This window comes from Onychomys torridus, chromosome 1, assembly GCF_903995425.1.
Source record: "Onychomys torridus chromosome 1, mOncTor1.1, whole genome shotgun sequence".
Classification (NCBI taxonomy): domain Eukaryota; kingdom Metazoa; phylum Chordata; class Mammalia; order Rodentia; family Cricetidae; genus Onychomys; species Onychomys torridus.
Window position 1 is genome coordinate 85,491,013 of NC_050443.1, and position 144,179 is coordinate 85,635,191.

A 144,179-nucleotide genomic window follows, 5' to 3' on the forward strand; every position below is an offset into this window, starting at 1 on the left:
CTCTGCTTCCTTTAAAGTGAAGGAAATGGTAGTTACAAAATTGTAGCTATAAAACATAATACCAAGAAGAACCTCACACAATCCAGGCAGGAGGAATAAGTATCTTGAACAGAGTAGAACAATCAGCTCCTTGGAATAATAGCCCATAAGAACATTCAGATGAACAAAGTGGTTGCTACAAAGTTCCCAACTGCTTCCATTTCATCTCAAGAAAAATTCACCCAAAGAGGAAAGGATGAAGCTAACAGCTTTCAAAGGAGACTAATGACCAAGATGAGAAAGCTGGTGTCACAGAACATGAGCTCCAAGACATTGCAATCTCTTCAGCAAGTGTGATAATGAATGAGGAGGAAGTTTGTGAGTACTTCAGGCTAATCATTAGACGATAGCTCTGGATCTCATTTGTATAAAGCAAAGAATTGAATCAGCAGAAATTATAATTGATGGAACTTCTGTCATTAGGCACCCACAACTACTCCTCCAGAATGGAATTTGGGTTTTGAGAGCTATCACGGCATCACCTCTGGTTTTACACAGGGTCTGCATTACAGGTAGCAGGATGTGATCAATGAGCAGCATGAAAGATGCATGGGACATGAAGTGTTTTATCTGCTGCATCCAAGGTACTGCCATCCATGAAGCAAAGTAGAAACTTGAGCCCCAAAGCACAGCATCACATGTTGGGTGACACCAGAAATGCTGCCTGACACTGGCTTGCTGGGTTCAGCTTAGGCACCGCATTTCAGAAAGGATTTCCAGCAAATGAAGTCATGTAGTAGACAAGGGACAAGTTGATAAGAGACTTGGGAAATCTCAGCAGAAGAGTAAAGATACTGGATACTTTCACCCTGGAGGTAAAAGTACCTCTGGGTACAAAGCTTTGTATGCAACAGTGTGGCATACAAAACAGGTTCTATCTGGGTGTGGTGGCTCACTCTTGTAATGCCAGCATTCAAGGAAGTAAGGGAAGACAAATCAGAAGGTCAAAGACAGCCTCAGCCACACAAGACTCTTTCACATAAAAACAAAAATAAACAACAACACCTCAAAAAGAAAACATAGGCTCTGGGGCCAGGCATTCTTCAATGTGAATCTTGGCTGTCAAGACTAAGCTACTTGGAGAAGCTACTAAATCTTTCTGTGCTTCTTTTCTCACATACAAAATGGAGGGCTAATGTAGGTGAAATGCAGTAATGTGTAAAGTACATAATATGTAACAAATGCTTAAGAACTATCAGCCATAATGACATCACCAAGAGGGTGCCATAGCTGCCATCAACTCCTTTTTTCCAAAAGTGCTTTTTCTGAGCATGCAAACTAAAAGTTCTTAAGCTTCATCTTCAGAAGCATTTGCAGCAGCAACACCACTGGTCTAATCTGTGTGATGTTGCTCTGACAGTAGAACTGAGACAGAAAGTCTTATTTTTTTCTACTTTTAAAACTTTTTAAATTGGGCAGTGGTGGTGCATGCCCCAGCTCTGGGGTAAGAAGGACGGGATAAGATCACGTTTGAGGCCAGGACCCGGGGCCACACGTTTAGGGTAGCTGGGCCTGAACCCTTTTCCTGCATGTTGTAAGGTGAGTACGTGCTGAGGCCTTCTCCCATCGACTCTTTTTTTTTTTTTTTTTGGTTTTTGGAGACAGGGTTTCTCTGTGTAGCTTTGCGCCTTTCCTGGAACTCGCTTTGTAGACCAGGCTGGCCTCGAACTCACAGAGATCCGCCTGCCTCTGCCTCCCGAGTGCTGGGATTAAAGTGTGCACCACCACCGCCCGGCCAATCGACTCTTAAGAGCTTCCATTAGCCGGCTATAGCACATCATCTGAATACGAGCGCGTTTTGCCGGAGTTATGTCCTTGCTATCGTGCAGGAACACAAACAAAATACTCCAGTACATAGTCACATTCGCAGAAAAGTGCAACTTTCCAGTAACTAACAAATGTGCCCCTCTCCTGGGCACCAGAGTCAGGATTGCTAAACTGTTGAACTCAGATTCAATAGAGAAGTTTCCTCTGCCACTATGATTTTAACAATTTGTCAGCTCTGTTTTGTCAGTAGATACTCAGACATGGAAAGGTACCTCTCTTGTGGCGCATCCTGTTGACTTCAGTCAACTGGTTTTTGATGGCTTTACACTCACCACACGCTCTTCTGAACAATTGTATATGATGTTGGTTTTTACTTTTGCACTTCTATACCTGTTTTGTAAAAGGACATTTAGCGTGCAATTAGAATTTGATGGTGTTGAGAGTGCTGTGTCCATCCAGTCTTTTGGAACTCTCTTCAACTCCTGTATATAGAACTAAAATTGACTTTCAGGAGTCAAAATTTTGAAGCTTTCTGCTACATGCAAAAATAGTAGGAGATAAGCCGCGGTCTTTATGAAAATTCTTGTTTAATACCGTGCTCTGAAATGTATCTTTTAGCGGGGCGGGGAAGAAGTTTGGATAGTCACAGAATAAGTGGGACATCACTAATGCACTTAGTCTCATTGTGTTTTCTTACTGTTCTGATTGCATGCAAACTGTTAGATAACTTTATTATGTTCCCAGAGAACATGTCCTGAAGTATGTTTGAATGTCCCACTGTAGGTATCTGGCCTCTGTCAATATTTTCTGAACTGATCCCTGTAATTATGGCAAGGGGGCCTATTTACACAGAACTTTGCTTGCTGAATGACTGTAAACACAAACTTGCTTCAAGTTGCTAATTGTTCTTTCCTGCTGTGGACTTTGGCTATGACCCAGCAACTTGGCTCTAGTTCAACCATATAAGCTCTCCTGTTGCAGGCCCTTGTGCCAGAGGCGGTGGGAGTATACAGCAGATGGCAATTGATAGTTCAGGTGTCCACCCACCAGAAGAATAATTCTCTGATGGAGGAACCCTGTTCAAGCAAAACTTCCAGGGCCACAGACTTTGAACACAGTTGTTTCTGTCTGTAATTTCACATGTGGAAAAACAGCTGTGGTATCTCCCCAATACCTGCACTATCATGTGTAATTTCACATGATGTGTATATGTAATCTCATGATTACATACCAGTCTTTTGGGCACATGCGGCTATGGATGGTCAGGAAAATTATTTCTCCTTAAGCTGTATACATCTGATGAATAGAAATAATACTAGGATTTTTTTTCCTAATTGACAGGAAAACACAGTATTCTCAGCTACAAAAGACAGCCTTTTACACATTTAGCTGATTTTAGACTTTAGAGCAAATCCAAAATAGATTAAGTTACCCCTGGAGGTGATTTGCTCAAGGCCAAGTTCCCAAGTTTCTGTTAAACCTAAGTCAGGCTGACAACATTAAGACATATCTTTCCTGCAGTAGTTGGCTTTCTGCATGTAATCCCAATGATACAAAGCTCAAGGTTCAGCCAACTAATTGCTTAATTGCTTAGGTCCTGAATTTCAATGTCATTATCTATCTGGGAATTCTAACCACTCAGGCTATGTGCACAGCCAAGTGTTACTCACTGGCTGGTCAAAGTGACCTACCTAGCCTGAGAAAAACTGTGTGACTTATGTGTTATGAAAATGGGTCTGACTCTGAAAATGTAACATATAATTGTCCAGAGCTTGGCTGCTGAAGTGTGTGTGTGTGTGTGTGTGTGTGTGTGTGTGTGTGTGTGTGTGTATAGCACATGTGCGCACATATTGAGAAAGAGATGTAGCTATATAAGACAGAGAGAAAGGGAGAGAGGGGTGGGTGAGTAGAGAGATGTGTATGAAGGAATAGATGGGGCTGTATGGTGAGAGAGCTGTGTAGATGATATGTATAGCTATGTAGAAGAAATATATTGCTGTATGGAGAATGTAACTGTGTGGAGAGAGATGTAGCAGTGTAAAGAAGAAGTGTGAAGGTATGTAGTAGTTGTGTGGAGAATGTAATTCTGTGAAAAGATATGCAACTATATTGAGACAGATTTTGAGAAAGAGATTTTTTTAAGATGAAGTAAAAGTGAAAGTTACCATCAGAAAGAGTGTTTTCTTATTTTCCTTTCAGATAGAAAATGGCTAGCCCTTGCTGCATTTATGGATTTTTTTTTTTTTGCATACACTGGGCTACTGAAAGCTGGCCCTCCAGTCAGTGGTACCCTTGAATATTACCTCAAGTAAAAAATTGTTCTGAGGTCCACTGGTTCTTAATTGCAGTAAAGATTCTCTTTTAATATTTTAATAAACATTTGCACTATAAAGTGCAACTTTTTAATATCTTAGAAAGCAAAACCAATCTTGTGGCTAGAGAAGATGAGGAAGCCATTTGTGAGCATTTCTGATGCATTTTCCATCTTTCTCTCCAAGCCACACTGGTTGGAAGATGTGTGTTTGGTGGAGCTGATTCCATATTTCTGGATCAGAGGGAAAATTAAGACCACAATTAAGGACTTCCACTAAACATCCTATGGCCAGGTAGAAGAGAAGCACATGGGTACACAGATGGCAGGCTGTGTACCAGAGGCTTTGGGGTGCCCATTGGTAAGGGATGCTTAATCACAGTTCCTCAGTGGAACACACCTCCCAGGATGCTGTGCACTGTCTTGGACTCAGGGATCCTTCCCAGGCCATCTGGGCGCTCCACCCTGTAGCAGCCTGTGACAGTGCTGAGCAGAAGCTTCCAAGAGCAGACTCTTCACAGGTGCTTTTCTCTACTTTCTGGCTGCAGTTTCCTAAGATGGAGCACTTCTGGGAACTTTGTGATCCCTATCGGTGAGAATTTCAATGGCTCAGCATCCTGTTTTAAAACATGTTGTCTGTATATTAATTTAACCTCTGTATGTTTATTTATAAATTTAATAATAATCAACAGAGAACTATAGGCAACTGAGGAAAGCTGGGAGCAGACGTAGTCTTCCCCAGGGAAGAGCACACCGCGTGATTGTTGAATGCCAAATGCCAGCCCTGAAAACATACAAGTAATGTTATATGGAGCAAACAGGTTATATTTAGGGATATATATGCATGCAAAAATGATGAGTTAAAAAAGAGGTCATGAATTTCAAGAAGAGTGGAGAGAGGAAAGAAAAGGGAGAATTAATACTCTCAAAATTAAATTTTTAAAAAGTAAATAATAAATATGTAAATTTAAAGGTTAAGGGGTACCATGGTTTCATGACAAGAGAGAGAGGGAAGTGCTCTTTATAGTTAATTTTTCAGTGTTGGCCCAAGGACCTTCTGATATGTATTTTAAGTCACAACAGTAGAAAATAAGTAGGTATTTATCAAGGGGCTGGGAAACGCTGGGAGGCCTGAGACCTCAGCAGTTAGGTGAGGAGGTGGTATTGCCTTAGGTAGTTCTCTGGCAGGGGGCTTAAGAGGAACTTTGTATATAGCTATTACTGGTATTTAATAAACCTAAAGTCATATATTTTTTGTCAGAGATCTGTCTATCAGCTCTCCACTGCTAGGTGGCTCTTATATATTTCTATGATAATGTCTCATCTTTTCCAACTTTTTCAGTACCTCTTATTTGTTTTCCATCAATTATTGTGTACTACAAATATCTTCAAGCATAAGACCCATTTGTAGGCTTAGGACACAAATGCACCTTCTGGATCACTAACTAGTCTTTACCTCACCAGATTAGAAAAGAACCCCTGGCCAGTCATGCATTGTGCTCTCCTGAGTCTGCAATTGGGCATATGGGAGAGAATAGTATATTACATAAATCAAGTATTTCCTTGGCTTTGTTATGTTTTGACTAAGTCTATAGCCTTCCTAAAACTCCCTCATTTATGCTCTCACTGATGTTTCTTCTGGGTAATCTGGTCCTCCCTCCCCTGAGTGCCCATCAATGTCTGAGGCAGATGGAAGAACTTTCCCTGCCCATCTCCCACCAGCTGCAACACTCAGGAGAGCAGGCCCTGCACTTCACCTAGGAAGCACAATAGAGCCAACCCTATTGGCAGAGGTGTGGGAAGCCAGCCTCAAAGTTGTGAGCATGGGAGAGAGAGCTGTGCCCTTTCCTCATCTGCCTTGTGGTGGCATGCATGGAGGAGAAATGCTCCCATCAGTGCTTGGGGCAGGTGGGAGAACTGTCCCTGAGGTCCAGCACTCTGGAGAGTGGCCCTTACACCATGCCTGGGCAACACAGTAGAGCTGGCCCTGAAGGTGTAGGTGTGGGAGAACCTATGCCGAGTATGTGAAAGCCAGGGAACTGACCATGCCCTTTGCTCATTGCTGCAAATGGTGAACTATCCATAGCAATCCTGGAGAGCCCACCCTAATGATGAAGACAGGAGAGATCTGACCACCCCTGCAAGTACCCAGGCCCAGACCCAGGGTCATGTTTTGGCCCACTCCATATCCACCCCATCTGTGATCTGCTGGAGGGTTGGGACAGGGGTGGGGGTTCAGTGCTGTGGACCCAGGGCTGCAGGATCTCCATGACATAGGGCAGCAATGAGATGTCCATGAAGAGTCCCAGTGAGGGTTCAGCATCTATGGTACAGCAGAGACCAGGGGCCTAGAGTGATTCTTTTCCATCAGTGCCTGCCTGTATAAATACATGAATAAAGGGGTTTACTTTGTGACTCACTGTGTCGTACTGCAACTTCTGTGATGGGATTTTTGCCTTCCATTTTTCTTTTCTTGCTTGTTTTTTTTTCTTTTTCCTCGTTTTCTCTTAAATTTTATTTTGTTTTATTTTGGGGTGAGGAGGGAGATAGGTAGGATCAGTTGGCATGATGTAAAAGACACAAAGAATAAAAAAATTCTGGACTACATAGTTCCATGCCAGCCTGAGCTGCATATCTAGACCCTGTCTCAAAAACTCAAAAGCAAAAACAAAAGAGAAATTGTAGATTCTATAAGTATTTTCTTCCAACTAAGTAAGTGGTAAGATATTATAAGTAGATTTTCCTCACAATCAAATCATTTCTGGAGGGAGCAAGTACAAAGAGAAATGGAAGCCCAATAGCCAAACATCTGTGGTGACTGAGCCTTCCTCTTACGCAGACAGTGAAGGCTTGGGTACAGCAGGCTTTGGAAGTGAGGAATTATAAACACAGGTGCTGCAGCCCAGCCATGAGTGCTTGCACCTGCAGCCCCTGTGTAGCCTCATTTGGCTGAGGCAGAGGTGGCAATGTTAGTGTGAAGAAGAGCTGGTCACACCCATGAAACAATGCTTTGCAATTTTGTGTTGAGTGTGACAGGTACAAGTGCTCATTCTGAGACAGCAATCTTGGGATGCTATATGGGTGATTAGTGATCAGGGGATATTTTAGGATGAATCAGGATGTTCAGCATGACAACATCTGAGCTAAAAAAAAAAAAAAAAAAAAAGAGAATAATTCCAAACATGTTTTGGGTCTGTAAATCCCATTTTCACATGATTACTTCATAAGGTAGTCTCAAGGAAAGAAAAGCCAATGTGAATATGTGCTCTGCCTCTCCAACCAGTCACCAGTCCCTTAGAGACAACTCAGACGTCCCTGTCACTTTCCACTAGAGACATTATTTTAATTCAGGTTATTGACTAGCTATTTAGCATATAGTCAGCACCCTGAGCTAAAAACAAGAGAAAGTAAACTTTGATACAGCCTTATTCTAGGTCTGTTGATGCAGACCCATAGTGTGATCTCATGGGGCTTACTCAAGGCTAGTGAAAAAGGATCACACAGTTAAGGCCTACGTAGACTACAGAATGAGTTGAAGGTCAGTAAGACAAACTTTTGAGAGCTTATCTCAAAGGAAAAAGAAAACGAGGATCTTAAAATTCAGTTAGAGGAGCATTTATGTAGCAGGCAGGAGGCCCTAAATTCACTCCATAGCACCACATAAAATGCAGTTAAACAAATAACCAGTTATGTCTGTAATGATTGCTTCTTCCTCCTTATGAGGACCAATTCAGATGAGATAGCATTTAAAGGGACATTAGAGAAACTTCTAGCTCAAGCTTAGAGGTGAAGACTAGAGTCCATTAGCAAAGTCTATTCTGCTAATAGCAGTATCTAACCTTCCTTGATTTATCTCTAATTTATGGTCGCTCATCTTTAACTTTTTTTTGTCAACAGTGTTTCTTTCAGAAGTGAAGCCTCTTGGGCCTAGAGAGATGGGTTAACAGTTAAGAGCATTTGCTGCTCTTTCAGAGGACTGGAATTTGGGTCCAACAGCCATATTGCATAGATGACAACACCCTGTAATGCTAGCTCAGAGGGTGTGACACCCTCTTCTTCTGGCATTTTTGGACACCTTTAGACACATGTACACACTCACACACATTGAAATATATAATAAATTTTTAGAAAGAAACCTCTCATTTGTTGATAACCCATGTGGAACAGCAGCCAGCATGGTCTCTGTCCTTATACAGGCACCTGTCACAGTCAGCATAATCCCTTGATAAGATATATACCCCAGTCCTGCAATTGTTTATGATAGTAAAACCTATATTCTCACAATGAGATAATTTTATCTGAACCAGTAAGAATTTGTGTCTTTACAAAGCTGTAAGACAGTAGTAGAAAATTTCATGTATATAGAGAAAGCTATCTTTGGTTTGGTTTCATTCCTGAGGATGGGTCTCACTTTCCAGCCTATGCTGACTTTAACTCAGTGGTAAATGTTCCATCTCTGCCTCCCAAATGCTAGAAATACAGGCATCAGCCACCACCACACCTAGCTTGAGAAAGAGGCACTTTCTAACACAACACATAGCCAATTATTTCAGTTTGGAGATATAATCTAAAAGTGAATAATTTTCTTCTTAAAGAAGCTTATTTGTGCAAATCTTCATATTCTCCCAGCCAGATAGGCTCTAATGCATATTAGACCATTTAGAAAGTGCATGAAAACCTTTAAAGCTCTTGGGTCACATGTTTGTAAGTTCATTTCCTGATACCAAGCCTCACTTTTTAGCCTAAAGCTGTAGGGAGCAGCTTTGCTCACATTACTCATATGATGAACATTTTGATTTTAGGCTAAAAAGGAAAAGAAAGTACCCACAGACATAAGCACTTCTCAAAATATAACAGCACACTGACATTCTAGGCACAAGTTTCTGCAAGACAGATAGCTAATGAGGTTATAATTCTACTCTGTCTTACTTTTCATTTAAGGCAAATCTCAATCCGAAGACAACTCAACCTGTCGAACCTGGAATTTAATATCCAACAGCCTCAGAGGCAGGAGCAGTTGATGGGATTGGTAGCATTAAACCAGATTATATGAACAGAGGTCACTGGACAGAAATGACAAGAGTAACAGCAAAGCCTGTGGGAAACTGAACTTCATTTTAAACTATGACTGCACTTGAAACAGTTCATCCTGAAGATACAGAGATGTGAATTTGCCAGCCAAGGACTTCTCTGGGAATTCAGAGCATTATATTAAGATCAACTTGCTTCCTAACAGGACAACAAAAGTGATAAGTTTTGAATCCCTGTTCATTGGTTTTTCTGCTGCTGCTGATGTAGTAAGCAATCAAGCTAAATTAATAAATCCAGGTTTAATAAACAGAGCAAGAAATATTGGTGAAATTATTAAGGTCACTCCACGTAGTTAAAAGGGAGGTTTATTTTGTGGGCTAACTTACAAATGAAGGGGTAGGTTGCAGGGTCTGGCAAAGGTATAGCGCAGTCCGGCGGTGTTCTCTGGAGAACTCTGCTCGGTCTACCTCCAGCGTCCAGAGTCCGGGAACCAAGAGAGCGACCTCTTCCCTATCCTTGGTCTTCTGCTTCCTCCTCCGCCCTGCTTTGTGGGCATGACCATTACCGAAGCCTCAATGGGGGTTGGAACTTCCAGGCCAATGCTGGGATGGCTATCCACTACAAAGAAACTCCTAGGTGACCCTTGGGATGGCAGGAGAGGAATCACATGGCAAATAAGGCTACCAGGTGTTGAGTAGTACCCAGAGGGGGGAAGCTAACCCTTGACAGGCTTTCTGGAGGGATGGGCTGTTGCTTGGTGGGTTTTTGAAAGGAGCAGGGTCTGGGGAGAGAGAGGTGGGGGTTCCACCTAATCATCCCAGACTCTTTGGGTATATGGATGCCAGGGGCTGAGGTAGAGCTTCCACCAGAACAAAAACACCAGACTAAAGTTCACAGGAAGACCCTGAACCCTGTATTTGATAAGGTGTTTTTTCTTATTTTTTTCACTACAAATTTTAATCAGAAACTCATCTTTTTGGGTTGTTATTTTTTTTTTTTTTTTTTTTTTTTTTTTTAAAGTTTCAATATGAACTGGCTTGTCAATCAACTACAACACTGTCTAGCAGACCCAAGGTATAAACAGCTGGGCTCAGAATCTCCCATCTCTCTTGAGGTATCTGGACTGCCTCCTGTCATGCTCTCATCCTCTACCTCCCCTGCTGCCACCATGCCTAATGTTTCTGGATGGAGAATGCCTTTCCCGGGATCAGGACCTGGATTTATGCTTCTAGCACTGGCGCTGAGACAGCTTCTGTTTGAGCTCTCTTGAGATTGGCTTCAAATGCATGAAGTTGCAGAAGGCCCCTCTTGGGCACTTGTCCATCTCATCCTGGCGGCAGCAGGCTTCCCTGAAGTCAGTCACTGGGGACAGCTCTGAATGGATTGGCTGCCCATTAAACCAGCGGTTATTCAAGTCCCTCACAGCTTTCTCTGCATCCTCCTCATGACGGAACTTGACATATATGTTCCCCACCAGGTGGTCTCCTAGGTTGTCACAGGTGTTCATCTCTTCAACCTGTCCATACTTTTCTTCCATCTCAGTGAAGACTTCCTCAAAGAACTCATCATAGTGCTCCTGCATCTCCACATCACTCATAGCACAGCATAAACCATCAGCAGACTGGGCAGAGTTTTGAGGGTTATGGTAAATGTTCAAGAGGGCAATGGTCTGGCTAAAGGTTGGTTTATGGTGCAATCTAGAACATCTGTCTCCATGACAACATGCTCCAGTTTTGAAATAAAATGAACAGTTGACTGGAAGGAAATAAGAGTAATAAGAACTGATTATTTCTGGGAAGATATGGCAGAAACATCATTAACATGATCCTATTTCCCAGCTACTTGTCTTCCAATCACAGAAGTTTAGCAGTTCTTGGTGACTATGTCTCCTCTTGCAGGCAGTATGTTAGAGGCTGTTAATACCAGCTCCCTACATAAGTGTTCTAATTCTAACCTGCTTCCTGCTACTCTAAATCCCTTCTCCTTTAATAAATTCTTTGCCTCTTTTTAAGATTGCCACACTTCTGGGTCCTGGATGTCACCTATAAAATAAGGACAATGCCAACAAGGCACTGTTCCAAGAACTGAAATGTATATTCTTATTCTCAGGCCTAAGTGCTGTCAGTATCTAAAGAAAACAGAAAGCAAAGTCTAGGTTCTCTCCAAACTCACATTCAGAGGGGACATTTCCAAACTGGTTTGAAGCAAGTAGGTCTCTTGGGATCTTCACTGCAGACATGCTAATTGGAGACCCAGCTTGCCTTAGAAACCATACAGCAGCACATGTCTGTCACAGAGCCTCTTTAGCAGTGCTGAGATACTCCATGGAATCACAACCATCCAAATCCTTCAGGTGCTGGGTGGTCTGTAAGATCTGTGATATGAACTGCTACCTGATGCAGCTTCCCTATTCAGTTGCCAGCTGCAGAGGGAGGAATGCTGTCCCACACATACTTTTAGCAAGAGCCACATGCTTAGGTCCTCACCCTGAGGTACAGACTGAAGGCCTCAATCTCAATGAAATCCAGTGGACCATGAAGACCAGTTATCCTCTAGTTATTATGAGATAGGAACAAATACAGTAAAGTCTGAGTTTATCAGGAAAGGAAAATGATTGCCAATAACCTCCTTACTTCATGCAATCTAAATGGATTAGACAATATCTCTTTAGAAAATCAACTGAAAATAAAGAGCTTGTTGGACAAAACTCTGTCTAAAAACATACAAGGGTTCCACATGAAACTTCTCAATCCTGCACTCCCTGCAAAACACTTTTGCTTCAGTCAATAAATTATGTGAATTACTGAAATAAAACTACAAGGAAGCTGGATGGTGTTCGTATTTAATCCCAGCACTTAGGAGGCAGTGGCAGGTAGATCTCTGAGTTAGAGGTCTGCCTGTCCTACAAATTGGGTTCCAGGACAGCCAGGAGTACAGGGAGAAACCCTGTCTTGGGTTGTAGGTAGTATACGAGAAAGGGGTGATTTCTACCAGACAAGCTGAATATAGAAAACTGTCATGACTTATAATATCACAGCTAAATATTTAATTGGAAAAGACCCACATTTTATTTCCTAAAAGACCCAAAAGTTAATAGACACACCATGTTCCTGTTACAAATGACTGTCTCTGCTGAAATAAAGTAAGTACCTAGATTTCAAAACAAAACAAAACAAAAAATCTGAATTCTTTGCTGAGACACCCCTTCACTACACAGATATGAACATAGGGCCAGAACTACTATGTTCCTGGTTCTTTAAGTCCCAGCCTATAGCATTTATGAATGGAAGCCTCTCATGTCAGAACTGGCATGCACATTTGACTACATTCCAGGCCATCTTCTCTGTGACCTCAGAATTTAGGAAATGCGCTCTTCCACAGCACCAAACAAATTTGCATATACTTATTTATTGTGATAGAGTCTCTATATAGCTCTGGCTGTCCTATAACCAGCTATCTAGACCAGACTGGCCTCCAACTCACAGAGATCCATGTGTCTCTACCTCCAGAGTGCTGAGACCCATGGCATGTACCAGCACAACTGGCTTTGTATGTTTATTTTATAGTACTTCAAAACTTTTATTTTAAATTATGTACTTGTGGCTGGGCAGTGGTGGCACAAGTCTTTAATCGTAGCACTCAGGAAATATTCAAGGCCAGTCTCTCAGTTCAAGGCTAGTCTGATTTTCAGAGAGAGAGTTCCAGAACAGCCAGGGGTGTGAAGAGAAACCCTGTTTCAAAAAACAAAAAGTATATGTGGGGGTGGATGTGCATACCTAAGTGCAGGTGCCTGTGGTGGCCAGAGACAAAGGATCTCCACAGATCTGGAGTTATAGGTTGTTCTGAGACATGAGATTGTATCAGATGGATTTGGGGAACCAAACTACTGTCCTCTGCAAGAGCAGTTCACACTCTGAACCACTGAACTAAATCCAGTCCCTTTACTGTACTTTAGTCATCCTGAACATAATCCATACAGTCGTCCTCCATGACTATTGAGAACCCAAATTTTATCCCATCTGATTCTCTAAAATGTCTCTACAGTGACTACTGATTTGGGCATGAGACTTTTAGAAATATTCCCTCTTCCAAACAGAGCAGACTTATCTGCATAAAGGTGACTGATCAGACAGCCTTCATCCTGAACAGTGGAACATTTTCACCCGTGGGAATGTGGCACCAAAAATGTTATCTATTGCAAACACAGAGTTTTTCCATCACAGATATCTGTATAACCTTATAAGAGATTCAGGAACACCAAGATGGTGACAACTTACTTAGAGCAGATTAAGCCAGACATTTATTCTTTTGGTTTTCAAAGGAGGAATTATTCTTCAAAGCCTCTTGAGACTAAACTTCAGACAGCACACTGGAAATTAATATATGCCACAGTGGCAAGCCAATACAAGTGAATTAATGTTATTTTTTTTCTCTTACCTTATGTAAACCTTATTTTAAAAAGAGGAGCAGGCCTGCCAAGGCTTAGGCTGGCAGGAGGTTTATTTCGTCCATACCACTCCCTGTGACCAGCTCCAGCGACTGTGTTTTAGGGAGGATGGTAATGGCACTTGACAGGTCACTCAAAGCCCTAAGTTGCAAGAAATGCCACAGAAGCCTGGGTATCAATGGCAGCGCTGTTTGGAGCAGAGTCCTGAGGAGAACTTGGTGTGGAGCCCTGTGGAGCCCGAGGCCCTCCCCCAGCCCCCCCTCAGGTCCTACTGCCCAGCCCAGGAGGCAGCTAAGCCCAGATGACCAGGGCCTCCAGGGCATCCCCGCCAGCCACACCTGGACGCCATCCCTTGCCTTCGTCCGCACCGGTTGCCAATTGCCACCCGGGCCCAAGCCCCGGTATGCCGCTCCTACTCACTTGTCTTTCTCAGCGCCAAAGGTGGAAGCCAAGTATTCTGCCATTTTCCAGGGGAGGAATCCAGTAAAGCAGGCAGCGACACAGGCTTTGTCCAGGTACTCAGAAGACCTCGCCAGGTAAGACTCTGTACATGCCTATGGTAGCGACTTGTCCAATTAGGAGAGGCGCTACCTGTGTGTGGGCGGGACGAAGAACTCGCAGAGGCTCCTCCCTCTGGCCCTGATGCTTGCACACTCCTAGTGGCCCCGAGGTTCCCCGCAGCTGCCTGGTGCCTGGGCTGTGAACTGCTCCTCCAGGCATCTGAGCTCAGTGCTCTGGTTTGCCCGCTCCTGCTCTGGGACCTCGCTTTCCACCCTTTGCTGGTCCTCTGGCTCTAGGCCTCCCACTGTAGACAAGGACCCCGACTCTGCCTCCTGGAGGGATTTAAACCTATAGCATCCCCACAGTTACCAGCTCACCTTCAAGTTAACAGCTTTCCAGGTAGAGCCTATCTCCTTGTCTCGGGCTGAGACCCAGGCTGAGGGATCATCTTGGTTTGATGACCTTACTTATTTTCTCCGGCTATAGAGCCTCTTCCACTTGAGGGTGAACCTTGCAAGAGAAAAGGCTGCTGGATTGTGGGAAGCTGAGGTCGCCATACAGGCTCTCACGAATTAACAGGGTTACTGGAACCAGATGAGGAGATGAGGTGTTTTTACTTCCTGTTACCTTCAATGACCTTGAAGCTCAGAAGCTTCACTTCTCTGTGTACGGACTTTGATAGGTTCTCTCGCCATAAGTTGATTGGTCAAGTGGTGGTAGAAGACTTCGACTTAGTTGATTTCCCCAGGGACTGCATCATTTGGAAGGATACTGAGTAAGTCAGCAATGTGAGCCTAACATTTCTTCATTTGGTGTGAAGGGGTTGCTGCTTAGTTTTCACTGAAACAGACTGCTTACACATTATGTTATTTGAGAGCAAACTATAAAAGTCACAATAATACTTTTCTGTTTTTAAAAGAATCTCTTTACATCTCTGGAGGGATAGATTTTTAACATTGATTTTGATATATACAAGAATAATTTGCTAAAACTATTAAGGAATCCCTTTTCCTCTTTCTTAGCTCTTCTCTATCAGTCCTCACAACATTTTCTTCAGAGATATCTCAGGTTGTACTAACTTGGTCCTGGCTTCCTGTTCACTGTATTCTATAGCAGAAAGTCCATGGCCTGAATTGACACAGTATCAAGTCCATGACTGGGTTCTTCTATTGGCTCAACAGTGCTTCCAGGATCATTTCCTCATTTTTAACCTTGAGCCTGGGAGTAGTTGAGAAGGATTCTATGGTGATATTTTAATTGTGATGAAATGTGATTTTATTCATATATTAACAAATAAAATTTGCCTGGAGATCAGAGGTCATTATCGAACCAGGAATAGAGGTTGTCAGGTGGTGGTAGCCCACACCCTTCATCCAATCACATGGCAGGCAGAGTCTCTGTGTGGTCAAGGACACAGCCAAGTGTGGTGACCCTTGAGTCTGTAATCCCAGTACCAACCATAGAGACCTGGAGATCTGTATAGACAGGCAGTGAGGAGGAAGTCATGTGGTTGGGTTTAAAGCCAATGAGAAGGCAGAACAGAGAGGCAATAGAAAGACAAGTCACACAGGAAGAAGGTCTCTCTCTCAGGGGAAGAAAGACAGTGAGTGGTAAGCTAAAGGTAGTTGTGGCTCTTGCTCTGATCTCTTAGGCTTTAACTCTGTATTTGGCTCTGTGTTTCTTATTTAATTTAGAATTTCATCTGGGGTGGTATTATGTTCCCCAAAATATTGTGCACCCTAATAAACTTATCTGGGGTCAAAGAACAGAACAGCCACTAGATACAGAGGCTGAAAACTGGTGGCACTCACACCTTTAATCCTAGCATTCCAGAGGCAGAAATCTATCTGGATCTCTGTGAGTTCAAGGCCATATTGGAAACAGCCAGGCAGGTGACACATGCCTTTAATCCCAGGGAGTAATGGTAGAAAGCAGAAAGGTATATAAGGCATCAAGACCAGAAACTAGAAGCATTTGGCTGGTTAAGCATTTAGGCTTTTGAGCAACAGTTAAGCTGAGATACATTCAGATGAGGACTCAGAAGCTTCCAGTCTGAGGAAATAGGATCAGCTGAGGAACTGGCGAGGTCAGTTAGCTGTGGCTTGTTCTGCTTCTCTGATCTTCCAGCACTATCCCCAATAACTTGCCTCAGGTTTGATTTTATTAAAAAGAACTTTTAAGATTCATGTTCCATTCATCTACAGACTTCACATTGTAATTTCAAACATAAAACTCATCAATTAAAATTATAATGAAGTCAGTAAGAAAAAAGGATAGACTGATCCACAGAAGGTCAAATCTCAAGTCAGACTTAGGGGAGGAGGCAGAGAGTCTATGTAGCCATGTTTACATTTCCAGGATGGGATCCCATGGGATGCTTTTCCTCCATTTACATCCTTGTCAGTTCCTGCTGAGCCCATTTGAAACTCCTGGCTGAGCAAAACTGGACTTTCTTAGGGAACTGATGCTTTCAAGATGCCTGATGAGATTCCCTGAGGCTGCTCTTAGTGCCTTTTTGAGCCAGTGTTGCCCTCTTCACCATGCCATCCAGAGGGACCAAGAATCTGCTTCTGGATTCCCCTTCCCAGCCATTGTTCTGCTGCACTGCACCTTCACATGGCATGGTTTGCCAAATACTCTTAGTCCATAATTCGCCTTAACATTGGAAAAAAAGCAAAAATTTCTATTGGTTCAGTTTTTGCTGATACTTGATTTTTACATAATTTTTAGAGCTGCATTGTCAAACAAAAATTCTTTCTTTTAGGATCTTAAACTATATTAAATATATTAAAAGAACTAGATTGCAGGAAAATACAGATTTTTAAAAGTTAGAATTTTCTCCCTTTCATTTTCAATTTGTCTTAACAATACACTGATGCAATTTGTAGTCTTTCCCAGGACTGTTATTTATTTATTTTTTTCTAGAGCTGAGGACCGAACCCAGGGCTTTGTGCTTGCTAGGCAAGTATTCTACCACTGAGCTAAAATCCCCAACCCCTCCCCGGGACTCTGAATACTCAAATTCAACTGAAAATATTTTAAAAATGCATTTGTATAGCACTGACATGGCATTACATGTTATGTCCTAGAGGATTGGGAGAGCATTTGCCTAGTATGAGCAAAGGTTCTCGACTGATTTTGGAGTGTGTGAAGTCTATGGGGCAGTTTAAGCAAAGTTTACATGTTTGCATTCACAGTGTTCTTTCCATTTATGTAGTCTTTAGTTGAAGCCTTACCTTCAGGACTTGTGGTTTTTATCTACACAAAGTTCTTGCCAGACTCTTGTTGGATTTGTTGATAGCTACCCATTTTTGTCACCTTAAGTGATAACCTCTAAAGTAGCATTTTCTGACCTATTACAGGTATATATGTGAAATTTTGTATTTTTCTTTTGTGAAATTCTTAATTCTTATAGGCGCTTTTGAATTTTCTCTGTAAATAATCAGTCATGTGTAGCAGGGATCTTAAATGGTCTTATTAATAAGATCAAACCCAGTGCCAGGTATTGGTGTGAATGCTGGAAGATCAGAGAGACAGAACAGGTCACAGCCACCTCATCTTTCTAATTCCTGTTTCGCCTCCTGCCATTACTTCCTGGGATTAAAGGCGTGAGTCACTATACTTGGCTATTTCCAGTGTGGCCCTGAACTCATAGAGATCCAGGCAGATCTCTGCCTCTGGAATGCTAGTATTAAAGGCGTGTGCTACCACTGCCTAACCTCTATGTTTAATATCATGGCTGTTATGTTCTCTGACCCCAGGTAAGTTTATTAGCCTGCACAATATTTTGAGGAATACAATACCACCACAGTCATGTATGAATTATGATGGCTTTGCTGCTTACTGGTTTGTACCTTTTATTTCTTAGTCTTTTTGGTTTTGTTGTTGTTTCTTAATGTATAAACTAGGCTATCCAGTAGGATTCAAACTAGTAAATATGGGAGCAGGTATCTTTGACTTGTTGCATATTTTAGATAGAATGTCTTTACATTCCTGTAGAGTATGATTTTTTCCTAGAGGTATTGTGTGGGCACCTTTAACATATTCAGGAGGCATTCCTCTGCCAAGTATGGTATCTCTCACTGTCAATTCCAGCACTCAAGAAACTGAAGCAAGAGAATTATGAATTTGAGGCCAACTTGAGCTGCGTAGTTAAACCTTGTCTCAAATAAAAAAAGTCTGTTTGTTCCTAGTAGACTGAGTTACATTGTGAAAGGTTGTCCCTTTCTCAAATGCTATAACTATATAATCTACTATAATAACTATATTAATCTACTATGATGGTCAATTATATTGATCAGTTTTCTAATTTTTACTTAATCTTATATTCCTAGACTAATCCAAACCTGCTTTGATGTGTTGCCTTTTCTGTACAATGCTGAGTTAAGTTTGCTGATGTGTTCTGCATTGAAACATGTGACTGGTACATGGAGTTCTCATGTGCTGTTCTTGTTTGCTCTGAAAGCAAGTTAGTTTTTATTTCATGACCTTAGTTGGAGGACTATTTTGGACCTTCCTGCTTGGTGCCCCTGGAGGCCGCAGGTTTTTATTTTTCTCTCTCTATGCTGTAAAAACTTCCTTAGTGTTTGGCTTCTCTTGAGGTTCAGACAACAAAGAAGTGAGGAGAATGAAACTGGGATGTCTATTTCTTGGAAAGTCTGTAGACTGGCCATAACCTCCATTCAAACCCAACACTCCCAAATGTGTCTTTGTTTTGAGATTGTTCTTTGAAGGCTATTTTTCTGGGAATAAAATTTAGGTGAATAAAACTCTCTGTTATTTTGATTTGGGTGATGGGATACAACCATTCCATTGTTTCCTAACTTCCTTTTTTTTTTTTTTTTTTTGGTTTTTCAAGACAGGGTTTCTCTGTGTAGCTTTGTGCCTTTCCTGGATCTCATTCTGTAGACCAGGCTGGCCTCGAACTCACAAAGATCTGCCTGCCTCTGCCTCCCGAGTGCTGGGCTTAAAGGTGTGCACCACCACTGCCCAGCTTCCTAACTTCCTTTTTAAGTCAATATTTAGTGTGCCATTTACTACTGTGTATGTTAATTTTCCTTTTTATTGATCACTAGATCTTCTTTTCCTTCTTAGTGTTCTATATTTTAATTACAACATTGCTATTAGGCATTTCTTTTTGTTTATCTTGGTCAGGATATAGTCCTGAATCTGAGCATCTTTTTTTTCCATTATTTAAATATTTTTGCATTTGTCTAATTTATTTGATCATCCCTTTCCCCCCTCAATATACTTTCCATTTCTTTTATACATTCACATGCATACACACATATATAGGTAAGTATTGCTGTAGGATGTTCTGTATGCTGTGAATGTGTTGCTCTGATTGGTTGATAAATAAAAAGCTGATTGGCCAATGGCAAGGCAGGAAGCATAGGCTGGATAAGCAGATAAGGAGAATTCTGGGAAGGGGAAGGCTGAGTCTGGAGATGCCAACCTGCTGTACATTGAGCAGCATGTAATAGCACATAGGTATGTAGCCACGGAACACGTGGAAACATATAGATTAACAGAAATGGGCTGAGTTTAAGTGCAAGAGCTAGTCAGTAGTTAGTCTGAGCTAATAGCCAAGCAGTTTTAATTAATATTAATCCTCTTTGTGTTCATTTGGGTACGAGTGGATGTGGCAATGTGGGACTGTGAGAGCCAGTAGGACCAGGAAAACTTTAGTTACAATGTACACATTTATAAGTGTGTGTATGTATTATGTATTTAATATGTAGTTGCTTTTGTAATTTGTTCCTTATGGCTCCAATTGAGATCTGGGCACCTCTGGTTCTTTTTCTTGGCATTTCTATTGGCTAATGACTCATCAGATCTTACTGCCTATTTTATTTGTGACTATAAATTTATCTGAATTGAACCTTTATAAAAATCTCAATGTGTGTATTTAAAATTTATTAATCCAACCATGATTTAAGACTGAGTCTATAAGATGTCAAAATGAACAGTTTAAATTAAATCCTGAGCTTTATAGAGTTTTGGGTGGTTGGCAGTTTGTATTATTTGTTAGAAACTGGTGACAGAGATTGTTTTTCTCCTTTTTCCAAGACAGGATATATCCCCACTATCTACCTGTTTCACTCATTTTTTAACAATATGACCCCTGGGCTTTGGGAATCTAGCTTTAAGCAGGAACGGTCCTTTGAATACCAGGATCTAAACACTAGAGCACATTCCCTTCCTTCCAACCCCAGATCCAGGGCTCATTTACCCCTGCGGATTCATGGTTGTAGCAGGAATCTTAAAAAGTTCTTATTAATAAAATCAAACCTGGGGTTGGGGATTTAGCTTAGTGGTAGAGTGCTTGCCTAGCAAGCACAAGGCCCTGGGTTCAGTCCTCAGCTCTGAAAAATGAAATAAGATAAAATAAAATAAAATAAAATAAAACAAAACCTAAGCCAGGTATTGGGGTGAATGCTGGAAGATCAGAGAAGCAGAACAAGCCTCAGCTATCTGACCTCGCCAATTCCTCAGCTGGTCTTATTTCCTCAGACTGAAAGCTCCTGTGTCCTCATCTAGATGGGTCTCAACTGAATTGTTGCTCCAAAGTCTAAAAGCTTAACCAGCCAAATGCTTCTAGTTTCTGGTCTTCACGCCTTATATATCTTTCTCTTTCTGCCATCACTCCCTGGGATTAAAGGCTCACTTTCTGGGATATAAGGCGTGAGACACCATGCTTGGCTGTATCCTTGAACAGATGAATTTCTGCTTCTGGAATGCTAGGATTAAAGGCGTGTGCTACCACTGCCTATCCTCTATGTTTAATATTGTGGCTGTTCTGTCTCTGACCCCAGATAAGTTTATTAGGGTACACAATATTTTGGGGAACACAATACCACCACACATAGTTATTGTTTCTGGTCACCGCAAAATTCTATTTCTGCCTCATTAGCTCTGCTGCACACTTAGTAGGATTTTGTAAGCTAGTGTTACTTCTTATCTGGAGGGGTTTCTTAATGCTGGAAACTGCTATGATGCTTGAAGCTTCTTAAAAAATTTTTTTACTTACAGTAACTGAACACCATCTATTTATTATGTTCATTTTGCCATCTAATAGAATTCTACAAATCCTACAATCTAAAATTTCATTTGGCAGATGAACCTTAGATGGATGCCCCATTAAGAGATTCAGGCAAGGATTCATAGCTAGATAGCAGCTGAGTGGAAATTAGGGTTGCTTTACAGCAATCACTCTGTTTAGTTCACATGATGGGCTATGTTGGCTTACCGCTCTGTCTCCTTTGCCTGCTACTCCTACCAAGCTCTTATGCCCCACCTATAAGATAAACTTTCTGTACCCCAGATTGGGATAAGTCTTTCTGATATTTGCTTTCCATGTCAGTTTGCACTTCTACCATTACATACACTGTTTTCGTCTGTGCATTTGTTCAGTTTTATTTCTTCCCTGGCTGACTATGTTGTTAAATGCAAAAGCCAAGTTCAATTTGTTCCTGAATAGTACCCCACCTCCAGGATAGCATCTAAAAATAAGATATATAAGTTTACTTTCATGAGATAGGATCTCACTATGTAGAGCAGGCTAGCATTACACTGGCAATCCCCTGCCTCAGCTTCCTGATTATTGTGATTACAGGTGTATACCACATGATAATTCAGGTCCATCTTTTATCTTTTAAGATAGTGAATAAAATGAAGTTTTTTGTGAAGGACTCATTTGGTGAGGCTCTAGGGATATTGGACTTGAAGATGTGATATAGTGTTAAACCCATGAACCAATTAATCTCTGTTAAGTTTTATTCCTCTGGAAAGAGTGTGAGCTTTATAAATATTCACATTGAAATAAAATTTAATCTTCATAATTTCCTTGGGAGGAATAGAATTGAAATTATTGAGTGCAAAAATGATGGGTTTTGCTCTCAGCCATGGAAACCAGAGCAGTAATAATGGACATTGGTGGATATTTTTCTTAGTCAAGAGAGAGGGGACAGTTCCTAGTGGGAGGTCAACATTTCAGAAAGCCTGAGTTTGGTGCTCATCAGGAACACTGACTATCAGGCCCATGCCCCTGACATTTATTACTGGCTCCAGGGCAAATAGGACTAAGACACATCAGAAATATCTTCCTTGGCAGTCTGCTTCTTGACTGGTAGCTCAGAGGCTTTCTGTGATTCTCTCAGACTCTTCCTGAGAGAGGGTGTCACAGTTTCTCTCCTGGTGACAGTAGAAATTAGGAGAACCCCTTTCTGCCAACATGGATAGATTGTGTTCTGAAAGGGGCATGGTACAACATAGGCCATTAAAAAAATTAGTACTTTAAAGCCTATGTTTCCATTAAATTTTACTTACTAAGGCATTTCCAGCAAATTGTAGTAGCCAATTTGGCAATTTCCCTATATTTTCCATGAGGATCAGATCATTTCCAGATTTGATAGAGGAAGGTATTTAATTCTTCCCAGACAGGAAAGGATGTAAGGGATGTCCAGTGTGTGTTCTGTGTAATTGAATACAGATTAAGTGGGTACACTCTGTAATCAGAGCTTACTAGGAAGAATGTATATCATCCCATGTTCTGCAAGTCACAAGCAATGGTCATATGACATCACAACTGTGTCTTATCTAAGGGTATGCTGGTCGATACTGTCACCAGGCTGGAGGATGGGGCCCAGGAGAGTATAGCTGACATGTAGCATTTGCTGGTTCTTGTGTTGTCATTACTCCAGACAAGCCTGATTTCAGTGTGCCAGTGTGACCTCATTGAAGGCAAAGCTGGGTGAAGATGCTGGCAATTGACTTTTCTAGCTGGTTCCAGCTGATAACATCAGCTCAGGCTATCACCACATGTGGGACTAAACATCTAAGGACTGCTTGGTTCACTGATGCGAAGGACTGGAAAGTCCTATAGACAGCCCTGCTTTGTACTCTCTGCTCAGGAAGCCAAGTTCCATCTAAGTGCTTCTTGGGAATCTGGCCTTTGTAGCTGTAAGTTTTCTCAGGTCCCATCCAGCAATAGTTGCTCAGCCACTTATAAAATAATCATTCATAGACAATATTAATTACCAATTCATAGCCTGTGGCAGGCTTCTTGCTAGCTAGCTCTTTTCTTAAATTAACACATTTCTATTAATCTATGTTTTGCCATGTGGCCATGGCAATACCAGTCTACTGGCATCTTGCTTCTCCTTGGGCAGTGGCTGGTGTCTCCCCTTACTCTCCTTTCTCCTTTCACTATCTCTCTTGGATTTTCCCACCTGGCTCCATCCTGCCCAGCTGTAAGCCAGTGCAGCTTTATTTATTAGCCAATGGGAATAACACATATTCACAGTATACAGAAAGACATCCCACAGCATTTTCCTTTTTCTGTCTAATCAAAAAGAAGGGTTTTAACTTTAACATAATAAAATTACATATAATAGAAGTTATCAATAAAAAATATGGATATGATAAGATAAAAAGGTAGATTATTGAATCTACTTTTAAAAGACAACTACTAATTTTAAATTTGATTGGATTTTTGTACATTGTATAAAAATTATGTGTATTGATACAAATTTGAGATTGATTTTGATAAAAAAACACTGTACACATGTTTCTAATTTTGTTCAAGGTATTGTACCTATACAGTTCATTTAACAATGTAATGTAATTTTCTAGTCCTTGAAAGTTATTACCAACTATTTAGGATAATAGAGACAGGTTATTAGTTAGTCATTACAATTGAACTTGTAGTCATATTATGTATGTTTTCAAGGTTAAGCAGAAATATATTTTAGATAGACAGGTCATCTTCAAACACTTCAGAGATCTATAGAATATTGCATTTGACATGTTTTAATTACAGATTTTTTTCTTTTTTTATGACTATGAGACATGTTTGCTCCTGCAGCACCAATCTACTTCAGAGAAGATGATGGGCATTGAAGAAACTCCATATGGAGTTTGGTTTCTTTGTGGCAAAAATTAGCCACTGGGCAAGAAAGTGCCCTTACATTGACTGCTGACAGTATGCTGTCCAAAATGGACAAGCAGGACACAAAAGATAGGACTGCCTATCCTTGCCAAGATAATGTAGGAAGGCCCTTCAAAAAATCCTGCCTCATAGATGAGTCTGTCAGATATATTAGGCCTGTAGGCCAAAGATGGATGCCCATGTTGGCCTCCAAATGGAATACAAGTCTTAAAAGGTCTTATAAATAGAAAACCCGGAGCCAGACATTGAGGTTCAAAGACATTGAAAGCAGAAACATCAGAGAAGCAGAGCAAGCCATCCACAAGTTCTTACTTCTACAAAATCCTCAGTCTCAAGAGAGAGAGCTCCTCTCTCCACTTCACCTTATCACTTCCTCTCTCTGCCCAGCTCTCTCACTTCCTGTCTGTCTATACAGACCTTCAGATCTCTATGGTTAACTAGTGATTAGCTCCTCCTTCTGATTTTCAGGCAAGCTTTATTTGTTAGAGCACAAAAAAATATCTCCACAGGCCTTTGCTGGAGTCTACTGAGCTGTGTCTCTGTGAGAATTCACTGAGTCTCACTCTGCATTATTTTCTACTCATTACCCATCAGACACATAATCACCCTGCTGTTTGAACTACTTAGAGTGCAATAGCAGAAAGAGCCGTGGGATGGAGCACTTGAAACAAAGGGTGGATGAAGCTCCAGGCCTCTTAGAGATAGACCTCGAGAGCTTTCAAAATAGCATAATTATTAGAACAAAGCAAAGCATCTCAACCTGTGGCCCACGACTCTTCAGACCTCTCACAGGAATCACATATCAGATATCCTGCATGCCAAATATTTACATTATGATTCATAACAGTGGCAAAATTACAGTTATAAAGTAAGCAATAAAAGTAATTTTTTGGTTGAGGTCACCATACCATGAGGACCTGTATTAGAGGGTCAGAGCATTAGGAAGATTGAGAACTACTTCTGTTTTAGATGGAGTCTGTAATGCAGATAACAGCATGTATAATGCATGCATATGCTTTTAAAATAATAACAAATAAACACTAGTTCAGAACTTAGCTAAATAAGAAGGATATTATCAGTCTTTTTGCAGCATTCCATATGTCCCTTGACTGTCCCCCAAATCTTTCCTGGAGTTAATCAATATATTGAAATTCAGATTTACAGTTCCTTTGGTTTTTAAAATAATTTACCATATAACAATAGGTTGCCAAGTTTTTCCTATTTTTGAAATTTATTTGAAAAAAAATAACATTCTCTATATTATGCTGTAAACTATGTTAACTATTATGTTATTAGAATAATTGATGTTTAGGTACATAACCATAGTCTTTTGAACTCAATTGAATTTATTTGTTGTTTGGGCTTTTTGTTTGTTTTTTGAGACAGTATCTTGGAATACACATTGTCTTTGGTCTGACTATGGAACTGAGATGACATTGAACACCTGATTCTCTTGTCTCCATGCCCACAGTGTTGAGATTGCAGGCATGAACCTCCCTGTCCAGCTTTTATTTTCTGTAGTGATGTTTTAGCATCTGTTGTGTGGCACATCATAATTTATGCAACTGAATTACTAAGTATGTTTTTACTTTAGAAACTATTGCTATTATACATTTTTGTGCATACTCCTAAAAATAGGAACAAGAAGCTGTCCAGTGAATATATCTGGGAATGGTCAAAGAACATCCTTAAATGGTCGGTCAGTTTACAATACTGCCCACAGGATCTGATCTATTTCATACTGTATTCTTGACAACACTTAGTATTGCTACATATTGTGTTTAATAATTTGATCACAGGTAGCTTGCATTTATGCACTGACAATTATAGTGACCAGTTTCTAATATTAAAAGAAATGCTTTGAAGTATTTCACCATCAGGTGACACATCAAATTAGACTATTTGAAAACCTGAGTGGCCATTGAATTTTATTATATGGTTTTTCTGAAATGTGGCATGCAGTGTTCTGGGCCAGGTATTTTCTTTGAAGGAAATCATTTAGCTACATTAATGGCTGGGAGATCAACACCATTTTCTAGTTCTTCCTAATGCACTGATTGTTTAGATATTTTGATTATTTCTTCTTTTGTAACTTTCAATTTTTCACTGTTAAAAAATCTACATTTAATAGGTAGGACTTAGCTTTGAAAAAATGGTCAATTTCTACCTTCTTACCTATTTTTAACTTTCAGGTGCCCTTGAAAATAGGCTTTTGTATAAACAAATCCAGATGCATTTAAGCCTTTGTATTTTCTCTGAAGTACTACTATAGCCACGTGTCCACAAATACCGATACTCTATGTTTTCATCTTTCTAATATCAAATATGATTATTGTGTGTTATTTTAAAATGTTCTTTTTTATTTTTAGTTTGTTAATTTATGTTGGGACCAGCCCCAATGTGTCAAAGGGTTCTTGAATGGAAGAGTGAGGAATTGAGTAGTGCTAGACAGAAAATACAGAATTAGATGAAGAGAAAGACAGAGATGCAGGATAGTTTTGGAGGGCTTTGGGTCAATATCACAGATGCCTGAAGTTTATTCATGACAGCCCTTTTATATATCAGCAAAGGGAGGGGCGAAAGGTACAGGTCTAAAGTACCAACAAGTGTAGACCATTCAAAACACCTGGCAACCACACCCTTGGCCAAATCATCCTATTATGCAACCCTGCTGGGCAAAGCAAGCTCAGACTTTCTGACCCTGAGTAAGGCATTACTCTTCCAGCCGCAAGAATATATCATAGAGATTCAGCTGAGTAGTAAAGCTGAACTTTGACCGGCCAAGGGTCTGTCAAAAGGCAAAACCATTTATTATGAAGATTTGGTGTTACCTAGCCTTTAATATTCCAGCTAGGGAGCTGGACAGAACTGCAGTTATGGAGACAGGATTTCATCCCAGAGAAATAAAGTAGATGGATATAGAGCTTGTTATGTCTAGAGTTATTCCTGCTTTGAATGCCTGGTAGACCTATAGCTGAATTGATGAAATTTGGCTTAGAGGGATAAAGTTAACAGACATAAGAACATAGTGTATGTAGATTTTTTCCCCTGGTATCCCACGCTGGACATAGCAAAGCCCCCTTGGACCCTGGGGAATCAATATGTTGGTTAAGGCGGTGTGGGTGGCTTGCCGCCGCCCTTGGCGGCCATGCTGATGGAGCAGAGTGCTGGACAGAAGAATCACGAGCGATGGTTAGCTTTCTAGAGTTTTATTGGAAGGGGAGGAGAGAGAGAGCGAGAGAGCAAGAGAGAGAGCGCGCGCGAGAGAGAGACAGAGAGACAGAGAGACAGAGAGACAGAGAGAGCGCACGTGGAGGGGGGTATGGAAGGAGAGAGAGTGTGGAAAAAGGGGATGCACAGAGGGGATGCCCGCTTTTTAGGCTGGGACGCCATCACAGGCTGGTGAGGTAATTAAGGACAGAATCCTTACACAATAGGCCCCCACAAATTTAACAGTGCAGTTATGATCAGATGAAATGGCTTATTTTACAGATGGTTTACTATCTCATGCTATTTGGTTTGTGTTCTCTTTTTTCCTTTTTTAAAGATTTATTGATTTATGTATTCATTCACTTATTTATTCACTTATTATTTATTTATTTGTTTGTTTATTTATTTATTTATTATGTATACAGTGTTCTGCCTGCATGTATGCCGGCAGGCCAGAAGAGGGCACCAGGTCTCCTTGTAGACAGTTGTGAGCCACCATGTGGTTGCTGAGAATTGAACTCAGTACCTCTGGAAGAGCAGCCAGTGCTCTTAAGCTCTGAGCAATATCTCCAGCCCAGTTTGTGTTCTCTTACATCTTAGATTTTATAAAGGGGCTGGTGCATTTGAGAAGGTGACCACCTTCCTTTCTCATAGTGACTGAAATTTCTCACATACCACTTATTGATAAAATATGGTTTGAAATTTCCTACTGTGGTGATAGATTTTCATTTTCTTCTTGGTAGTCCTGTTAACTTTTGCTTCCTATACATTTAAAGTTATAAAAATAGTACATCTTTATTTCTGGCCATTTGGTGTGTGTTTGTGTGTGCGTGTGTGTGTGTGCGTGTGTGTGTGTGTGTGTGTGTGTGTGTGTGTGTGTGTCCGCCCAGACATGCATCTATAGAGGCCAGAGGTCAATGTTGACTGTATTCCTGTTTCTCTTCACCTTACTTTTTACGTTATTTACTCTTATTGTGTTTGCAGCACAGGTGGGGTGGGGTGTAAATGTTATAGCTCACCTGCAGAGATAGAGGACAACTTTTGGAAGTTGGTTCCAAAGGTTGGACTCCGGTCATCAGGCTCAGGCTTGTATAGCAAGTATTTTACCCAGTGGGCCATCTCACTGACATCCACCTTGTTTTTGAGTCAAGTCTCCCACTGCTCTGGAGCTCACCAGTTGGCTAGCCTGGCTGGCCACTGAGCGCCCAGGATCCTATCTCTGTTTTCAGTGTTGGGATGCCAAGTAGGCACTGCCATGCCCAGCTTTTCACATGGATGCTGGAGAGCTGAATTTGATCCATGTGCTTGCGGCACAAGTGCTTTACCCTTGATCTAGTGGTTTAGTCACTGTTTGAAGCTTTTGTCAGTATTTTGTGTCTTTCACAAAGTATTTTTTGCCCTCAAGTGTACTTTGGTGTTTATAGAGCCAGACAACTTTTTGATTACTTTTGTCTTGTATTTTTTCTATCTTTTTACTTGCACATTTCCAGTACCCCTATGTTTGAAAGGGAAGAAATCTAAATTAGGCTGAATTAAAAAGAATGTTATTCTGAATCCACTGACACCCTTGTCTTTGCCTAGGATAGATACCTTTGAAAGCAAAGCCTCTGACTTAGCACAGTAAATTTGCATGTGGATGAATGAAGCTTAAAACAAAAATTGTAACAATATACTCGTATCTTAAGTTCAGCTTCTTGGAAGCAGAGGCTCAGAGGAATATTTGTGAGGCACAGCAGGGTCTTATGTATCCAATGGTGGTCTGAAACTTTCTGTGGGGCCCAGGAGTTTTTAGAATTTCTGATTTTTTTAGAATTAAATTTTTTTTCATTTATTTTACATACCAACTAGAGTTTCTCCTCCCTCTTCTCTTCCTGTTCCCTCTTGCCACCTCCCTTCTATTTCCCCCATCTACTTCACCTCACTTCAGAAAGGGCAGGCCTCCCAAGGGATTCAACAAAGCATGCCATATGTTGAATCAGGACCAAGCTCCTCCCCCTGCATCAAGGCTGGGTGAGGCATCCCTGCATGGGGAATAGGTTCCCAAAAGCCAACTCATGCTCCAGGGACAACGCTGATGCCTATGTTAGGAGCCCCACAAACAGAACAAGCTACACAACTGTCACCCACATGCAGAGAGCCTAGGCCAATCCCATGCAGGTTCCCTAGCTGTCTGTCCAGAGTCCATGAGCCCCCATTAGCTCAGGTGTGCTGTCTCTGTAAGTTTTCCTGTCATGATCTTGAATCCCCTTGCTCACACAATCCCTCCTTCCTCAAGTCAACTGGACTCCCAGAGCTTGGCCATGGATCTCTGCATCTGCTTCTATTAGTTACTGGATAAATACTCTCTGTTGGCAGTTAGGGTATTCACCAATCTGATTACAGGAGAAGGCAAGTTCAGGCACCCTCTCCACTATTGCTAGGAGTCTTAACAGGGGTCGTCCTTGTGAATTCCTGGGAGCTTTCATTGTACCACGTTTCTCACTAACCCCCAAATGGCTCCCTCTTTCAAAATAAATCTTTCATTACTCTCCCCTTCAATCTGGCCACCAACTCAACCAACTGGTTCCTTCATCTTCCCATACCCCCAAGCTCTCCCTCCCCTCTATCCCAGATATACCCCCAGTTTACCCAGGAGACCTCATCTATTACCCCTTCCAAGGGAAATCCATTAGTCTCTCTTAGGGTTCTCTCTGTTATATAGCTTCTTTGGGGCCTGGTTAGCCTTTGCTTTACATCTAATAACCACTTATGACTGAGTATATACCACATTTGTCTTTCTGGGTCTGGATTACCTCACTCAGGATGATTTTTGTCTAGTTCCATCCATTTGCCTGCAAGTTTCATTATGTATTTTTTTTTAACCACTGAGTTATACTCCATTGTGTAAATATACCACATTTTCTTATCATTCTTCAGTTGAGGGGTATCTAGGTTGTATCCAGGTTTTGGCTATTACAAATAATGCTGCTATGAACATAGGTAAGTAAATGTCCTTGTGGTATGATTGAGCATCCCTTGGGTATATGTGCTGTGGATGACTGATTGATAAATAAAACACTGATTGGCCAGTAGCCAGGCAGGAAGTATAGAACAGGTGGAACAAACAGAGAAGAAAATGCTGGGAAGTGGAGACGCCAGCCTGCCATCCAGGGAGCAACATGTAAAGGCAACAGGTAAAGCCATGGAACACATGGTGACATATAGATTAACAGAAATGGGGTAATTTAAGATATAAGAACTAGATAACAAGAAGCCTGCCACAGCCATACAGTTTATAAGTAATATAAGTCTCTCTGTGTTTAATTGGGTCTGAGTGGCTGTGGGAGCTGGGTAGAGACAGGAATATTTCATCTACAAATGGCATCAGAACATGAGGCAAGAGTTTCCACCTAAAACCTGAGAAAAAAGATTCTAAAATGGAGTTAAAAACAGCTTCCTAGTTGTCTCTCTCAAGTTATCCTGTGGGTTTGAGCTACTCTATGGTGGGTTTGTGGCTTGCGGGCTTGACCTACAACATAGCAGGACTGAGGTGTCTCCAAGCTGCACACTATGCTACATGGTGGATATAGTTCTTGCTAGCTAAAAAAAAAAAAGTTTCTGGGCTACACACTGCTTTGATAGAGGCATAATTCCACTGTAAGGATTCTGTATATGTGCAGCTCTGCACCTTATTACATCATCAGCAGGCGACTGCATCCCAGCCTAAAAGCCACACGTGCATGTCCACACGCTCTCTCTGTCTCTGTTTCTCTCTCTTACAGATCTTTGTGCCTTTCTGTGCCCCTCTCTTTCTGTTTTCTCTCTGCTAGGCCTGGCTTCTCCTGTTCTATGCCCTCTTCTCTCTAATAAAGCCCATTCTAACTCTGGGAACCATGGTTCATGATGCTTCCACCAGTGCTGCAGTGGCCAGCCACTAGTGCTGTATACCCTTTCACCCACTGCCTCCCAGGGTCCAACAGAGATCATGGTTCCTCTGAAGCTGGTAGTAAACGTACCATTGCCATGTTGGAAAGCTGAGGTGGGTGGAGCCACAGCTGCCATTCCAGTCTTAGTAATGCTGCAGTTTAAAGCAATAGATTCACAGTAAGGCAGATTCAGATGGGATAAACCTCTAAACAGTTTACAATGTGTATAAAAATGTATGTAGGCTTGTAAGACAAAAAAAATAATATATGCAGTTATATAAAAATAGTTTTTTAAATAAAGTCTTTAAAGAGACAGTAAAAGCAATATAAAAATAAGACATGTAAAAATTGGATATCACACAGAGAATCTGGATTGTGTTGTCTTTGATATTCTTAACTGCAGAAAGACATTTGATTGTAAAGGCAGATGAGTTTAACCAATATGTATATTTTAAAGGTACCTTGACTTCAAAATTTGGATCTAAGGATATGTTGTTTTGGAAAGGAGGTTCTGCTTTTGTTTCCACAGAAAGCAAGAGGCTATGGATTTGTTCCAGATTAAGATACATCAGATTTGACCAGCCAAGACCCCCTGAAAGGTCTCCAGTGACACCATGGTCCAGATGATCCAACATCCAGAAAGGTTTCAAAGCAACTGGCTCAGACAATACAGCCTCACAAACTATTCCATAATCCTAAAATTTTCTCCATGTCCCCATAAGATACAGCACCCTCATCCAACAGGAAGTAGTATGAGAAACTACGCCCAAATTCCCAAATGTACCAAGATGGCTTTGGAGATAGAACTGGCTCACTCCTTCTCTAAACCCAAGCATATTCCTAAAAGAAAAGGTTGAAAGATTCTTGTGTCCCATATATGAAGAGCCCTCTGGTGTGGGACAGAGAAAAACCAATATTTTTATTTAAAGCAGGTTGATTATAAATACAATCTCTTTCTAAAGAAGAAAAGGGGATATAGATATGATAGAATAAAAGGGTAGATTAATGAACCCACTTTTAAAGAATAGCAATTTGTTTAGAAATGTTTTACATTGCTATGGATTTTAGTTTATTGATACAAGTTTAAACTTAATTTTGTTATAATGTATATATATTTCTACTCTTGTTTGAGGTATTATGTTTATGTAACTCATTTAGATTGTAATGGATAATTAAAAATACAGATTAATAATTAGTCTTCTATTATAGTCAAATTTATAGTCATGTTAAGTTTTCTAGGTATACATAGTTATAATTCAATTAGATAGGTAATCTTCAAACACTTAAAAGACCTACAGAATATGGCATTTAAAATGTGTTAAAAATTTAGACTTTCTGGACAGTGAGACATGTCTGCTCCTGGCAGCACTGATTTACTTTAGAGAGGAGGATGGGCATCAAAGAAACTCTATATGGAGTTTATCTTCTTGGCAAAAATAGCCATTTGGGCAAGAAACTGTTCTTGCCTGGACGGCTTGATTGACTAGACATGCAGAACCCATAGGAAGGTGACCACTGAACTTTGCTTGGCAAAATGGTCCGTCAGGTTCCTGCTTTGCAGAGGAAACTACCAGACATTCTACAGGACACAGAGAGAAGTGATTGAGAGGCTCTAGGCCTGTGGGCTAAAAACAGATGCCCCAACTTTACAGAGGAACTTTGGGTAACTTTCCAGGCTGCCAGCTGTCTCTGTCTACTCTTGCAATACTCCTGAAAGTTGCTTGTGTCCTTCTCCTGTTTTTCAGGTAATATTATATCCTTCTGAGGTCTTTAATGTAGTTGAAGACTAGATAGTTATATTTTCTTTAGTTATGATAAAAGATAAGTTAGATATGAAACCTTAGACTCACAAATATAGGATAGATAGGATATTTTCTTTAGTTTTGCCAAATACAGATACACTAGATATTATAAATAGACTAGATATTATAATTGTAATTCTTATTTGATAATTGTTTTGTTATCTGTAATTTTACCATGTTAAAGTTAAAACCTTCCCTTTTGAAAAAAAAGGGGAAGTGCTGTGGATGATTGATTGATAAATAAAACACTGATTGGCCAGTAGCCAGGCAGGAAGTATAGGCAGGACAAGCAGAGAAGAGAATGCTGGGAAGTTGAAGGCTGAGTCAGGAGACACCAGCCTGCCATCCAGGGAGCAACATGTAAAGCCATGGAACACATGGTGACATATAGATTAACAGAAATGGGGCAATTTAAGAAATAAGAACGAGATAACAAGAAGCCTGCCACAGCCATACAGTTTATAAGTAATATTTATTATAATTGTGTGTTTAATTGGGTCTGAGTGGCTGTGGGAGCTGGTTGGACACAGGAATACATCATCTACATATATGCCCAAGAGTGGTATCCTTGAGTCTTGAGGTAGATTGATTCCCACTTTCCAAGAAACTGCCGTACTAATTTCTTGTGGGAGACCAGCTTTTTTTTTTTTTTAAATTTACCTCAGAGACTCTTGTGGAGTGAGACTTACATAGAAATATAGAAGGGAGAGAAACAGATAGAAACACAGGATAGCCGCGGGTGGGCCTGGATCCTTCTCCACTGGCCCAGAACTTTATTCAAAAGGGCTTTTTATAACCATGGCAAGGGGAGGGGCAAAAGACCTCCTCCTTACTAGATACAGCCAAGTGTAGACCTTTCCAAATACCTGGTACCCAGGCCCATGGCCCAATCATCCTCTTATGCAGTCCTGCTGGGTAAAGCCACTAGGAAACCCCAGTGGGCTCCAACAATTTCCAAAGTGGCTGTAGAAGTTTGTAGTTCCATCAGCAGTGGAAGAGTGTTCCTCTTACTCCATATCCTCTCCAATGTAGGTTCTCCTTAGCACTTTTTATGTTTAGCCATTCTGACAGGTATAAGTTGGTATGTCAGAGTTGTTTTGATTTGCATTTCCCTGATAGCTAAGGATGTTGATTAGATACACAATTCTTTAAGTGTATCTCAGCCATTTGAGATTCTTCTATTGAGAATTTTCTGTTTAAATCTGTACCCCAGGTTTTAGTTGTATTATTTGGTATTTTGATGTTTAGTTTCTTGAACTCTTTATATATTTTGGAGATCAGACCTCTGTAGGTTGCCATTTTGTCTCATTGACTGTGCCCTTTACCTTACAGAAGCTTTTCAGTTTCAGGAGGTCCCATTTATTAATTGTCAGTCTCAGTGTCTATGCTATTGTTGTTATGTTCAGAAAGTTGTCTCTTGTGCCAATGCATTCAAGGCTGCTTCCCACTCTCTCTTTTATCAGACTCAGTGTAACTGGATTTATATTGTGGTCTTTGATCCACCTGGACTTGAATTTTGTGCAGGGCAATAGATACGGTTCTATCATTTGTTGAACATGCTTTCTTTCTTTTTTTAAGAAAGGATTTATTTATTTATTTATTGTGTATACAGCATATATGCCTACAGGTCAGAAGAGGGCACCAGATCTCATTACAGATGGTTGTGAGCCACCATGTGGTTGCTAGGAATTGAACTCAGGGCCTCTAGAAGAGCATTCAGTGCTCTTAACCTCTGAGCCATCTCTCCAGCCCTGAACACGCTTTCTTTTTTCCATTGTATAATTTTGGCTTCTTTGTCAAAAATTAGGTGTTCATAGGTGTGTGGATTTATTTCTGGTCTTCAGTTTGATTTCATTCATCCACCTGCCTGTTTTTATGCCAATACAGAGTTGTTTTTCTTAATATAGATCTATAATTGAGTTTGAAGTCAGGGATGGTGATGCCTCTGGAAATTCCTTTATTGTGCAGGATTGTTTTGGATATCCTGGATTTTTGTTTTTTCATGTGAAGTTGAGTATTGTTCTTTCAAGGTCTGTGAAGAATTGTGTTGGAATTTTTAGGGAGATTGCATTGAATCTGTAGATAGCTTTTGGTAAGATCGCCATTTTTACTGTGTTAATCCTACCTATCCATGAACATGGGAGATCTGTCCATTTTCTGATATCTTCAATTTCTTTCTTAAAGCCTTAAAGTTTTTGTCATACAGATTTTTCACTTGTTTTGTTAGAGTTACCCCCAAGATGTTTTATATTATTTGTAGCTATTGTAAAGTGTGTTGTTTCTCTCATTTTTTTCTCAGCCTTTCTATTATTTTTATATAGGAGGGCTCCTGAGTTTTTTGAGTTAGTCTTGTATCCTTCTGCAAAGGTGTTTATAAGCCATAGGCAGAATTTTGGGGGATACTCATATCATCTGAAAATAGCAAAAGTTTAACTTCTCCCTTTCCAGTTTGTATCCCCTTGATCTCCTTTTGTTACCTTTTTGCTGTAGCTAGAACTTTGAGTACTGTATTGAATAGGTATGGAGGGAGTGGACAGCCTTATCTTGTTACTGATTTTAGTGGAATCGCTTTGAGTTACTCTCCATTTAGTTTGATGTTGGCTGTTGGCTTGCTGTATATTGTTTTTATTTTGTTTAGATATGTTCCTCGTATCCCTGATCTCTCCAGAACCTTTATCATGAAGGGGCGTTAGGTTTTGTCAAAGGCTTTTTCAGCATCTAATGAGAAGATCATGTGTTTTTTTCTTTCAGTTTGTTTATATGGTGGATTACATTGATAGATTTTTATATGTTGAACCATCCCTACATTTTTGGGATAAAGCCTACTTTGTTATGATGGATGAGTTTTTGATGTGTTCTTGGATTTAGTTTTCCAGTATTTTATTGAGTATTTTTGCATCAATGTTCATGGGGGAGATTGGTCTGAAATTCTCTTTCTTTGTTACAACTTTGTGTGGTTTGGGAGACTTTTTAATTTTTTTTTTTTATTAATTTTACATGTCAACCACAGATTCCCCTCTCATCTCTCCTCCTGCTCCCTGCCAGCCTTCCCCTCCTGCCCCACCCTTCATCCACTCCTCCAAAATGGTAAAGCCTCCCATGAAAAGTCAGCAAAGCCCTTCTCTTCTGCATCAAGAGTGAGCAAGGTGTCCCACTGTAGGTAATGAGCTCCATAAAGCCAGTTCATGCACCAGAGATAGATCCTGATCCCACTACCAGGGTCTCCTCAAAAAGACCAAGCTCCCAACTGTCTCTTGTATACAGAGGGCCTAGTCTGATCCCATGCAGGTTCTATAGCTATTGGTCTAAAGTTTATGAATTCCTACAAGCTTAATTCAGTTTTCTCTGTAGATTTCCCCATCACAATCTTGACCCCACCCTGCTCATATAATCCCTCTTTTGTTTTCAGACTTTTAATGACTCTTTCTATTTCCTTAGGGGTTATAGGTCTGTTTAAATTGTTTATCTGGTCTTTATTTTGGTATGTAATACCTATCCATAAAATTGTACATTTCTTTTAGATTTTTCCAATTTTGTGGAATGCAGATTTTTGAAAGAAAACTTTATGATTCTCTAGATTTCCCCAGTGTCTGTTGCTATGTCCTCCTTTTCATTTCTGATTTTGCTAATTTGGATATTCTCTCTCTGTCTTTTGGTTAGTTTGGATAAGGGTTTGTCTATCTTCTTGATTTTCATAAAGAACCAACCCCTTGCTTCATTTATTATTTGTATTTTTCTCTTTGTTTATCTAATTTATTGATTTTAGCCTGGGTTTGATTATTTCCTGCCATCTACTCCTCATGGGTGAATTTTCTTCTTTTTGTTCTTTTTGTTTCTTCTTTTTGTATTAGGTGTCCTGTTAAGTTGCTTGTGTGAGATTCCTCCAACTTCTTTATGCAGGCATTTAGTGCTGTGAACTTTCTTCTTAGTACTGCTTTCATAGTTTCCCATAAGTTTGGGTATGTTGTGTATTTATTTTCATTGAATTCTAGGAAGTTTTTAATTTCTTTCTTTACTTCTTCCTTGATCCAGCGGTAATTCGTTTGAGAGTTGTTCAGTTTCCATCAGTTTGTAGGCTTTCTGTAGTTTGTGTTGTTGTTGAACTTTAACTTTAAACCATGGTGATCTGATAAGATACAGGGGTTACTCTAATTTTTTTTTTTTAATCTGTTAAGACTTGCTTTGTGACTGAGTATGTATTCAATTTTGGAGAGTTTCCCTGAGGTGCTGAGAAAGTATATTCTTTTGTGTTTGTGTGAAATGTTCTGTAGATGTCTATTAAGTCCATTTGAGTCATAGCATCTACTAGTTCCCTTGTTTCCTTGTTAAGTTTCTGTCTGGCAGACATGTACACTGGTAAGAGTGGGGTGTCGACATCTCCCACTATGTGTGGGGTTTTTGTAGTTTAAGCTTTAGTAATGTTTCTTTTACAAATGTGGATGCCCTTGTATTGGGGGGCATAGATGGTCAGAATTGAGACTTCATCTTTATGGATTTTTCCTGTGATGAATGTGAAATGTCCTTCTTCATCTCTTTTGATTAATTTTGGTTTGAAGTCTAATTTTTTAGCTATTAGGATGGCTACACCAGCTTGCTTCTTAGGTTCAGTTGATTGGAAAATCTTTCCCAACCCTTTACTCTGAGGTAATGTCTGTCTTTGAAGTTGAGGTGTGTTTCTTGTATGGAGCAGAAGGATGGCTCCTGTTTTCATATTCATTCTATTAGCCTGTATCTTTTTATTGGGAAATTGAGTCCATTGATATTAAGAGATGTTAATTACCAGTGATTATTAATTCCTATTATTTTTTGGTTTTGGTGGTGGTGGTAGTGTGTGCGTATTCCCTCTTTGCATTTTGCTGGTATGAGGTTATCTATTGCCTGTGTTTTCATGGATGGAGCTAGCATCCTTGGGTTGGAGTTTTCTTTCTATTACTTTCTGTAGGGCTGTATTTGTGGATAGGTATTGTTTAAATATAGTTTTGACATGAAATATCTTGTTTTCTCTGTCTATGATAATTGAAAATTTTGCAGGGTATAGTAGTCTGGGCTGGCATCTGTGATCCCTTAGTGTCTGCAAAACATTTGTCTAAGACCTTCTGGCTCTTAGAGTCTCCATTGACAATTCAGGTGTAATTCTGATAGGTCTGCCTTTATGTTACTTGGCCTTTTTCCTTTGCAGCTCTTAATATTATTTCTTAATTCTGTATGTTTAGTGTTTTGATTATTATGTGGTGAGGGGAATGTTTTTTGGGCCATCCTATTTGGTGTTCTATAAGCTTCTTGTATATTTATAGGCATGTCCTTCTTTAGGTTGGGAAAGTTTTCTTCTATGATTTTGTTGAATATGTTTTCTATGCCTTTGAGCTGGGATTCTTCTCTTCTTTCTATCCCTACTATTCTTGGGTTTGGTCTTTTTGTGGTATCCCAGATTTCTTGGATTTTTTTGGATTTAACATTTATTTGACTGATGAATCTATTTCATCTCTCATATCCTCAACACTTGAGATTTTTTTCTTCTATCTCTTGTATTCTGTTGGTGATCTGTAGTTTGTGTTCACTTCCCCATATTTTCCATTTCCAGAATTTCCTCATTTTCTTATTGTTTCTATTTTACTTTTAAAATTTTGAACTGTTTCCTTCACCTGTTTGGTTTTTTTTTTTCTTCTTGGCTTTCTTTAAGAAATTTATTGATTTTTCTCCAAGTTTTGCTTGCTTTTTTCATTGATTTCTTTAAGGGAATTTTTCCATTTCCTCTTTAAGGGCCTTTATCATCTTCATGAAGTTATTTTTAAGGTCATTTTCTTGTGTTTCAACTGCATTGGAATGTTCAGGTCTTGCTATTGTAGGATCACTGGCTACTGATGGTGCCATATTGCTCTTTCAGTTGTTGAATGTATTCTTACAGTTTATTCTCTGTTCTTTCAATTGGTGTGGGTTGTGCCTGTGTTTATTCTTCCAACTGGTGTGGTTTGCACCTGTGCCTATGTAGTGTGCTGGTGTTGCCAGGGAGAGCTGGCCATGGAGAAGATGTTCAGATGTGTGGGGTTAGGTGGTATACTGGGTCTTGGAGGGACAGAATCCAGTGTGTGGCAGGGGTGGTGGTGCAGCCTAAAAGCAGGACTCTCAACTGCTTATAGGCTGGTGGGGACTACACGAGAGCAGTGGACTTCCACCAGAATTGGGGGCTTGGCCCAGATGCTGGCATGGGAGGGAGCCACAGGATGTGCCCTGGGGTTTAGGGTCTGGACTTTGGGGCAGTCAAGCTGGGAGGCCAGTCACACACTTGTTTTTCCAACTGGTGTGGTTTGCATCTGTGCCTATGTAGTCTGCTGGGGTTGCAGGGGAATTTTGGATCTTCTTGCCTTCACATTCTGAGTACTAGAATTACAAATATATGCAATCATGCCTGGCTTTTGCAATTCTGGAGAGTTACCAGGATTTTGTGTCTGCCAGGCAAGCACTCTACATCTCCAACCTTGACAGTTAATTTTATGCAAATTTTTTTAGTGACTACTCCTTGGTGAAACCACTAAAAGTGAATGGAAATAAGAAAGGTTAGGTCCGAGAACTGGGGAAGATGGATGGTGGGCTAGATGAAGTCTAGGAGCATTGGAGTATGAAGCACCCCAGAGATATTCCACTTGGAGGCCAGGGGCCTACAGATCACCCCAAAGGAGAGGGTAGAACTTGCCAGTCATTTTATAGATGAGTCCAGTGAGCTGAGAGGAATTCTCACAAGAGCAAGGCAGCATGAGCTGTGAGCATTCTACAATAGCATCATCTGAAGGCTGTGCATACCAGCCTTGTGAAGAGCTAAACAGGGCACAGTGGCATGGCAGAAAGATGGGAAAGGGGTGAAAGGACACAGAAAGGATTGTCTCACATCACCTCTGAAATGGAGGGACATGATGGGGATGTTGAGAAGAGATCTTCTTACCACTTTCCCTATCCCACCTCTCACCCTGCACTCATCTAAGCCAGTTGGCTTTCCTTGGGGGGTGAGTATCAAAATATCTGCACAACGAGCTGCCTAGTCCTGAGACAGAAGCTGGAAGCAGGAGTGGCTTTTGCATAGCTCCCCTGCCAGTCCCATTATCCCATGGCTGAGGACATGGGCTGAGTGGAAAAACTTCTTTAGATCCCACAACAACTCAAGGAGAACTTAATAGGTTTGTCAAGGACACAATTTCATCTCTGAAGAAAGGTGGTAGTAGCCAGGGAGAATGTCCCCCTGGATGAGCTCTAATGATCTTCTACCTCTGGAAGAAGCATTACTGTCCAGAACAGCAAGCCAGCTTCCTGACAGAAAGCCTCCTCCCCAGGACTGGCGTATGCTTGCTTGGAAAATGAGTTTTGAGCCTTTGGAGAATCTAAGCAGTCTGTGGTATTTACAATACTGCATTACTGTCCAGTAGCTAAGTGTGGTCTAATTCTGACAGATGGCTCTCCAGGGAAATGTTCCTTCGGATTGGATTATGCCTGCATGCTGAAATGCTCTAATTAAGGGGAGTCTAAATAAACATGGTGGGGGAGTGAGGGGTAAGCTGTTTCTCAGGAAGCTGCTTTGGAAAGCATCCATGTTTGCTGTCTTCATCTCCCCAGCTCCACTCTCCTGCTACATGGGAAATCTAGGCCATTGCTTTGCTGAAGACAGGAAGCTCTGGGTCAGTGGCCAGTCAGGCTTCATTTCTTACAGCGCCCATCCTCTCCAGCACATCCCCATCTGGTTTCCTCCTTGGTTAACTGTCACAGGGTGAAACATCCAGAGTACGTGTTAGTATTAAGATGAGCTTGAATGGCTTTTTAAAAATTGCAACTGACCTACAAATTCAGCTATGTCACACATCACTGACATTTCTCTTGGAAGCCTAGTACTTGGTTTTTCAATTATTTAAGACTAAAACGTATTCTTTTTTTTTTTTAATGTTTCTCCTTCCCTTCCTCCTACCATCCATTTTTTTTTTCTCCTCCCTTTCCCTCACATGGCTTCCCTTCATTCTTCCCCTTGAGTTAGGAGTAAAATCCAGGGCCTTGCACATGTCAAGCTGCACTCCAAGTCTTCTATTGTGGTTCTTTAAAGTGTGTGTGTGTGTGTGTGTGTGTGTGTGTGTGTGTGTGTGTCTGTGTGTGTGTCTGTGTCTGTGTAGTATAGCAGCAGGTGGAGGACAGAGAAAAACTTATGGAAGTTTATTCTTTCCTTCTACTGTGTAGGTTCTAGGGATTGAACTCGAAGTCTTCAGGCTTGGCAGCAAGCACTTTTACCTGCTGAGCCATACCACCAACCCTTTATTATCTTTTGCAATATTTTCCAAGTTGAAACCTAAATCATTACAGGGGAAAGTACAACCTGGTGTCAGATAACTGTGGATGGATTTTTGCATAGGTGGCTTGCAAAGAAAAAGTCTACTTTAGAAGTCAAGGGGTGACTGTTGGGTCAGAAAGTAAACTCTGGTTCTATCTCTTACCCTTCATTGTTTCTGTAGATGAGAGGCAGTGTTCTAGGCATTGAGGGCTCAATGGTCCCTACTGTCTTGAAGCTCAGATGGGATAGATTGTAAGTAAATTGCACAGGGTACTTACATGTTTGGCTGGCACTGTGAAGGAGATACCAGTGAATGCTCCAGGGTTCTCAGAAGAAATCACATTAAAGACTAAAGGATGGGTTAGGAGTTTGTCTAGATAAGGACAAAGTCCACAAAAATAAACTGGACATGTAAAAGCCCTGCAACAGGAACAGTTTTGTCAAGTCCAGGAGCTGACCATGCAGGGTGATTAAAAAGAGAGAAGCAGAGGGGCAGAGAGACTAGCACTCAAACAGGAACAGTAAGGGGGTCTTGTAGGCAAGAGTGTTTGGGTCTTGATGAGTCATTTTTGAAGGATTTTGAGCTACACAGTAACATGAATAGATACATCTTAAAATGTCAAGGATGTGTGATTTTCAAGCCTCCAGCAGGAGCAACCTAGAGAAAGATGTTGTATATAGTATCAGTCTTTAGGTAAAGCATTAGTAGGGTGTTCACTACCTGCTGTTAAGCCTGACAATCAGTTTAATCCCTAGAGCGTATATGTTGGAAGGAAAGAATGGAATCCTGAAAGATGCCCGCTGACCTCCACATGTGTGTATCCACATGTTCACACATAATATACACATAAGATTTATGGGGTTCTTTTGTTTTATGGTTTTTTTTTTTTTGAGCTGAGGATCGAACCCAGGTCCTTGCACTTGCTAGGTAAGTGCTCTACCACTGAGCTAAATCCCCAACCCAAGTATTATGTTTGTAAAAGACATTTTATACATATGAAAGACAGATGAGTATATGAACTGGAGCTTATAAACAGGGCTTAAGGTAGAAATATAGCTGGGCGGTGGTGGTACATGCCTTTAATCCCAGCACTCGGGAGGCAGAGGCAGGTGGATCTTTGTGAGTTCGAGGCTAGCCTGGTCTACAGAGTGAGATCCAGGAAAGGCACAAAGCTACACAGAGAAACCCTGTCTTGAAAAGCCAAAAAAAAAAAAAAAAAAAAACAAAAAAGGTAGAAGTATAAATTACCACTATCCACTATTTATGCTACTTAGATCCTGGTAAAATGACTTGATATTAGAATGTAGTGTGCTAAATCAAACAACTGTGGGATGAATTCCTGAAGAATACTAACATGTAGAATTTAAGTGGGAGAGACCTTGAAGCAGAAATGGGACACGGCAAGAGATGAAGTGGTCAACTATATTACAGAAGTCACTAGAATGATATCTCAAGGAAGCACGAGAGAGCAGATGGGTTTAAAGCTGATCTCATGTCAGCTAAGAAAGGCCCCAAAAAGAACCCTCTGGATCCTGTGACAGGAAAGTGTTCAGTCACTTAAGTAAGATCCCTCAGGTAAAGGCCTAGATTAAGAGGAGGAAAGGAATAGACATCAGAGATTTTTTTTCCCCAAGATGGTAAGGACTAGATATCTAAATACTGAGAGGATCCTGATGAAGGAGAAGAGGGCATGAAACATCAGATGAAGGCCCGTGGCTGAGAGTCCGTTGGAAGGTAAGAGCAGGTGAGGTCCAGGGTTGAGCTGGGAGTTCATTTTTGATAAGATCCTTCTGCCTGTGCCCTAAACAGAGGAGAGGACAGCTGTATTTATGGATCCAAGCAAAAATGGTAGCAAAACCCAGATGGACTGTCGATCTTTTCTCTGAAAAAAAGAAAAAAACAAAAACAAAAACAAACCACAAAAAAAAAAAAACAACAAAAACAGGGGCGTGGGCTGAGTGACTCTGTGAGAACCCCACCTTCAAGGATTCCACCTTCAGGGACCTTGCCTTATCTGGCCTGGAACTTCCCGTGTAGAACACATTGACCTCAAACCCACTTTAATTCTTCTCCCTGTGTAAGCATTGCAGCTCAAATGGAAAGGGATCCTGGCAATCAGGAGCCAAGGAATACCACAAAGTCGCCATAAGCATAACAGCTTATAGACCTGCTCCAGGGAAAGGTTTCCTCAATTTAACAACTCTGCTCCACTAGGGGAAGGTTTCCCTAGCCAAAGTGTTACAGTTCTGCTCTACTCTGGCTCCAGGGAAAAGTTGTAGCAGAATTGTTAGAAGTTCTTATTAATAAAATCAAACCTGAGGCCAGTTATTGGGGTGAGTGCTGGAAGATCAGAGACACAGAACAAGCCACAGCTTCCTCACCTCGCCAGTTCCTCAGCTGGTCTTGTTTCCTCAGACTGCAAGCTTCTGAGTCCTCATCCGGAATGGATCTCAGCTGAACTGCTGCTCAAAGCCTAAATGCTTAACCAGTCAAATGCTTAACCAGCCAAATGCTTAACCAGCCAAATGCTGAAGCAGCCAAATGCTTAACCAGCAAAATGCTGAAGCAGCCAAATGCTTCTAGTTTTCTGGTCTTCATGCCTTATCTTTCTACTTTCTGCCATCACTTCCTGGGATTAAAGGCTGGATTTCTGGGATTAAAGGCGTGTGTCACCATGCCTGGCTGTTTCTAATGTGGCCTTGAACTCAGATATCCAGAGGTATTTCTGTCTCTGGAATGCTAGGATTAAAGGCGTGTGCTACCACTGCCTATCTTCATGTTTAATATTGTGGCTGTCCTGTTCTCTGACCCCAGATAAGTTATTAGGGTACACAATATTTTTGGGAACACAATACCACAAAAAGTGGTTACTTCTCTGCTCCACACCACTCCCAGTGAAAAAAAGTCTCACCCAAACATCATTTAAGAGATTGGGAGGGAAGAATTCAGGAAGGTAGCTGTCTCTGCCATGGTGGAAAAAGGCATCAGCAAACTGAATAGGGACAGGGCTTATATAGGGATTCTTAGGGATGGAGTTTTTCCAGGGTGGAGGTTTTCAGGGTGGGAATTGGTTGGATTTCAATGCCTGAGCCTGGAAAAACTCAGACATGGGCTGGATTTTGTGCTCAGGGATTTGTTGGTTTCATTCTCAGGGATTGGTTGGTTTTCATACTCAGGGACTGGTTGTTTTTTGTGATGAGTTGTTTGGGGCAGAGTATGTTTCTTTGGCTCTGGTTTCAGAGTCAAAGTGTGTTCCTTTCACTGGCCCTTTTTACCCTTTGGCTCTGGTTTCAGGGCCAGGATGTGTTTCTTTGGCTGCTCCTTTAACCCTACATAATGCCTCTAAAGCTCAAGGATTATAGGCATGCACTTCTATGAATAGTTTCAAATTATGACACTGTAAACTCAAGCTTACTTAAACTTTCATATTTTAAAACTTTGAAATGTATTTTACTTTTCAAAAATAATGTGTTAGCATTTCCTTTATTAACTAATCTGCTAGATTAAAAAACCATTAAAATAGAAGAGTAGATCATCTTGAATGTCTTCCACAATCCTTCTGTACAAAAATATCCATCTTTAAAGTTTTGCTTTTCCCTGGTTTAGCCTCTGTCCATGGTACTTCATTTGTAAGAGCTATAGGTAGTTCTCAAACTTCTTGATGCTGCGATCCTTTAGTATAGTTCCTCGTGTTGGGGAGACCCCCAACCGTACATTTACTTTTGTTGCTACTTCATACCTGTAATTTTGCTACTGCTATGAGTCATAATGTAAATATCTGATATGCAGGATATCTGCTATGTGACACCTATGAAATGGTCATTCTACCCCAAAGGGGTTATGACCCACACGTTTAGAGCTGCTTTGCTGTGTTGTTATACACTGAAAGAAGCAGAACAGTTGTGTGTCTTTGAGGATGCTCTACTGGTGGATGGGGATCCTGTTCCTGAACAGCTGACAGACCTTGCTTCCCCTTCCAGTCAGGTATTCCCAACAAGTCTTGCACACAGCCATCGAAGAAACTTCTCCCAATTCCCTTTGTAGGCTGATCTTCCTGTTTGGAAAAGTGGCTGGCACTGATCAGTTGACCAATACTGTATTCAAATAGACTTCATTGATCCTTTCCAGTGAGAGCAGGGCAGTGATCTTAAGGCTAAGGAAGCTCATTTACAGTGTCAGTGATACTGGTGGCAGCATCTCTGCAGTAAGACATACCACAGGTCCTGAGAAGTAGAGGGCAGGCTAGACAAGGCTCCCACTGGCCTGGAAGGAAAGACACTACTGACCTTCCATGTTGACACTTGGACAGCAGCTTGTCAAGAGGATGGAAAGCAGAACAGAGAAAAGCACATTGTCTTGTCATATTGAAATGGGCATGAGAAACTCAGTGGAGGCAGAGCTTTGGGGAGCAGGCCAAGGGCCAGCAAAGCATTTGCTCTTTAAAAGCACAAGCCCAGTACTGGGCAGTGGGGCATATGTAGAAACTAAAGAAAGTAGATGGTGGTGGAGGGCAGGCAGTTGATAGCTCAGTTGACAAAGTGCATCCTATGCAAGCATAAGGTCCTGAGTTCTGTCCTTAGCACTCATATAAAAATTAGGCATGGTGGTTGTATATGTCATCTCAGCTCTGATGAGGCAGAGACTGGCAGATACTGGGGTCTCTGGCCAGCCACACCAGCCTAACCAGTGAGCTCCAGGCCCTAATGAGAGATACAGACAGACAGAGAGACAGAGAGACAGACAGAGAGACAGACAGACAGACACACACACACACACACACACACACACACACACTGGAGGAGGGTACTGCAGGCTGCCAGGATGGTGGCTCTGGAGCATTGGAGCAGGGGTGATTCCATGAAGAAGCAAGCTGACTCTGACTGCATTTATTTTCCTTTTACTCTGGAGCACTGAGACAGGAGATTTATAATTTCCTAACAGGGACCTCGCACTAACACCCAGACTTATGTTGATTGATAATTTCAGAATTAAAAAACATTCCATCTTCACTGAAGGAGAGCTCCTTCCAGTCACTGAGCATTTAATAATTGTTGTATGACCACATTCTCATACAAAACAAAACAAAACAAAACAAAACAAAGCAAAAAACAGGGGACCTCCTCCTTCAGAGATGTGCTCACCTCCATGGAGCCGCCTAAGAATCTTGTATTGGACCCTGCACCAATTCTACCACCGTCACCAATCTCTGTTAATCTGTTCCTCTACCCCAAATGTCACCAGATGGCCATGAATATGTCACCTGGCCATCAGCATGGCTTTACTCAAAAAAGGGCAGTGCTAGAAAGTCCATCTAAACCATAGTTAGTTTCTTACATTGCAGATCAGTTTGACATCCTTCTGAGACTTCTTAACAAACTGGGTCAGGGAGGAAGATCCATAATCCCTCCTCTTTTGAAGAATATTTTTGAGGTTGAGTAGAGGAAGATCCCACTGATGCACAATTCCTGAAGAATCCTCATTAGCATTTCCTGCCAGGTTTCACTGCCCTCTCCTTCAGGAGCTGCTCACTCCCTGTGTATTCTTAATGCCTTGAGCTATTTTTGGAATTTAATCTCTTCCAGGTATCAGGGCCATCAGACCCCCTGTTTGGTTAACACACACACACACACACACATACACACACACACACACACACACACACACACACACACACACACACACACACACACACACACAGGGGGTGGGTGGGAAGAAAATCCTCTGTCTTTCCAGAGTGGGCCTGGATGTTGCTTAGGAATTGAACTGGTCCATTTAAGCAGTGAGTCTCTCTCTCCCTGTCTCTTGGATGTCATGTCTGTCCAGTTGTAGGCATTGTGGCTCTGGTACAGTTAGTCTCCATTCTAACGTGTGTTTTAAAATATACTTATCAATCCATAGATTTTATATAATATATTTTATCATATTCAGTCCCCTTCCCTACCTCCTCCCAAATCTACCCTCCCCACCCACCCCCTCCTAACTTTGAGTTTTCTTCCTCTGCCCAATCAAATCCAGTTTATGTTGCATTACTGCTCTTGTGCATGGGGCCTGCTCTGGAGTATGGTCTACCTGCCAGGGTCACAGTGTTAAAGTATACCTACTCTCTTTCTCCCAGGAGTTTTCAAATGTCAGTGGCTCCTCAGCTAGTGGTGAGCTTTACTGACTACTTTCCCCTCTCCATGCTGGAGCTTTGTCTGGCTTGAGCTTGTACAAGTCTTGTACACTCTGTCTCAATCTTTCTGAGTGCATATGTGCACCTGCCCTGCTGTGACCAAAGACATTATTTCCTTGATGTTATCCACCATCTCTATCTTTTACAGTCTTTCCTCTCCCTATTCTAGAATTGATTTTAGAAGTAACTGAGGTCTGTTTGACTGCTCCTGGAGAAAGAAAAGGAGGCTGATCTCTATCAACCAAAGAAATTACAGGGCCACAGCTGGGCAGCAGTACCACTGGGCTCTCAGGCAGAATGGCCAACACAGATGTGTTTGTGAGCTGCCTACACCTTATAGGCAGTGGTTCCCAGGGCTGTCAGAAATTCACAGCTGAGTTTGGAATAGGAAGTTTCAAGTTCAAAATCTCTGCTAGGTTGCCAGGGGAGGAGGATGGGAAGGCTGTTTAATGGCTCCAGAGTGTCTGTTTGGAGTGATAAGGTTAATGGAGAGAGTGCTGGTGGCCGCAAGTTCTGAATGTGCTAATAGCTGCTGAAAAGCACCCTTAGAAATGGTTAAAGTGGTGAATGGTGTGTCATGTCTACTCTACCACAATGAAACACACAAGATGAAGAAACTTCCCTCAATTCCCAGAACCCGGCCCCATTACTCTGTCATCATCTGACTTTGCAGAGTCCACCTGCTTCATTCTCTACCCCTGATTCTCCCATCTCACCACCCATGTGCAAAGTTGTTTCCTGAATACACTTGCTAAAGAAAATGAACATACTCTGCATACTTTGTGTCTTGGTATGGTGGTTTACTTCTTGTTGCTGTTTTGAGACAGGGTCTCTGTAGCCTGGGCTGGCCTCAAACTCACTAAATAGTTGGGGATGACCTCAAGCTCCCCATCTTCCTGCCTTTACCTCCATTTACTGGCATGAACTATCATGCCTTGCTTTTCACAATCCCTTATCATTCTGAGTTGAGAACTGTGACTGGATTCTAGCATACTTCTAAGAGCCACTCAGCAGTTCCCATTACACTCTACCCAGTGAGTCACTCATACCAGTAGGACCCACCCCCAGTGTCTCATGCCCACAGTCTGGTTTTGTTTGTTTGTTTCTTTGTTTGTTTGTTTTTGTTACAGTAGATGGTACAACAGAATGAGAATAAGGAACAGACTGCTCAGACAGATTTCCAGAGACCTAATCAATAGTGGAACTGTATCATTCAGGTGGAAAGAGCTATTAATCAGTAGTCCTTCTGGGAAAACATTGCCTATGGTTGGAAACAATACTTTAATAAGCCAATTAGGGAGAGTGTTGACACTTCTACATAGCTCAGGTTGCAGAGAGCTCACCAGCCAACATGTCTTTTGACAGTGCAGTTTGAGATTTGGGCCACGTGAGTGGCAGAGGAAAAAATAACACTTCTTCCAGAAACCTCTTTTCTACCAGGCAGATGAATTGACCTCTGTTCTAATAAGTACTGAAATAGTATGTAAATAATATGTTTGAAAGAGGGCCAAAGTCATCTCTGGCCTGAGTTGTATGTGTGCACTAGTCCATCCCATAGACCATAAATCTCCATCCCTTCTTCCCTGTGTCTCCTGTGTCTCAACCCACACTGCCTCACAGGTACTTCAAGGGCCTCCACAGTGCCATCTGTGGCCTGGTCAACTTTACCTCTTTCTTCCTTCTCCTTCCCTGCCCTTCTTTCTCTCTTCCCCACCTGTCCATACTTCCTTCACTTTCCGTCTCCTCTCCCCCTTCTCTTCTCTCCTTCCTCTTTCCCCTCCCCTTCCCCAATCTCCCTCTTGTGTCCCAGGCTGGGCGCTAACTTTCTGTTAGCCAATAATGACCCTGAGTTTCTGCTTCTCATGCCTCCAGCTCCTGTGTGCTGAGGTGGATTATCAGTGTGTACTAGAATCAAACCCAAGGTTTACCACATGCTTGGCAAATACTATTGCCTACTTAATGACTGAGCAACATGAAATTTTGTGGGAAAGAAACCAAAAGCTCAATAGTTTCTAAGATCTTTGTAAGAAAACTACTATCAGTGTGTCCTTTGGGGCAGTGGTTATGTTACTGAGAGTCTGCCTTCTGTGCTAATTAACCAGAGATGTGGTTAGCCAGGTTCAAGCTTCCACAGTCAGGGCAAAATGGCCTTGAGGCTCTGGGCAGCCTGCCTGATGGCAGCTACCTAGGGCCCAATGCAGTGCTGAGGCTGGCCTACTTTTGACAGCAGCTTCTGAGTGACACTGCCCATGTGGGAGCCATGTCCGACTGGAACTCCAGACTGTCCATTCCACTCAGAGCCTTACCCTGTCATTATTGATTTTATGAGGCAAGCATCTCTTTTAGTAAACACCAGCCATCATCTTCGATAAGCTGATGTAATGGGTTTAATGATGCACTTTCAAGAATCCGCATCGATTGTGAAGACGGAAGTGGAAACTTGACATGGAGCTGAGCTGTGTTCTGTCAACATTTTGCTGCTCTAGTAAGCGGAATATTCTCGAATAGTGGGCTCACCCGAGACACAGACTAGTGTTTGACACTCAGGGCTGGGAGGGGTCTGTCTGCAAATATCACCTGGAGTGTCGCCGTCAGGCTTAAGAGGAAGGAGAGTGGAAGGAAAAAACAACTAATTAGTGACTGACAACTAGAGCAGGATTTCTTGGACTGCCAGCCCCCACACCTTGACACATAGACTCATTATTAATTATGAATGCTCAGCCTTTGCTTAACCTTGTTTCTAGTTAGTTTTAAAAAACAAAACTTTAAATTAACCCATTTCTATTAATCTATGTGCTGCCCCAAGGCCTGTTTGCTTTATCTATGTACTATCCATCCTGCTTTCCTGCTTCCATCCTGTCTACATGGATGGTCCCCCTTTTCTCTTACCCCACCAGCCCTGCCTGTTTATCCTCTGCCTAGCTATAGGCTATTGGTCATGCATCATTTTATTAAACCAATCAGGTTCATTAGGCAGGCAAGGTAAAATAGCAACACATCTTTATGTAATTAAACAAATACAGCTTAAACAAAAGCAACACATCTTTATGTAGTTAAACAAATACTCTGTTTCACAATGAACATCTCCATTTCAGAACCTGTGAATGGGTGAGCTGGCAGAGATTGGTTTGAGATTGTGTTTTCTGGTAAATAAATCTTTCTGTAAAAGTGGGGAGAAGCAGGTGGGGGTGGGGAGAGCTGATACAATGGAAGGTGTACATCTGCCCTCAGCCTATGGGGGGCCCAGATATTGGGCATGTGTACTGTTTGGCCAAATTCAAATTAGTTTAATAGCCATTGACCACCTTCTTGGGGTTGAAAAAATAGATGTTTTTGTGAGGTGATAGTAGAGCCCTTATGCATAGTAGAGCCTTCTCTGCCTCAGGCAGACTTCTGACATAACATGATTTCAAAGAAAGTAGATTTATTTTCCCCTTCAGGGAAGGAACAGTGTAAACAGAGGAGCTCCTGAACAATTGTTGTCTATGCAAATCAGAGACAGAGGAGGGAGCAGCCTCTCCCTAGAAAGGTAGCTGGGCTACACAGCACTGAATGTCTATGCTGTACTGATAGTCTTTTAAAGCTAGGCAGAAAGTGGAGTTTCAATTCTCAATACTGCCTTCAACAGCACACTTTGTGAGGTACTCAATCCTCTGTTATCCCTGGGCACCAGAAATTTGTAGTTTAAAGATTGAGAACATATGGTGCCTCTATCAATCCAAATAACAAAGAAGAATGAAGGACTAAGGTCCACATTGGTGTCTTTTCAGAATACCTAGTGAATCAACTGACCTGTGGTGACAATGCCAATTTTTTTTTCTAGTTCTCAGGGGTTAATATAAAATAAACTATTATAACTATAAAAGTAATATATTGGGAAGTTGTTAGAAAAATAAGCCATAACCTAGAAAACACAAGTAACAATGCAAACAGGATGCATGCAAAATTATGAAATGCAGAAATAGCTTTGAGCTAGGAAGACGCAGCAGTTGTCATGGAGAAAGCAGTTTGGTACTGGTCTTCAGGGGACTTGGTTTAGGTGGGAGAATGACATACATTAGAATGAATGAATAAAATATTAAATGTCCCATGTATGTTTTTTTATCAACTTTATTAGTTTCTCTTGTATATGCCTATGTAAATGCAAATTGATACATGCATGCACTTTTATAACTCAATACGCATTTTTGAAAGTGTGAGTTACAGGCAGTTATAAGTACTGATTATGGATGCTGGTAACCAAGCTTCAATCTTCTGGAAAAGCCGTAAGCACTCCTAATCATTGAGCCATCTCTCCATCCCTTGCTTTGCTTTTTTGAGACAAGGTCTCATGTAGCCCAGGCTGGCTTTGAACTCTCTGTGTAGCTAGGCTTACTTTTGACCTTCCTGTTTCCACTTCCTGACTGGTGGGATTGTCAGCATGCATAATCAGACCAAGCAAGACTTAGTTCATCATGTGAAAATAACCAGGCTTTCCTTTTCATTACTATGCAAATTTGCTTTTTCTTGATTTGTATGTGAACCCAACAATGGTTTTAAAATAAATTTTGTTATGATTTAGTCTCAGTTAATGTTTTTTTCATATACTTATTTTCAATGCCTGTACACCCAAAGTGTAAAGAAATTCCTTGGGTATAAAAGTGTCACAAGTGGAAAAGTTGAGAAGAGATGATCAAAATGACTTCCTGGTTTTGCTGGTAGTCTGTTTCCTGTACTACAGCCACAGTGATTCCCAGAAAAACCATGCTACCTTCTTCCTTGAGATTCTTTGTTCGCTCCTTGTCATCTTAGATAAGACCAACAGCTCCCTGTAGACCATGTTGAGCTGGCTGCCAGTGCACAGTCAGCAAAGTCCTTTGGCTACAGTTGATCTGATGTGCAAACCCTGACAGGGTCAACAACCTCTGTCTTCCTCAACAGTCCTATCACCTACTCTTCCTCACCCCACAAACATGCAGAACTAGGGGGACATGTTCTGAGAACTCTTATATCAGCATGTTTCCTGTTGGAACCCAAGTCTGGGTTTATGTAAGGGTCAGCCTATCACTATATTGGCTTGCTTGGTATTGCTTTGGTGAAACTGTTCGTTGTGTGAATCCCTGTCCCATCCTGGTTTCAGGGTTAGAGCAGACTCAGTGGAAGAGGTGAAGCACAGGGATGGTGCCGCCGCCTTCTTTGTCACAGTTTTCACTAAATTGACGACATGTCTTACTCTATCATTTCCAGTCCTGTTTTGCCCTGGAGTGATTTTCTCCACCTCAAATCTCATGCTTCCTTATTGTTGTTGCCACCCTGTGCTGAGCTCCAGTCCCCCAGGGCAACATCCTTACCTGCTTGGCCCTGATTCTGCAAGTTTAGTCTCTGTCAGAACCGTTGGCTGCCTGGGTCTCTCAGGGTCGATTCTCTTTGGGGTAAGTTCCCATCAGCTAAGCTGGGGGGCATTTCATGACAGCATCGAGGGCTGCAGTCATCACAGTCCTCACCTTGAGCCGTGTCATCAGTTAGACAACATAAAATTTACAGTATGCTATTTTTGACCTACAAAACAGGCAGCTTCACAGAATTCAGGCTGTTTCCTCTGAGGTGTCTGGAGGCTCCTGGAAGCTGGGAAAGCCTTCATTTCCTGATTGCTGGAGGTCTGAAGGAGAGTGGGTAAGGTTGGGCACAAAAAAATAAAGGAAAGCCTTCCTGCTGAATTTTTCAAGCTCTTTTTGCAGGGTGATTACTTTCTTTCTGTCTCACACTTTTGTTTTTGTTTTATTTGTTTAACTTACTGTGTGTGTATGTGTGTGTGTGTGTGTGTGTGTGTGTGTGTGTGTGTGTGTGTGTGTCTATGTCTATGTCTATGTCTATGTCTGTGTATGTATGTAGAGGTATGTGCATGTGAGTGCAGATGTCTTAAGAGGCTAGAAAAGGGCATCAGACCCCTGGAGCTTGAGTTAAAAGTGGTTGTGAGCTTCCCAACATGAATGTGGAGAACCAAACTTGGGTCCTCTGGAAGAACAGGAATTGCTCTAGACCCCCGAGCCATCACTCCAGCCTTTTAGTATTTTATAATATTATTGTTGTTTTAAGGTAGAATCTTACTGGAAGCTGGAGAAATTGGTTAAGAGCATTTATTGTTCTTGCAGAGGACCTGAATTCAATCTTCAGCACTCAAGTCAGGTAGCTCACAGCTAACTGCCTGTCACTTTAGCTCCTGGGATCTGATACATCTGGCCTCTGCAGGTACCAACACTAATATGCATATAACCCATTACACAGACCCACATGCATACACATAATTAAAAATAACAAAATAAGCCTCATACTTTAAACTGGCTTGGAATTTAATATGTAGCTTAGGCTAGCATTAAACACAGTCCTCCAGTGTTAGAATTATGTACATCTTCCACCACATCTGGCTCCTCTTACACTTTTCTATATTATCTTAAACTCAGAAGATCTCTTGCTTTGCTATCCCTGAGTTCCTGGGGAGAGTATTTTCTTAGCCCCCATTTACAACTCTTTCTGAAAGAAAGTAGCCCCCCCTCTGATATGCTGCATTATCTAATGCAGCAATACTTTCTAATGACTAGAGACCTTATAAAATCAAGACAGCCTCAAGAATTTAGCTAAAAAACAGCACTTGAATGTCATAAACATGCTCTTAATTTTCTCTGCTAGCTCCTTAATTTGCTATTTAGATAGAAGCAGAGGTGATTATTCTCAATTCTTGGTTGAATCTTATCACTAATTTGACCATAGTCCTCTTGTGGTTCCTTTGTTCATCAGAGTAAAACCAGAGTCCTGGGCTAGGGATGTAGCTCAGGTGGTAGAGTGCTTGCCTAGCATGCAGAAGGCCCTGGCTTATTCCCCAGCACAGCGTAAACTGGGTGTTGTGGTGCTCATTTGTAATTTCAGCAAGAGAATCTAAGTTCAAGGTGATCCTCTGTAATGAGTTCAAGGACAGGGTTGGATACGTGGCAACCTACCTTAGAAGAACAGCACAAAGCCAGAGTCCTTCATGCCCTCCAGGATGTGGACCTGTCCTTCCCCACATTTCTCACCTCTCTGCCACCATCCTGCACACTTTCTCCACTCCAGCTACACCAGCTTTCTGCCATTGCTCAGACCTGCTCCTGTCCCGACCACTTTCTCTGACTAGCTGCTTCCCTTGTCAGTCTTCATCCTTCAACTTTGACTTCTTTCAGGTCTCCTCTCATACAGTGCCTTCTTTGAGGGCTCCCGGGCCACCCTACTTAAACTTGCATTTCCTCTCACCAGCTCTGATCATCTACTCCTTATTAATCACCCCTTTCAATCTAATAGTGTTACTTAGTTCTCTGGGTGCTACAATGGCAGTTGGAGTGGCTATTCCATTACAGTCAGAATTGTTTTTTATTTAATTTTTTTTATTAGTTTTACATACCAACCACAGATCCCCCTCTCATCCCTCCTCCTGATACCCCCCCCCCCCAGTTTCCCCACCCTTGACCCATTCCCCATCCCCTCATCCAAAAGTGTAAGGCCTCCCATAGAGAGTCAGCAAAGCCTGGTACATTCAGTTGAGGCAGGACCAAGCCCCTCCCCCTGCATCAAGGTTCAGCAAGGTGTCCCACACAGGTAATGGAATCCAGAAAGCCAGTTCATACACCACTAATAGATCCTGATCTGTAGTTAGATTTTCCTGCCTGGCCCAGTCAGGACAAATCTCTCTTACCCGCCAGTCCCACAGTCGCTCAGACCCAACCAAGAAAGCACACAGAAACTTACATTGTTTACAAACTGTATGGCTGTGGCAGGCTTCTTGTTATCTACTTTTTCTATCTTAAATTAACCCATTTCTGCTTATCTATACTTTGCCACATGGCTTGTGGCTTACCAGTGTCTTTACATGTTGCTTCTCATGGCGGCGGCTGGCGGTGTCTCTCCCAGCCTTCTACTTCCCAGAATTCTCTTCTCTCTTGTCCCACCTATACTTCTTGCCTGGCTACTGGCCAAACAGAACTTTATTTACACAGAGCAATATCCACAGCACTTCCCCTTTTCTTTTTTTTTTTTTTAAGAAGGTTTTAACTTTTACATAGTACAATTACATATAACAAAACAATTATCAAGCAAGAATTACAGTTACAATATTAAAGAAGATATCCTATCTATCTTATATTTGTGAGTCTAAGGTTTTATATCTAACTTATCTTTTATCATAACTAAGCAAAATTATAACTATCTAGTCTTCAACCATATTAAAGACCTCAGAAGGATATAATATTACCTGAGAACCAGGAGAAGGATATAAGCATTTTTTAGGAGTCTTGCAAGAGTAGACAGAGACAGCTGGCAGCCTGGACAGTCACCTAATGTTCCTTTGTAAAGTTGGGGCATCTGTCTTCAGCCCACAGGGCTAGAGTCTCTCGATCACTTCTCTCAGTGTCCTGTAGAATGTCTGGCAGTTTCCTCTGCGAAGCAGGAACCTGAAGGACCATTTTGAAAGCAAAGTTTAGTGGTCACCTTTCTATGGGTCCTGCATGTCCAGGTGATTGAGCAGTCCAGGCAAGAACAGTTTCTTGCCCAAATGGCTATTTTTGCTAAGGTGAAGATAAACTCCATATGAAGTGTCTTCAATGCCCATCCTCTTCTCTGAAGTAAATCAGTGCTGCCAGGAGCAGACATGTCTCACTGTCCAGAAAGTCTAAATTTTAAAAGTATTTTAAATGCCATATTCTGTAGGTCTTTGAAGTATTTGAAGATTACCTATCTATCTGAAATATGTCTATGTATATCTAGAAGACTTAACTAACATGGCTATGAGTATGATTATCATAGATGACTAATTATTAATCTATTTTTAATTATCCATTATAATTTAAAATGAGCTATATAAACATAATACCTTAAACACGATTAGAAATATACACACAGTATAACAAAATTAACTTTAAGTTTGTATCAATAGACTAAAATCTACACCAATGTAAAACATTTTAAACAAGTTGTTGCTCTTTAGAAGTAAGTTCCTTAAACTACCCTTTTATCCTATTATATCTATATCATATCCCCTTTTCTTCTTTAGAAAGAGATCATGTTTATAATCAATCTATTTTAAAGAAAAATATTGGTTTTTTTTCTGTCCCATACCAGAGGGCTCTTTTGATTTGGGACATAAGAATCTCTTAACCTTTTCTTTTAGCAATATGTCTGGGTTTAGAGAAGGAGTGAGCCAATTTCATCTCCAAAGCCAGCTTGATAATTTTGGGAATGTGGGCGTAGTTTTTCTTACTACTTTTTGTTGGAGGGGGCACTGTATCTTATGGGGACACAAAGAAAATTTTAGGATTATGGAGTAGACCGTGAGGGTGAACCTCTGAGCCAGTTGCCTTGAAAGCATTCTGGATGTTGGATCATCTGGGCCATGGTGTCATCGGAGACCTTTCAGGTGGTCTTGGCTGATCAAACCTGATGTATCTTAATCTGGAACAAATCCATAGCCTCTGGCTTTCTATGGAAACAAAAGCAGAGACTCTTTTCCAAAGCAACATATCCTTATATCCAAATTTTGAAGTCAAGGTACCTTTAAAATTTACATATTTGTTTAACTGAACATCTTTTACGATCAAATCTTTTTCTGCAGTTAAAAATCCCAAAGACAACATAAACCAGATTCTCTGTGTAATATCTGTCTTTGTAAGACTGAAATGCTGCTGTGGCTGCTGGCTCCACCCACCTCTGCTTCCCAACATGGCGGCGGTACAGTTTACTGCCAGCTCTGGGTCTGGAGCTATGTGTACCATCAACTATCAGAAGCAGTTCTGTCAAAGCAGCGGCTAGCCCAGAAACCCTTTTTTTTTTTTTTTTAAACTAGCAAAGGCTAAATCCACCATGCAGCAGAGTAAAGTGCCGCTTGTAGACTCCTCATTCCCGCCACACTGTAGGTCAGATGCACATGCCAGAAACCCGCCATAGTAGCTCAAACCAGCAGGCTGCCGCTACCTTGAGAAAGACAACTAGGAAGCTGTGTTTAGCTCCGTTTTAGAATCTTTTTGCTCAGGTTTTAGGTGGAAATTCTTGCCCCACATTGGGCACCATTTGTAGTTAGATTTTCCTGACTGGCCCAGTCAGGACAAATCTCTCTTACCCGCCAGACCCACAGTAGCTCAGACCCAACCAAGAAAGCACACAGAAACTTACATTGTTTACAAACTGTATGGCTGTGGCAGGCTTCTTGTTATCTACTTTTTCTATCTTAAATTAACCCATTTCTGCTTATCTATACTTTGCCACATGGCTTGTGGCTTACCAGTGTCTTTACATGTTGCTTCTCATGGCAGCGGCTGGTGGTGTCTCTCCCAGCCTTCTCCTTCCCAGAATTCTCTTCTCTCTTGTCCCGCCTATACTTCCTGCCTGGCCACTGGCCAATCAGAACTTTATTTACACAGAGAGATATCCACAGCACTGATCCCACTGCTAGGGGCCCTTCAAACAGGCCCATCTACGTGTTTCTCTCCTGGATACAGAGGGCCTAGTCCAGTCCCATGCAAGTTCCAGTTGTCAGCCTAAAGTTTTTGAGTTCCTACGAGCTTAGTTCAGTTTTTTTCTGTAGATTTCCCCATCATGATGTTGACCCCCCTTGCTCATATAATCCCTCTTCTCTCTCTTCGACTGGACTCCAGGAGCGAGGCCTGGTGCTTGGCTGTGGATCTCTGCATGCATCTGCTTCCATCAGTTACTAGATGAAGACTCTATGATGACAGGGTATTCACCAATCTGATTACTGGTGTAGGCCAGTTCAGGTACCCTCTCCACTATTGCTAGTAGTCTAATCCTTATGGATTCCTGGGAATTTCCCTAGCACCCCTTACCCCATTAGGTCTCCCTCTATCAAGATATCTCTTTCATTGTTTCCCCACTCTTTCCCTCCTCCCGCTCGACCATCCTGTTCCCTCATGTTCTCATCTCCCATCTCCTCCCTTTTGTTGCCCACCCCCCATTCATCCCCAATTTACTCATGGAAATTTTAAATGTTCCCCCTTCCCAAGATGATCCATGCATCCCTCTTAGGGTCCTCCTTGTTTTCTAGCTTCTCTGGAGCTATGGATTGATTCTTATCTTTCTGTTCTTTGCATTCCCAGCGCCCATTGTAATGCCTAGAACCTAGTACATATCCATCAAGTAATTGCTAAATAAATGAGTAAATACATTTAAATGAAGAGGTATATAGCTCCATGTTAGAGTGCACAAGCTCTGTGTTCATACACACATGTAGTGGTATTTTGCTCTGCCCATGACCTTGGCCTATATGGCTCAAAGGAGGCGGTGCTTCCTGTCATTGTATGTGACCTCTTCTAAGGCATTGGAGAAGGGTCACATGCCCCTTCTCCCTGCTCCTGTCTGGAAGGTAGATTTGTTCCTCGTCAGATCAGAGGACAACTTCTGCTGTCTACTCCATTCTGTGTTTGTGTATGTATTTCCTCAATTTATACCTTAATAAATTCTGTTATCCATTTAATAGACTCACGTGGATCAATTGTAATACACACACACACACACACACACACACACACACACACACACACACACCAAATCTCCTCTTTCCGCAATAGTGTTAGACAATTGGACCCAGAGGAGAGTAGTCTGATGTTTGCACTTGGATGAAATGTAGATCCTCTTTGGCTAAAGCACCATTTGCCCCAGTTCTCAAATTGGATTTAGTTGAGGTACTGCCTTTCTCTCTTTTCCCACTAGTTGAAAAGGCAAAAACCATTCTTTATGATAACGGGTGGGACAGAAAGTCATTCCTGAGGGTGGGGATATAGTGAGGCAAAAAGAAGAATCTAGGTCCTTTTCTTCTTTCTTTTTCCCCCTCACGGTCCAACTTTTCTCAGTTCCCCCAAATCTTCACTATTCAAGAAAGAATGTGACCACCTTCCCTGTGACTACCTTCCCTGTAAGCTTCAAAGAGAATGTTGGCTGTGGCAGGCCCCCTACATGGAGGAACTATAGGATCTGAAGTCAGGCTGCCTGCTTGGGAGTGTGGCTCCCATACCAAGTAGCCCAGTGACCTTGAGAAAGATAATTTACCTCTCCTATTTAACTTCCCTGGATAAATGTGGCAAAAGGAATGCACGGCTCTTGCCTTCTGTGTCTCAGATTGACAACTATCTTTTATTATTATTCTGTAATGTATTACATCCCAACTGCAGGCTCCCCACCACCACTCCGCCCAGTCCCTCCCACCTCGTCTCTCCCCAGATCCACTCCCCCTCTGCCTTCTTTAAAAAGGAAGAGCAGGCCTCTCAGGGATAGCTTAGTTGAGTCTATGACCCTTGTTCTTGTGTTGTCCTGGATCCCTCTGGATCCTACAATCCTTCCTCCCCTTCTTTTGTACAAGTGCCCTGGCTCTGCTCCAGTCATTGGTTGGCCACATCACCATAACCTCAGCATATCTTGTAGACAGGGCAGATTGTAGGTCAAAGGTTTTTGTGGTTGGGATTATGTCCCAGTCCCACTGCTGGGAGTCTTGCTTGGTTATAGAAGATGGCCAGTTCAGGCTCCATATCCCCTATTACTAAGAGACTTCACTAGGGTCACTCTTGTAGATTCCAGGGAATTGCCACTATACTAAGTTTCTACATTGTGCCCCCAAATACATTTGCTCAACTATGCTCATAGAAGCGTTATTTATAATATCTGGAAACTGGAAACAATCTAGATGTTCCTCAACAGAAGAATGGATAAAGAAAATGTAGTATATTTACACAACAGAGTATTACTCTGCTTTTAAAAACAATGACACCATGAAATTTGCAGGCAAGAGGATGGAACTAGAGACAAAATTATCCTGAGTGAGGTAACTCAGACCCAGAAATACAAGCATGGTATGTACTGAATTATAAGTGGACATTAGATAGCTATGAAGTAAAGGATAATCATGCTACAATCCACAGATCCAGAGAGGCTAAGTCACAAGGAGGACTCAAGTAGAGAAGTGTGGATCTCCCTTGGAAGCAATAGATTTTTGTGTGTGGACTAGGGGCAGGTGGGGATAGGAACAGGAGGGTTCAGGTTGTGGGGGTACTGGGAGAAATGACTGGAATTGGGCAATATAGAATCTTTTTTATTTTTCAGACAGGATCTCAGTCAGGCATGGTTGCACACACCTGTAATCCTAGCACTTGGGAGGCAAAGTCATGCAGATCTCTGACTTTAAGGCCAGCCTGATCTACAGAGTGAGTTCCAGAACAGCCAGAATTACATAGAGAAACACTATTCCCTCCCTCCGCTCCCCCAAAAAGGACAGGATCTCATATAGCCCAGACTGTTCTTGAACTTGCTATATAGCTGAAGATGACCTTGAACTTTTGATCTTTCTGTAACTATCTCCCAAGTGCTAGAGTTACAGGTATGCACCACCATGCCTACCTTTATGTGGTACTGAAGATCAAACACAGGGCTTCATGTATTCTGTGCAAGTACTGTACCAACTGAATCATATTGCCAGCCCTATTAAATTCATATGATAATGGAAGTATGGGCAAGGAATTGCCAGAGCAGAAAGCACAGGCTTAGGGACATTCTGAATACTGAGATAAGGAACTCAAGTATTAGGATGTCAGAATCATACAAGTGGGATGGGAGTAGTTAATAGGGACAGAAAGGGAAGATGCATAGTGCTTGTCTCCAACCACAGATACTACTAACAACAACAAAACAGCCCTCTGACCTGTAATTATCATTGAGCAAAATCTCATCCAAGGTAGAATAAAAATGGGCTTTTCTGCGTGACTATTCACACCACATACATGTTGGTTTGATTCATTTTCCACCATACTTCTCTCCACAGGGCATCTTTACTGGAGCCCCATCTTCAATTTCGATAAGCAGCATGAATTCTTAGATGGAAAGTTTCAGAATGACGAAGGTGCTGAGGATGCAGGGTGAATTCAAAATCACTTTCAACTCATCATAATGTTTTCTTCAAAAGCCAGTGAAACATGCTGTACCCAAAGCCAGCACACAATGCTCAATTCTGAGGATGTTCTGAGATTCCCACTGTCTTTAAAAACAAATTTTCATCTAAAATTACTTTTGTGACTTTTTTCTATTGAGATTGGAGGTTCTGTGTTTTTTTTTAAACTCCTCTGAATAGTTACTGACATTCAAATTAAATGCTAGAGCCTTTGGGGGGCCCTTTAATTTTTTAAAAATGGCTGTCATTGTTTTATCCAAGGACCATTTTTTAGTTAGACATGACCCCCTGGGAAATCAGAAGGATGAAAAAATTATAGGAGTCTCAAAGTATCTATTAGGAAGGCAATATTGAAGAGAAAGGGAAGGGGAGAGGAAAAAAAAAGAAGGCCCCATGCCCCAAATCCCTTTTCCAGGGACACATATGTTTGGAATTCAGCTGTGTATTACCATCTCCTGTTATGCTCCTAGGATGTGGATGAACATTATTAAGCAACAGACCTCATCTCCAGCTCTTCCCTCCAAGTCAGTCACACCATACATCCTTAGTTGTGGTTCTGATGACATAACAGTCCTGATCCAGACATCACTGTCTGGGCCAAGTGTTTGCAAGTTCTTGGTCCTTTATTTAAAGAATTGTCCCAAAGGTGCAAATAGATTTCAAAGTAGCAAGAAAACTTTATTTAAAAGCAAAACAATAATGCAGATGAAAAAGAAATATGCACTGCAATTGTCACAGCTGGCTATGGGAGTGAGAGTCCTCAAGGGGTCCTAGTTATTATTTGTGTCTTCCTTTACAAGTCTCAAGAAAAGGAGGAGTTAGATTGTGAAAGAGCTTCATGTCCAAGTTTCTCTGTTTTGATTGACAGGCTTGGATTACATAAGACTGCTCACTGCAATGCCCCTTGCTGTGATACATCTGATTTTAATAATATGCATATCCAATCATGCATAGGAATAATATGATAAATTGAGTGTTCCACATAAGTTTCCTCAGAGGACACAGTTTGTCTTACTGAACATGCACCCAAAACTAATTCAGGCCAGATGGACCCACCTCCCTTTTTGCAGGGTTTGTTGTAGGACATGTTTGAATGAAACAGGGCATTATCAAGGAGTTGCTAAGGGGAATAACATATCTCCATTGTTTAAAGTAAATATACATGTAGCTTGATGTAGGTGGGGTACTCTAAAAGGTTTCTTAGGTACATTGTTAGAAGAGGAGTGTGCAAGCCAAGTACACTCGGGTTACTAAGCCTGTCTCTATGTTTGCCTGCCTCATTACCTGTCCCCTTCTGTCTGTGTCTGATCTATGGGATTACAGGGGATCAGAACAGCAAGAGAAAAAAGCCTTTCCATTTGTTCAACTGTCTTATTGATACTCGATTCTTTTCTAACTCATTGAAACTTTCTGAACAGATGGGGAAGTACACCATTTTCAAAGACAGCCCATGGTTTGGGATAGTGATAGAAGAGAATATTAGAGATCTGTGGCTCTTGCTTATGGACCCTAATTCTTCTTGTTGGAACCATTAAGAGAATATCTAGCCACTTTTCTGTGTGACAGAAGTTCACATTGATGCCAATAAGAATCTTGTTTCTTGATTATTATTTTTTCCTTAAGGCTTACAGGCTTACTAGTGACTCACTGCTCCTCTGATTTTCCCATAGTGGCTGGTCTTATCACTATTTTCTAGCTACATCCAAATCTAGATGCCCAGAACAGAATTTGTATTTCAAGTGGGGAAGGGAGGCTGATGCAACACCCTTCCTCTTCAAGTGGATTGTTGGAGTCATCCCTAGGATTGATAACTAAATATTTTTTTAAAATCTCATTTTACTGATGTTATTCACTAGGAGACAGAAGACTAAAATTAGAATAATATCACTTTAAGTTGACTTATATATGTTAGGGATGTGTAATACATACCCCAAAGAAAGAACTAAAATAGTACAAGGAGTTTCTGGCTAAAAAAATAAACATGAGATAATAAGGTTAAATGGACAGTCAAGGCTTTAACTGAGCTTCAATTGGTCAAATTATATGTCCAAGCTTCAGGGGTTTTTAAAAACAAAGATTTAGACCATTTATTTTAAATGCCATTATTGAGATAGTTTTGTTTAAATTTGTCATCTTATAATTTGCTTTTCATTTCTATTAGATTTTTCTCTCTGACTCTGTCCTCTTCCCATGTATACCTGTCCCTTTTTGATTACTAAGTATTTTCACACACATTTATTATCTCATGTTATTTTTTTTTTTTTTTTTTTTAGCTAGAAACTCCTTGTATTACTTTAGTTCTTTCTTTGGGGTACGTATTACACACCATTAACATATATAAGTCAACTTAAAGTGATATTATTCTAATTTTACTATATATCATGCAAAAAGCACACAATTTTAGTCTTCTGTCTCCTAGTGAATAACATCAGTAAAATGAGATTTTTTAAAAAATATTTAGTTATCAATCCTAGGGATGACTCCAACAATCCACTTGAGTTATGTACCCATTCTTTGTCCCAACAAATCACAGGGTAGTGAATGTAATATTATGGTCAGCATAGTTTCAGCAGCACCCTTCTTGGGTATAAGGGAAGGAATTCACTAGGAGAATGCAGGAAGAATATAAAAGTGCACTATGCAGCCAGAAAATACAAGTAACATTGACACAATCAAATAACAGGCACAATCAGAGAAAAGGATTACAAGTTGGCAGACAGAGAACTTGCACACACTCCCGAGAATTTCCCAATGTGCCCTGCTGACAGTGCTGCACTTGACCACACCAAGCAAGAGCCAACGAGGCACGGCATTTCCCTTCCCCTTGTATCTACCCTCCAGGGCACTCAGCACCAGTGACCCGCCTGCGTTCTGACTGTCTGTCTCATAAGAAGGCAGGCGTTCCTCCATTTCCTTATATCTGGCTCTTCTCAGCATTCCAGAAAATATACTGAGCATCTGCACACTCCCTTACACGTTGTTTCCAACAGTGGCACAAGTCACACTGTAGACCAGATAGCTGTGGCCTCCCTGTGTAATGATTTTGCAGCATACCTGGAATCTGTCTGACTGATAGATGCCAGTTAACACATCACAGTCCTCAAAGGTGACAATCAGAAGTTGCTCCAGATTGTGTCAGTTACCCTCTGAGGAGCAAATTCACTTCTGATTGGCAAGTACTCATTCAAGGGAATGTTCATGAATAGAGAGCCACAGGTTCTTGATCCTAAGTCTTCATCAGCTGATGGTGAGAAGGCAACATTACCATCAGATGCCAGTGGTCTCTGGCCTGGGAAGCTCATGTCTCCCCAGAGGACCATGGCTCTGAGTTACTATTGCAGATTCAGCCCCAAGAATCTGGGAGTCTTGCTGTGGATATCGCTCTGTGTAAATAAAGTTCTGTTTGGCCAGTGGCCAGGCAGGAAGTATAGGCGGGACAAGAGAGAAGAGAATGCTGGGAAGTAGAAGGCTGGAGAGAGACACCGCCAGCCGCCGCCATGAAAAGCGACATGTAAAGACACTGGTAAGCCATAAGCCATGTGGCAAAGTATAGACTAACAGAAATGGGTTAATTTAAGATAGAAGTAGATAACAAGAAGCCTGCCACGGCCATACAGTTTCTAAACAATGTAAGTTTCTGTGTGCTTTCTTGGTTGGGTCTGAGCAACTGTGGGACTGGCGGGTAAGAGAGATTTGTCCTGACTGGGCCAGGCAGGAAAACTCTTAACTACAAATGGTGCCCAACGTGGAAAAACCAGTATTTTTCTTTAAAGCAGGTTGATTATAAATGCGATCTCTTTTTAAAGAAGAAAAGGGATAGGATATAGATATAACAGGATAAAAGGGTAGATTAAGATTACTTCTAAAGAACAACAACTTGTTTAAAATGTTTTACATTGGTTTAGATTTTAGTCTATTGATACAAACTTAATTTTGTTATATTGTGTGTATATTTCTACTCTTGTTTAAGGTATTATGTTTGTACAGCTCATTTAAAATTGTAATAGATAATTAAAAATAGATTAATAACTGGTCATCTATGATAATCATACTCATAGCCATGTTAGTTAAGTCTTCTAGGTATACACAGAGATATTTCAGATAGACAGGTAATCTTCAAACACTTCAAAGGTCTACAGAATATGGCATTTAAAATATTTTTAAAAATTTAGACTTTCTGGACAGTGAGACATGTCTGCTCCTGGCAACACCGATTTACTTCAGAGAGGAGAATGGGCATTGAAGACACTTCATATCTTATCTTCACCTTGGCAAAAATAGCCATTTGGGCAAGAAACTCTTCTTGCCTGGACTGCTTGATCAACTGGACATGCAGGACCCATAGAAAGGTGACCACTAAACTTTGTTTGACAAAATGGTCCTTCAGGTTCCTGCTTCTCAGAGGAAACTGCCAGACATTCTACAGGACACTGAGAGAAGTGACCAAGAGACTCTATCCCTGTGGGCTGAAAACAGATGCCCCAACTTTACAAAGGAACATTAGGTGACTGTCCAGGCTGCCAGCTGTCTCTGTCTACTCTTGCAAGACTCCTGAAAAATGTTTACATCCTTCTCCTGGTTCTCAGGTAACATTATATTCTTCTGAGGTCTTTGATGTGGTTGAAGACTAGATAGTTATAATTTCCTCAATTATGATAAAAGATAAGTTAGATATAAAACCTTAGACTCACAAATATAAGATAGATAGGATATCTTCTTTAATGTTGTAACTGTAATTCTTGCTAGATAATTGTTTTGTTATATGTAATTGTACTATATAAAAGTTAAAACCTTCCTTTAAAAAAAAAGTAAAGGGGAAGTGCTGTGGATATTGCTCTGTGTAAATAAAGTTCTGTTTGGCCAGTGGCCAGGCAGGAAGTATAGGCGGGACAAGAGAGAAGAGAATGCTGGGAAGTAGAAGGCTGGAGAGAGACACCGCCAGCCGCCGCCATGAAAAGCGACATGTAAAGACACTGGTAAGCCACAAGCCATGTGGCAAAGTATAGACTAACAGAAATGGGTTAATTTAAGATAGAAGAAACAGATAACAAGAAGCCTGCCACGGCCATACAGTTTCTAAACAATGTAAGTTTCTGTGTACTTTCTTGGTTGGGTCTGAGCGACTGTGGGACTGGCGGGTAAGAGAGATTTGTCCTGACTGGGCCAGGCAGGAAAACTCTTAACTACAGAGTCTTGTAGCCAAAATAGATGATCTAAGAATAAGGAAATGAGGGGATGGAAAGATGACCCAATGGTATGAGCACTTGTTGCTCTTGCAGAGGACCTAGGTTCAATTCTCAGGACCCACATTAGTGGTTCACAAGCATTTTAATTCCAGTTTCAGGAGATATAGTGCTCTCTTCTGATTTCTGTGGACAACAGACACATGGTACACTTACATACACACAGGAAAACACATGCATAAAATTAAATACATAAATCTATAAAAAAGATTAAGTGAATGAACGGATGAATGGAAGCCCTAAGGATTATTCAGTGTTACTCTGAGGAACCGTGGTATTAGGATGTGTATATAGGAAGGAGTGGGGATATTTTATTGCTTTACTTGAGTCCTTCAATATTGAAATTTTACTGTCATTTTACTGTTTAGTTCCTACTTTAAATTATGTGGGTTAAAGCATGTCAATATGTACACATGAATGCAGGTGACAGTAGTGTTAATTCCTCTGGAAGATAAGGTTGTGAGCCTTCTGATATGGGTGCTGGGAACTGAATTCAAGCCCTCTAAAGAGGAGAATGCACTTTTACCCCCTGAACCACCACTCCAGCATAATTTTATTTTTATTTAATTATTGTATAAATAAATACTTTTATAAGTAAAATTTTAGAGAATGATTACTGTATTTCTATTTTTTCTTTTTCTTTTTCTTTCTTTTTTTTGACGCATGGTCTCATGTAGTCCAGTCTGTCTGTATATTTTATTTGAACTCTGTATGTAGCGAAGGAAGACCTTGAATTTCTGATCTTCCTGCTGATACTTCCCAAGCACTTGGAGTGTGCCACCATCCCTGGTTTATTTGCTGCATGCTGGACAAGTGCTATGATATCTGAGTCACATATCACACACACACACACACACACACACACACACACACACACACACAATTCCTTTGTAAATCACTTGAGGGTCAAGAATTCATTTGATGATTATTTGTTTAACTTATGCGTTCTTAGAGTTTTGTTGTTGTTACTTTTCCTTTCAACTCATGAGTACACAATCTTACAATAGAAATATTTATAAATGGAATGCATAGTGGGGGAAAAACCACCATGACAGACTTAGTACAGAAGTGGTACAGAAGGAATCTGACACCTCACATTTAACTATGTTCCTGGAGAACCAGAAGTAAAATGAGTATGTTTCACATTGCAAATCTTTTAGAGTGAGATATACACTGTGAACTCCCAGGAAATATATGCTGAAAGAATTGATTATGAAACCTTCATGGGCATGATTTGGGCCAATCCTAGAATTTCTTTTTCAAATTGGGATTCTCTGGGCAAGATGAGGGAGGACAAGAGAGCAAGGTGCTGTGGAAAGGGAGACTAGAAATCAAGGATACAGGAGTGGACTTGAGTATAAACAACAAAAAGAGGGTTAGGCTCCTGCAGAGGAGAACACAGCACCACACAGCAACAAGAACCTGCCACGTGTGAGACATCACTCCTGTACAGTGCCCCCCAGCCTTTCCCCACAGGGAAAGCCCCTGGCCACCAGGTCTCCTGAGGTCAAGGCTCCAGAAACCAGGGCAGCTTGGCCTGCAAGGTGAGGTGATTTATTTGCATGAGCCAGGTGATGCTTGAAGACACAGACCAATCCTTCTGCCTTAGCTACCAAACAGATCCTCTACCTCCCCCTTCTGTGGAAGCAGTCAAGTCAGGAGGCTGGCAAGGTGACCTTCCAAAGCTGAATCTGTGCTTCTAAAAATAAAAGCATCCTCCAAGAATCCAGAAGGGGGGCAGAGAATGTCAAGAGCCAGAACCCAAGCCCCCAGAGAATTGTCAGTATGAAACAGTATTAATTAGACACAGGCACCCAGATCTATATCATCAGGTGTCTCGCAGAAATTGAAATGAACTGGCTTTTTCCCTCTTCCTAGTTAGACTCTCCTGGGCTTTTAAAAGGAGAAGGGGTCAGGGGAGAGATTCATATCTTCTGACCTACTTGGATTGGCTGTGCATTGCTCAAGGAGATGTCTTCCCCAGGATCCCAGTAGAGGGAATGGAGCTCCTTGTGATGAACTAAAGATGGGATATGGCCAAGTGGGACCTCAAGGCACAGACATCAAGGCCCCCTAAAGTCCAGGTTCTGAACTTTTCTCCCTGCATGAGTCTTGTGCAGGACTAGGTTTGTGTCCCAGTATGTCTAATTATGTGTGAACACAAGGTCAGAGGCTATCACTGCCAGGCTCATGCAGTGTCTTTGTCCAGAGTTCATTAGAGCTAGAAAATTCCATTATATATATATATATATATATATATATATATATATATATATATATATATATATATATATATATATATATATATATATATATATACACACACACACACACACACACACACACACACACACACACACACACACACACACACACACATTCCACATGCTCCTGATCTACAGAAGTTGTTTGCCATGCTAAGGGTACAAATGGCAGTGTAGATTGGTGGGGAGACTGGGTTATACCAGAGTGTGTGGGGACAGTGTGGTTCATTTGACTGCTCTGTGTAGAGGGGCAAGCATATGGGTAGAGTGAAGCACTGCTGGAAAGACCACAGGAAGCTGAGTGTGGCTGCAGGCAGAGTCTCTGAGCTCTGCTAGAGTGAACAGCCCTGGTAGGCTCCTCTTTGCATGGCTTTGTGCCGAGAACTGTCTCTGGATTGCAACAGCCATGTGAGGAGAGCTACATTGAAGGTCACTCTGGGAATGCTGTGTTCTAGACTATGGGAGCTTGTATGAGGCTATACTGTGTGTGGTGGCTTCCTGTGGACATCCTCTTCAGCTCTACCATCTTAAATATTGTGCTTCCATAGATGTAGAGCTATCCTAGTACATGGGTGGAAATTCTGTGTGACATTAGGATGTCATGAGCTGAACAAAAGGAGCAGAGTGTCTTAACACTGCCCTGCTGCTGAGCCTCCTGCATGTGTGTAGAGAGCTGCATGTATCCGCACCCTAAAGATGGTGCTGGCTTCTACCCTCTGCCTTCCCGATGGCAAACACTCTTTATGGTAAACAGCTACTTATTTGGCTATGGCTGGATTCGTGTGCTGCTGGCATATGCGTGAACCTGTGGACAGTGCCCACGTGGCTGCCTGGGGTTGGCAGCCCAGCCCTACTTAGGTGCTGGGAGAGGCTTGCCCCGGGGAGAGAGAAAGACAATGCAATTAATCAAGGGCCTGATTAAACTGTTTTAAGAAGGATCCCGGTGTTGCGTCATCCTTGCTGGTCGAGGCAGGCGCAACACATGTGGGCTGAAGACACTTTCTTTCTTTTTTTGTGTATTATATATATATTTGTGAAGGGTTAAAGGGGACTCTCATGTAAAAATCCAAAATACAATTTTATGAACAACCTGCAGAGCCAGTCCAAGTGTGGCTGTGAAGCTCCAACACAGAAAAAAGGCCTGGGGCTGGGGTAAGGCAGCAGGTGGCCAGCCCTCAGGACCTTCCTCTTGATCTGAGGCACTGTCCAGGCTCAAGCCCCATCCATGCTCCACTATGGTTGTGGTGGCTTGACCTAGGATGCCCTGGACTGCCTGGCTGTCTCGTCTCCCCAGGATCATCCATGTCCTAGGGGTAGGTTGGGAGACGGCCACAAGCCATCCTGACAACTCCTGGGACCTCTAGAAGACAGTGGGGTCTTTGGCTTTGTGGGGTTCAGAGCCCATTAGAAGAAAGATCGTAGGGTCGTCCATGTAGTCATCCCCCTCAGAGAAGTAGGAGCTTTCCCCTAGCTCAAAGAGCACAGGCAGTTCGCTGTTCCCTGTGTCCACGGCGTCAGGGTCCAGCAGGAACAGGGGCTGAGCCATGTAGTGTACCAGCTGCTTCCCTGAGTCAGGGTTACTGTTCTCTGCCTCAATAGGCTTGGGGGGCTCTTGGGGAGATAGGAGATCCTGAATGTCCAGCAGGGCGCTGGGGTCCACGCTGAAGCTGTGGCTTGTCAAGCATGGTCTGCAGGTTGTCCAGGTTGGAGTCCATGGCATCCAAGTGATCACTGAGCTCATTCTTGTCTAGGGAGGCTATGCTGAGGCACTTCTCAGGAATAGAGGGGGGTGGGGGTGCAGGGGTATGGGCTCCGGTTGTGTCCATAGAGGCTGTGTTTGAGGCAGCAGGGGTCAGCTCGCTCTCTCAAAGGATGGGGTCAATGAAGGCAGTTGGGGATAAAGGTGTATCCATGGAGGATGGGCATCCAGGGCTTGCCTCCAGTACTTGAGGGCTCTGAGGTAGGCTGGGGGGCTCTTCCCTGATGCGGACTAGGGTGCTGCTCTCATCTATGCTCCTGCCTGGGGATGCCAAAGGGCTGGTACGAGCCAGTTCAGTGATATCGGAGATTATGGATCCAGAGCTGGTGACAGCATCAGAGCTGTAAAGGCTAGAGCTGCTGTAGGCTGGAGATGGAGCTGAGTATGGGCCAGGACCAGGGACATGCTCCAGGGAGTACTGTCGACCATACTTGGGCACAGAGTGTGCTGAGCTTCTGTCACTCAACATCAGAGGGATCTTTCTCTTCACCCCCAGGATCCGGTTCAACTGCACCAGTGAGATCAGGAACTGAATGAGCTTGTTGACAACTTTTTGCTGCTGGGCATGCTTCTGTCGCAGGCTGCCCACCTCCTGCCACAGGGCCTCATTCTCATGCTTCATGGCCAGGAGCTTGGAGTCCATACACTCCTGTTTCCCCTTCATCAGCTGCGCATCCGTCAATAGCCTGGTGACACTGTCCTAGCGTATTTTTATGTCCTCACTCTTCAAAGTAGACACGCTGGTCACTTTCCTCTTGATGTTCTCAAGGAGCTGTTCCTGGCCACGCAGGAAACATGGATGCTGGAACTCGGTGTCATCCCTCTCAGGCTTGACCAGGCCACCCTGCTCAATGTGGACTACTTTTCGGAAGCCATACATGTTGAGCTGCCGCATGAAGTTGGCCATGTTGTTGTGCTTGAAGTACTTGGGCAGCACCTCCTTGGCAAACTGGCCTTGGTCAAACACGTGGAAGCTGTTCCCACTCGGGCTCCAGCAGATGAGCGTCGGTGTCCGGGTCGCTCACAAGGGTCCACATCTTGGTTAGGAAGGCCAGGATGTTGCTGGGCCCCGCTGCACCAGGGCCCACAGCTAGATCCATCTCAGATGAAGCTGGTGGAGGCTGGGATGGCGTTCTAAAAGAGTGGCTGGGGGATGAGCTAATGTCGCCGCTGTCCCTGCCATCCGGGCCACTCAGCCATCCCCTTCGCACACACAGCAAAGCCTCACATGGCCGCAGCCATCTTGCGACCAGTGTGCTCTCTGAAGACACTTTCTAATGCTTCAGTTTGTGCTTTCTTAATAGGACAATATGGATCTTGGAAAGCTTATGTTTCACTCTGCTGTTTTCCAATGGCTGTCAAGCTGACCATCACCATTGTAAAAGCAAGGAATTTAAAGGCAATGGGCATAACAGTTGCATCAAGTGGGACATTCTTCAGTTCCTCATCTAATTCTCATTCAGCACATTATGAAGTTTCTATTATGGTACCTTGGGTCAGGAACCAAGTTGGCTAGGTTTAATCACATCCCTACTACCTCTAAGTGCTGTGTGTTCTTGGATAAGTCACTTAACCACTCTAGGATTCAAATTCCCATCTGTAAAGTGAGAGTAAGATCAGTATCTGGCCCATTGAATTGTTGTATGATGAATTGAGTTAATGTGTATAAGATGTGGTGTATTAAGATGCTACATGATGTTAATTGAGTCTTGAGCCTTTCCATACCCACAATTGGGACTCAACCCACAGACCACATATTCTGAGGTGGTCTACCCAGTTAGACCTTTCCTCAGACTTCACTATCTTGGGCTCACTGAAGATTTGAGACATTCTGACTCCTTATAAAAGTGAACTATAGCATTTTTCCCAGTGAACCAAGCATATACCTTTAAATTGTAAACCTTGACACAGAATTTGTCAATATGCTGTTCATACTATGCACATTTGTACCAGCTTTGGCCAAGTTGTCACTAATGCGCAGACCACTGGTACAAAGACTGAATGAACTCAAAGAGCCTGAGATGCAGTGTACTCTTTGGTTGTTGTGTGTGTATATGTGTATATAAAGACCAGAGGACAATCTCAAGTGTTACTTTCCAGGAATCATTCCCCATGAGTCCATCACTACTGTCCAACTCAAAAGGGAATCCTGTATTTCTCTGCCTAACTACATGCCACCCTAATTACTCACACCTTCCAAAAGGTACTTTAAGCAAGAGGCTATGTATATATTCCAGACTGTTTCTTGCTTAGAAAAAGTCTGGAGTATAGAATATAAAATATATCAACATCCTACCCCACCCATCCAAACCCACCTAACCTACCTTCCTCCACCAGGCCAAACATCCCCCATGGCATCAGGGACCCCTGGAAGCACAGACACCATCTGCTCTGATTTGTGGAGTAAGTGAGCTACTGGTCTCCTGGCCAGACAGCCCAGGTCTCCAGGACCTAGGCTCCAGGGCACATCCCATGCCCCTTCCACTTCCAACTCAGCCCCAGCCAACTGCTCAGCAAGTAAAACTCCTGTAGACACCACAAACACTGCCACCCATTGGACTCTGTAACCTACAAGACCCAACCTGACTGCCCAAACCCACCAACCCACCATCCTTTGCCCAGCCAAATATCCCCCATGGCATCAGAGGTCCCCAGAGGCATAAACACCATCTGCACCAATTGGAGGAAGAGCACCAACAGCCAGTCTGTAGCAGCACCTGGATGTGCAGGCACCACCTGCAACTATTGGAGGAAGAGCAGTCCCCAGAGGAACAAGCACCACCTGAACCAATTAGAAGAGAGCCTCCCTATGAACAGCCTTCTCCAGCAGCATCAGCAGACCCTGTAGGCACAAGCACCACCCATACCAGTTGGAAGAACAGGCAGAGACAAGACACACACAACTTGGAAGAACAGACTCTGTAGTCACAGGCACAACCCACACTAGTGGGAAGAAAAGAACCCACAGGCACAAGTAAAACCCACACCAGCCAAAAAAAAAAAAAAAAAAAAACTGGTTGATATGCTGGATCTAGGCACCAAAACTCACAAACTTTAGCTGAGACAAGCCTACTCGACCTGACAACCAGCCAATCACCAGAATTCTTGAACATTCAGGCCAAAAGACAATAAAGGAAATAGACAATAAAGCAACAAAAGACCTACCCAATGAAGACATCACAAGAATCAACACCTATATGTATAATTACTCCAAACCTAGATGGGTAAATGGCCATGTAAGAATACATGCAACAACATAAAGGGCAATATGGACCACAAGAACCCAGTCATCCTACAACAGTAAGACCTGAACACCACAACACAGATGAAACAGACCTCAAAAAATAATTTTATGAAGATGACAGGGCCATTAAATAGGAAATGAAAAATTCCCTTAAAGAAATCAAGAAAAATACGAACCAAAAATTGAAAGAACTCAATAAATCCCTTAAAGAAAGCCAAGAAAAAACAATCAATCAGGTGAAGGAAACAGTTCAAGACTTGAAAATTGAAATAGAGACAGTAAAGAAAACACAAACCAAGGGAATGCTGGGAACAGAAAATCTGTGTAAGTGAACAGGAACTGCAAATGCATGCATCACCAACAGAATGCAAGAGATTGAAGAGAGACTCTCAGGTGTTGAAGATACAATAGAGGCAATAGATTCATCAATCAAAGAAAATATTAAATACAACACAGTCTTAACACAAAACATTGAGGAAATCTGTGACACCATGAAAAGACCAAACCTAAGAATAATAGGAATAGAAGGAAAATAACACCAGCTCAAAGGCACAGAAAGTATATTCAACAAAATCATAAAAGAAAATTTCCCAACCTAAAGAAGGACATACCTATGAAGAAGATACAGGAAGCTTACAGAACACCAAGTAGACTGGACCAAAAAAAAGTTCCTTTACCACATAATAATCAAAACAGTAAACACAGAATAAAAAATGAATATTAAGAGATGCAAAGGAAAAAGGCCAAGTAACATATAAAGGCAGACCTATCAGAATTACACCCGAATTCTCAATGGAGACTCTGAAAGCCAGAAGGTCCTGGCCAGATGTTTTGCAGACACTAAGAGATGATGGATACCAACCCACACTACTATATCCAGCAAAACTTTCAAATCATCATAGATGGAGGAAACAATTTATTACATGACAGAAACAAATGAAGCCCCACAGAAAGTACTAAAAGGAAAACTCTAATCAAAGGAAGTTAGCCACACTCATAAAAACACAGACAATAGATAATCTCATACCAGCAAATCCTAAAGAAGAGAAACACACATATACTACCAACAACAACAACAAAACCAAAAGTAACAGGAATTAACAAGCACTGGTCATTAATTTCCCTTAATATCAATAAACTCAATTCACCTATAAAAAGACACAGGCTAACAAAAAAGATATGAAAACAAGATATGTTTTCTGCATACAAGAACACATCTCAACTACAATGATAGACATTACTTCAGAGTAAAGGGTTGAGAAAATATTTTCTAATCAAATAGACCTAAATAAATAAGTAAAAATATACCAACATGTTGGAATACATGTCATACCTGACCTTGATTTTTGAGAAAGGTTCTCTCACTGAAACCTGGGCTTACTGGTTAGGCTATGACTGGACAGCAAACACCAGGGATCCTCTTGTCTCCACTTACTTTGCACTGGGATTACAAGTGCGTGCCACCCACCATGCCCCGATATATGAATGGAAGATAGGATTTAACTCAAGTCTTATGCTTGTGTGACAATCTTGTTACTGACTAATATATTTTTTAAAAGATTTATTTATGATTATGTATACAGTGTTCTGCCTGCATGTATGCCTTCATACCAGAAGAGGGCACCAGATCTCATTATAGATGGTTCTCAGCCACCATGTGGTTGTTGGGAATTGAACTCAGGACCCTTGGGAGAACAGTCAGTGTTCTTAATCTCTGAGCCATCTCTCCAACCACCCCCTGACTGATATTTACTCTAAGATATTGTTACATTCAATGTTCCACACTCCAGGCTGTTTCTAAGTAAGAAAAAAAAAAACAGAATAAAATAAAACAGCAACAACAAAAACCAAGATACAACTCCTATAGTTTAAAATACCTTCTGGAAGGGGTGAGGAATGAGGGCAGTATGTGGTTAGGCAGGGAGATACAGAACTACCTTTTGAGCTTCATGGTAGTGAGGGGCAGTGGGACCAGAAGTGCCCCCTCCAGAGCACAGTCAGCCTGGTCACCTGTCGCTCTGCCATGTCTTCTCTCTTACTGATTGATGACTAGCTTGTTCCTTTGCAAACGCACTTCCCAGTTCTTGAGGCCGTCCACCCAGCAGACTGTCCCATTCTCGAGGAAGTCAGAGCTCACGGAGCTAGAAGCATTCCCCTTCTTACAGGCCCAGTCTTTGAGCAAAGACCTTCATGGGTGGCTCAGAGTTGGGGTGCTGAGTCCTGTCCCCCACTCCTGGGGATGTCTGTTTCTCTTTCTTTCACAGACAAATGGGTCCTGAGTTCTCACTGGAATATTTTCTAATTTGGCAACAGATGTTTTCACCCTATTTTTAAATTTCATGAATTTTGAGGCGACAGTGTCCTGTGTTTTTCCTTGAATGAATAACTTAATTATTCTAAGTAGTTGCTGCCCACATCACATATCACATGAATTAAAATCCTCAAACTCTAACTCTAGTCTCCAGAGAGAGAAAGGAAATCTTCCTCTATTGGTCACATGCACCCAGCATCTGCATTTGTCTTCACACTGCCCTGTTCTCACGTCTGTGCAGATCCCTACGTGAAAGTATCACTGATGTGTGATGGCCGGCGACTGAAGAAAAGGAAAACATCCACCAAGAGAAACACGCTTAATCCCGTTTACAATGAAGCCATAGTCTTCGATGTCCCTCCTGAAAGCATCGACCAGATTCACTTGTCCATAGCTGTCATGGATTATGACCGGTGAGATGCCAAGAGCTCTCTCTCTTTTCCGTACAGTCTCGCTGTTTTCTAGTCAGGATGGGAAGATTGGGGAGCGGCCATGTGTTCATCTGCGGTTCCAGGACACAGAGTGACCAAAGGGGAAGCACATGGAAGACAGGCTGACAGGGAGTCACATTGTCCAAACCATGCAGTGGAGTCCTCTCACTACACTACTTCTAGTTCCTTCATCTCTCCCCCCTTTCTTATCTTTCTTCTCCTCCACCTTCCCTCATCCCACTTCTTTCCCTTCCCATTTCTGCACACTTCCTGGTATCTCTGTGTATCAAACTGTGGCCCCACGGGTCTTGTTTTCCATTGAGGAGCCTCATTCCTTTAGTGGAAAGTTTCTGTCCAAAACACAGAATGATTACTTCAGCCACGCTACCAACGTTTCTAAATATATAACTTCAATCTTTTCTTTCCTTCTTGCACTGTGTTTAACAAAGAACATTTCCATCCACTTCAGTCTGAAAGCAAACACAGAAATGTATAAGATGGTAGTCATTTTAATTAATACAATAAAGACAAGATATTTATAGCCTGCATTGTAGCCAATTATGCATTTAAAGGATAGATTTTAAAAAGTCATTTTATTTTATTTCTTTTTTTGTGATTTTTTAAAAAAAAATTTTTATTTAGAAAAAAATTGTTTTATTTTACATACCAACCACAGATTCCCCTCTTATCATTTCTCCTGCTCCCCCATAACCCCCTCCCCATGCCCTAACTTCTCCAAAAGGGTAAGGCCTCCCATGAGGAATCAGCAAAGTCTGGTACATTCAGTTGAGGAAGAACCAAGCCCCTTCCTCCTACATCAAGGGCTAAGCAAGGTGTCCCACCATAAGGAATGGGCTCTAGAAAAGCCAGCTCATGCACCAGGGATAGATCCTGATCCCACTGCCGGGGGCCTCTCAAACAGACCACACTACACAACTATCTCCCATATGCAGAGGTCCCAGTCCAGTTCCTTGCTGGTTCCACAGCTGTTGGTCAAAAGTGTGAGTTTCTATGAGGTTGGTTCACTTGTCTCTGTAGATTTCCCCATCATATAATCTTGACACTCCCTGCCTCCGCTCTTATAATCTCTCTTCCCTCTCTTCCACTGGACTCCATGAGATTGGCCTGCTGCTTGACTATGGATCTCTGCATCTACTTCCATCAGTTACTGGATAAAGGCTCTATGAAGACAGTTAGGGTACTCACCTATCTGATTACTGGAGAAGGCCAGTTCAGGCACCCTCTTCACCATTGCTTGTAGTTTAATCTGGGGTCATTCTTGTGGATTCCTGGCAATTTCCCTGGTGCCAGGTTTCTCCCTTACCCCATAAGGTCTCCCTGTATCAAGATATCTCTTTCATGCTCTCCCACTCCAACAGTCATTTTAATTGAAAAGGAAGTATCAACAGGGAATTATACATGTTAAAATAGTCATTAGACTGAAATGCAAAGTCTCTTTTTAATTAGAAGCCTCCCACATGGTCTGGGCACAATTATAAAAGAAAAAAATCAGTCTGGCTTCTAATATAATCTCACAAATATTATTTGGAGCTAAAATTTTTTCCATCTACCCCTGAAATGTTAGCACAGTGGCATCAATGACCTCAATGCTTTTCCAGTAGATCCCTACACAAATCATGCCTTGTCTTATGACACAGTTGCCCATCAGTGTGATAGCCCATTCTAGGCATAGACTTTGTCCTGTCTTCTCTAGACACACATAACGACATAGTGCCAGGTCCCAGGAGAAGTTCCTACCCACCAGCTGTGAAGGCTAGGCTAGCACTTCCCAAGCTATTGTCAAGGTCCCTACATCAACAATCCTGATTATGTGATCTCTGCCTCAATTTAATTATCAGTAAACTCATGAATCTGGCCTGGTAAAATCCGTGGCAGTATCTACCCAGCCTCTGCATGCATTTGAGTTTTATGGGCATAGACTTAAATATCCCAAACACTCTACTCCCATCCCTTCTTCTTCCCACACAAACAGAATAGAAATTACTCGTCTTTTCTGGGAGGAAAAAGAGGTTACCCAAAGGAGTCAAAGAATGTGCCACATACTTCTAATTATTTCAAGTAACTTTTTTTATTGCTAAGGAAAAAGTAAAATGAAACAAAGAAAGACCTACTCACAAAAAGTTTCAGGAAGTCAGCCCTAAGTTAAAGGAGCTGGGTGCCTTTCACAGTTGAGAACTCAAGTTGACCCAAAGAACCAAAGCTGAGTGTAGAAATCGATGTGGAAAAGATGATAGCAGTGGTCTCTGATGAAGCAAGGAGCAAAGAAGACCCAGGATCCCTCCCTACTGGACTCCACCTTGCCATCCTTGGTTGCCTCTTATGGAAATTTGAGTGGGTGTTACATCACACACTTCTTTCTAAGAGTTTCCATTTCATTCCATATATCTGGAAGCCAGCTTAGCCTCCAGAACCAGAAGTGGTATCATTAGTACACATCAGGGAGTTCTTTGGGCAAAGTATTTTGGAATCAAATGAACCCATGTCAGTGGTAGGAAAGTTAGATACAGTACTGAACCCTAGGTCTTTCTGCTGTTTAGCCTGGACTGTAGTTCTAAATTGGAGAATTTTCTAATAGGCTCCTGCTTCTGAATTTCCTCCATTCATTTGAGTTGTTGCTTTTATTTCTGTATACCAAATTTTTAAGAAAAACCTATTATAGCCCATTTTGACAGTGTAGGTAACTGTGTGTCAAGTAGGCAATGAGGCTGAGCAGCTGGGCAGAGACCACTAGAGTGAGAAGCTGTCATATCCTCAGAAGCCCATTGCACACTGGCACTCTCTGATGGAGGTAAGACCTACCCCCACATGTTCCACTCTGTAGATTACATGTTTTGCTACTGGAAAACAAAGCTGTAACAGAATGAATGGGCCTGGCTCTTCTGTCACTAGCACTGTCCCTGGTGACATTTCCCAGGACTGTTGTGACTTGCATGAAATCTGAGGTTCAGTATATTCTCTCAACAAGCCTAGGATGTTTGGATCAAGGATCATCCCTCATTTTTATTGTCTTTAAATGGATCAGGATTCTCTGACTCCATGCTACAGCTTTGGGTTGGCTTTTGGAGGGCATCTACATGAGACAGAGAGGGAGCCCTCAATTTTAGGACTGCCTCTGGCACTAGCCTGTGAGTCTTATGTTGCTTAGCATCAGGTTCAAGTTTATTTAATAAAAATAACAAAGCACAAATAACAAAATGTTGATAAGAAATTTCTCTCTTCCTTACATACAGCAAGTCCAAAGGAAGACAGTGTAGGGTGTACACAATTGTCAACAGAAGCCTAGATTTCTCCTGTCTTTCTCCCTAACTACCCTAGTGGTTACCTCATTGTACAGTCCGGTCACTAACCTCAGAAACATTTTCTCTTTCATGCCACAAAAATGTGGAACAAGGCAAGGGTCAAAAGAACACACAATGCTTCTCTCAGGGTTCTCTTTGAGATCTCCCAAGACACTGCTTCTTATGTGCGATTTAGTCACAGGGCTTTGGACATGTCCAAAAGTTTCAAAGGAGGGTAATAAATATATTCTTTTCATTATGTGCCTAACTAAGAAGTAGGGTTTTATTTTCAAAGAAAGGGAGAATGTGTACTGGACATCATCCTGCCGCTTTTCCTTCTTCCACTCACCTCCCTGTCACTTCTCATTAGTTCTTCTCTTTATCTTTGCTTATTGACTCATTTACTGTGGGCATTCTCCCAAAACCAGCATTGAGTGAGGAGCATGTCTGAGGATCACATGCCATATAAACACATGAAGTACACATGTGAGTGAGAGGCCATTTTTTTTGTAACTCTTATAGACATTTCAAAACAGAAGCTTTTTAAATATAAACTTATTTATTCATTTACTTATCAGTGGTGCACATGCAAAGACATATGTGTGAAGACCAGAGAACAGCTTTTGGGAGATGGTTTGCACCTTCCCCAAGAGATGGAACTTGATTGTCAAACTTGGAAACGAGTATCTTAAGCCATTGAGCCATCTCACTGGCCCATGAGAGGAAATGGAGGGTGAGTCATTAAAATGCATAGCCACAAGGTTTGTCCCTCATACAATGAGCTACCAGAACACATAGGAGAGTTGCTCATTGAGTTTACAGAGACTGAGCTGCTGGGAATGGGAACAACAGGAAGCAAGCAGAGGACATTGGCCAAGAGTATATGGGTTCCAGTCAGAGAACTTTGCTCTGTTTTCCCAGTATAGGCAGCTTCTCCCCACATAGGCACCCTGAGAGCAAAGGAGAGCACTATCCAATGTAGGCACCTCTGCCTGCTGTGGAATAGTCCTTCTATATACTGTAAAAATTTATCACTTAGATTGATTTAATAAAATGCTGATTGGATGGTAGCCAGGCAGAAATTCTAGGTAGGAAAGCCAAACTAGGAGAATGGTGGGAAGAAGAAGAAGAAGAAGAGGAAGAAGAAGAAGAAGAAGAAGAAGAAGAAGAAGAAGAAGAAGAAGAACCATAGAGTCAGAGAGACATGAGCCAGCTGCTGAGGAAACAGGACGTGTAGAAAATGAGGTAGCAAGCCATAAGTCACAGGCAAAATATAGATAAGAAACATGGGTTCATTTAAATGTAAGAGTTAGGTAGTAACAACCCTGAGCTATCAGCTGAGCATTTATAATTCACATTAAGTCTCTTATGTTGTGTCGGTTTTTTGGGAAGCAGCTTGCAGGACAGGAAATCTCTGCATACATATGGCATTTCAACGTGGGTCTGGAATTTCCACATAAGACCTGACAAAGCTTTAAAAAGGATTCTAAACACACAAAAAACGGAGTCAAATTTGGCTTCTTGGTAACTGCTTTTCTCTGGTGGGCTCATTTTGCTGGCAGTGAGCAAAGACATAGCTCCTTTAAGAGAGGGCTTCCTGACTTGGTGCTAGTGACTAAAATGGGCCGCTCTTTTGGGAGGCCCTGCTGACAAACACTTAAATGGTGTTTATGAGCAGTGAGCAACAAGCTACTCAGTGACAGTGTAGACCCAGTAACTTACCAGAGTTGGGATGGTAAGCATGGCTTTCAGATCTGGTGGTAATGTACCTATGCCATGAGACTAGGCTCTCGGGAACTGACGGGGAGGAGCCAGCTACCAGCATGCCATGTTCTAAGTTACACAGCAGTTTAAATTTTCTGTCTCATGCAGACAGAAAAGGATTACAGATATACAATAAAGACAGATTCAGACAAAAACAAAACCCTTCTATATGTGTTATAGTGTGTTTAAAAATATACATAGTCTTTAGAGAGAAAAGAGAAGGTATAGATAGTCATAAAAAAGAAATATATAGTATTAAATTAGTAACATTCTTAAAAAGAGAGCAAAGTAATATAAAAAAAAAACATGTAAAGATGGCAAATACACAGAGAGTCTGAATCTTATATGTTATTGTGTTTTATTGTGATTCTTATAGGAATTGAGTGCTAAGAGACACTTGATTATGAAAACTGCTAGATTCAACCAACCTATGTATTTTAAAGATATCTTGACTTCAAAATTTAAGTCAAAAGATGTGTTACTCTTTGGGGGAGAGGTTATGCTCTTATTTCCACAGGAAATAGGGGGTATGGATTCATTCCAAATTAATATGGAGCAGATTTGATCAAGAAAGACCACCTGAAAAATCTGAATGAAAACATAAATAAATCTAAAAGAACTACAAGATATGTGATGTATATTTTACTTGTTCAAACATGAAACAAAAAATCATCTTTGGCTGATTTGTATACAATATATAGTCTACTTTTCTTATTGCAGATATTTATGTTATCTTTAAAAGTTTATGTATGTTCAGAGCAAGAGGACCAGACAACAATAAAAATGGATGGTCCAGGTTATCCAACATCCAGAACAGCTTCAAGCTTTCAGAACAGCTGCTGACTGAGATGATCCAGCCTTACAGAATGTTCTAGCCAAGACCTAACAATTATCCTGATTTTCCCCCCAAAGATGTCTGTGCCCCACCAACATCAGGAAGCAGTCTAGAAAACTATGCCTACATTCCAAAAAGATGGGTTATGAATATTAATTATCATTTAAGAAGAATTGGTTACAAGTTGTTATTGGGAATGGTCAGGAAAAAAAGCTGAACAAAGGAAATTAGATTCAGGGATCCCATTCTAAAAAGGAAAGGGGGGATATAGAAATGATAAGTTAAAGAGTAGTTTATTGAATCTACTTTAATCCAAAAACAACTATTAAATTTAAATATTTTATATTGGTATGGATTTTGGTTTATTGATACAAATTTAAAATAAATTTTGTTATACTATGTGTATATTTCTACTCTTCTTTGGCACATTATGTCTGTGTAGCTCATTTAAAAATATAATGTATAATTAAGAATAGTCAAACTTACATTAAGTATCTTTTTGAGGTTATATACAGATATACTTAGATGGTTTTCCCACATTTCAAAGACCTACAGAATATAGCATTTAATGCTTAATAACCTAAGGCTTTTCATGACAGTGAGACACATCTGATCCTGAGAGCACCAATTTACTTCAGAGAAGATGATGGCCATTAAAGAAACTATGTGTGGAGTTTGTTTTCTTTATGGCAAAAGCTAGTCATGTGGACAAAGAAACTGCCCTTGTCTCAATTTCTGACAGTTACTGTCTAAACTGGACTAGTAGGACACAAGAAAAGTGACTGCTGAACTTTGCCAGGACAAGGTAGGACAGTCTTTCAAAATTCTCTGTTTCACAGAAAGTCCATCATACATGTAGGCGTGGAGGCCAAAGTTGGCTGTCCCAACATTGCAGAGGAACTTTGGGTTACTGTCTAGGCAGCCTGAGGTCCCTGTCATTAGGTAATAGTTCATCCTTCTGGGGTCTTTGATGAAGTTGAAGACTATATAATTATAAATATAGTTTTCCTTAGTTATGCTAAAAAGATAAATTAGTGTAAAATTTAGACTCAAGTTAAGATAGATAATAGAGTATTTTCTCTAATTTTGCCATATACAAATGGACTGAATATAGTAACTAATGCTTATTTGATAACTGTTTTTGTTGTATATAATTTTACTATGTTAAGGTTAAACCCTTCCTTTTAAATTAGACACAAATGGGGAAATCCTGTGACATAATTGTTCTGTACACTGTAAAGATTTGTCACTCAGATTGGTTTAATAAAAAGCTGATTGACTGGTAACCAGGCAGAAGTTATAGGTGGGACAATAAAGCTAGGAGAATGATGGGAAGAGGAAGGGTGGAGTTAGGGAGACTTAAGCCAGATGCCAAGGAGCAGGACCTATAGAAAATAAGATAACAAGCCATTCACCATGTGGCAAAGCATGGATAAGAAATATGTGTTAATTTAAATGTAAGAGGTAGTAACAAGCCTGAGCTATTGACCAATTATTTATGATTCATATTAAGCCTATGTGTTGTGATGGTTATTTGGAAAGTGGCTTGTGGGACAGGAAAAGTCTGCATAAATCTCCCTTTGACAAAGAGCCAGGGGAACTATGGCTCATTTCCTCAGCTCCTGGTGGAATTCTCAGAGGACCCCATATGTGGACTTAGTAAATTGCCCAATGATATCACTGGTAAGTGGCAATGAGAGCCAGTGTAATCTACCTCCTGTATGATTAGAATTCACTTCTGATTTAAATTCTCCTTGTGGTCAGAAGTGTTAAAGCTCTGTGACAGGTAAAGGGAAAGGAGTAAGGTCCACAGGGGCTGAGAGATGAGCTCTGTTCCATGAAGGATTTTCTTGGTGTTCTTGGAAGACAGTAAACCTTGGTGGGGTACAACATGCCAGGAGTGGGGTTGCAGGCACCATGGAGGCATCTTCCACTTCAGAGGGAAGAATGTTGTGTAATTTACGTCCCTGGAAGGTGCTCCTTAAACTCTTAGCTCTCAGCTTTTTGCAAGTCTATGTTCAACAGTTATGTAAGTGAGAGATGAATGTCTTGAGGGTTAAAGTAAGGAAACATGGGAGTCATTTGTACAGTGGCTGGAATTACTTCAGCAAATACAATGGTTGTTTCTCAATGGTTGCAGTGGAACTAAGGAAATGAAATGCACATGTCCTCAATATGAAAGGCGAGTGAGGTTGCTCCTTCCCTATGGCCTCTTGCCTGTCTTTGAAGTCATGTCTTGAACTCTAGATCCATCTCCAGAGGGGGGGATGCTGCCTTCTCTTTTAAAAATAAGCATGCAGCTGGCAAAATTAGGGCAATGGTACCAGATGAGATTAAAGAAGGCAGGAGGTAGACTGTGCTTTGTCAGCCACAGTATGGATGGAAGTGGTCACAGGCAGGTCTGGGAAGTATGTGTGCTGAAATTGGATGGACCTAGATTCACACTGCTGTGCAGCTAGCTACATACTGTTTGATTGTTCTTCACCTTTGATTTTTTTCATCTGTAAAGTTGTCATAACTGCCTGTCTCTAAGGGTCATTGGAAAGATTAAAGTTTTTAAGGGGTGGAGGGGTTGAGATGGGTTTTATGTAGTCAAGGCTAGCCTTGAGCTTGTTATATAGTCAAAGATGACATTGAACCTCTAATTCCCTTGCACCTCATGGGTATTAAGAAGGTGGGTATATACCACCACCATCATTTTGCACAGTGCTGGGGATTGAACCTAGGTATTTTTACTTCTGAGCAAGCACTTTACACACTGAGCTATATCCCAGCACAGATAAAGTTAATCTATGAGAAATGCAGCTCCATGGCTGACACTTAACCAGTGCTTAGTAAAGTTCTCCTTATCGTGTGTCATAAAATTCTGATGGGTTGCTCTATTCATTATGGGACTCTGAAACATAGTAACATAGGGAAATATCACCCATGATGTTTTTTATGGCACCAGCTAGGATCTCTAGTAAGCATCATCCCAGGTTGGAAGAGTGGTTCACTCAATACTTGACTGGACATTGACATAAAGGTGTTTTTGTTTGGTTTTCCTTTTGAGACAGGGTTTCTCTGTCTTGGAACTCATTCTGTAGACCAGGCTGGCCTCAAACTCAGAGATACACCTGCCTCTGCCTCCTAAATGCTGGGATTAAAGACTCATGCCACCACCAACTGGCTCAGGTGTACAGACTTAACATCTACTTCCTTTCTCCTTTAACTCTACTGTAAAGATAACTTGCTATTGTGTTCTCTTAAACCAAAAACTGCTGCTTAATCCTAAGATTCTTGGTGTGTGTGTGTGTGTGTGTGTGTGTGTGTGTGTGTTTGTATGGACCATAGAGCAGAGTGAATAAAAGTGAGCATGAGTTGGGATTTAGTGTGTAAGGAGGTTGTCCTGACAGAAACTCTGTGCTGCTTGGGACCAAGGGAATAGGTTATAAATGAACCCCAATTCCTGCAGAGATCTGTCCATCTATTCAGGGCTGTATCTAATATACCCAGACATTGCCAGGTCAGGTAGCAGATGGAATCTTCAGAACCAATGAGTTCAAAAATATGTTTCTCTTTCTGGGACTCGGCATGGCATCACTGCACAACCAAAGGTCACCCAATACCTCTCCCCTTACTCTTCATAACATCATAGCTCAGAAAGCTGTGCAAGCTCCCCCAGAGAAGGTTTCCAGGGATTTGGAGGTAAGAATGTCCCTTCCATGGGAATTCAGGAGATGATAGAATGCTGAGTGTTTCCTTGTCACAGCATCTTCCTCTGCACATCCAAGATAAGATAGTGTTGACCTGGTCACATCCTCAACCCTTTCTCACCCTCCTGACAGTCAGGTTCAGAGCTTCAAGAGATTAACAGGCAATAGTTCCATGTTTTGCATGGCTTTGTTTTGAAGTGCTATATAATATCTGGATTAAGATGTGGAATTATGGGAAACCAGATGTAGATACCTTTTGGTTAAATTATGCTTTACTTTTCTGAAATGATAAAGGTAGATAACCCAATCAAAATATGTAGTGAAGATTTTATGCTGATTCATAGGATGCAATAATATCCCCATTTATATTATTATAATACATATATTTAAAATATTATAATATTTTATATTGTAATATATATACACATATATAGTATAATCCTATACTATGGTGCTCAGTGTGGATCCAACTTCCTTTCTCATTGCTTTGTACAGATAAGTGTATTAGGCCAGAAAGGTTTTTCCCCAGCATGGCTGGCTGCTGAGATCACCTGAATAAGCCTCCTACACCCTTTTCCCAGGGCAACAAGCTAGTGAAGGACATCCTGCAATGACCAGAGTCTTCTTTGTCCTCCTTGGGCTGAGAGAAGCTATAAATTTAGAGCTTTGAAAAATCTAAAACAAACATCAGTTACCAAGTCTGGCTTTAAAGTTGCATCAGTGTCCCCTTTAAAATAATTCTGGATATTTTCTTATGTTCAACAGAGCCCACTTGGAATATCAAACTACACATTCCCAGGAGAAAACATCTGATTTCCCAGACTGGGTCAAAGAAATGTAACTGCTAACCCACTCCAGCAGTTAGGGAGTGTAGGGACTTGAGAAAGGTACTGACAAGACCAGGAATCTCAATAGAGTAATCATGCTGCTTTCCAAGGGTGCAAGAGACTTACATACTCTGGGAAAGTTGCTGTTCACAACAGAGGCAGGCAAATGGAGCAATTTTCAAGGAAGAGTGTGGATGGAAAGGTCACATGGAGCTTTGGGCACCTTGGTGCCATCACAGACCTGTACAGATAGATACTCTCTCCCCCTTGTTCCTGCAGATCATCTTAATCCAGGGGCCACTTTCACACTTAGTTCCGCTTTCGGTCTGTCAGAACATCTTCTGAGTAGAAAGTTAACTGTGTCTTCACAACCCTCTCTTTCACAAATGACCTTGTTGTGGCACCTTCTGTCCACTGGGTTTATGCTCTAACAGTTACCACACAGAAGATGGATGACAAATGGACTTGCACTTCAGCTCTGCCCATCTCCAGAACGGCATACAGAAGGGACTCGCTGACACATAGGCTGGGTAGAGTCTTTCTTCACAGATGAAGTGAATCAGTGATTTATGACAATCCAGAAAGAGCCACTTGCAGATGCTAAGCTGGTAATCATTTGGGAGAGGACTGTCCCTAGCTTGGGAAAGGAGCCCAGGGCAAAAGTGGAGCACATGACAGAGGTCATTCCAAGAGGCCACTGTTCCTAGAAAGCAGGCTTCCAGGAGGTGATCCTGTCCAATGCTGCCTCCCACAGATCACCAGTATCACTGGCTGATAGGATAAAGCTAAGGTTATTGTTTCTACCAGTAATGGGAGGGGACAGACAGGGCCTGATTTATTGGTATCCTAGTTTGGGTTTTTATTGCTGTGAAGAGACACCATGACCACAGCAACTCTTACAAGGAAAACATTTAATTGAGGTGGCTTGCTTACAGTACAGAACTTCATTGCATTATCATCATGGCAGGGAGCATGGCAGTATACATGCAGAAGTGGTGGTGGAGCTGAGAGTCCTACATCTTGCAAGCAACAGGAAGTTGACTGATGGTCACACTGAGGGAAGCTTGAGCAAAAGAGACCTCACAGCCCACTTTCACAATGACACACTTCCTCCAACAAGGTCACACCTCCTCATAGTGCCTCTCCTTTGGGGGGCCATTTATTTTCAAACAACCACAGTTGGAATTCCAAAGTCTGATATAAGGTGGTAGAGAAATGGCACAGGAGGTGTTGGCTGCCCTGAGATCCATTTTTCTGTCTTGTTCACTGGTGTGTGCTTAGTACCTACCAAAACACATGACACATGGTAAACTCTCTGTAAAAACTTTCCTAATCAAATAATTATTGATGTGCAAGTAACAGCTTGCATGTTGACATCAACATAGCTAAGAGAAAGACATCCCACTCTCAGCACACATGAATGTTGTTTACAGTTAAGGTAAAACCCATTTTCCTTTTGTTTCTATGTGAGACTATTCAAGGGGAAAGTTTGCCATTTAGGATTGCTCCCTGTGTTGAAAAAGGTAGTTTCTCAGCTCAGTCACGTGCCCATTCTTCTCCATCCCCTTCCCCATATTTCAATTGATTTAAAAAGGAAAGTGAAAATTGAGCCAGCAAGATGGCTTAGCTGGGAAAGACGCTTTCTACCAAGCAGATGGCCTAAGTTTAATTCCCAGGCCCCAACTCTGAGAAGGAGAGAAACAAACTCCTCCAAGCTGTCTTCTCACCTTCATATGCATGCCATGGTACATGCATATTCCCTTACACTTCATACATGCACACACACACATGCATTCACACACACACATATACACACCACACATACAAAATAAATGTAATAAAAATAATTCAAAACCAGTACTTTTAGTAACTTTATATTTTATTCCTATCACTTGATTTTTAAAATAAATCCCTTCTGTTTGCTGAAAGTTGGCAGTCAGGAATAGTAGAATAACATCTTTCACCCCTTTTAAGTACAATTCAGGACATGATGTGTGATAACATTTATAACTGAAAGTCTTAAAGGAGAGTTTTCTTAAAACCAAGGAAACTTCCCAAGTTGTTGACAATTACATAAAGCAATCTCAAGTTTCAGGTACATGCTGTGCAATGGTGCATCATACTCCGACTATCCAAAACAAGCATTCTGTATGAAACAGGAAATATCAAAGTGGTTTTGTTTTGTGTGACTGAGTATCTGAATGTCACCTGCCTAAGTACTTTAATATTGATAAATAAATGTTAAGATTGACAGTTGACTAGAGAAAGGTCATAAAACCAATCAGGCAAGTAAATGCCATCCAAAAAGATTAAGACCGGCTATAAATTGTAAAATGCAAACATTCTGGATTTTTCTTCCTGTTATTAATGCTTAATGAAGTCTCTGCAGGGGACATGGAAATTTGGATCCAAAGAAATCCACATCTGTTTTTGTTTTTCTCTGGGCCTTATCTACATTTTATCTCTATGATGGACTGAATAATTTTTTTTCAAAAAAAAAGAAAGGAAGGAAGGAAGGAAGGAAGGAAGGAAGGAAGGAAGGAAGGAAGGAAGAAATTGTGTTAAAATCAGATCTCCAATGAGGTAGTATTAAAAGACAAGGGATAAGTGAGGGGTCTCTGCCCCCATGGGTGGAACTAGGGCCTTATATTGGAAGCCTACTACATTGGGGCATAGCAAGAAGAGTGTGGCCTACGAAGGCTTAGAGCTGACCATCACCATATACCAGAGCTCCAATCCTTCATCTTGGACTTCATAGTCTCCAGAATTGTGAGCTAACATTTCTGCAGATTACAGATGATCTAGTCTAAGGTACTTTGAATCCCAGAAGACCGAGGTACCATCATTATTTGTGTCCACAAACACATTAGGAATAAGAATGACTTGGGCCAGGCAATGAGAAAATGGAATTTCCTTAGATAGATATCCAGAATTCATCAGTGTAATACTGAGCATGATCTGCTTGTAGTCTATCTCTAGAATATTCTCTGCAGGGGGATGAGTAAACCTCTCTTTACTGGAACTGTCATCCCGGAAGGGGACAGAAGACCTCTTCACTGCAATCCTGCATAGACGATCCTGGCATATCAGGCTGGGTCACTCTGGTGATGGAATTGAACTATATGAGATTGCTTCTCAATTTGGTACACAAGTTGTCAGTCAAGGCTCCTTGGCTATGGAGATTGCATCACAGGATCCCAAAGCATAAAGTGTAACCATAGGAGAGCATGCCCTCTCTTTCCCCCTTGAGCCTGAAGGGAGACATCACCATACCTGGGTTTCTAGTTGAGGTCATAGAATTCGATCTTTCAACTGCATTTTTTTTTTAATTTTTTTATTATGTGTTTTAATTTTATACATCAGCCATGGGTTCCCCTGTCTTCCCCCCTCCTGCCTCTACCCCCACCTTTCCCCCAGACCCTCCCCTCCATTCCCATGTCCTCCAGGACCAAGGCACCCCTGGGGATTCATTTAAACCTAGTGGATTCAGTACAGGCAGGTCCTGTCCCCTCCTTCCAGGCTGAGCATGTGTCCCTGTGTAAGCCCAAGGTTCCAAACAGCCAGCTCACGCACTAAGGACAGGTCCTAGTACCACAGACTGGGTGCCTCCCAAACAGATCAAGCTATTCAATTGTCTCACTTATCCAGAGGGTCTGATCTAGCTATGGGCTCCACAGCCATTGGTTCATAATTCATGTGCTTTCTTTCGATTGGCTATTTGTCCCTGTGCCTTTTGCCAGGCCCCAGGAAGGACTGCAAGAGTGTGAATGGTTGAATCAACTGCATTTTCAATGCCGTATTCATAGAAGTTGCACACTATTCACTTCCAGGATTACAGCCAATGGCACTTATGTTTCTATTCACAAATAGTGTGGCATTTGTTACTTTTCAAGTATTAAACCAACATATGTGAATGCAGGCTCACCGCATAGAAATCTCATCAGGAGTGAGAAAGAAATAACTACTAAGTGAAGAAACCCTATACTCTCTGTAACAATGGAAAATCAGACACTCCAACATCAATTCTCTTGAGTAGGGCAGAATCTAAGTCTTTACCCATGGCATACCACCACATCAGCTCTACACAGCAGAGTTAATAGCAAAGACCTTGAGAAAGCCTCTCCTTGTTACAGGAAAATCACTTTTAGCTTCAGTCACTGTCAGAGGAGCTGCTTGAAAAGTAAGAAAGGGAATAATAGGGAAGAAATTGTGTTTTGAATCACATGGGAGTAGTTATGACTACTAAGTCCAGAAGATGTTCCTTGTATTGTTTTAAGCCAATAATTCTTTCAAGCCTTCAAGCACAGATATATAATCTCCCCATCATCATAGATTGTGTCTGAATTTGTGGGTTCCCAGGACACTTCCCTGTTATGTATCAGCTCCATCAATAGCAGAAATTGAGCAGAATCAATACTAAAAATAACCCTAGGAATGGTGCTGAGTTCTAAGCACAGTGCTAAAGGAGGAAAGTCATCAACAGTCTTACTCAGCTGTGGACCCTGAGTGCAGCACTACTGACCTTCCAGGCAAGGTATGCTCAGTGGTGTAATAGTGGCAACTCTGGTATGGGTATACAACAGCTTTATGAGTAGAACTAAGGCCCACTCCACCTGACAGATTTCACTATAAACCAGTTAAGAGCCTGTGGCTAAGGATGTCATAGCCCTAGTGAAGAAGCTACAGCCATTGTTTTATTACATGGTTATGATGTGATTTAGGGGAATAAGGACACTAAGAAAATACATAGAATACATAAGTTCCACAAATGAAGACTCCATAAGATAGGGTAATGTGGAAGCAACTGAACAATAGATCTGGACCAGATTCCAGGCTGTTCTCTGTCCCATTCTAGAAGGAATGAGAATTTAGTACTGAGCTCCCTGGAACGCTAACCCCCTCCATGCTCAGAGAACAATATATGCCCTCTGTTTGGGGTTTTATGTGACTAATGGGATTTGTCTGCTGGTAGCTATTGGGGTGGGCTGGGGGTTGTTACATAAGACTACATCATGTGACTGAAGAAAGACTAGAATGGACTTAGAAGGCAAGCAAGTACTAGAGAAGCAACCAGCCACAAGGCATGGAATTATTTAAATTTGTATTAACATATATTAATTATCAATAATGTGTTTCATTATATTTTCAAACATGTATAAAATGTATTTTGATCATATTTATCCTCTCTCCCATTATCATCTTATGTTCCCCTCCTGTTTCCATTAATCCTTTCTCTCCCCAAGCAGTCCCCTAAAGATTTGTAATGCCTTTTTAAAATGACTCAATGAGTTTCATTAGGACTGCTTACAGGAGCATGGGTGCCTTCCAAGTGGGTATGCCACTGAAGAAAATGCCCCTTCCTATTAACTAACCATTAACTGTTTAGGTTTTCTTTTAACTCATTCCCAAAATTTGATTTGAAATAGGAATGTGTAAAACAGATCCATGCACATACCACTATGATTGAAGCAAACAGAAATCAAGGCAGCAAAATCATTTAATCAGAGAGAAATCCATGGCCCAATTAAACATCCCAGTGGGCCACCCAGTATGCTGTTGTCACTGGTGTCTAGCAGGAAGAGTCTTGTGCCAACTCTACCCCTTAGAGTTGCTGAGCTTGAGGGAGTTACCTGATTTCTCTGAGGATCAGCTCCCTCCCCTGTCAACAGGAGCATTAGTGCCAACCTGTAAGTACCTGTTGTGATTAGATGGAACACATAGAAAAGAGATTGACAAAGGATCTGGCAATAAAATATGCTCAGTAAGTATCTTTCCTTTTTAGCCCAGGACATATTTATTTTCTTTTCCTTCTACCCATTGGTTTTTTCAAGACAGTGTTTTTCAGCTTCACCTTGAGTCCACAATCCCCCAGCCTAGCTTCCTGAGTGCTGAGATTGATGACAGGTGTATGCCATCACACACAGCTTAAGATTTTTATATTCTAATTTTTCGTTGCTGATAAAGATCAAATATTGGGCCTTGCACATGCCAGCTTGGTGGGTGCTTTGCCAACTCACCTGCATCCTTCACCCCAGCAGCTAATCTTCTGTGGTGTTATTGCAGTGCACTCAGATGAGGATGACTTCCTGGAGTTACTCCAAGTTTCTCCATTACTCCTCCTCTTTCTCCACAACTTCTCCCCTTCCTCCCCTCCTCGTCCTTCCTCTCCCCTCCCTCTTTTCCTGCCCCCCTTTAGAGTTTTCAGTGGTTTACAGAGATTTTGGTGTTGGAAATGTAAGCTGTAGCACAATCTTGGAACAATTTCCCCATCACACCTGGATTGGAGTGGGATATATTTGTCCTTCTGTTGTGTTTGCCTGTGATCCACAGTATAAAACACATTTAAGTTGACATGGTATTATGGGCCTATAATACTTTTGGTCATGGTGTAAAGCCAGAGAAGAAAGAAGTAGCAATTTGTGTTGAAGGTAAGCCCCACCTAGTAGGAAAACTCCCTCCACAGGTCTCCTTCACCCCTGCTAGGGACCAGGTCCTCTACTAAGTGCTGCAGCTGCAGGGGTGAAGACTAAGTGCTGGCTTTCCAGGAGCCTGGGCAGGTAGATGGACAGTAAACTGTTCCTGTGTAATATAGCCAATTATATAATTGGTGTCTTCATGGTGTGGAAGGGAGGATAAGGGAGAGCAGTAAGCAGACACATGCTGACTCTGTTTGAGTAGGCTCTTGGAAATGTGTAAGAGCTCTGTGGAGCTAAGAGGAAGAGGGGAAGGGAAGATCTTTCCATTCAAAGGCAGAGTCTTCAACAGAGAGGACCAGTACCTGGGACAGCAGTTGAAATGATTGAACACCACCGTTGTCCGGAGGGACACAAATGGTACCAGAAAGGGAGGGTGGAGTGCATCTTTTCATTTTGAACTTGGGAATGATTTTAAAATAAATGGCAACATGCTCTTTTAATAGGATGGGTGTGACCATCTGGAGGAGATGGGCAGGAGGCTGGAGACAGATATGGCAGCAGTGTTCAGGATGAGTGTGCTGAAGCTGAGAAAAGGCAGAAGTAGACTGTCTTGATGGTTATGAGCTAACATCAAATGGAAAGTCAGAAAGGGAGGAGTTTGAGAAGATAGCCAGATGTCCATGTTGGTCTTTCTGTTTACCAAACTACACAATGGCATGGAAGAGGGCCTGGAATAAAGATTGAAAAGGGGGGAAGTGAATGATAGGAGAAAGGGAAGATTAAGAAAATTTGGTATGCTATACTTACCTTCTTCAAAAAGATGTCCCTCTCAAAAACACATTGAGTTCTTGACAGTTCCTTAGATTTTAACTAGCCTACTACAAGAATACAGGGACACACACACACACACACACACACACACACACACACACAGAGTGCTGCATACAGTGGCAGGCTGGTTCACTATTTTTTTTTTCAATAAAAATGTGCCAATAATCTGCTAACCAAAGACTAATTAGGCTCCCAGATCCCTTGGCAAAGAGCATGTCAGAAAGCTCAGCCCTTGGCTGAAAAGCTTTTCCTGAATTAAGAGAGGCTGTGATTTCTCTGGATGGCCTGTATATCAGTGTTCAATGACTTCAGACTCAGCTGTGGCCTTAATGTAAAGAGAAGGGACCTCAGTTCAGACTTGTAGGGTCCAGATCTTGCCACCCCTTCCTGGTGAGGACAAGAATGTGGACCTGAACAAAATTTTGGAAGAGCATCAGGAAGTCTCAGCATCTTAGGAAGACAAGACTGTCATAGTTGGTGAAAGAGCAGGGGTCAGGGAAAGATGCAGAGATTACATTAATATCACTATACACAGCAGACCATGCAAATTAAAACCTGAAATTTGCTCCCAAAAATTCTATTTGAATTTGACAGTATTTTAAAATTATTCCATGGGCTAGGGAAAAGGCTTAGTCAGGAGTTTGCTCTGAAAGCATGAGGGCTTGATTCAGTCCTGAGAACCCATTTAAACAGCCTGTGTGCTTAGATTCCCAATGCTGGGGAAATTGAGATAGGTGGATTCCTGTCTCTGGCCAGCCAGTCTATCCTGTTTGGTGAGCTCCAGGCCAAACGAAAGACTATCTCAAAAGAAAAATGGGTGGAGGTGGCTGACAAATAACACCTGAGTTTGTCTTCTTGCTTCCATGTGCATGTGCATTTCTGTATACCCACACATATACATAAAATTATTCCTCAACATCATGTCCTATCCCTAAGCTGCTTGTCATTCTGAACACAGGCTGGACTGACTACAGAAGTTTTGTGGTGGCCTCTCATTGAGGAAAGCATTTTCAAAGTAGTGATGATGTCTGCCGGCATCCCGATTGGAGAGAGAGACAAGGATGGTGGAATTGGAAAGTGCAGAAGTGGAGTCCATGGTAAATGGATGTATTTCATTTTCCAGAATTTCAAAAATTAAAATATATACACCATACTATAGATACATATTCAGGATTTCAATGGGCAACTGGTTTGTGTTCTGATAAGGCTGATTCTGTAATTACCCATTTGTAGGAAGTTATTGCTATCATGAGGACACCTGTACAAATTAAGACTGACTTTTCTCCAGCATATGTCTCTAGCAAAATGAAACAGTTTTTTGCATATTATGACATAAAGCATATTACATGTATACCACACAATCCTACAGGGCAAGCAGTTATAGAAAGATCTAATAAAACTCTAAAGGATATGCTTAAGAAACCGAAAGGAATAATAAATACCCCCCGAGATAGATGGCACATTGCTTTATTAACTTTACATTTTCTAGATGCTAATAAGAAAAATATAACAGTTGTGGACAGACATTGGATAATAGAAAAAACTGCTGAATTAAATCGGCCTATATACCTTAAAGATATGTTAACCTCAGATGGAAACAAGGATATGTGTTACATTAGGGAAGAGGTTTTGCTTTTATTCCTACAGGAAAAGAAAAGCTATGTATACCATTAAAATTGATGAAGATTAGATTAGAACAAGATTGACCTCTTGATTAAGAGGTGATATTTCATCAAATAGTGTGATCATTCAATCTAAACTAACTATAAAACTAAAAAATGCTTTTCATTTGGTCAGATATAACTTGCCAAAATGGGACCTCCCCAAATTTAGGGTTGGAACAGGGTTTTGTTTTTCCTTTCCAGGAAAATGAAGGCATCCAGCTAAGGAATCTGAAGATCACTGGACAAATGAAGAAAAAGGATAAATCATCCAGTAAAAATTTCACATTTCCAACAGGATAAAATTTCATAAATCTTCCAAAATGTTTGCTTCCACTGTTCTCTATAGACATATAATACAAATGGTCTTTTTGTAGTCAGAGTTCAATTAAAAATTAAAGCTGGCTCTTTCCAGCCTGCGCCAAGCAATGGGCATCTCTGGAGACAACTAGCACAAGCGCCGCAAGACTGGAGGTAAGAGAAAGCCCTACCACAAGAAGCAGAAGTATGGGCTGGGACAGCCTGCTGCCAACACGAAGATTGGCCCTCGTCCTATACACACAGTCCGAGCCCGAGGAGGCAATAAGAAGTACCGTGCCCTAAGATTGGATGTGGCAAACTTTTCCTGGGGCTCTGACTGTTGTACTTGGAAAACAAGGATCATTGATGTTGTCTACAATGCATACAGTAAGGAGCTGGTCCGCACCAAGACCCTGGTGAAGAACTGCATTGTGCTTATTGACAGCACACCATACCGACAGTGGTATGAGTCTCACTATGTGTTGCCCCTGGGCCGCAAGAAGGGGGCCAAGCTGACTCCTGAAGAGGAAGAAATATTAAGCAAAAAACGATCAAAGGAAATCCAAAAGAAATATGATGAAAGGAAAAAGAACGCTAAAATCAGCAGTCTTCTGGAGGAGCAGTTCCAGCAGGGCAAGCTTCTTGCCTGTATTGCCTCAAGACCAGGCCAGTGTGGCAGAGCAGATGGCTATGTGCTAGAAGGCAAGGAGCTGGAGTTCTGTCTGAGGAAGATCAAAGCCCGGAAAGGCAAATAAAGCATCACCCATTCATAGTAAAGATGTTTATTGTTCTATAAAAAAAATTAAAGCTGGCTTTGGAGTTGGAGCATGGCTCTCTCCTTCTCTAAATCCAAGTGTGCTTATTAGAGAAAAATACAAAATCTCTGTATAATGGCGTAAGAGCCACCTGATAGGGGACAGAAGAAAAACAAAAATTAAGGGACCATTCTATTACCACTAATCTCATAATTCTTTGGTTTTTAATTTGATTCTTTAAAGTTTTTCTTAAGGTATAAATATTATCTCAAAATTTATGAGATTAATATATATATATATATATATATACTTTTTGTCATGATATTAATGGTCATATAGAGTACTAACTAATTCTAGAAAAAGGCTTCATCTTGTTTTCTGTGCATGATTTTGGGTTTAAGTCTTTATCAGGTAATTAGGAATTAAGTTTTTGTACTCTGGATGTACATAGCAAATTATAGTCTTTAATCTCCTTGAGATCTGTTTCATATGACATTTAAAATGTTTAAGTTTTCTGCAGTGAACCATGATCATGCCTAAGAGAAGCCTTTGAAGTCTCCAAAAAGAGGATGGGGTCCCACAATGACAATTCCACCTGTTTTGTGGTAACACCACTAAGCTGACAAAGATCAGCTTTGGACTATAAACTTCTCAGGACAGTTTCAACATGGGTAGCTGAAATAGTCCAACTTCACAGACTACTCTAGCCAGGACTTGACATAAGCCCTGCACTTACCCATTACACAGAAACTGGGTAACAAATGATACAGCTAGCTCTCTCAGGACTGGACAATTATCCTGATTTTTTCAGGGTCCCCTAAAGATGCTGTCACCCCCAGTCAACAGGAAGTAATTTTAAGAACATATTGTCCACATTCCCAATAGGTGGGGTAGGCATTTGGGGGTCATTCACTGGATTATGGATATCTGTCTGCATTTAGGGGGTTGGTTACAAGTTGTTATTGGTAATAGTCAAGAAAAAAGCTGAACAAAAGAGATTAGAGGGATCTTGTTCTGAAAAAAAAAGGGGGATATAGAAATGATAGGGTTAAAGGGTAGATCATTGAATCTACTTTTAAACCAAAAAAGTGACTAATAGACTTAAATATTTTATATTGGTATGGATTTTTGTAGTTTGATACAAATTTGAGGTCATTTTTGTACATACCCTTCTAGTCTTGTTTAAGGTATTGTGCCTATGCAGCTCATTTAACAATATAATATAAATTTATAGTCCTTGAAAGTTAATATTACAAACTATTTGGGATAATAAAGAAATGAAGGTTAGTAGTTAGTCAACTATTACAATGAAACTTATAGTCATGTTAGGTATGTTTTCAAGGTCAAACAAATATATATTTTAGATAGACAGGTAGTCTTCAAGCACTTCAGAGATCTACAGAATATGGCATTTAAGATATTTTAATAACATTAGGGTTTGTTGGGGTTTTTGTGTATAGTGAGGCATGTCTGCTCCTGGCAGCAACAATCTACTTCAAAGAAAATGATGGGCATCAAAGAAACTCCATATAAGTGTTTACTTTCTTTGTGACAAAAGTTAGCTACTGGGCAAGAAATTGCCCTTGCCTCAACTGCTGGCACTTGCTGTCCAGATTGGATAAGCAGAACAGAAAGAAAGTGACTGCCAAACTTTGTCAAGACAAGCCAGGACAGTCCTTTAAATGTCTGCTTCACAGAAAAGTCTGTCAGATATTATAGGTCTGCAGTCTAAAGATGGATGCCCCAACATTACAGAAGAACCTTGGGTGACTGTCCAGGCAGCCAGCTGCTTTTGTCATTTCTTAGTTTTGGAGGTTGTTTGCTCTGTACTTTCTGTTTACTCAGGAAATATATCCTTCCCAGGTCTCTGATGAAGTTGGAGACTAGATAAATATAGTTTTCCTTGTTACCAAATTCAGAAAAGAAACTCACAAAAGATGTGTAAAATGTGTGAAGTTGAGAGACGTAAGAAGATGTTTTTAAGTTGGTAATGCAAGTTAGGATAGAAAGTAAATTAGGTACAAAACTTTGGACTCACCAAGATAGGATAGATAATGGAGTATTTTCTCTGAACTTCTCAAATGCAAATGGACTGGACATTGTTAATGTAATTCTTGCCTATATATATTTGTATATAGTTGTTGTACTTTTGGTATATAGTTTTTCTGTTACTTAAAATTTTTGCTTTTTTATTTAGACAAAAGGGGGGAATATTGTGTGATATTTTTATTGTGTTCTGACAAATAAAGCTTGCTGGAGTCAGAGGGCAGAGCTAGTCCACCAGATGACTTAAATTAATCGTAGAAGTTTGGAGGACTGTAGGAGAAGGAGACAAGAAGTAGTAAGGCAGGTCAGAGAGAGGATCTCCAAACTTTTCGATGGTGGAACATGGTAGAGGTAGGAGATGACTGGTGACTGCTCCCTGCTTCTCTGATCTTTCAGGTTCTTATTCCAATATCTGACTCCTGATTTTTTTATTGATAAAGATTAATTAGATTAATGCTTCACAAGGGAAAACTTCCTCAGGCCCCTGTTAGATTTTCCACTTATATTTCATAGCCACAAGTTTGCTGGTTATTGAAACAATGTGGACCAAACAGGCCCAACCCTGAAGATGAATTTTCCTCTGAGACACCATTAAAAGCATCATCTCCTTCCCTGTTAAGATCTGTCCAGCCTTTCAGCTGACTCTCCCTGTCCACTCAAAGTCTACCCTCAACTTGAGACTCCATAATTGGATTCCAAGAGACTCAAGTCAGCATAGATGCCACATAGCAGCAAGTTGAGAAAAGATCCAAGCCCTTCCCATACCAACAGGTCCTATGGAACCTTTCCAGACAAGAGATGGTCTATCTAGAGACACCTGATGGTTGTTGTCCCACACAGCATGTCACATCTCTGTATATGACTGTCAACATTATTTTCTCTGATGAAAGTGGAAGACAAGGAACTTTTTCTCTAAATCTCCATTCTCTGCCTGTGGAAGAGAACCATCCATGTGATGCTAACTTACATCATGTGGAATCCTGGCTTTCAACTCTCCACATATCTCAATCCCAGCACTGGACCCGGGCTTCTCCAGCTTTCACTCAAATGAAATGGTTTCCCTCCTTTATAACACTAAGATTCAATGGATACTCATCAGCAATTTTCTCCAGTCCTATTACTCTCAATGTCCACAAATAGTCAACATGAGTAGTGGGAGCCTTGCATCAATGCCAAGCATCTATTTAACAAGAAGCACATAGCTGGGAGGAAGAGGAAGAGGGTGGGGAGCTCTGCTGCCATCACTCTGCTACCCTTTGCTGCCCTCACCTAGTCGTTGATACCAGTGAAAGTACCTCTTGAGGGGTTTATAGATGCGTTCTTCCAATAAATATTTAGGGCCAATCACTACCATACAAGGTTCATGCACTGAGGAATAAATGTGTGATCCAGTAAGAATAAAGAAGAAAAATGGCGGTGTGAGAGGAGACAAACAAAATGAATGGCATGAATGGATTCTGCTGGTATACCTGTGGAAGCTGAGACTTCTTTATCATTTTGTAGCTTCTTACCATTCCACTGCCCAACACACTCACTTGAAAGAGAACACTTGAAATTGACCTCCCTTTCCCCTTTGAGGATAGGGTTGGAAGTCTTTGGTCTTCCTCTAGTCCATGTTTATGCTCTTCATAGCTGCCTTCTTCCTCCATAGCATTTAAAAACTCATTTTTTAATAAAACAAATTTCTCTGAACAGGTGTCTGACACTCTGCCAGACTAAGGCACATGCTGATTTCATCCATATAGCCAAGTAGACAGTTTGTTTAATAACAGTTATGATGTTACTTTGTGCTGCATTTTGTCTGATTCATACCTAGCAAGAATTCTGTGTGGTGAGGATAGAACTCAGGACCCATATTTTGGGGTATACTAGGAACGAGCCACAGAGAAGGACAACCTGTGAGCATGGAAAGCACCCCAGGAATTCTGAATGCCTGAGAGGCTGTAGAGCTGACAGGGGCAAGTGTCTCTGGCCAGCTCAGATATTAAGTTAGTCTCACGTATGTTCTCTTCAACTATAGCATGTCCACTTAACCCTGAACTATTCACCTCTAGATGAAGCCCCCGATGTCACAGATTAGATAGTTGCTGAATTCAAGGTCAAGTGCAGGATAACCCAAAAGCCACAGTCCAGTGTGGTTACAGGCACCATGTTTGCACTGTATATCATGGAATTGCCTATTCTTTCTATAGCACCTAGAACATTGTCTTATACATAAAAACACCTCTTAAAATGCTAAAGAGGAAGAGGGTAGTTGTGATAAGTTAACCTGAGACTAGGTGAAAGTCAAAGGTATCTAATTATGCATTCAATTTGGAAAAAATAACAAATTTCAATGTCTGATATTTTTAGTGAAGATGTTAGGTATAAAATGGTAAGATTTTCTAAAATGATGAAACAATATCAGCTTTAGAGGCACACCAGGAGAATTATTAATTGCTATTCATCTCCAGATTTCTGTGGTTGGTGTTGAATGAACACATAGTGGTTTGTATAACTATCTAAATAATAACTAACCTTTGAAAGAATTTTGGAATGATTCGGGAGGCGGTCATTCTTGGCTGTTCTGACCAAATATAGTCAGAGAATCTAATTTGACCAATGGGTCACCAACAGGGTACAGACTTGGAATTGTCATGCTGCCACTGGTCTTCCTCAATGTAAGGGCTCCAGCAGCACTGCTGAGATGACATAAGAAATACCCCCCATGTTGTTGAGTCTATGGTCCAGTCTCTAGGGCACAGTGTTAGTAGTATCTACTAACTGAACTGAGAACTCTTCCTGGCAAAACAAAGAACAAGAAGAGAGATTTCCTGTGGTAAGGACAAGAGAACAGAACAGTGCACCGTGACAGTGATGGGCAGGGACTCAAAAAAAAACTGTGAGAATACATCCCCTTTCCAAGGCTCTACTCCCTCTTTAGCTGGCCTGATGAGGATGCCTGTACAGGTGGTGACTGATTTTTCCTTAAATATCCTACAGAGGCTGCAACATATTTTGTTTAAAACTACAGCTGGTTTGTAACTTTGGCCTCAGACAGCAATTACAGCTGCTAGGGTTCCTCAGAGAGATAATTACAAGGAGGATTCAGCACACTCATTTTATCTACACACTTAACCATCAATTAAATCATTACCATTTAGTCCTATCTCAGAGTCTAGGAATGTTCTATGAATATATAATTTTGAAGACATCAAAGTTTGTTTTCAGATGATTTTAAGTGAAAAATTGCTCAATTTCCATAGTCCACACAGGCCTATGTGTTTGCTATCCCTATGAAGGCAGAGCCAGTATTTCTTAGCTGGTGGTCACTGCCTCCCTGGAGGCCTGTGCCACATAGAGTGCTGAGCTGCAATGGACAGGCAGGCAAGAGCCCTGACTTTGCCTTCTGCTTAGTTTCTGAAGGAGCCCTAGGCAACCCTCCACTGACTCTAACTCAGAAGTGGATCTTTTCACATTGGAAGCTCAGGGCTCCAGAGTCTGACCACTGAATTTATGTATCACCTGATTCTTCCTGAGCTGTGTATTCTTGAACAAGTTGCTAAATTTATTTAAGGCATATAAGTCAACTCTTTAGACACACAATCATAGATCCTACCAAATAAGAATGGCTGTTGTCAGTCTTACATAAGACCATAAATGTTTAGCAGAGGGCCTGACACTTACTAGATGCTATATAGTTTTTAATAGTCAATGTTATTCAGTATGTTAGTATGTACAGGGAAAGGAGAGAACCAGATGGAGAACAGGAGGGTCCAAAAAATATGATTCCAAACTCTGTGAGTACTTAAAGTGAGTACTTAGAGTGATGGGCTGGCTTGTGTTGACACTGAAGTAGTACCTTGGGCCTCTCTATCTAGCCTTGGACTTCACAGGCTCTGACCTCTTGGTTCTTACCTTCTTCAAGGTGGCCCACCTAAAAGCCCTGACTGCTGTCCTTCCCTAAACCCATGTGATGGGTAATTGTATGTCATCTGAGAGGAGGGAGAACCCCATTTGATAATATTTCTCCATTAGATCAGGCTGTAGGCAAGCCTGTAGGGCATTTTCTTAATTAATTTTCTTAATGTGGAAGGGCCCAGCCCATTTGGGTGGTCTGAACCCTGGGCAGGCGTCCCTGGGTTCTGTAAGACAGCCGGCTGAGCAAACCATGAGCATAAGTAAGCAGGACTCCTCCACGGCCTCTGTATCAGCTCCTGCCTCATCTCCTGCCCTAAATGTTTTAGATGATGAAATATTGTATGTAAATATAAATGAGATAAATACTGTCCTCCACACATTTCTCTTGATCATGGTGTTTCATCACTGAAATAGTAACTAAGACACCCCATTTCTCGTAACCCAGCTGTCCATCAACTCCTGCCCTGGTACCTTCCCAGTTCTGCTGACTCCTACACCAGCCTGCTTTCTTGCCAGCTTTCTTAGGTTAACAGTCAAACATGGCAATGACCCATAGTTTATTCTTATCACTCTTTGTTTTCTTGATACATGAATAGGTTTTCAAGTAAGGAGGCTGATGATCTATGAGGATGCAACTGTTTCCTGACCTCCTTACCCCAGAGAGACAAGCTTTTAAATACATATTTCAATTGACATGTAGTAATTGCATGTATTCATGAGTTATATTTAATACATGTGTTTAATACATGTGTTCAACGTGTAATGATCATAAGAGGATAATTGATATATGTATGATTTCTTTGTGTTAAGACATATCAATTAGCTGTTACTAGCTATAGTTTTCAGCTGTGCTATAGAATCCAAAAAGTTACCCCAGAGATAATTCTTCCAATAAGCTGTCCCCTCAGTCTCAGTACCTAGCACTGGGATCTCAGAGATGTTTTCTATATGGTGGGGCCATAGGAGAGTCCTCTATCTGTCAGCCAGCTCTTCAAGACTGCCACACCAATCCTCAGCTATTGTGTGGTCTCAGTCCATCGTGTCCATAGCTGAAATCACTGAAAAGCCCAGCTTTTGTAATGAGTTTGGAACTGGAAAGGGCTGGATTTTTTTTTTTTTAAAACTAGAATTAGCAACAACTCTGTGGGAGTTTTAATCAGGGAACAAACTCCAGGCATGGATGCCAACTGGATGCCAGGCAAGCCTGAAGATAAATCACTGGACCTTACTGCTGAGATTAACTGAGCTGGGCACTGCAAAGAAAATAAGACCTGCAGAAATGACCAAACCAAACGAATGAGAACTCATCAAAGTTGGATCAACGGCTGTGGAGGCTGCATGGGACTGGACTGGGCCCTCTGCATGGGAAGACAGTTGTGTAGCTTGATCTGCTTGGGGGCCCCCCTGGCAGTAGGATCAGAATCTATCCATAATACATGAGTGGCCTTTTTGGAGCCCACTACCTATGATGGAACACCTCCTGCAGCCTTGAGGCAGGGAGAAGGGCTTGGGTTTGCCTCTACTGGATATGCCTCCACATGGGAGGCCTTGCATTCTTGTGTGAGGGAATGGAGGATGGGTTGGGAGGGGAGACTGGAGGGGGGAGGCATGAGGAGGGAAGATGGGGATCTTTGATTGGTGTGTAAAATGAATGAAAGATTTTCTTAATTAAAAAAAAAAAAAGAATGTGAGAAGCCTCCCATGCCCGAAGTCATGATCCCAGTAATGTGCAGTGACCTTGCTCAGAGATAATCATGACTGTCATTGGGAGGAACATAAAAAGGGTATTGGTTTTTAGCTGCCTTCAAGAATTATAAGAATTAAATAAGTTAATATTGCAGAAGACCTACAATGGCACATAGTACTTTGTGTAGGATGCACGTATAATATTTACAGTTAGTGTAGTGATCATGATTAAAGGAGGCTATGAAATCCTGATCAGAAGAAACCCTGATTCTCCTCCTTTGAGAGTTCCCAAAGCATTTCCTTTTAGGCTAGACTTCCTATACGGTGATTGCCTAGCCCAATGATATCACAACAACTTCCTGATTTCTTAGTGAAGCCCAGGGTAGTCCCTTAAGAATCAGATCCTGGCTCTGCCCACAGCAGGAAAATGCAAAGCCTTCCCTGACATCCCCACTGATTCATGGTGATTCCTTGGAGGGAAAGCAATTAAGGCAAGAGGTATAAAATCATCTGGTATACTTTCACCTCAGCTTCTCTTACCCCTGGCAAATGTGGGTAGGCAGTTCTTGCCCTCCATTATGTATGTGACTGAATTCACCCTGGACTAGAACATTTGGAATAAAATGGTGCCATGCAGTAGACATTAAGGACTCTCAGTCCTTTAGAGAAGTACTGAAGAAAACATCAGGCACCTCAGTACTGCCTAGCATTATCCAGCCTGGGACTCAGGAACATCCATCTTGATGCCCTCTTGTGTTGATATGGAGTTTGGCAGTACCGAAGCTTGCAGGTCTGCAAAGCACGTGTGGTCATGTACTGTGGCTGAAGAACTTCCAAGGCAGTCCATACTCTAACAGTGTGGGTTTAGGTCTGACCAGTCTTGACCTTGATCTGAACCCTTCTCTGCAGCACATGGCTGTTCCTGGTTCCCTCTTGCCACAGGGGATGACAGTTCATGTTTCTGCCTCTCCTTGGCTTCCCTGCCCCCCAACTTTGAATGCAAGTTCCTTATAATGTACACAGAACCCTCCACAACCTGGTTAATACCTGTCTGGAGTCCATAACATATCAATGCTTCTTATCATAATACTTACATAATGAGCTACTTTCAGGACCTTTGTGGTTCCTTTCCTTCATTTTGGTCATTGGTCACAAGGCAACGAGGGCAAAGGGGTCAGAAGCAGCAAGCAGGGCTTTGTCTGGCCTGGGAGCACCTCCCAGGAGAGAGCTTTAGTGTTACAGTTCAACTTTATTTCAGAGTGAGGGAGATATATGGGACAGGGACATCACCTAATTTGCATTAGGCACACATTCCTATCACAAAACTCCTAGTACAATGTCTATTTATCATATGTGGCAGCACAGTCCTACCATAAGGTTCCTAGCACAGTGTCTGATTACCATATGGGCAACAGGGGGAAAGCTTTTGCAAGGAATTGTGTCAAGGGCTACACTTGAGATCAGTCAGACATCCAGACCTACAAACATTCTCCAAATAAAGTTTGTTAGAGAACAGGAAGTCCTCACTGGGTGGTGGAGGGAGCTGTCTGGACATGGTAGACTGCAACCTGTGGCCAGCAGGGCTTTCCAACAGACCCTGAAAATGTGGTACCCTGTGGAGTCACTTTGCCATTGCACAGGTGCTTCCCTTTGTCTGGGCTACCTCCAGCTGCATTCTAAACTGACTTCTTATGATTCTACCTGGTATAGGTTGGACATGATTTAAATGTATTTTTTAAAGGTCCTTGGGTCATTGGGTCAAGAAGGGACTTTGGTGTTGTGGAATATTAGTTAGAGTGTGTTGCACTTTTTCCCTACTGCTTTTGTTAACAATTCAAAGATGGGTTTGATCAAATAAAGTTAACCTGTGAGCAGGAGGCTGAGTCAGCAAGTAGCTGATAGGAAGTAGTAGGGAGGAACCATAGGTAGCAAGGGTTTTTTAAATGGGGGCTTAGAGAAGGACACTGGTTTTGTTTTTTTGTTTTTTTTTTTTTTTTTTTTTTTTGTTGTTGTTTTTAAAGATGCCAGCAAGGGAGAAGATTAGCTATTTGCTATTCAGCCTCTCTGGTGACCAGAATTCCTCCTAAACCATTGAATCATGAGTTCTTCAGATTTAGAAAAAGTTTCCCTTAGTAGCTTTGAAAGAGTCAGTGCCTGAAGGAACAGAATCCCCTCAGGCTGTGGGCCTGGAGGCACAACCTCTGCTGGTAGCAATGGAGTTGCAATTTCTGATTAGGACAGCCATGCTTAAGGGTCAGCCACTGCAGATAATAATAATAATAATAATAATAATAATAATAATAATAATAATAAAACAGTTAACAACACTTTGGGATTGCCAACCTCTTTGGCTTCTCACATGGAGAGATGACATTCCCTTGCAGTTGAACCCTGTCCTCTAGGCATGCCATGGCCATTGCCATCTTGAAATTAGAGCAGCTGGATCATAGCACTTCACATGAGCAGGCCAACTATCATTTCATCATGGAAATGGGTATGTGAAGCTAACAAAGCAAATGAGATCCCTACCCTCCCTATAAAATATATGTGTTTATTATTGGGAGAAGAATCAAGACTCTGCTGCAGTGGTGTGGCTTGGACAGCACTTGGTATAAGTTGTCCATATTCCCATATATCACCCTAATTAAACTCATTGGCTTACCAAACTACACACACATGGTTGGAATAATTTCTTTGATTTCCCTCTCTATCTAGGGTGAATAACATTATCTAATTCTGCTGAGGAAAAGTCATACCACATTCACACACATGACCTCAACAGATGTGGTGCATCCAAGAAACCTTCATCAGAGCTGATTTGATATGAACACCATGCTCTTGAGTCTCTAAATCTATGAACTAAATATACCTCTTTATAAAAACTATCCTGCACCAGGTATTTCATTATAGTAATGAGAACTGGGCTAATATAACACTCAGCCACAAGCTCTCCTGAGAAGATACACCTTTGCAATAACTGCTGTAATGCTACTTTCTAATCCTGGTTGTTTTCATGAATAAGTTGTGAGCTCTCTGCAAATGGGGACTGTATCTCATCCATATATGAATGATGAAACCTTTGGATAGATCCCAACACATGGGCACGTGTCAGGTCCCACCTGACCTGTTGAACAGTCCTGAATAGGGGAGTGAGGATTGAGAAAAACAGCTAGGAAAAACAGAGACAGAGACACAGAATGGGTTTGAAAGGGCTCTTGGTCAATACCACAGCAGCCTCAAGTTTATTTCTCACAGCTTCTTTATACCCAAAGCAGGGGGTGGGGCAAAAGACCTCACCCTCTCAAGGACACCATGGTTCAAACACCTTCTTAATTCTCAAGACATCTGGCAATCACACCTTTGGCCAAACATCCTGTTATCCAGCCTTAAGGAGCAAAGACAATCTTGAACTCTCTGACCTTATGTCAAGATGGAATCAAGCCACAAACTGGAGTCACTATGGTATCCCACAATTCCCCTTTATCTATCTATCTATCTATCTATCTATCTATCTATCTATCATTTATTTATTTATTTATTTACTTACTTACTTACTTATTTATTTATTTGTTAAAAGTCCTCTGGACCCTTCAGATGACTGTGTCTGTCTTCAGTTCACTTTTTCAACCATCCAGTCTTACCCGTCTTTGGCACATAAATTTCATAATTCATGCCCTGTCTTAGGTTGGAAGGTGACTTTCCTGTCTTTGAGTACTAGCATCTGGAAAATTTCAAGGGAGGGTGCAGAGCTTAACTCTATGCAGTTCTGAATCAGCTTTCCACCAAGAGTTCACAAGTAGCATGATAATCATAGGCAAACAAATAACACCTAGCAATACACATGTTTCCATGGCTGTAATACCTCCTAATAAAGTAGTAAAGTATGACTAAGATGGAATGGCCTTTTTAAATTGGTCCAGGATGTCTACAGTGGCTTTAGCTGCATCAAAATCCACATTTGCCTTTTTAAAAATTAGTAATCTCTTGATGCAACTGCATCAAATCTAAGGACTCATTAGCATCATACCAATTTCCTCTCTCTAACCTTTTTCCAGCCAGTAACATTTTCATTGTAAATAGAAGAGGTTACAAACATTAACAGGTGAACACCATAATTTTAGTATAACTAATAGTGGATACACAATTGGTTAAATTACAATTCTCATAACTTTGATTAAATCAAGGGACAAGAAAATTTTTTTGGTGGGAGAGGTATTAAGTAGCTCCATAATTCTGAATCTTTTCTTTTCCCTCTCCTAAAATTTAATGCATTGCTGCCACCAACTTCCAAAGATATACTTGAGCTGTTCTAGTCCCTGAGTACCAAGTACCAGCAGCAAAATCTTTATAGCAACACCTCATCAGTCTTAGGGTCTCTTCAATACCTCCAATTTGATTTCCCAACCAATCTAGCACATATCTCTTAATTCCAGTGATGTCATACTGAAGAGGGGTTTTAAGTCACACATTGCCATAATAGTTTCAATTGCTCCAGTGAGTCTCTTTCCCATAGGGAGGAAATCTCTGAGGCACCTGTTCTTCAGGCCTCCTACTTCCTCCAGGAAACAACAGATGAACACCATACTGGCAAAGGTGACCCAAAGGTGACCTCCATGTCTGAAGATACAAGAGGTCTGGGAAATTTGTGCAGCAGGTCTATCAAGAAGCTGGGAATCATTAACCTTTACCATAATCTGCTTCCCTTCCCAGACAGCAGGATGAAACATTGGAGGATCAGGAGCATAGGTTCAGTAAATCTCACTCCAACTTCTCTGAGGGAGAATCAGCAGTTACAATATCATCAGGGCTGGCATTCCTCTGATCCACATACTGCAGCAACCACTCAGGCAGTCAGTGAACTTCATTTTCTTCCTGTGGAAAAACAGAAACATGCCATCTTCCCATTATTAAAACAGGGGCCCTTCTATGATCCAGTGCAAGGGTCTTTCCATTTTACCTGAGCAAAGTTGCTCATGTGCCATAACGTCAAAATCTATCAGCAGCAGATGGCCATCATCTAGCTGTTCCTGTACTAACCCCTGGGTGTCTTATATTTTTTCTTCTGTTAGGGACCATTGATCTACCCACAGAGGATTATCGTATTTCCAAGATATAGAATCTGCATGGAGTACAGGCTCCTCAATGATGCCTCCTAAGAATAGCCTAATCCAGTTCTATTAGACCTTTCTTGAGGAAGCAAAGGTGATGCTTGGCCATCACTGTTTCTTCCTAACCCCTGATCAGGTAACAGTCCTTGTTGAAACATTTGTTTAGCAACAACTGCATTGGGGCTATACAAATACTCTCTCCTTTGGCTCAGAACACCTCAACCCCACAAATTTACAGGCAAGTGGAGAACAATGTATGGCCAAAAATTTTTTCCATGACCTTCTTCATCTTTCCAGGAAAGTTTATTGCTGCTTTGCTTAGGACTCTGGATTTGACCAATACCTTAAAGCTGTGTAATAGTCTCTATCTTTGGCCACATTGAAGGCCATTGACTGACAATAATAATAGACAATAATAACAGACACTTCCACACCACTGTCTAGAAGACTAAAGGGAAGCTCTTCCCATTTATAAACAAAGTGAACTCTGGGTGCTGTAGACCTATGGCTTGTAGTCAATAGCATCAAATGAACCAAATCCAGCCTCTTCTATTTTATCTCTTTTAACCTGATTTCCTGTTTGCACCCAGGGAAGTAAAATTAATTGTGTAAATCTCTGGCCTGTTTCTACCACAGAAATTCCATTAGGTGATTGAGTCATAACCTTGATTTCTCCTACATAATCAGTGTCAATCACTCTGAGAGCAACAAAGACACCCTACATGGTGGTACTACTCTTCCCCAGCAATAATCATACATTGTCTTTCAGGAAAGAGCCATATACACCAGTAAGGAGGACTTGCACTTCTATTTCAGGAGTTAAAACCATGTAGATTGAAGAGCTGAGGTCCAATCCTGCACTGCCTGAGGTTGTTCTGTAAAGGTCCAGAATGGATTTCCTTGTGGAGGGACAAACTGCTAAAGTACCCCATAACACTGTCTCAGGGCCTGGAGCTGGCCCCTCTATCCATTTCCCTGCAGAGAATTTCCCTGGGCATCCTTCTTTGACATACATTTATTAACCCAATGCTTCTCTCTCTTAAGTCTCAGGAACAATCCAGGTTCTTTATTTGCCCCTATGCCTTTTCCCTCATCAGGATACTGCTTGACATGGTGCTCCATCTTACCACACTCAAAGCAACTTCCTTGAGTCCACACAGCTCTCCTTTGCCTTGGGTCATGACCTCTTTGTTGGAAGAGAACATCCTTAATTGTTTTTCCCTGTAAAGCAGCAGCCATAGCTAAACCCTGAGTATACAAGGGCTCAAAATCCCAGCAAAGTCAAATATAATCAGAGATGTTGCCCTTCTTGCTAAAAGGTCTCAAGGCAGCCTGATAGGTGGCATTAACATTTTCATAGGCTAGCTGTTTAACAAGCAAAAGCCCAGCTTTTGTATCCCCAATTAACCTGCTTATTGTCTGCATTAGCCTAGAGACAAAGTCCTGAAATAATTCCTCAGGTGCTTGCATTTTTTTGACAAGTCCTTGTCTGCCTTCCAGTAGATGGAAGTTTATTTCAAGCTGCATTAACCTGGGCATATACTACCACATCAAAATTTAACTGCTGATCTGTCTCCTGATAAATGCCTTCTCCAGCAAGCATATCAAAAGTAATGGGAATTTGTTGGGCCTGATTTAAATCAGCTGTGGCTTGACATTGCTCCACAAATTCAGTTTTCCACAACAAATAATCACCTCCTGATAGGCAAGCTCTGGCCATCTGTTTCCAAACCCTGGGAGGCAAGGCTTCTAGAGCCATGTTTTCAAGCAGAGATTGTATAAAGGTTACAGTAGGCCCATACTGAGAGCACGCCATTTTTAATTCCTTGAGATATTTAAGTGGAATTGGTGCAAGCACTCATACAATATTACCCTGGAGTCTTGGTGTTCAATTACTGGAAACATTTGAAATCCTTGTACATTCTTCCCTCTGCTAGCTGCTTCTCTAACAAATAGCTTGCAGGGGAGATGGTATGACTAACGGCAAGTGTTTGCCAAGCTCCAGGAGGCCTTTGCACCATAGTAATCACAGGTAGTTTTTCCACTCTGATAGATGGTACCCCAGGCAGATCTAATGCAGTCACCACAGTAGGAAGAGGAGTGCCCTTGTGAGAAAAGGAGACCTGCAGAGCCTCCAATTTTTGTGAAAGGGAAACTACTAAATATCGCAAGTCCTTCAGCTCCTCCTTAGTCTCGTCACAAGGTTTCTGCTCCTCAAGCTCAGCTTCATCTCCAGGATTGAACTGATCATCATTAAACAATTTTGTAAAGATATCTATGTCTAGCAGCTTCTCGGGTAGTTTGGAGTGTTTTGCTTCACTTTTGTCAGGGGAGAAACACCCTCTGCCAGTCAGGATACAAATCCAAACTATCCTTGTGCCCACAGATGAAGAGCATCCATTGGGACCTTTTCAGACCCATGCACACCATAATACTGTCATATTTTCACTCCAATTCTCCCCCCATGTGTCTGTGTCCAAAGTCCTGCATTCCAGAAACCAAGGGTACAGCCTCTCCACAAACCCAAAAAATTTCTGTACTTGCTGCTGCCCTACCTTAGCGTCTCTGGCTTTTAAAATATCATTAGGTAAATGTATAAGCAGCTATTACCCTGCCCCATATTTACAATTTACTCCCAAGTTACTCACTGCACTTTCACTTTTGACATTAGTCCAAGCACTGCCTTCACTTGCAGTGCCTTTCACTGAGTCCACTCTATTCAGGTAACATGTGTTGCCTGACCTATTGAACAGTCCTGAATAGGGGACTGAAGATTGAGATTCAGGGGGACTCTCAGTTAATATCACAGCAGCCCCAAGTTTATTTATCACAGCCTTTTTGTACTCAAAGCAAGGGTGGCAAAAGACCTCACACTCTCAAGGACACCATGGTTCAAGGAATAAACAAGCAAAAACACCTCCTTAATTCTCAAGACTTCTGGCAACCACACCTTTGGCCAAACAACCTGTTATTTGGCCTTAAGGAACAAAGACAATCTTAAACTCCTTGACCTTGAGTCAAGATGGAATTAAGTCACAAATTGGAGTCATTGTGGGCTCCCACAAGCAGGTGGTCAGTGTTGGCTGAGTGAGAAAGAGGAAGAGGCTGGAATCCCTTTGGCCTAACATGCCTTGTGCTTGGTATAAGGTTTACAGATCACATCGGTAACTCACAGATGCCAAATCAGTGACAAGTCCTGTATAATTTTAGAAGATTGTGTGTTTAAACTACATGCTGAAAATATTTCATAACTTGAGATCCATCCCCCTTGGGAGGAGCTCTTAGGACCCACAAAGACAAAAACACTACTAGACTCTGGAGTCCACCAAGGCTTCAGTATTCTATGGACTTTGAACTTTGAGAGTTTGTGAATGTGAAGCTGAGAAAGCAAGAGGTTCAGAAACAGCAGGAAGGAAGGTAAGGCAGGAAGTAGACAAAGCCTGGCCTCTATAGCCATTCTTTCCAGTCTTGTCCCTATTGTGAGAACAGCTTTTATGCTCTAGGGGGCCATACTGACATGAGGGGCCAGGCTTGAGGCCCCATTGCCTTTGATGACCCCTGCTAGATGTGTGCACAGGCCTTGCAAGTAGATCTTATCTCCTCTGTCAAGGATATTCATCCCTGCTGTGTCCTGCCACAATGTGGAAGAACAGGGCAATAGCATAGCCTTGTTCAATGGAGAAGAAAGCATCCTCCATGAGGGTGCCGACTTCAGTACCATACCATGCTTTACTTCCCATCTCAGGCTGTGATTATTCTGTTTCAACTTTCCTGAAAATGGCAGCCATATCCACTGTGTCTCTGACATTATGTCATACAGAGTTCTGTTTTCAGAATTACTGAAGTAGTTTGATAAACTAGCATAATCTCTGTGGCAGAACACAGAGAATTCTTTCAAAGTAATTCACTTTTCATAAGCCCTCAGATATAAGTCCCCAGTAGGCATATTGAATGTGAGGCCAGGTCTCTACAGCTTCCCCAGACTGCTGGCCAGGATGCTCAAGGATAAAATATCAACCAGGCTTCATTTATTGAAGTGTCATAGAGGCAGAGCTTGGCTGCAAAGGAAACCTCAGAGCAAGAGAAGCCTTGGTCCTCAAGGAATGGTGACAGGGAGGAGAGATAAAAGGTTAACTGGGGAGGGAGTGTTGTACATTAAGATGGAGCAGAAAGGCTGTGAGGAAGACAGACAGCCCTATCCAGGGATGTCAGGGGTGGTCATGTGTGATTAATGTTGAATAACATAGGAAGACTGGAGATGGTGGGATTAGAGTGCAGGTTCTGTAAAAGGGAATACAGAGCAGCAGGAAGGAGGCAGTAGCCAGAGGAGAATTGATGGGTAAAACTTGCAAGAAGTGAGGTTTGGCAGGTGCGGTCTACAGGGGTCTCCGGTCACCCAGCTTCCTCCAGTCTCCCAGTTCTGCAGGAAGCTGGGTGACCAACTGAGCCTGTTGGGGAAGGGTGAACCATTGTTCATCAGGCACTCCTTTGTTTCCCCACTGTATAGCATTTACAAACATTGGACCTGATGTGCCCTTATCTTCTCATCACCTTAAACTCTATAACCTGATTGTTTGACCGCCATCTTCTGTCCTATGTCCTCCAAACCTAAGCCCCTCTATCCTGCCTTCTCACCAGTGCTGGTCTTTGCCTTCATCACAAACCTTGCCTCCAATACAGTGCTTCAAATTAACAATAACACAATGGAAATTTTTTTGCCAAACACCTATTCTCTCAAAAGGCAATACCATGCTTTGTATGTGCATCCTCTAATTGAGCCCTCACTCAGTGTGATCATCAATCTCCTGTAGTAAGAGTTTTCCTGCCTGGCCCACAGTCAGGACAAATCTCTCTCACCTGCCTGTCCCACAGTCGCTCAGACCCAACCAAGTAAACACACAGAAACTTATATTGCTTACAAACTGTATGGCTGTGGCAGGCTTCTGGTTATCTACTTCTTCTATCTTAAATTAACCCATTTCTGTTAGTCTATATTTTGCCACATGGCTTATGGCTTCTGGGTGTCTTTATATGTTGCTTCTCATGGCAGTGGCTGGCAGTGTCTCTCCCCCAGCCTTCCACTTCCCAGAATTCTCTTCTCTCTTGTCCCGCTTATACTTCCTGCCTGGCCACTGGCCAAACAGCATTTTATTTATACAGAGCGATATCCACAGCAATCTCCATGGTCAAGGGGTCTAGGTTTTGAATCACCTAGGAGACACACCTCTAAGTGTATCTTTAAAGAGGAGTTTCCAGAAAGATTTAGCTGAGGAAAGCAGACACAATCGTATCACTACCCCATGGGCTAGGGATCTGGCCTAAATAAAAAGGGGGATGAAAAAGTGAGCTGAGCACCAGTATTCATCTCTCTCTGTTTCCACAAAGTGACCTGATACTTCGTGTGCCTGGTACTGTCCCTCCCCAACCCCAAAGGCTGTATCCTCTCAAACTGAGAGCCAAAGTAAGCCCACCCTTGCCTAAGTTGCTTTTGATGAGTATTGTAAGGAAAGTAAGGAATACAATCTATAAACAGGCAAACAATATTGTCTCCCCATGAAACAAACTGAGTCTTAAATAATGTATTCACTGCCACCAGCAAGTGAGCAGCAGAGCAGTCAGACTGAGGTAAACCCTAGTATTCCTTCTATGTGGTATGACTCTCCACAGTCTTGTTAGGGTCTTACATCAGTAACTTTGGACTTGGCCTTATTGCATGCTATGGTAGTTTGAATGTAATTGGCTCCCATAGCTCATGGGAAGTGGTACTATTAGAAGGTGTGGCTTTGTTGTAATAGGTATGGACTTGTTGGAGGAATTGTGTCACTATGGGGGTGGGATTTGAGTTTGCATATATGCTCAAACAACACTCAGTGTCTCAGAACACTTCCTGTTGCCTATGGGTCAAGATGTAGTAGGACTCTCAGCTCCTTTTCTCCAGCACCATGTCTGTCTGCAAGCCACCATGTTGCACCATGATGATAATGGACTAAACCTCTGAAAATGGAAGCCACCCCAATTAAATGTTTTTCCTTTATAAGACTTGCTGTGGTCATGGTGTCTCTTCACAGCTATAGAAACCTTAACTATAAGACATTTTCCTTGGCTTGTAGAATAGTCATGATACTAAGCCAGTCCATGTGCTGACTTTGAGATGCATCATGTGCCACCACTTGCTACCCTTAGCCTTGGGGCTCTGTCTTGGGCACAGCACACAGGGAGCTCCTTCCACCTTGTCCTAGAGTGAGAAGACATAGCAGCAGCAACCTTGTCTGGCAGAGCAGCAGCTGACCCACAGACTGTGAGCCATAAAGTGGTGCTTATTGTGTAAGCAGCTAAGACGCAAGGGATGTTTATTATCATCACAAAAGCTGACTAATACCGATTTTAGAAGGTCTTTTGGTTCCAGACAATGCTTTTAGACACACTATTCCTCCACACCACAGCTGCTAGAGTGTAGCCACTATACCCATCCACAGTGGATCCAGCCATGGACTGTTAATCCCACCAGCTGAGAATAAGACCACTACTACAGTTTAAAGTCAAATCTGAATCAAGTTTTAATTAAGTACTGGCTAGATTCTCTGGCTAGGTTCAACTCTGGTTTCCCAGAAAATGGCTCTAAGTCACGGTTTACAGGGGCATAAACTATTTCCTATCAGGTCCAATCAGGGGCAAGCATACATCAAGATGTATTTCTTGCCTTGAAACTTCTGCCCACATGTGATCAAGCTTATTTCATGTAGTTGCATCAAACAAACTTGTTTAGGGGAGTGAAGACATGTGGCTTGTTACCTCCCATAAGCAACAGCCTCCACCATTTCAGGAACCATCCGTCCTTGGGCAAGGGGCTTACAGATCAGAGGCATTTTTGTTTCATGGATCTTTCAGGCACAGTAACTAAGACTTAAAATGTAACTTGGACTCTTCAGGATCCCTTAGGGGAAGGTTCTCTCTCTCACTTTATCACTATAATAGTTGTGTTTCTTGTTACTATGACAAAGCACACAAACAAGGAGGGTGGTGGCTTGAATGAAAATGGCCCCCACAGGCTCATAGGGAGTGGCACTATTTGAAAGGCTTCCGATATGTGGCCTTGTTGGAGTGGGTGTGGCATTATTGGAGGAAATGTATCACTGGGGATGGGCTTTGAGGTTTCTAATGCTTAAGCCAGACCCAGTATCTCTTTCTGCTGCCTGCCAATCTAGATGTAGAACTCTGGGTTCCTTCTCCAGCATGATGTCTGCACGTACCACCATGCTTCCAGCTATGACAATGGACTAAACCTCTGAAATTATAAGCAAGTCACTCCAATTAAACATTTTCCTTTATAAGAGTTGCTGTGGTCATAGTGTCTCCTCACAGCAATCGAAATCCTAACTAAGACAAAGGGTTTATTTGGCTCCCTAATCATAACTCTTAATACTGCAGATGGGGGAGGTGTGGCAGGAGAATTTGAAGTGTCTTGTGTCATTGATTCCACATTGAGGAAGCAGAAAGAGATGAATGGTCTTGGCCAGCTGCTTTCTCATTTTTATACAGTCTGAGATCCCACCCCAGGGAGTGGTGCTACCCACAGTTAGGATGGCTCTTCCTGCCTCAATTAACCTAAACTAGGAAATCCCTCAGATGTGCCTGGATTCTTGTCTGCGAGGAAATTCTAGACCCTGTCAAGTTGACTCTCATTATTTAACCATCACAATCACTGAGATGACTCTCACAACCTGTAGATGTTGCACTTGAACTTTGCCTTTGAACTTTGTCCCTGGAAAAGGTGCGCAAATGCCTACACATCTCATAACTTGCAAACCCACATCTCAGCTATTTAGAAGACATGGCTATATGACTCAGAGCCCAAACATGGTCTTGCACAGTTTAGGAATCACAAAATTACTCTAGCTCTGAAAATCATTTTTCTCTGCTGGGTTATTATTATTCGGCTCAATTAACAAAGTGAGAGGAAAACAAAGCCTATGAATTCTTAGGAAAATTCTTTTGTTTCTATCCTGCTGGCAGGGATTCACAGCCCCTAAAGACCTTACATTCCCAAATGGTTTGTGATGTCAGAGTTTTATGCTAATTTACTTTCAGTTGTTTTGATCCTCTGCTTTAATATCACCGTAATTTCCAGACCCAGTAGGATGCATGGTGAACAATAATGCAGTAAAACTGGAGAACCAAAAGCCCTTTGCTTTTAAAACCTTAAAAGCTAATGGATTTTTTTTAAAAAATTCAGTGCTATGTGTGTTCTATAGTCTCTCACCCACCCACCCACCCACTAGTGTCTTTTTAAATGTATTCTGATCAGTCTTTGTAGATGCAAAGGCTTGGCTCTTCTAAAGCAGAACCTGATTTTCCCTAGTCATCTTAGCCTGCAAGGGAAAAAGTTGGAATTTGCTAATGCAACACTCTTGTTCTGAACTAAAGATCCCTTTTCCTTTTGGGCTCAGCTTCCCTCCCCTCTTACAAGTAGTTTGGAAAAAGATAACCAAACCTATGTGTCTCTGTCCCCTTCACTTAGCACATCCCAGGATTACTTTAGGGTAAGGGTATGACCCAGTAGGCCCAGGAGTCTTATTGGAACTCTAAAAAAGAAAAAGAAAAAGAAAGAAAGAAAGAAAATTCACACTTCTCCACTGCAATTGGAGTTATGAGGTGCTAATGTAAAGTTTCTATCAGATGTGTTAATTTCCAAACATTAGAACCCAATACCAGAAAGGAATCAAACAAAAGAAAGGCCACTTGACATGTAAAAAAAGTGATAGGGCCTGATGACATTGTCTGAACCTCTGGATCTTGTTGTTCCCAATTATTTTTCTTATGTGTGAACATGGACCTGTGATGAACAGTAACAAGCCTTTATATCTGACACAGCTCCTGATCAAAATTCCAGCCCTCCACAAACACAGCAAGAAAACACACATATAATGGGTTCTTCATTTTAAATTGTGAATGCACAGAATGGTAAATGAATAGAAAAAGTTTATAGCAGAGTAGAATTAAAACATACACACAATTTAAACAACCTTTTAAGAGACATTACCACCAAATGAAGGACAAATCAAATGTGTAATGATTTTAAGCATTAGCATCTAGGAAATCTGTCTCTTAATACTATTGCTTGGTGCTACCTTGTTTTCAAGCTATCAGAATAGATTGTCATAATAGGCCTCACAGGCAGAGGGATTGCCAGGAGTGCTGTAGACTATCTACCTCCAGGACTAAAGGCCTTTTGCTGTGGAACAATCTTTGTACACTGTAAATGTGCATTGCTGTCATTGTTAATAAAAAGCTGATTGGCCAATAGCTAAGCAGGAAGAGATTAGGCAGGAAATCCAAACCGTGAATGATGGCAAGAAGGAGGGTGGAGTCGAAGAGTGCAGAGGAAGCAAGATGAGAATGTCATACTGAGAAAAGGGACCAAGCCACATAGCTAAACATAGGTAAGAATTATGGGTTAATTTAAGTGTAAGAGCTAGTCAGTAATAAGCCTCACCTACTGTCTGCGCATTTATATGTAACATTAAGCGTCAGAGTGTTTATTCAGGAACTAGCTGGTAGGAGAGAACCATCTGTTTACATATGGCACCCGAAGTGGGGCAATAATTTCCACATAAAACCTGAAAAAGCTTAAAAAAAAGGATTCTAAACACACAAAAGAACAGAGTCAAGCACAGCTTCTTGGTAGTAGCATGTTTGATATGTTTCAAGGTCATACAGAGATATATTTCAGATAGATAGGTAATCTTCAAACACTTCAAAGGCCTACAGAAAACAGCATTTGAAATGTTTTAAGAACTTAGACTTTTCTTGATAGTGAGACATGTCTGCTCCTGGCAGCACCAATTATTTTGAAGAGGATGATGGGCATCAAAGAATCTCCATATGGACTTTATTTTCTTTATGGCAAAACCTGGTCATATTGGCAAAGAAATTGCCCTTGCCTCAATTGCTGACAGTTACTGTCTAAACTAGACCAGCAGGACATAAGAAAGGTGACTGCTGAACTTTGCCAAGACAAGGTAGGACAGTCCTACAAAATTCCCTGCTTCACAGGAAAATCTGTCACACATGCTAGATCTGTAGGCCACAGTTGGATTGCCCCAAAGTTGCAGAGGAACTTTGGGTGACTATCCAGGCAGCTTGAGGTCCCTGTCATTAGGTAACATTTTATCCTTCTGTGGTCTTTGATGGAGTTGAAGACTAGATAGCTATAATTATAGTAGAAAGTAAATTAGATACAAAACTTCAGATGTACCAAGATAAGATACATAATTAAGTATTTTCTTTAATTTTGCCAAATGCAAATGGATTAGGTAGTATTATTTATAAATTATTTATAATTATTACTTGATAACTGTTTTTGTTGTATATAATCTTACTATGTTAAAGTTAAAACTTTCCTTTTTTATTAGACAAAAAGGGGGAAATGTGGTGATATTGTGTTTCCCAAAATATTGCACACCTTAATATAATAAACTTATCTGGGGTCAGAAAACAGAACAGCCCCTAGATATAGAAACCAGAAAATGGTGGCACACACGCCTTTAATCCTAGCATTCCAGAGGCAGAGATCCATCTGGATCTCTGTGAGTTCAAAGACACACTGGAAACAGCTAGACATGGTAACAAGAGCCTTTAATCCCAGGAAGTGAGGACAGAAAGCAGAAAGGTATTTAAGGCATGAGGATGAGGAACTAGAGCCTAGTTAAGCTTTTAGGCTTTAGAGCATCAGTTCAACTGATATCCATTTGGATGAGGACTCAGTTTTTCAGTCTGAGGAAACAGGATCAGCTGAGGAACTAGTAAGGTGGGGTGGCTGTGGCTTGCTCTGCTTCTCTGATCTTCCAGCATTCACCCTAATACCTGATCTCAGGTTTGATTTTTTTTTAGTAAGGCCCTTTAAGATTTATGCTATAGGGAAATGCTGTGGAACAATCTTTGTATAGTGTAAATGTACATTGCTCTCATAGTTAATAAAATGCTGATTGACTAATAGCTGAGCAGGAAGAGATTAGGTGGGAAAACCAAACTGAGAATGATGGGAAGAAGGGTGGAGCCAAGGAGTCCCTAGCCAGATGCGGAGGAAGCAAGATGAGAATGTCATACTGAGAAATGATACCAAGCCACATAACTAAACAGATAATAATTATGGCTTAATTTAAGTGTAAGAGTTAGTTAGTAATAAGCCTGAGCTACTGACCAAGCATTTATAAGTAACATTAAGCCTCTGAATGGTTATTTGGGAATTGGAGGGTGAGAGAGAACCACCCCTTTACAGCCTTTCACTCCAATTCTGTGACCTATAATTCTACCCATATGAAGAACTTCCTTCAGACTCTGCCCATAGGTTCTCTCCCATTGGGTTGTACATGCTCAGGTAAGGCACATCTCAAAGATAGAAGGTCAAGGGGCTGCATCTACAGAGACCTGCTTGTTGGTTGTGGTTGGTGTGTAACAGAGTACTGAGACTGTACAGGACATCAGATTAGCAAGAATGTGCAGGTGACCAAGAGAGAATTCCTTCTTACAACACAGCTCCACAATAGCCCATTCATCTTCTGACCTGTTAATCTATGATGGATAACTTCATTCATGAGACAAGAACCCTCAGGACCCATCACATACGAAAGATCTCACCTCTCATACTGCATTAACTATGACTTTTGAGGGCTAACATTCTAATGGGATTTGGAAGAAGACATTCAAAGTCTGATACCTGCCTTACGTAGAATTCTTTCATGCAGACTTGGCCCATGGCATTATAGAAATCACACACAGTCTAGCCAGCAGACCCCACACTGAAGAACTCTGTCCTTAGATAATCCAGAGAGCTTTGAATGAGACAGTTCTCCTACCCTGAGATAGCAATAATCTGGGCTTTTGAGAACAGAAACCTCAGTTCAAACTGCTTTGAAGAGTGAAGTGGATTTATTGCTTCATGCAAATAAAAGATGAGAAGGCTATTTTAGTCTAGAAGTTTACAGTGTGTCTAGGACCTCTGTGGTGGAGCTCTTGTATTCTCTTGGATCTGCATACTTCTTCGTAAAAATCCTGCATCACTCAAGCAGCTATTGGGTCCAGCTACAGTTATGAAAATAGGGAATGCTGATGAGAACTTGATGTGATAAGGGGTGGGTTAGACTGGTACATCTGAACTCAGTGATCCATCTTAAAATGGCTAAAAATAGGACAACTGCAGACAATGTACTTTTTCCTTTAGTACATCACCAACTGCATTAGTCAGTGTTCTCTAGAGGAATAGAACCAATGAGTGAATATAGATTACAAAGAGGATTTATTAGATTAGTTTACACAACACAAGCCAGGTAGTCCAGCAATGGCTGTTTGAATGCTAAAGAGGTTGAGAAGGTGGTAGCTACCCTGTCCATGAGGCTGGATGCTTCACCAGTCACAGTCTGGAGCTGAAGAAGGCTGGAGGGTTTCTGGAGGGCTGCAAGTCTTCAATCCATCTTGGAAGACCAAGGAAGCTATATTCCCATGTTAGAGGAGAGCAGCAGCAGTTGAGTTCATGCACTCACCAGCAGGGAGAGAAGGTGAGCAGACAAAACTAGCCCTGCAATCTCCTCAGACTTCTTTATCACTGGGGCAGCCAGCAGAAGGCACTGTCAACTCTGAGGAGGGGTCCTTCCAGGAAACATCCCCACAGAACTACCCAAAGCTCTTGGTTGATCCCAGATCCCTCTCCTGCCCACACTGCTTAAAATCCTCTAGTAACTGTCCTCTGTCCTGAGCAAGCTGAAGGTCAGAGTTCTTTTCTGTTGAGCTCCTCTGTGACCCTTGTCTTTCTCCCTTACACTTTTCTCTAGGGCCATGCCTAATTGCTCTTGGTGCACTTACTACTTTTTATTTACCCCATGTCCTCATTCCTGCTTTACTTTTCTGTCTTCTCTTTTATGCATTGTTTACTGGGTAGATCCAGATCATCGTATTGGCATATGATTGGCTGCCGTTCTCTGGATATATCCTGAAGACCCTCTAGTATGAGTTAAATGGTCTCTGTGCTTCTTTTCTTAGCTCACTGTGTCTAACCCTGACATAGTATTTTGTGCCATTTATGTCATCCGTGTATGCGTCATTCCCAGCACTTCCAGTTGCTGCTTGAGGCTGGAGCATGCTATTCTTCATTGTGTAATCTGTACCCAGTAAAGTGCCTGGCCAAGCCAGCACTGAGTACCTTCCTGGGTGGAATACCAATCTCTCCCATCTTATGATATGTACAATGATTGCTGATTTCTTACAGACTCTGCATGCCAACTTTCAAATCTGCAAGTGTAGTGGTTCTCTTAATATGTAGTAGGACAGGCCCATAGGGTCCAGGGAATTGGCTCAGACCAGTTGCCAAGGCATGCACATAATATACTTCCTTATGAGCCAAACTGGAGTCTGCCTTAGGGCCTAGCAACAGGTGCTGTTGGAGTTCCTGGTCACTATCAGAGTTCCTGATCATGTGGAATCTGACTGATAGCCTAGCAACAGGTACTGTCAGGGTTCCTGATCATGCCCAGCCAATGAGAGATGTCCACAAAATGCCACCAGGTTGTGAAACAGACTGGGTGCTGAGAGGAGAGGATATAAGGCCTCCCCTGTTATTAAATAAAGGAGTTTGCCTTCAACTGGCTCCTAGTGTCTGTGCCATTGATGCCATGCCTTGCTGTGGATATCACTCTGTGTAAATAAAGTTCTGATTGGCCAGTGGCCAGGCAGGAAGTATATGCGGGACAAGAGAGTAGAGAATTCTGGGAAGTAGAAGACTGGAGAGAGACACCGCCAGCCACTGCCATGGAAAGCAACATGTAAAGAAACTGGTAAGCCACAAGCCATGTGGCAAAGTCTAGACTAACAGAAATGGGTTAATTTAAGATAGAAAAGGTAGATAACAAGCAGCCTGCCACGGCCATACAGTTTCTAAACAATGTAAGTTTCTGTGTGCTTTCTTGGTTGGGTCTGAGCGACTATGGGACTGGCAGGTAAGAGAGATTTGTCCTGACTGGGCCAGGCAGAAAAACTCCAACTACAATGCCTTCTCACCCCCTGCCCCAGGGAGCCGTTAGGATCTAGCAACATTAATACATAAAAAATGAGTAGCCAGGTGGTGGTGGTGGTGCATGCCCCTAATCGCAGCACTCAGGAGGCAGAGGCAGGAGGATCTCTGTGAGTTCAAGGCCAGCCTGGTCTACAGAGCAAGTCCAGGACAGGCTCCAAAGCTACAGAAAAACCCTGTCTCGAAAAACAAAAACAAAACAACAACAACAAAAAAAAAATGAGTGAGCAGTGCTGTACAAACTGACATTCTCTTTTCTCTGGCACTCATTGAGCCCTGCTTTCTCTGTGACACTTACTTCTCCAAGCCTCAGACAACACATTAAAGACAACAGCAGTCAAGGTTCTATTTGTCATCTCAGATGAGATTTTTACAGCCTCAAGCATAATGCCTCAGATGGTCCTCCTCAGCTTATCGTAGTTTAAAAGGCAGACTGGAGTGGGGCAGGTACTTCCTCTAGAACATTGAGAAGTCCTGATGCTTGGGATCACAGCTGTCTACCTTGCTGTCAGCTTATCTTCCTGATCATTCAAGACTCCTGTTTGCATAGCATTGTTGGTTGTGTTGTGACATTCTGTTCAAGCAAGGATCAGCCAGACTTCCTTTGAAACAATCACTTTGAGGATAGAAATGCTGACTTCAAGTATTTGTTCATCAAATGTCAACTGAACACTTACAGTGGGTGCTGATGACACATATGAGGGTAGGAATACACAGAAATCCTTACCCTAATGGAACTTATGTTCTTATGGGAGAAATAGAAAATAAACATTACAAAGGAACATATTATGTGGTATTTCAGGGAATTTATAAAAATAAAGTAAGGATGATTACAGGTGTGGTGAGCTTGCTTATAAAATAGGGAAACTAGCAACACATGCCTCAGTATGATGCTGGTGAGTAAATTACTTGTGAAAGTCCCAGAGCAGTCCTTAGCAAAAGCTATATAGTGTGAACCAGTGAGATAATTGTTTTTGTCTTTACAATAAAATATTCATTTACTTTTTAGAATTCTCAGCTCCTTGACTTAACAGAATATGAGTAATACTGCTATGAACATAGTAGTTCAAATGTCCTTGTCATATGATTGAGCATCCTTTGGGTATATGGCCAAAAGTGGTATAGCTGGGTCTTGAGGTACATTGATTCCCAATTTTCTGAGAAACTACCATATTGATTTCCAAAGTGGCTGATAAGTTTGCACTTATACAGTGTTCCCCCTGCTCCACATCCTCTCCTGTATGAGATGTTATTAATGTTTTGGTGAATATCATATTTTTTTAATTTTTAAAGTTTTTGTTGTTGTGGTTTATTTTAATTCTATGTGTAAGAGTGTTTGCCTAAATGTATGTTAGTGCAGAATGCACATGCAGTGCCCACAGGGGCCAGTAGAGAACTTCACATACCCTGGGACCACAATCACAGATGGTTGTAAGCCCTGTGTGTGCTGGGAATTTAACCCAGGTCCTCTGGAAAAGCAGTCAGTGCTCTAAACCACTGAGCCTCCTCTCTAGTGTCTTACTATATTCATTTTTGGTCAATTTTTTTTTTTTTTTTTTTTTTTTTTTTTTTTTTTAGAAAACCATGTACTTCTGCTGGCTCAGCCAGGGGCTACTCTCATCCTTATTTGGAAGGATCTCCTACATTTGCTATAATAGGACTCTGTAATAGGCCTTTTCAGAGCATAGTAGCTTATTTCTTTAGAGACAGCAAGATGGAGTCTTCTTTCTAGTCTGCTAATGCAGTCTTCTCTGCCCATGCTCTCCCAGTCTGCACCATACCAACATAGTTATTTCCTATGTTATACAAGCTCACTGAGGGTTTTGTCATTCCATTCATGTTTTCAATATGGAAAAAACATGACATTTGAGTGGTAAGACGATAGATACTAAAACTATGGGTGAGATTTAAAATTATATGAGGATTTGCTAACATAATATATAAATGATCATCTTATTTAGTTATTTATTTGTTTTGAGACAAGTTATCATTTATCTCAGGCTAGCCTTGAACTCCCTATGTAGCTGAGTATAACCTTGAACTTCTGATGATCTTGCTCCCACCTCTAGACTGCTGAAATTGCCAGCATGCCCCACCACACCTGGTGTTATGTGGCACTGGGAATCAAATTCAGCTTTATGCATAAAAGACAAGCACTCTGTCAACTAAAGTGCACTTCCAGAATCTATTTTATATTTCAATGATGTGTAAATTCACACTACAATATCAATATAAAAAGTTGCACAGGGGCCTGGGATACAGAGTACTTGCCTAGCATACATATGACTCTGGGTTCAATCCTCTATACTTCATTAACCTGGGATAGCAGCATTCAGTCTAATTCTAGTACTAAATCAGGAATTCAAGATTATGCTTACTATGTAATAAGTTAAAGGCCACCTTGGGATATAGGAAACTTTGTTCCAGAAAGGGAGGAAGGCTATTCTGTTTTTTTTTTTTTCTTTTCTTTTTTAAAATTTTATAATTTAATTTAACTTTACATATCAGCCATGGATTCCCCTGTCCTCCCTTTTCCCACCACCCTCCCCCATCCTACCCCCAGCCCACCTCCCATTCCCATCTCCTCCAGGGTAAAGACTCCCCTGGGGATTCAGCTCAGCCTGGTAGATTCAGTCCAGGCAGGTCCAGGTCCCTCTACTCTTCACCCAGGCTGAGCAAAGTGTCCTTGCATAGGCCCCAGATTCCAAACAGCCAGTTCTCAGTCTCACTGCCTGGGGGGCTCCCAAACAGTTCAAGCTAATCAACTGTCTCACTTATCCAGAGGGCCTGATCCAGTTGGGGGCTCCTCAACTATTAGTTCATAGTTCATGTGTTTCCACTAGTTTGGCTATTTGTCCCTGTGCTTTTTCCAATCATGGTCTCAACAATTCTTGCTCATATAATCCCTCCTCTTCTCTGCAATTGGACTCCTGGAGCTCCACCGTTAGGGGTTTTGGCCATCCAATCACCAGGGTAGGTCAGCTCGGGCTTTATCTGGACCATTGCCAGTAGTGTATTGTGGAGGTATCTTTATGGATTTCTGGGGACCTCTGTAGCACTTTGCTTCTTCCTATTTCCATGGGGTCTTCATTTATCCTGGACCCCTTTTCCTTGTTCTCCCTCTCTGTTCTTGATCCAGTTGGGATCTCCCGCTCCCCTAAGCTCTCTTTCCCTCAAACCTTGCCCTTCGTTACCCCCGCCATGTCCAGTTTGCTCATGTAGTTCTCATCTATTTCTCTGTCATTGGGCATCCCTGTGTCTTTCTTAGGGACCTCTTTTCTAGGTAGCCTCCCTGGAGTTGTGAGTAGCAGTGTAGTCATCCTTTGTTTTACATCTAGTATCCACCTATGAGTGAGTACATACCATGTTTATCTTCCTGAGTCTGGGCTACCTCACTCAGGATGATTTTTTTCTAGATCCATCAATTTGTCTGCAAACCTCATGATGTCATTGTTTTTCTCTGCTGAGTAGTACTCCATTGTGTATATGTACCACACTGTTTTTAAATATTTTCTTCAGTTGAAGGGCATCTAGGTTGTTTCCAGGTTCTGGCTATTACAAATAATGCTGCTAAGAACATAGCTAAGCATGTGTCCTTGTGGTATGATTGAGCATTCCTCGGGAATATGCCCAAGAGTGGTTTATCTGGGTCTTGGGGGAGATTGATTCCCAATTTTCTAAGAAAGCACCATACTGACTTCCAAAGTGGCTGTAAAAACTTGCATTCCTACCAACAGTGGAGGAGAGTTCCCCTTGCTCCACATCCTCTCCAGCATAAACTGTCTTCAGTGTTTTTGATCTTAGCCATTCTAACAGGTGTAAGGTGATATCTCAGAGTCATTTTGATTTGCATTTCCTTGATGATTAGGGATGTGGAGCAATTCTTTAAATGTCCTTCTGCCATTTGAGCTTTCTCTGTTGAGAATTTTCTGTTTAGCTCTAGAGCCCATTTCTTAATTGGACTGTTAGGCATTTTGATGTCTAATTTCTTGAGTTCTTTATATATTCTGGATATCAGCCCTCTGTCAGATGTGAGGTTGGTAAAGATCTTTTCCTATTCTGTAGGCTGTCACTTTGTCTTGTTGACCGTGTCCTTTGCTCTACAAAAGCTTCTCAGTTTCAACAGGTCCCATTGATTGATTGTTTTTCTCAGTGTCTATGCTACTGGTGTTGTATTTAGGAAGTGATCTCCTATGCCAATGCATTCAAGACTTCTTCCTACTTTCTCTTCTATCAGGTTCAGCGTAACTGGATTTATGTTGAGGTCTTTGATCCACTTGGACTTAATTAATTGGATTTATGTTGAGGTCTTTGATCCATTTGGACTTAAGTTTTGTGCACGGTGACAGATATGGATCTATTTGCAGCCTTCTACATGTTGACATGTTATGCCAGCACCATTTGTTAAAGATGCTTTCTTTTTTCCATTGTACAGTTTTGGCTTCTTTGTCAAAAATTATATGTTCATAGGTGTGCGGATTAATGTCAGGGTCTTCAATTCGATTCCATTGGTCCACATGTCAGTTTTTTTTTAAAAAACTTTATTATTATTATTATTATTATTATTACTATTTTAAATTTATTTATTATGTATACAGTGTTCTGCCTGCATGTTTCTCTGCAGGCCAGAAGAGGGCACAAGATCTCATTACAGGTGGTTGTGAACCACCCTGTGGCTGCTGGGAATTGAACTCAGGAACTCTGGAAGAGCAGTTGGTGCTCTTAACCTCTGAGCTGTCTCTCCAGCCCCACATGTCAGTTTTTATGGCAGTACCAAGGTGTATTTTTATACTGTAGCTCTATAGTAGAGCTTTAGGTCAGGGATCATGATGCCTCCAGATGTTGTTTTATTGTACAAGATTCTTTTGGCTATTCTGTTTTTTTTTTTTCCCATATGAAGTTGAGTATTGTTCTTTCCTAGTCTGTGAAGAATTGTGCTGGTATTTTGATGGGGATTGCATTGAATCTGTAGATTGCTTTTGGTAAGATTGCCATTTTTGCTATGTTAATCCTGCCTATCCATGAGCATGGGAGATCTTTCCATTTTCTGACATCTTCTTCAATTTCCTTTTTTCAGGGACTTAAATTTCTTGTCATATAGGTCCTTCACTTGCTTAGTTAGAGTAGCCCCAAGGTATTTTATATCATTTGTGGCTATTGTAAAGGGTGATGTATCTCTGATTTCCTTCTCAGCCTGTTTGTCTATTGTATACAGGAGGGCTATTGATTTTTTTGAGTTAATCTTGTATCCTGCTATGTTGCTGAAGGTGTTTATAAGCTGTATCCGTTCCTTGGTTGAATTTTTGGGGTCACTCATGTATACTATCATGTCATCTGTAAATAGTGAAAGCTTGATTCTTCCTTTCCAATTTGTATCCCTTTGATCTCCTTATGTTGTCTTATTGCTTTGGCTAGAACTTCAAGTACTATATTGAATAAGTATGGGGAGCGGATAGCCTTGCCTTGTTCCTGATTTTAGTAGAATAACTTTGAGTTTCTCTCCATTTAATCTGATGTTGACTGTTGGCTTGCTGTAAATTGCCTTCATTATGTTTAGGTATGTTCCCTGCATTCCTGATCGCTCCAAGACCTTTATCATGAAGGGATGTTGGATTTTGTCAAATGCCTTTTCAGCATCTAGTGAGATGATCATGTGGTTTTTTTTCTTTGAGTTTGTTTATATGGTGTATTACATTGACGGACTTTCATATGTTGAATCACCCTTGCATCCCTGGGATGAAGCCTATTTGATCATTGTGGATAATTGTTTTGATGTGTTCTTGGAGTCTGTTCGCCAGAATTTTATTGAGTATTTTTGCATCAATGCTCATGAGGGAGATTGGTCTGTAGTTCTCTTTCTTTGTTTGGTTTCATCTTTGTTTGGTTTAGGAATCAGGGTAATTGTAGCCTCATAGAAGGAGTTTGGTAATATACCTTCTGCTTCTATTGTGTGGAATAATTTAAAGAGTATTGGTATTAAATCTTCTTTGAAGATCTGGTCGAATTCTGCCCAGATCTGGCCCTGGGCTTTTTTTGGTTGGGAGACTTTTAATGACTGATTCTATTTCCTTAGGGGTTATTGGACTATTTAAATAGTTTATCTGGTCTTAATTTAATTTAAATAATTTATCTGGTCTTTATGTGGTACCTATCCAGAAAATTCTCCGTTTCTTTTAGATTTTCCCACTTTTGTGGAGTAGAGGTTTTTGAAGTATGACCTGATGGTTCTCTGGATTTCCTCATTGTCTGTTCATTTCTGATTTTGTTAATTTGGATGCTCTCTCTCTCTTTGCCTTTTGGTTAGTTTGGATAAGGGATTGTCTTTCTTGTTGGTTTTTCTTAAAGAACCAACACTTTGTTTAATTTTTTTTATTGCTCTCTTTATTTCTCTTTTATTGATTTTAGCTCTCAATTTGATTATTTCCTGTTATCCTTCCTGGGTAACTTTGCTTCTTCTTGTTCTAGAGCTTTCAGGTGTGTTGTTAAGTCACTAGTGTGAGATTTCTCCAACTTCTTTATGTTGGCATTTAATGCTATGAATTTCCCTCTTAGCACTGCTTTCATAGTGTCCCATAAGTTTGGGTATGTGGTATATTTTCATTGATCTCTAGGAAGTCTTTAATTTCTTTCTTTATTTCTTCCTTAACCCATTGGTGATTCAGTTGAGCATTATTCAGTTTCCATGAGATTGTAGGCTTTCTGGAGTTTTTGTTGTTGTTGAAATCTAACTTTAAACCATGGTGGTCTGATAGAACACAGGAGGTTATTCCAATTGTTTTGTATCTATTGAGATTTGCTTTATGGCCAAGTATGGTATGTTCTTTTTTGTTCATTCTGTAGATATCAATTAAGTCCAGTTGAGTCATAACATCAGTTAAGTTCTTTATTTCTCTGTTAAGTTTCGATATGGCACATCTGTCCAGTGGTGAAAGTGGGGTGTTGAAGTCTCCCACTATTAATGTTTGGGGTTTTATATGTGACTTAAGCTTTAGTAATGTTTCTTCTACATATGAGGGTACCCTTGTGATTGGGGCATCATAAATGTTCAGAATTGAAACGTCATCTTGGTGGATCTTTCCTGTGATGAGTATGTAATGCTCTTCTTGATCTCTTTTGATTGATTTTAGTTTGAAGTCTATTTTGCTGGATATTAGGATGGCTACACCCATTTGCTTCTTAAGACCATTTGATTGGAAAGTCTTTTCCCAGCCTTTTATTCTTAGGTAATGTCTGTGTTTGAATTTGAGGTGTGTTTCTTGTATGCAGCAAAAAGATGGGTCCTGTTTTCGTATCCATTCTGTTAGTCTGTGTCTTTTTATAGGTGAATTAAGTGCACTGATATTAAGGGATATTAATTGCCCATGGCTGTTCATTCCTGTTATTTTTTGGTGGTAGTGTTTGTGTACTTCTCTTCTTTGGGGTTTACTGCTGTCGTGTTATCTCTTGCCTGTGTTTTCAAGGGTGTATCTGACTTCGTTAGGTTGGAATTTTCCTTCTAGTGCTTTCTGTAGGGCTGGGTTTGTGGATAAGTATTTTTTAAATCTGGTTTTGTCTTGGATTTTCTTGTTCACTCTGTCTATGATGATTGATAGTTTGGGTGGGTATATTAGTCTAAGCTGGCATCCATGGTCTCTTAGTGTCTGCATTATATCTGTCCAGTTCCTTCTCACTTTAAAACTCTCCATTGAGAAATCAGGTGTTGTTCTGATGGGTTTGACTTTATAAGTCTCTTGGCCTTTTTCCTTTGCTGCTCTTAATATTCTTTCTTTATTCTGTACATTTAGTTGTTTAATTATTATGTGGCGAGGGGACTTTTTTTGAGGGGTCTAGTCTGTTTGCTGTTCTATAGGCTTCTTGTATCTTCATAGTTTAAGTGGGAAAGTTTTCTTCTATGATCTTATTGAATATATTTTCTATGCCTTTGAGTTGGTATTCTTCTCCTTCCTCTATCCCTATTATTTGTAGGTTTGGTCTTTTCATGGTGTCCCAGATTTCTTGGACATTTTGTGTTATAATTTTTTTGGCATTGGTATTTCCTTTGACTGATGAATCCATTTCCTCTATTGTATCCTCTACACCAGAGATCTTCTCTTCCATCTCTTGTATTCTGTTGGTTATGCTTGCATATGTGTTCCTGTTCCTTTACTCAGGTTTTCTATTTCCAGCATTCCCTCTGTTTGTGTCTTCTTCATTGTTTCTATTTCCCTTTTCAGGTCTTGGACTGTTTCTCTCATCTGTTTCATTGCTTTTTCATGGTTTTCTTTCAGGAATTTACTGTTTTCTTCTGCTTTATTTCTCTTTTCCTCTAGATTTTTTTATAGCCTTCTTCCAATTTTTTTGTTTGACTTTCAATGTTCTTTACTGATTTCCTCCAGTTTTTTGTTAGTCTTTTCCTCAATTTCATTTTTTATTTCTTCTTTAAAAGCCTCTAGCATCTTCATAATGTTATTCTTAAGGTTGCTTTTTTCTGCTTCTTCCATTTTTGTGATGTTCAGGTCTAGCTGTTGGAGGAGGGCTAGGTTCTGGTGATGCTGTATTGCTCTTTATTTTGTTGTATGTACTTCTGCCTTGACGTCTGCCCATCTCCTTGTGGATTCGTTCTTGGTCTTATCAGTGCTCTTGCTCCAGTCAGAGCTGACAGATTCGGTGTTTCAGGAAGCCTCTTCTTGGTCCAATGAGAGGTGGCAGATTCTGTTTCTCAGAAAGCCACACTTGGTCTAATCAGGGCTGGCAGATTCCCTGTCTCCTGAGTTTACTCTTGGTTCAATGATGGCTATTTGTACAATGAGAGCTCTTTCTTTCTCTGGGCCAGGTGGGAGCTCTCTGGGCTGGGTGGGAGCTCTCTGGGCCAGATGGGAGTTCTCTGGGCCAGATGGGAGCTGGGGGCTGGTCACTAAGTCTTAGGAAGAGATGGGGGTCTCAGGCGGATGGGTGTATAGATTTCAGCATCTGCTGGGGGTCTTGGAGAAGGGGAATCTTCCCACAGGGGCCCCGCCTGATGGCCAGAAACTGGGGCCAAGTTGGGTGGGTTTTCCCCAGGAACTGCTGGTGCCCAAGGATGGGACCTAGGGACAGGCCTCCCTGGGTATGACGCCAGACCGCTATTCTGGTTTTTAAGGCCTTATACACTTAGTATAAATAGTAAGTACTAATGGAAATTAGGCAACGATTTTGTCCCTTTAAACCAATAATCTTCAGCTTGAAAAATGAGAGACTCAGAGGGACTAAGACCATTTAGATTTATCTGATTTCTAGATTTCCTTTCTGGCCCCTCTATTAGAAATAACTAATATTTATGAGCAATTTCTTTGAGCAGGCAATGAGGAAATACCTAGTTTAGTTTTCACAATAACTCTGAAATAGGTGTCATTTTTATTCCTATGTTACAGATGAGATTTAGGCCCAGAGAAGTGAATAATTTTCTTAGGGCTGAAATACTGTTAATTTAGTAAACTAATAATTTTAACCTGATTAATTGGTCTCTAGAGCCTAGAGTTTTGCTTGGCTATTCCACCAGAAGCTACCTGTGCTAGAGCAGTCATATCATCAGCCCCCAGCTCTCTATTTTATGTCCATGCACATAACTCAGTTCCTCACTCTGAGTAGGAAGTTTTTTTCCGAAAGTAATAGCGTTGATATTTAGAATTACAGAAAAATATTGAACAGAGAGAAATATATTTAATATTAATAGGTAGATTAACAAATATCAGACCCACATAATATTTGGTTTCCAAAAAGTGTTTATAATTTGCACTCCATGGAAACAGTAATAGGTGGAGCAAGAAGACATTGAATATCAGTGACAAAATTCTAAGCTGGGTCTAGTCTATTATTTTTAAAATATTTTTGCATGCATACATATATGTAAATCCTTGTATGTGAGGGTATGTTCATGCCATGCTGGACCATGCATTTGGAAGTCAGAGGACAACCTCAGCTGTCAGTGTTCACCTTCTGTTTGAGGGAGGGTCTCTTGTTGTTTGAAGCTGCATGTGTACTCTAAGCTATCTGGCCTGTGAGCTTCTGTGGCATTCTCCTGTCTCCACCCCTATCAACTGTAGCTATGCTGGGTTTTAGTCACCAGCCTCTCTGTCTGGCTTTTTATATGGGTTCCAAGGATCCAAAGTCAAACAGGTTGTCAAATTTGTATGATATGTATTTTTACCTGTTGAGCTGTATCACAGGCCCTAACCTCTTTTTGATTGATTATTGTGAACAACTTCTTCATGGTTTCTGTCTTGTCAACATGGCAGCATCTTAGACTAAGAAATCTCACAATAAATCTTGAATTGGAGCTGATATGTTTAAAACTACAGTGTTTTATGGGTAGGGCTATAGCTCAATTTGTAGAGTGCTTGCCTCCCATGCACAAAGCCTGGGGTTCCATTGCCTGCACTGTACAAATCGAATTTGCAGACACATGCCTATAATCCCAGCACTCCACTACATAATAAGCTTGAGGCTAGCCTCGGGGATATCTGAAACATGTCTCAAATGAATAAAGAAAGAACATTGTGAATTTTTATTATCAAATCCAGAGTCAAGTTCATATTTGTTACAATGTGGGGAACACAGCCTTTATGATGACTGCTTTTTGGTGACATTTGTCTGAATGTAAATTGAAACTTCTCTTACTGTTCCTTAAGTCTATGATGCTGATATTTGAATTTTCAAACCACTTCATAGGCATCAACCTATTGACTCCAATCTGTGTAAGATATATCCTAATTTCCCCATTGTGTGATGATACCATCTATTCTCATGTTATCTGCTGTCATATTTTTCAGTAACATTTACATATAAAATAGTTTTGCCTCCAATCTTGAATTTGTGCCAGAAAATTCAATCATTACAACAGTCTTGTTTTTCTGTTTTATCTCATTATTGAAGCCAAATAGTGTGGTTTGGGGCCAGGGAAAGTATCTCATTTAGTAAATTGCTTGCCTAGCAAGCACAGACCCCTGGATTTGATCTCTTAATACATCATGCACATGTACTCACCACATGAGCATGCTCATGCTCATGTGCATGCACACACACACACACACACACACACACACACACACACACACACAGAGAGAGAGAGAGAGAGAGAGAGAGAGAGAGAGAGAGAGAGAGAGAGAGACTGTGTATCTTTGTAGCCATCTATCAATCCTTGAGCATTATTCTTGAGATAGTAATCATCTAGCTGTCTAGGTAATTTAGGAATACAATTCTACATTTCAGATGCTCATTTGTTTCTAAGAAAATGTCCATTCTACAAAAGAACAGAGGCCAGGGGCCTTTTGACAGGAGGCCAAATGTGTGTTTATCATTATCTTAAGCCACTCTCCACTCATTTAGTGAACATTAGCTCCTTATACAGCCTGATCATTCTTCAAAAGGCAGGAGTGCAGCCAAGACTAATTTTGTCTCCATTTTAGTATTTCTCATCCCAGTGAGAAACAACACAACAGAATTGCACTTCAGCTTGCATGTAAGACTACAAGTGAAAATACTTTACACTGGCAGCAGGAGCAAGCTTTTGCTTTGTCATAGAAAAATTGAAAACTAGAAATGAGCCTAAAGAGAATGCAAAAGTGAATTAGGAGTTTGATAAACTTGTGTTTCCTCTTTTATGTGCAATACAATATTTTTTATATAAAACTCTAAAAATGCCTCATAATGGAAAATTGAAAAAGAGGCAGGTAGATGTCTGAATTTAAGGCCAGCTTGGTCTACAAAGAAAGCTCCAGAACAGCCAGGGCTGCATAGAGAAACTCTGCCTAGAAAAACAAAATAAATAAATAAATAAATACATAAATACATAAATAAAATTTTATGAACATTTTGATATACTGAAATTGCAAACTAAGAAGATTAGTTTTTACCAAATGGATTTTATAGCCTCAGTGATAACACTGCTGTATTCATCTTTATTATTTTCATCAGGGTAAACATGTAACTAATATATTTGGATTAAATACCCATACTTCATTTGTTTTAGAAAGGATTAACAACAAAGCTAGATTTATGAGTCTTGGGGGAAGGGTGTGCTTTGCTAAAATACATCAGATTTTATGGATGCTCATTTTATAAACATTCCTGCTCATAAGTCTGCAGTGAGACCTAGGCAGGATGAAGATAACCAGCCCCAGATCTCTAAGGGCACAATCGTTAGCCAAGCAGAATAGTAACTGTAATATTTGAGACAAGAGTAGACTTATTCCAGGACTATTGCAGCAAGCACTCTTAGGTGCTCTGTGAGAGACAGGTATAGTCCTTTCTTAATCATTTCCAATGACTCAGCCTGAGGAGATAACTCAGTTAATATTAAAAGTAGCTAAAACAGAGAGTGCTATGTTGGTGCTCAAAGTTAGGTTTCTGTATTTATTGTGACAGGTCAAGTTGGAAAGCTAAGTACTCTATCTCTTTCTTCCTCAGATGTCATTTGCATTTAGATCTCTCTTATTTTTAATTGAAAAACCAGTACAAATTCAGGAACAGTATCACATCTAATAATTAAAAGCATAACATGGATGTATGTGTAATCACTAGACCAAGCCAGCCCAGAAGGTCCTCATTACCTTTTCCATTGCAGCAACTCTCTCTTCCTGGATGGAACCACTTTCTTGACTTAAAAACAATTACGTTCTTGCTTTCTCCGAATTGTAATAATGGAAGTTTATTTTTAAGTAATATAGTTGTGCTCAAGGACAGCCTGGGAACAAGAATATCCAAAGGATGATCTGAAACAGTGGAGCTTGTAAAGGGGTCGATGAAAAAACTACTGAAGAATGTGGAAGAAAACTAAGGATGTTCAGAAGCCAACCATTTGGATTGGCTTCTTACCCTAGAGTATTTCTGCATACCTTCCTGTATTTTTCCTAGATGAATTAAACAGCACCAAGGGAAGAAAAATGTACATTTAGTATCAAACATTTAAAGTTAAAACCAATATATAGTAATATTAGAATTTTGTAGTAATCTATCACAACTTCATTTTTTAAAGAAACTCTTTTGTCTCATACCACTGAGCCTGAATGGAGACTAATACGAAACTCACAATCAGCTCAGTTATCCCCAGGCTAGTCTGTAGATACACTCTCCTGGCTTTTTTGACAATGTATTCACATCTCTATCTCATCCATTAGACAGCCACCCAACCATGTGTTCTCATCACCTTGTATACGGTTATAATACCTTCTCAGTTTAATGCATATTCAAATCATTCAGGTCCTGATATAATGCAGATTTTGATTATGGGTTGAGTCCAAGTTGCTGCATTTCTAACAAGTTCCAGGTGATGCCTGTGGCTTAACCCTGCAGTCAGTGAGTGGCAGTCATATCACCATGTGCAAGCTCTCACTCATTTTCTCATATGTATGCACCACAGCTGCCTGTGTATGCTCTCCTTAATCTCTGCCTCTGTATTTCTCTACTGGTGTCTTTCACCCTCACTGTGTTCTGTCCTCATTTCTTCTTATCACCCACACGTCTGTAATTTTGATTCTTATATTCAATAACACCATTGTCCTAACCTTACTCTCATCTAGCACTTTACTCCAGCAGAACTCAGCTTTGCACTAGGAAGGCTCATGTAAGTGAAGTCACACTAGGGGAGTAATTTCTGAAATCCAGTTACAGTTTCCAGGAGTGTTTGTCCACTGACTCTTAGGGAAGAAGTTTGGTGCAGGGAGGTCCCCCTTAAGCCATACCAAGTGACATCAATGGTGTAAGACAGATCTGTGGACTGAAGAGAAGGTAGTCTTATGGCCTTTGGACATCTCATCACTGTCCCCAGAAGAGGGAGGTATTGAGTTTTTTCTCAGGATTTTCCTCCTCTAATCACTTTCTGATGTGTGAGTCTTAAAAATCCCAGTTATTAATAAGAGGCAGTGAGGATTGTGGAGATTATATTTTATAGACTCAAAATTGGGACAGTATCAAAGGGACAGAATGTCTGAAAAGTGACAACCCCAGAAAATTCTGTGAACACCATTGTTAATGTGAAAATTGAATAAATGTTCAGCTCCATCCTTGGTTTTATTTATGAATCTTCTAGAAATTATTAAACCTTTATAAAATATTGGTTTTATTGTCACCAAATAGGATAATAAATTCTGGTTAAACTAATGACTATGGGAATGGACCTCCTCCAACCTCTATATGTAACATTGTAAAAGTCTATGAACTACTTAAAATTTACAGTGTGTACTATTTTTTAACTAAAACTTAGCTGACAAGAAAACAGACACATTCAGCACTGGAAGTCAGTGGTTCCAAAACTAGAGCTGATTTGACTCAAGTCACTTTGAACACAGAGCTTGTAATTTTAGTTTCAGTTCTATTTAGGGATTCAAGAGTAAGGCCTAGTATTTTTCAGCATAGTGAGTACATATGAGAGCAGAGCCTACATCGGGTGTATTTTTGCTATTCTCACTCTACCTTAGGCCTTGTGCTTTTGCTACTGCTCAGTATATTTTATGTAAACAGATAAGAACTTTACAGTATATATCAAGTAGTTTGGAAAAAATTGTACTTCAGTTACTTACAGTTTCATTAAAGAAATAAAAATTCCCCATAGAGAATAAACAGCAAAGATTTCTAAGCAAATTCTTCTGATCCTCTTTGACATTTTTTAAAATCTTAAATTTTGAGCTGGGGATGTAGCTCAATTAGTAGACCCCCAGGGTTTGATTGCCAGCATCTCCATAAGCCAGGATATGGTGGTAAAAGCCTGTAATCTCAGTACTCAGAAAGTAGAGAAAGGAAAAATAGGAAGGTCAAGGTCATCTTTGGCTATATAGAGTTGGAGACCAGCCAAAGAGTAATGAGAATTCTGTCTCACTAAATAATAGCACACATTTCATGACTCTCTAACTTTCTGGTAAGACTGGATTTCAAACTATGGGGCCCATGATCCACTCTAATTATTCCTTAAAAGCTTATAGCCTATTACAATAAAATATTTGCTCCTGGCCTTATTCTGTCTTATTACTCCAGAAAAAAATGTAAGAAGATATAAAAGAATTGACACTTTTCTTTACATTATTCTAAAAATACCCAAAGATTTCATAATGAAAAAAAAGCAACAAAGAAAGTGTCCTCTCTGGAATCCTGTCTTAGACATGTAAAGCCTGGTGTGTCTCCAAAAGAACAATGTACAGCCCTGACCCAGTATTCTCATAAGAATTAAAACTGTCATCATTCTGTCATTCACCTGACTACTCTTTGGTGGTCTGGTAATGTCCCTCTCCCTCTTCCTCGCCTTTCTCCCTCCTACCCCTCATCCAGTTTGGGTATGTTTGTGTGTGTGTGTTTGAGTGTGTCTTGTATACACATGAAATAAGAATATTAAATGTAATGAGACCCAAGTTTCTTACTGTCAGAGAAGTATCTTGAATACTGAGAAGATGGAGTTCAGTGTGAATAGAGTGGTGTTAAATTGAAGTTAGTCAGTTATGATGAACTCAGAAGTTTTAGCGTGTACACACACACACACACACACACACACACACACACACACACACACCATAGAGTAAAGAGATATGGACATTACTTTCTGTATATATATGAGTGGACAGACAGAAGTACTTATATACATTTTTCTACATTTCCAAGTTCTGTTCTGAGAGAACCTAAAAGCCAGAGAGTCCTACAGCAATGGTTGTAACAAGTATCCAGATATATTGGGAAGCCAAATATTTTTCTCCAGTAGGAGAAACTGGGGGATCTGTGACATGACGACATATATGAAGTGCTTGCTCTCCAAGCATGAAGACCTGAATTCAGATCCCCAGAGCCAATACAAATAAAAGCCATGTGTAGCAGTGTGCATTTGTAATTCTAGTGCTGTGAAGGTGGATACAGGATCATGGGTGCTTGATAGATGGCTAGACTAGCCAACTATGATATGAGAGACCCTGTCTCAGAAAACAAAGTAGCAGAAGATTAACAAGCACATCTGCCTTTGACTTCTGGATTCCCACAAACACATTCATACATCCACACCCTTACACCCTCACACACATGCACTCAAACTTCTTAGCAAAACAAAAGTTTGATTCCAGGCAATGGCAAGATAAGTACAAGGTAAACCAGAAGTTCTTGAATATTGTAAAGCAAGGAAGCAATTTGTTATTTAAATTATGGATTTGGTAAGAGAGAACAGAAGCTAGTTTGAGAGACAACTTGATTTCAATGACAGTAATGGATCATAACCCACTGATTGAAATGAGGGCTAATGGTCAATAGTGAGATACATAAATAAAAAATATGGGATAAGTTCCCTTGAACACAGTGTTTCTTGACCTTCCTAATGCTGCAGCCCTTTAATACTATTCCCCATGTTGTGGTGACCCACAACCATAAAATTATTTCATTAATACTTCATAACTGAAATCGTGCTACTGTTATGAATCATAATGTAAATATCTAATATGTGGAATATCTGAAACAGTCTAATATAATAATACTAATCAATAAAAAATAGCAGGAGTTATAGAAAGTTAGGCATCAAACATCATTTCATAAAAATAATAAAATAGTAGGCAAAGTTATGATGTGAAACAAAATATTTACATAATTTCACATAATAGTTACTGATTATAAATTGAGGACTATGTAAATCACAATGAAAAGTTTTGTACTCACCATTTTATCCTCGTGATGAAAATTCACATAAATAAGAACAGTACACATCAACATTGGGTTCTTTTAAAATTTTTAATATTTCTTTATACACACACACACACACACACACACACACACACACACACACACACACACCACAGACAACCTGTAGGAATCAGTTCTCTTCATCTAGCATCTGGATTCTAGGGACTGAGCTCAGATTGTCAGGCTTGGTGGAAAGTATCTTTATGCACTGGGTCATCTTGCCAATACCAACACTATATTTTTGATATTCCAAGAAGACAAGAACATAATTTCATGCTGTTCTTTCCAAAGTACCAGAATCTAATATTGGGGAAATATGAGTAAACTCAAATTGTGAACTCTGCAAAATAAGTAGTTCCAGCTCTTAAAATTTTTGAGCATCATGAACAGAGGAACTATTTCAGACTGAAGAAATTTTAATGTCAGTGGAATGTATCCCTTGCTCTCAGATGTCCCCTGTAGCAGAATGCATTATATTCCGCTTTGCTTTAAAGTATGTTGTTAGGACCTTTTACAGCATTGAAAGGGATTTATAAATTTTATAGTTTTAGTGTAAATTTTACCAATTTTGAGTTCCTATAAGGAGAGTGTCCTTTTACTTAGAAAATAAGAGTAATGGATTCTCATGTATGTAACTTTTTCTCGATTGTTTTGAGAAAATAAAATGTGTAAGTTAAGTGTGTGTGCACATGTTTATATGTAGATAGAGGAAAGAAAGAGGACAAGAGAGACAGTAACCATCAAGCTAACCAGTGGGGAACATGGCTGGAGGCAGAGTAGAGTTCTTTTTACTTTTTTTTGCATCTTTGCTGTAATTTGCAAATTATTATTGTATAAAAAAACTTAATTCACTATTTCTCAGGCATTTTTTTTTACTTTTGTTTTATTTTCTGACCAGCTATTTTCTAATGTTCCCTAAAGGTATTGTTTAAATGAGGAAGCAGAAGTGAAGTATGATGGTTAAGCTTTTAGGCTCTTGAGTCATAACCAGTTTAGGTTGAAATCTTATACCATGTGTAGCTTAAAGCTGGAAGATGGCTTAATGCTACATGTCTGTTTCTTATAGAAGATGAAAATGATAAAAATGCTTACTTTGTGACTGGGTGAGATTAAGTCACTTAACATATTGAATTCAGTTAGCATGTGCCTAGGAAATAATGAAATTAAGGTACAGTCAAAACTTTTCCAAGGACTGAGAGAGAAATTCTCAGAGAATTAGTGCTAATTTCTATAACATTTTCTTTACTGGAATCTCTTACTTTACTCGGTCTGGTGTCACCTAGCCATCACACCTGATTGACTTAGATATATTGGATGTTAGGACTTTGTCAGAGATATCACTTGCAAAAGCTTTCTCCTATTCCATAGCTCGCCATCCCACAGAGAAAAACATCTCAATTCTCATCAAGTCCAATTCATTAAATTTTCCTCTCAGTCATGCTAGACATTTCCTTAGCTGTGATTTCCTGAAACTTTCTACTGAGATTTTACTGCCAGTTTGAATGACGTATAAAGTACTTTCTCTTCCATCCCTTTCCCACTCTCTATATTGTAATTGTCTTAAACATTTCACCTGAATATGATTACAGTCATATTTCAGGCAATAGTATGCTTTTTACTTCAACTTTCAAACAGATGCAGAAAATGTGTGAGGGGAAAGAGCCTGGTGACTGATATTTTTGCTCACCTGGCTTCTTCCTTATCACTCAAGAATCTTTGGTATCATTTTATTTTTGTCTACAGAACTTTCAGCTTTTGCTGTAGGTAGGTCTGTTAGCAATTCTGTATCTGGGAATGTTTATTTCTCCTGCCTCCCTAAAGGAAACCTTGACAGGGAACAGAGATCTAGGCTGACCTTTGGGGCATGTGGAAAGTATTTAGTGAACTGCTCTGACCTTGTGGTCTCTGAGTGAACATCCACTGTCATTTGAATTAGTTCTGCATTTAGGAAAGCATCATTTCCCTCTGGCTGTGTCCGGTATCACTAGTATTCAGAAGTTTAAGTTCGGGGTAGATTTCTCTGAATTTATCTTTTTGGGTACTTAGCTTCCTGATTCTGATGATTAATTTCTCTTTTCCAGTATTGGGTTATTTCACTAATTGCTTCTTAAGTACTTTTTCAGTCCCTCACAGTTTCTCCTCTCTCCCTGTAACCACAGTGAAACAAATGTTCTTTAGTTATGATCTCATAGGTCTCTGAGGTGCTGTTAGTTGGTTGATTTGGTTAACTTCCCCCACTTTGTCCAATTAGGTGATCCTGTTTCTCCTTGAGTCCACTGCTCCTTTCCTCTATTCTTTGAAAGAGGTAGGAAGAGATGCAACTTGTAAGTTCCTGGTGGGAGTTCAGAAGTCCAGGTTCCCCAAGTATTAGTGTTGCCATTTTAATGCAATATATACTTAAAAGACATTCTAGCATCTCTCTTTGGGGAGTTGATAGACATCTAGAATGATTCTTGAGGTAGCTCTCCATCATCAAAATCATGATGGACCTGAGTATTGGCATGACTATAGCTAAATATGATTTTCATAATGAACTCATGTCCTATAAGCTCATGGGAGGCCAGTGACCAACCTTAGAATGCCAACCTGCTTAAAAAATTTCAAATAAGAAAGTTAACCGTTTGGTTGACTTAATTGATTTTTTTGTTAGCAAATGAAAATGGAACATCTTGCCAAAAAGAAGCTGTTTAGTGAGTCTAATTAGGAAAGAAGTTAGCTGGAGGTTGTCTGGTGTCACCGAGCCCTGGAAACAGCTAAGTGCATCCCTCTCCTCTCCTCTCCTCTCCTCTCCTCTCCTCCCCTCCCCTCCCCTCCCTCACCTCCCCTCCCTTCCCCTCTCCTCTCCCCTCCTCCCCCTCCTCTCCCCTCCCCTCCCTTCCCCTTCCTCCCCCTCCCCTCCCCTCCCCTCCCTTCCCCTCTTCTCCCCTCTCCTCTCCTCTCACCCCTCTCCTCTCCCCTCCCCTCCTCTCCCCTCCCCTCCCCTCCTCTCCTCTCCTCTCCACTCCCCTAGCTGAGGATTGAACTCAGGCCCTTGCTAGGCAAGCGCTCTACCACTGAGCTAAATCCCCAGCCCTCCTCTTTCATTTTTCAAGCTAGGGTTTCTCTGTGTAACAGCTGTGGTCAATCAGTCCTCTATGCAGCCCTGCTGGGTAAAGCAAGCTCAGATTCTCACTCAAAACCTCTGTGGGCTACCACTTTTTGGCTTGTAGTTTCAAAAGAGATTTCAGTCCGAATTGTTTTGGATCTGAGGTGAGGAGGACATCATGAAGGGGCTGGGGGTCTGTGACAAAGAAGGCTGCCAACATCATGGCAGCTAGGAAGTAGTGGCAGATAGGAAAAGGCAAGGGACAAAATACAATGTTCAGAGGCACAGTCCCAGTGGCCTACTTCCTCCAACCAGGCCCCATCTCTCAGTTCCCAGTACCCTTCCAAGCTAAAGACCAAAGCCCCGGCACAAGAACCTAGAGGTTCTAGTTTGCTTCTCCATGGTGATAAAACACTCCAAACAAAAGCAATTTAAGGTGTAGATTGGTTCCACTTGAAGTTTCAGGAGAGTCAATAATTGCAGAGAAGTTATGCCCTGGTGTCAGGAGCAGGAAGCTGTCTGATCCACATTGTCAGTCACACACAGGAAGCAGAGGGAGAGAGCAGGAAGTGGGGCAAGGCTAGGAACCCTCAAAGCTTGTCCCCAGAAACAT

General features: G+C 41.2%; 4 pseudogenes; 2 read left to right on the plus strand and 2 right to left on the minus strand.

Moving 5' to 3' along the window:
* The first annotated feature begins 4,485 nt into the window (after positions 1-4,485).
* On the plus strand, positions 4,486-76,623 carry LOC118577094 (annotated as a pseudogene).
* Positions 10,239-14,104, minus strand: LOC118589944 (annotated as a pseudogene).
* Positions 70,348-71,751, minus strand: LOC118589936 (annotated as a pseudogene).
* Positions 76,624-96,393: 19,770 nt separating the features above from the next.
* On the plus strand, positions 96,394-97,024 carry LOC118568896 (annotated as a pseudogene).
* The last annotated feature ends 47,155 nt before the right edge of the window (positions 97,025-144,179 follow it).